This window comes from Caretta caretta, chromosome 7, assembly GCF_965140235.1.
Source record: "Caretta caretta isolate rCarCar2 chromosome 7, rCarCar1.hap1, whole genome shotgun sequence".
NCBI lineage: Eukaryota > Metazoa > Chordata > Testudines > Cheloniidae > Caretta > Caretta caretta.
This window is the reverse complement of record NC_134212.1, coordinates 123,029,882-123,169,997: the sequence shown is the minus strand read 5'-3', so window position 1 is coordinate 123,169,997 and position 140,116 is coordinate 123,029,882. Positions and strand designations below refer to the sequence as shown.

At 55.5% G+C, this 140,116-nt stretch overlaps 3 protein-coding genes and 1 long non-coding RNA gene across 13 annotated transcripts in view; 2 read left to right on the top strand and 2 right to left on the bottom strand.

Moving 5' to 3' along the window:
- TWNK (twinkle mtDNA helicase) overlaps positions 1-12,286 on the bottom strand; it is a 13,286-nt gene extending 1,000 nt beyond the window's left edge. Inside the window, exons 1-5 of one of the 2 annotated variants that reach the window (XM_048858304.2) lie at positions 10,960-12,286; positions 9,787-10,027; positions 8,898-9,005; positions 3,962-4,103; positions 1-1,510 (exon numbers count right to left, since the gene is read on the bottom strand). The exon at positions 1-1,510 is cut by the window's left edge and continues 1,000 nt beyond it. In XM_048858304.2, coding sequence (XP_048714261.2) covers positions 1,253-1,510; positions 3,962-4,103; positions 8,898-9,005; positions 9,787-10,027; positions 10,960-12,208 — 1,998 coding nt within the window. In that variant the 5' untranslated portion in view covers positions 12,209-12,286 and the 3' untranslated portion in view covers positions 1-1,252. The remainder of the gene's footprint in view (positions 1,511-3,961; positions 4,104-8,897; positions 9,006-9,786; positions 10,028-10,959) is intronic. The other variant, XM_048858305.2, reaches the window with a different exon arrangement.
- A 510-nt stretch (positions 12,287-12,796) lies between these two features.
- On the top strand, positions 12,797-19,857 carry MRPL43 (mitochondrial ribosomal protein L43). Its single transcript, XM_048858188.1, has 3 exons — positions 12,797-12,969; positions 14,950-15,056; positions 19,617-19,857. Exons 1-3 carry the CDS (start codon positions 12,839-12,841, stop codon positions 19,844-19,846), a joined length of 468 nt encoding a protein of 155 aa, XP_048714145.1. The 5' UTR covers positions 12,797-12,838; the 3' UTR covers positions 19,847-19,857.
- A 7,392-nt stretch (positions 19,858-27,249) lies between these two features.
- SEMA4G (semaphorin 4G) lies at positions 27,250-132,726 on the bottom strand. 9 transcript variants are annotated; one of them, XM_075131109.1, is made up of 18 exons: positions 132,618-132,726; positions 86,137-86,380; positions 56,910-57,058; positions 49,805-49,867; positions 49,609-49,707; positions 48,125-48,218; positions 47,481-47,594; positions 46,026-46,189; positions 45,714-45,883; positions 41,556-41,700; positions 40,219-40,441; positions 39,804-39,919; positions 37,493-37,647; positions 36,679-36,740; positions 34,544-35,713; positions 32,954-33,023; positions 31,108-31,340; positions 27,250-30,078 (listed from the first exon to the last, which is right to left on the bottom strand). In XM_075131109.1, exons 2-15 carry the CDS (start codon positions 86,255-86,257, stop codon positions 34,872-34,874), a joined length of 2,517 nt encoding a protein of 838 aa, XP_074987210.1. In that variant the 5' UTR covers positions 86,258-86,380; positions 132,618-132,726; the 3' UTR covers positions 27,250-30,078; positions 31,108-31,340; positions 32,954-33,023; positions 34,544-34,871. The 9 variants fall into 9 exon arrangements, with proteins under 9 accessions (XP_074987210.1, XP_074987206.1, XP_074987207.1 ...); XM_075131105.1 differs by having other exon boundaries at positions 27,250-31,340; positions 32,954-33,193; XM_075131106.1 differs by having other exon boundaries at positions 27,250-31,337; positions 32,954-33,193.
- On the top strand, positions 60,592-66,198 carry LOC142072840 (uncharacterized). The gene is made up of 2 exons (XR_012669446.1): positions 60,592-61,373; positions 62,239-66,198. It is a non-coding gene; the product is annotated as an uncharacterized LOC142072840 (long non-coding RNA).
- Positions 132,727-140,116: the final 7,390 nt, after the last annotated feature.

Below are 140,116 nucleotides of genomic sequence, written 5' to 3'. Positions count from 1 at the left end.
GGGCTTCACAATCACCACGCACACACTACGAGAGCAGTGCTGGTGATTACCCCACAATCTGTTTTATGGGCACCAGGCAGGAACAAGCGCCATCAGCTGTGTCACTTCTGCTTCTCTGCCATGAGCCCCCAAGTCACTGGGCACTTGGCTTCCGCCCTGCACCTCCCGTTCCCTCCTACCTTCTCCCAGGGCTTGTGGAAGTGAGGGATTCATGTGACAGTGTGGGCCGGAGCTGGGTACCCCTCCACCCACACAGCTTTGGCTATGCACTTCACTCATCACATACAGCCCCCCACAGCTCTGCCGGTGCCCCTAAATCCCAACCTGCAACTGCCTGCTATCCCAGCCCTGCAGAACTCTGTCGGTGCCTCTCAATCCCGACCTAGTCCAGCATTGGGAACTGCCCAGTTCTGCTGGTGCCCCTCCAGACTGGCCTGCAGAACCACCATCCCAGTCCAGGACTGAAGGGAGGGAGGTCTCCTGAGACAAGAGGAGCTAATTCAGCAGCAGTTTTATGACACAGACCAGACGTGCAGTAGGGACTGAGTCAAGAAGCCCTGGCAAACTCACACTGGCTTGTGACCCACACCTGGCTAGGAGTCCCGCTCTGCGGAGGGGAGGGATCTGTGCACCAGCCTGCTACACGTCCCTGGTAAGTTATCCCGCTCACAGAACAGGGAATCACACACCGTGTCACTGGAGTTTTTAAATACACCAGTGTCCTGCTCGGTGCCAGGGTGTGGGGTCAGGATTTACCCACACTGGCTGAAATACTCCAGGGATGGGAGCAAGCAGAGAGGGTCTGGCAAACAGACATCCAGCCCAAAGGCAACACCGACTCAGCACCCCAGCGTCCGGACATACGGCTCCCCAGGGACAAACGGACAGGGACCTGTGCTAAGTGAACAGACGGGGGCATAACACACAGGACTCCCCCTGTGCCCCATCCTGTGTCCATCTCGCCTTCCGTCAGCCGGGGTGTTGTTTATAGCTTATCATCTGACCGTAACGCAGAGGTAGGTGTGTGATTCCTCCTCCCCAAACACAACCCAGCCGAGGTTCCCCACAGAGGGGTGAGGAGCCTGCAGGAAACCCAGGCCTGGCCAGGCCAGCAGCACAGGGAACACCCCTTAGGGTTAGGGTTAACATCTCCTCTGCTCCAGCCCCCTTCCCCTCAGGGCTGGGGTGAACACTGGCCGAGGAGTGCCCCGGGGAAGGGATTTTGCCAGAGCAGCCCATTCCATGGGCTGGGTCACTGCTTCTTAGAGGCCCCGCTGCCTCCAGCCGGAGCCTGCTTGGGCGGCGCTCCACTGTCATCTTTCACCTTCTTCAGCCGGGTCTTCCCCTTGATAGGGGTGGAGAAGGTGAGGGACGCTTTGCTGAACTCCAGGGGGAAGACCCCCACGTCCCCATCAAAGCGGTTCTTTGACACCTGTAGGTATCGCTTCCCTGGCCCCGTCACCAGCTTCCTGTCCTGGAGGATCAGCACGTTATCGGCCTCCTGGCTGGCCTGGATGTGAGAGAGAGAAAGGAGAAGGCCATGGGGAGAGAGGTACCTGGACTTGGACACACACCTGTCAGACTGAAGGGTCCCAGAGTACTTCAGGCAGTGCCTGTGCGTTTATGCAAACATAAATGCCTTGTGCACCTCGGAAATGCAGTCACCTCTGGGGCAGAACGCACATCCAACAGCACCCAGCAACACTAGGGGATAGGAAGTGAAGAATTCCACAGCCAATTAAAACTATAGGAGATGGTAGGCAGAGTGTGACTCGCACGATTTGAATTTAGCCCCTGGCGCTTGGGGAAAGTGCACTGGGATCGGTAATGACCGAACTGTGAGTGGGACAGAGCGGGACGTGCTTGTGTCAGATTCTGTTTGTACCCTGTCTCCCAGTTGGTTCTGTGCTGAAAGCTGCCAGCCCCGCCAAGGGCCGCCGGCGAGCTGCATTCCCGATAGGTGCCGGGCTGGGAAAGGGCTGAATCACTAGGATTGCGAAGCCGTCCCAGAACAACCTAGGCCCGTCAGCTTTGATTTGCTGGCCAGACCCCATGGAACAATGAACTCTCTCGAGGCAGAAGCCTGGCTGGGGGAAAGGGCTGGAGTTTCTCACCCTGGGCACCTGGAAAAAGGGGGCAGAGACCGCAGGAGGGGGGCAGCCTGGGCAGAGACCGTAGCCACAAGCCAGCCCAGGCTGGAGAGGGAAAAGGCAGGAGGGCCTCTGCCCAGCCTGACACGCTGACAAGACTCCCGACTCAGAGGAGTGCGTGTGGGAGGGATGTCTCAGGAATTTTGTTGTTTTGCAATGAATGGTGGCTTTCCAGTGGCTGGGAAAGCCCCTGTGCTCCTGGCCTTTCTGCCACGCTGTCCCTGAAGGGGTTAAACTAGGAGCCCAGAGTGGCCACAGCCTGGGTGGGGGCAAGCATAAGCCATGGGGCTAAGGGGGTTCAGGAGATCATCAGAGGCCCTGGTCCCAGGGGCAGCAGGACAGCAGAGTTGCCTGTCCCACGGAAGGGCGCAGAGATAGGGAGTGACCCCTACAGAGCCAGCATCAGACCAGCGACCAGGCTCTGCCCACACCCGGGTGGCTGGGACCCAGCAACTAGGTCCAGTCACGAGAGACCGGGGCCAGCCAGAATGGGGACCGGGCCAGGTTGCCATAGTCAGGACCTCTGGGACCGTTCGGAGACACCGGCTCATGGCTATTTACTGTTCTGGGACACTCCAGCCCTTTGGACTCCTACATTACTCGGGCCACTAGGGACGGCAAGACACTGGGAAGCAGGTACAAGTGTCCCTGAGAGACAGAGCCTCCTTTGCACTCCACACGTCACCACATGGGAGGAAAGAAAACCGGCCTGGATCCTCAAGAAGGAAATTACAGCCCCACTCCCTCGAGGGTGGCTGGCACATCAGAAAGCATTTAATGAAGGCAGACCAGGACGGGTCTAACCACTGGCTTGGAGCCGCACTCAAGGGCTCTCCGTTTAAAGCCACATGAGGACAAACTCACTGAACAGAGATGTACGACTGGGGCTCGCAGGAGGGCACAGAGCCTGTTGCAGCCTGGTGTGGCCCCGACGCCCCGCTGTGCGTCGGGACTCGCCTTCGTATACACCCCCCCCTTAAGAGACTGCATGCTCCCAGATCACCTAGAGAGCCCAATACAGCTCAGGGAGGGTTGTTCATGCACACATCCCCCCAGTCTCCCACACTAAGAGTAGGTCTACACTCTCCTTCACCAGAGCATGCCCCTAGCTGACGTCCCGCTGTTCACTGATTTTATTCCCAGAAGAGGGCTCCTAACCCGCTCTGGTCCCAAAGGGATAAAGCGCAACCACCAGGACTGCAAAACAAACCCACCGGAACTTCCACACGTAGGTGCCTGGAAGTGGGGTCTAGATACTAGGGGAAGGTGCCAGACCTGGAACTGCCTAAACCAGTTTTACTCACAATTTACAAGACACCTGCTCCTCTCTGGGCTGAGACCAGAAGTTATCAGTGACCCAGGTGCACAAATTGCTACCAGTGACCATCAGGACTGTGCTGTAGGGAACAGCCCCGCACGGGCACGGGCTCATTTCTACGCAAGCAAAGCCATATACAAGGGCCACGGTAGCCAGGAAGACGCATCACGACAGAGCACTGCATTCTGGGAGATGGAGTCCGCATGGGCCACGAACTCTTAACAGGTTTCAGAGTAGCAGCCGTGCTAGTCTGTATTCGCAAAAAGAAAAGGAGTACTTGTGGCACCTTAGAGACTAACCAATTTATTTGAGCATAAGCTTTCGTGAGCTGTAGCATCTGATGAAGTGAGCTGTAGCTCACGAAAGCTTATGCTCAAATAAACTCTTTTAAGACAGGCAATTGTAAATTGCTCCATTTGACACACGACTCCTGGCCAGCTGCTGACACAGCCTGAGCAGATCCAATCCTGGGTTATTCCCAATAGCCGCTCACCTTCGCAGACCCAAATATAGAGGCCGTCTGAAGCTCTCGCTCTTCGTCCTCCTTCCGAGGGTGGATGACCAGGCTCACGTGACAACTGTTGTCCGTGGCAAACTTCCGGAAGGCACCCACGATGTAGTCTTGGACCGCAAGCCTGGAACAGCAAGACGGCAAGGGGGTGAGATGAGGAAGAGACATTGCTCATGGCATGGCTCCGGGAAGTGCTTCCCACACGCAGGCAACGAGCCTCTTGCAAACAGTGACAGTGCAATTAAAGAGGAGGATGGTCTAATAGTTGGAGTGCTAACCGAGGACTTGGGAGAGCTGGGTTTGAATCCCTGCTCTGCAACAGACTGGGTGATCTCAGGCACATCACTTAGCCTCTCTGTGCCTCAGTTCCCCATCTGTGAAATGGGGTAACAACCCTGCCCTGCCTCATGGGGGTGCTGTGAGGATAAATATGCTAATGATTATGAGGTGCTCAGACACACTGCACATCGACAGCTCCATAGAGGTGGTGGGTTAAAAGGACCATTATCCCCACTTAACAGATGAGCAAATGGAGGCAGAAGGGGAGTGACTCCCCAACGTTCACACAACCAGGTAGAGGCGGGACTAGTATCCAGGAGTCCTGATTGCCAGATTCCTGCTCCAAACAAACAAACCATTAGACTAGACAGAAATCTCAGTCCATCCTCTAGAAGGGGTCTAGTTGCACGCTTTGTTAAAAGCTGGTATCAACTTCCTCTACCATAACTGGAACCTGCTGATTTTGAAAATGATTGTCACCAAGCTGAATTCTGACGTTTAGACCCTCAAACAAACATAGCCGCTAAAATTCCCCAGAAAGGTTTGAAACACCAACTGGGCGTGCTTGAACTTGTCATATTATCTGGCATAATTCCCTTTCAGTCTCTTAAGAACAGAACTGAAATGACACACATCACGGTTTTAACACCTTTTGCACCCTAGTATTCAACTCTTTATAATATCCAGTCATCCACAGACCTTAATATTAGCAATAAGTTAATCATAGCTTGGAAGTTATTTTTCCTGTAATATGTGAAATCATTTTCTCAGATGCTTGGCCTTGGTTTCATAGCCCATCATGCTTTGTAGTGAGGGAAAATTAACACAGAAGTGGTTGTGATGATATATTTTACAAATAAAGCAACAGCAGTTAGATGGGGCAGTGGTTTATGACACTCCAGTTGGTCACAGTTGTAAGTAAAACATGGAACTGCATGTAAGTCTCAATAGAGCCACCTGAGTTCCTAGTCTCTGGATTATTTGCCAGGAATCAAGTAGAGAAGATGTGCGTGAAGCAGGTGAACAAGGATGCACAGAATAAGGGAGGCAGTAGCCAGTAAAGAGAAGATGCAATACAATGGGTTGGAAACAGGAGGACAGAGTCGGTGGTCACTGCCACCAATACCACCATATTCTGTGGCTGCACAAGAGGGTGCAAAAGTCAGTGATGCGGGCACAGGACAGCACAGCTTGTTTGTGCAGGAGCATGCAAACGTAGAAAACTGGAACAAGGTTCTGTCAATGTCTCTGACACTTAGGATGGCTGCATTAAATAAGTAGGCGTGTCATAACGAGAGACCTAATCCGAAGTTGATTCAATCTGCCGCTGTCAAGACCCAAAGTTTTGTGATCTAGTACAACATTAACACGTGTGCATTCAAATGTTCCCTTAACGTTCAGTCAAGAAAGTACTTTCACTTGTTTTCAAAGCAGGTGTTTCCAGATTAGGCGTTGTGTTTCTAATAGTTAAATCAGCTTTTTTGTTTGAAGGTGGTAATGCTCAATATATAAGAGCTGCATAAACACACTCTTTCCTGGTGGTATTACATTCAAATATTCCTAGTACCTGTTGCCAAATAAAAGCTGAAATTCAATATCTTGATAAAGATTGTGCATATTGTTTGCTCACTTTTATTACATCCTGTAGCTCAGTAAAATCCAACTGAAGTTTGTTAATCCTAAACACAAAGGTAATAAAGATTGAACCGTCAGTGATTTCCATGTGCTACCTTGTTCTCACTGCAGAGGCCTTTGTACACAATGTACAGCTTGGGAACAACCGTATCTGGATTCAGCACACCCTAATTAGCCTATAACACTTGTTACCAACTTTGAACAAAAAAATTACTCTTACAGGCATGGTCATGCAGTCTCCAGTTTTAAAAAGCAGAGCTCTTTACCAGATAAAGCCCCCACTATTCCATCTCAGCAATAAACTGGGGTTTTGGATGGGGTGAAATCTGAGAGCAGAATAAAGAGACCAGCCTCCCTGCAATCCAGAGAGCCCCGGAGCCTGTCTTCATCCCTTCTCACAGAGGCAATCAGGCGATTCCAGTTTATAGGCAGTGACGGCACCCAAAGGGATAGCATAAATTGGAGAGTCACAAGTCCCGCTCCTGCAGGGTACCAGACCCTGCTTAAGAGCCAGAAGCGTGGCATCGAACATGCCGCTCTCTGCCCAGCTAGCAAGCAGAGGGGGTCATTTCATGTGGGGCTTGGGGATGGTAAAGAGCCAGCCAGAGCGGGGTGTTCCTCAGCTCTGGTTTGCAACAGCAGTGGGGCATGAAGTGAGGGCAAGATGCAGTTTTGAGGAAAGAGGGGAACTTACACTACCATTAGGAAGTGAAATGAGCCCTGCCTGATATAGACTGTTTCTCTACATCTCTCATTTCCTGGTGATTATCCATCTCTCTAGGGACTGTCTGACTCCCATTGCCCTCAGCACCTCAGGCTCACTGATGGAGCCGATGCCCCTGGGAGGCAAGGCAGAGCTACTGTCCCCATTGCTCAGATGGGAAACTGAGGCATAGAGACTGAGTGACTTGCCCAAGGTCACCCAGGAAGTCTATGGCAGAGTGGGGAACTGAACCCACAGCACCCAAGTCCGAGGCGGTCCCCTATCCACTAAGCCATCCTTCCTGCTAGCAGCTAGAGCACCATGCAGTGATGAGCGCAGAAGATGGAGTCAGGACTCCTGGGCTCTATTCCCGGTTCTGACACACACTCCAGCATGACCCTAGTCAAGTTGCTTAATCTCTTTGCATTTCAATGTACCCCTCTACTAAGGCTTCCCTGCCCCACATGAGGATTGAGAGAGGATGGGACAGGTGCTGGTGGGTAGACTTCAGTGGAGCTGCACCCAATCGTATCAGCAGAGGCTCTGGCCGCTGATGTTTGGGAAGCACTTTGAGGCGCTAAGATGAAGGGCCCGGTCCTGTGTCATCCCCATCGAGATTGGTTCCTGGGGACCCGAGCGCTTGAGAAATCTCAATGTCAATCTAGTTTTGGACTAAGCTCTTTGGGGCAGGGACTGTCTCTTGCTGTGTTTTTACGGTGCCTGGCACAACGGGGTCCTGCAGCAAACAACAAGCAGTGCCTCTTTAAAAGGAAAGGCTGCTACATAGAAAGCAAAGTGCTCATCTCTTGTGTGTCACAAAGACCCCATAATCCGGGGCCAAACGCCAACTCAGGTGCATTCTGCCTCCCTATAACCCCCCGCAGCTTCAGTACAGTAAGCGCCCTTCCAGCACTAAAATGCTACCTGGTGTTGCTGAGCACTGTCAGACAGCTCCCCCTCATTCCCCAGAAGACACCGCATTTCAGCAGTGGCTGAAGTGACCCCTGTGCACTGTCAGTGTATCAGGTTGCTACATTTGCAAAGCTCCTTGAGATCCTGCAGGGGCTGGAGAAGCACAAAATCATTCTAGTAAATAAAATAATTTAAATATCCCCCCACCAATGAACCATTTTTAATCCATTAGGTTTTTATACCATAACTCAAACACTGCAGCACCACACACAAAGTCACATCAGAGAGGGACTCACCTTGGTACAGTAAAAGCTACTTTCTGGCACTTCACCAACCAGAAAGCTCTCTAAACCAGCATTTCTGATCTTCGTTGAAAATCCAGTTTATAGTCCAGTTGGCGTGGGGCCGGCAGGGGGTTGGGGCGCAGGAGAGGGGTGCGGGATCTGGGGGGTGCTCACCTCGCGTGGCTCCTCACAAGCGACAACCTGTCCCGTCTGCTCCTAGGCGGAAGCGCGACAGGCAACTCTGCACGCTGCCTCTGCCCTCAGGCGCTGCCCCTGCAGCTCCCATTGGCCAGGCAGCACTTGGGGCGGGGCTGGGGCAGCGCACAGAGCTGCTTGCCGTGCCTCCACCTAGGAGCAGCTGGGACAGGTCACCGCTTGCGGGGAGCCGCCTGAAGTGAGTGCTCCCCATATCTGGTACCCCGTGGCCCCTCCCATCCCCCAACTCCCTGCCCCAAGCCTTCTCCTGCACCCAAACTCCCTCTCAGGGTCTGCGCCATGCACACACCCTCCCGCGCCCCAACCCCCAGCCATGCGCCCAAACTCCCTCCCTCTTAGTTAACTGTCATTTTTCACTTACCAGCATCCTCCATTCCCCTAACATGCCGGATAAAACAGCTTTTAATGTATCTCCTAATACGAACCCACCTGAAGGAATGCTTTCCCCCCTTTTGCCCTGATCTTCTTGTCACGTAAGATTCCCAGCTGAGAAAACACTTTGCACCAAAAAATCTAAACCCAGAAAACGGTGTAAATGCCAGGGCTCACCTTGCAGGCACTGACTAACGGGACATTCTCTTCAAAGGTATTTTATCGATAGAGCGCCTAGCACAACGAGACCTGGTCTATGACTTAGGGCCCCTAGGTGCTGCCACAATGCAGACAGTAATAAAACCAAATTCCCTAAATACATAATACAGGCAGCGCCTCTAGATGAGGAAAGACTCCCTGGCACACATGGGTCAAGGTAAGAAGAAGGAGGAGGAGTGAGATGGGGCCCTAAGGAACCAGGTTCCATGGTTACACTGGAGAGGACTGCATGAGGAGGTTCTAGGCCGGGGAGAAGCAGCATGAGTGGAACGCGCCAAGTAAGAGGGAAGAGGGTCACCTGTCCACAGTGAGCTGCTCCTGCCCCATCATGAACTGGAGATTGTCAATGACCACGTGGCTGATATCATACATGTACACTGCGTGCAGCATGGTCTCTATCACCGTCCTGAGGGGGAAAGGAGAAGAAGGTGCCTCAGTCACACGCATTCAGCCCAGGCAAATGAGGCACCAGAGAAGCTGGTTCCTGTGAAGGTGAGAGGAGGAATGAAGGGATTGTGGTTGGAGCATGGGACGGGGACTGTGAAGAGCAATTCCTAGCTGTGCCACTGACTCACTGCAAGACCTTGGGCAAGTCACCACCTCAGCCTACCGGCTACACAAGGGGTTTGCACCCTGATCTACAGGCTGGGCCGTGTGGTTAATTAAATCGACACTCACAAGGTGCTTTGGACAGAAGGCATCACAGACACACTTTTGGCTGTAAGATGCCAAACGAAAGGCCTGATCCTTCCTCGTCTGTAATGCTGCTGCTGTTCTCTTCCCCCAGAGGCAAAGGTGTGTTCCCTCAAGTGACCTGCAGCAGACGGCAGGCATTTGCAGCATTAGGTACCAAATGGCTCTGGTGATTCCATCCAGCCCATCTAAGCGCCCCAGATCACAGTCTGCATAGCAACACAGGACCCTCCAGGTCCCTCTCGGAGGTGTGGTCCAGTGGACTGGGCACAAGACTTGGAGTCAAGAACTGCCTAGTTCTAACCCGACTCTACTGGCAGCTCTTGTGTGATCCTGGGGAACTCCCTTCACCTCCCTGTGCCCCTGTCTGCCCCACAGCACGTTATATTAATACGAAATATTCTGGGGGCAGATCACTGCCGCCATGGTGAATGTGATGCAAAGGTCTCACGAGTGTGGATGTGCAAGAGCGGGGCTGCTGGCAGATACGTTACTTGATGCTTTGGTGCCCATGGAAGGTCATGAAGTAGAGTGGCAGGTCCTCAAACTTGTCTGCCCACTCGTCGAACTGGTCCAGTTGCTCCTCCAGCCGCCTGACCGCAAACTGGGTCAGCATGATCTTGGCCAGGCGCACGTTGTTAATCTCAAAACTTCCCCACAGGGTGTTCACCCCCTGCATGCAGAGGTCCAGGGCATACTCGCTGATAAAGGTAGTTTTCCCACTGCCCGTCGGGCCTGTTTCAATGGAAATAGGTTCAATGAGAGCTAGAACTGACAGGCTCTCCTGCCTTGCCAGCCAGAGAATGCTGCAGGGGGTTGAACATCAGGAAACTCTTCCTAATAGAGACTAGGACAAGGGAAGAACCTCCCTAGTTGAGAGCCACTTATCTGGGGTGGAGAAGTCACTGGGGAATATACTGCAGGGCCCAGCCCTCCACTGGTCAAGGACTCAATGAGACCCAACAGGTCTTTTCTGTCTCTAATGCTGAAGGGCCAGATTCTGTGCTGAGTTACGTACACCCTCACAAGAGGGTTCTCCAGATGAAACCAGTGATGCGGGACTAGCGTACGACCTCTCGTGACCATGCCCGCAGTAACAGGCGGGCTAGATGCACAGGGAATTTACACCTCACTTAAAGCAGCCTGGAAAAAAGAAACTGAGCCACGTTTACCTGGATGGACTTCAACAGGATCAACTGAGCCCAAGAGTCCTTCAGAAACTTCTGCAGGTATCTTACATTTTCCAGTGGGGGCGGGAACAAGAGGGAATATAATTTCTAAATCCAATGGTATGAAAAGAGGCTCTATCGCTTCAATGTCTGGCAGCTCCTGCTGCTCATTCCTCACTGGAAATCAAACTGGCTCCTGGTAACATCACAGTCAGCTGTTACAGTGCAAGATATGACATTACCAGTAATTCCAGGTGAGGAAGAGAGGATTAAACAGGAACCCACAAGTCTGTAGGAGCCACCTCAACTGAGTCCTGGCTATAGGAGTACTATCAATGACAAGGGGAGTGACAAGAGCGCCTCTGCAGGAATGGAGAGACCCCACAACCCGACTAGGTCAAAGAAAGACAGAGGGATGAAGTGCTCAAAAACAGAGGCCGAAGGTGTCAGAGGAGTCCCACTCTCCCAGCCCCCTCCCTCACGCCACTAGCCAGTCACCTGTGAAGATGGTGAGCTCCCCTTTGCGGTGGCCTTTGAGGAGTTTGTTCAGCTCAGGGAAGCGGGCCCACCTGACCCCGGCCACCTGCTCCACGTTGGACAGCTCCCCAAAGACCTCGTCCCGCAGCTGGCGGAAGGAGATGATTGACTTGTGACCGGCAGGCAGGGCGGAACGGAGGATCTTGGAGAGGTTCATGCCGCGGGTGAAAGCCTCCAGGGGCCGGGGCTGCTGGTCACCGGGTCGCACCAGGGAGCAGCGCTTGGGGTTCAGTTTGCGGGCGAAGAGCTTGGCAGCCTCCCAGGAGCGGAAGTCTTCGCCCAGCCACAGGGTGATGCGCTTGAACTGCTCTAGGTAGGGAAGCAGGGCTGGAGGCAGGCAGGTAGCCCCCCGGGGTAAGGACAAGCTGGGCAAGCCAGTAGCCTGGTACAGTGCCAGGGTGTCCAGCTCCCGGCCTGTCAGCACCACCTCTGTGTCTCTGCGGCCGATCAGGGGCAGCCCGAAGAGGTTGTGATAGGCACTCGGCCGCGGCAGAGTGTTCTCCACGTAACGTACCGTGTCCCCCTGGCACTCGGCCCCCAGCAGCTTCAGGCCCTTCAGGCCGGTGCCACGGGGGCTGAACCAGGGGAAGACTAGGGTGCGAGCAGCCCTCAGGTAGCGCACCCCGAAGCGTTTTAGGGTGGCGTCCGACACCTTGGAGATGCCGAACATGGCCTTGGCCGTCCGAGTCTCCTCCTCATCCAGCAGCTCCCAGAGCGGCAGGGCCCGGTCCCAGATATGGCGGGCATCCTCCCCAGTCTGGTCCACCCAGTCAAGCTGCTCCAGGCCAGCATGAGGGACTCCTTTGTGCTTCAGCTCCACGCTAGCCTGGAAGTCCTGCCAAGTGCCCTCGGCCAGGGTGGCCGTGCACACGAAGCTGCCCGTGGTCTTGTCGATGAAGAGGCTGTAGCGGGCGCTGCCAGTGGGGGGCTGCTGCTGCTCTCCCGGCCCCTCCACGAAGAGGCTGGGCACATGCAGGCAGCTGTAGCCGTCGTGGAAGGAGATGCCCTGGGCTCGCAGGTACTGGCGGATCTCGGTGATGGTCACGGGCGGGATGGGGCCCTCGGAGGCAGGGAGTGTCTCCTTCTTGTAGTGCCGCTGGGGGGGGCCAGCGAGGGCCCCCAGGCTCCGCGGGGCTCCCCGGCCACTCGCCCAGCCGGCGAGCACAGAAAGCAGGCGCAGGGGGGCTCTGGAGGGGGGCACCCCCATCATCCCACTGGGGCCAGCCTCCAGCACAGGGTGCCCCAAGTTCACCTGGCTGCCCCCGGCAGCCCCCCCTCGGAGTCTCCCTGCCCCCCCCGGCAACCCTCCCTTGGAGTCTCCCTGCACCCCCTCTCACCTCAACCCCCTCCTGCCCCCCCGTCAGCCCCCCCACGGAGTCCCCCTGCCACCTCAACCCCCTCCTGCCCCCCTGGCAGCCCTCCCGCGGAGTCCCCCTGCGCCCCCTCCCACCTCAACCCCTCCTGCCCCCCGGCAGCCCCCCCCGGAGTCCCCCTGCCCCCCCGGCAGCCCCCCCCCCCGCGGAGTCTCCCACCTCAACCCCTCCTGCCCCCCCGGCAGCCCCCCCCCGCGGAGTCTCCCACCTCAACCCCTCCTGCCCCCCCGGCAGCCCCCCCGCGGAGTCCCCCTGCCCCCCGGCAGCCCCCCTCTGACCCGGCGCCCCTCCCCCCAGCAGCGCTGAGCCCGGTCCCGCGCCTCAGGCCGGCGCCCCCCGCGCGCCCCCGCCCGCTCCCGGGCCCCGCACGTGCAGCGCGGAAGGCGCCATCCTCCCCCGACCCCGGAACCACAACAGCCCGCGTCACTTCCGGGGCGGGGCCGGAGCCGGAAGAGCCGCTCGGCGCCATGACCGCGCGCGGGACTGCGAGCCGCTACCTGGGCAGCGTCCTGCGCAACGGGCTGGGCCGCTACGTGTGTCAGCTGCAGCGCCTCAGCCTGGCCTTCAGCCCCGGCGGGCAGACCTCGCGCGGGGCCAGGTGCGTCCCCCGCGACCCCTAGCCGGGGCGGGCAGAGCCCTGACCCCCCGACCCCTGACCCCCCGACCCCTGACCCCTGACCCCTGACCGGGGCGGGCAGAGCCCTGACCCCCTGACCCCTGACCCGGGCGGGCAGAGCCCTGACCCCCCGACCCCTGACCCCTGACCGGGGCGGGCAGAGCCCTGACCCCCCGACCCCTGACCCCTGACCGGGGCGGGCAGAGCCCTGACCCCCCGACCCCTGACCTCTAGCCTGGGAGCGGGCAGGAGCCCTGACCCCCCCGACCCCTGACCCCTGACCCCTGACCGGGGCGGGCAGAGCCCTGACCCCCCGACCCCTGACCGGGGCGGGCAGAGCCCTGACCCCCCGACCCCTGACCTCTAGCCTGGGAGCGGGCAGGAGCCCTGACCCCCCCGACCCCTGACCGGGGCGGGCAGAGCCCTGACCCCCCGACCCCTGACCCGGGCGGGCAGAGCCCTGACCCCCCGACCCCTGACCGGGGCGGGCAGAGCCCTGACCCCCCGACCCCTGACCCCTGACCGGGGCGGGCAGGAGCCCTGACCCCCCGACCCCTGACCGGGGCGGGCAGGAGCCCTGACCCCCCGACCCCTGACCCCTGACCGGGGCGGGCAGGAGCCCTGACCCCCCGACCCCTGACCCCTAGCCTGGGAGCGGGCAGGAGCCCTGACCCCCCGACCTCTGACCCCTGACCGGGGCGGGCAGAGCCCTGACTCCCCGACCCCTGACCTCTAGCCTGGGAGCGGGCAGGAGCCGTGACCCCCCGACCTCTGACCCCTGATCTCTATCCGGGGCGGGCAGGAGCCCTGACCCCCTGACCTCTAGCCTGGGAGCGGGCAGGAGCCCTGACCCTCTGACCCCTGACCGGGGCAGGCAGGAGCCCTGACCCCCCGACCTCTGACCCCTGACCGGGGCAGGCAGGAGCCCTGACCCCCCGACCCCTGACCTCTAGCCTGGGAGCGGGCAGGAGCCGTGACCCCCCGACCTCTGACCCCTGACCTCTAACCTGGGAGCGGGCAGGAGCCCTGACCCCCCGACCCCTGACCTCTAACCTGGGAGCGGGCAGGAGCCCTGACCCCCCGACCCCTGACCTCTAACCTGGGAGCGGGCAGGAGCCCTGACCCCCCGACCCCTGACCTCTAACCTGGGAGCGGGCAGGAGCCCTGACCCCCCGACCCCTGACCTCTAACCTGGGAGCGGGCAGGAGCCCTGACCCCCCGACCCCTGACCTCTAACCTGGGAGCGGGCAGGAGCCCTGACCCCCCGACCCCTGACCTCTAACCTGGGAGCGGGCAGGAGCCGTGACCCCCCAACCCCTGACCCGGGCGGGCAGGAGCCCTGATCCCCCGACCCCTGATCTCTATCCGGGGCGGGCAGGAGCCCTGACCCCCCTGACCTCTGCACTTTGACCTTTAGCCCGGGAGCGGGCAGGAGCCGTGACCCCCCTGACCCCTGCACTCTGACCTCTAACCCGGCAGCGGGCAGGAGCCGTGACCCCCCGACCCCTAGCTGGGGCGGGCAGGAGCTGTGACCCCTGACCTCTAGCCGGGGTGGGCAGGAGCCATGACCTCCGACCCCTGACCTCTATCCTGGGCGGGTAGGAGCTGTGACCCCTGCACTCTGACCTCTAGCCAGGGCAGGCAGGTTCTGTGACCCCTGCACTCTGACCTCTACCCTGAGGGGGAGGTATGTACAGGCAACCCCTGACCCCCAGGCACTCTGAGCACTCACGGAGGACAGATTAAGATCTGTGCACTAAGCTCCTACTCCCTGCACTCAGACCTTTCATCCTGGCTCCCGTGTCTCACTCAGCGGGCTGCTAGGTGCCAGGTGGGTGGTCCCTACGTCAGGGGAGCACACCTGTACCCTGACTCCTTCTGTAAGGTGGGTCATAGAGCTCACATATAGGTGGTATAGTACTGACCCCTCACCTCTGATTTCTCCCTGCTTTTTTGTTGTAGAGGCTACATAGAAGAGAAGGTGTTGGACTTTGCCAAGCAGAACCCTGGTGTGGTGGTGTATGTGACCCCACAGAAATGCAGAAGTCCCACAGTGGTCGCAGAATATTGTGAGTATGAAACATGCTGCTTCCAACTTAAATGAAGGGGAGACTTGTTGAGAATTCCCCTGGTATTTAACAGTCATCCCGGAAAATGGGTTTTAAAGCATCACATTGGAGGGTGCTTCCTCCCAGATCAAAGAGACTTGCATTAAAGGGAAGAGCTGTATGAAGGTAAAAGATAACTTAATCCTCTTTGAAAGTGGAGTTAAACCAGAACTAGGCATTCTTACTTTAGAATAAGAGAGTCCACACATGGAATTATTCAGGACTAGCTAGAGTGCTTTAAATGTACATGCTATCTTAATCTGAATTAATTTTTAAGCACTGACAAGCCCCAGCTTCTAGACTTATGACAATGGACTTCTCTGGCGGTAGAGCTGCGAGTCTTTTGTGGATGGAGAAAATCAAACTCCACGAAGTAAAGCTATACCCAGACCAGACAGATGGCTGGATTGGGGGAATAAGCTCTTGGAAGTATAATGCAGTTCATATTGTGCTGTCAAAGTGCCCAAGAAAATGATAGCTTTTGTTAAATGGACACCCAGTTTAGTCATAGTCTGAAAATCATGCATCTGTTAAAGCAACAAAGAGAACTAACAAGAAACTAAAAGGAAGTTTGTGTAAGCTTGCTTTTGACAGCACGTATGCCTCATGTACTCCAGTTCCCCTGTTTGGGGTCTCCTGCAGCAGGAAAGAAGAGAAAAAAACAATTTAAAAATGTGATTGTAAGACCACAGCAGTTGGTGAGGACCAGATGTAGGACCTGAAATTATATTTAAATCAGCTTGAAATCCACTAGAGACAAGGTGTGTGAGAGAGTCTTTTACTGGCCTAATTTCTGCAGGTGGAGGAGACAAAGACAAGCTTTCAACCTACACAGAGATCAGCCCTGAAGAACAGCTCTGCGTAGCACAAAGGTTTGTCTCTTCCACCAACAAAAGTTGGTCCAATAAAAGTTATTATCTCACCCACCTTGTCTGTCTCATTTCCTGGCAGGTGCGTGGTTATAGCAACACTGCTAATTTGAAATCTAGGCAGTTTCAGTGGGCTTTTAACATCTTGCCAGGGAAGTACTACCTTAGCATCGCAGTACGGCTTCTGAAGGGTAGGTGGTGCTGTCTCCCTGAATAGATTTCTCAGATGCACAAATAAGACAAAAAGCAGAGTAAAGAACTGTATCTGGAGAAGAAAATGCAAAGCACTCAGCATTTTGCTGTGGACAGAAAGGCTAGAGAGGCATTGATGTGATCACATGTGGAAATGCATTGATCTGAGACATGTCCTCTTAGAATCAGCTCTTGCTGGCAGTAGGTTATTGTTTGGCAATTCAGAGCTTGGAGTAGCTGTACAGAAAGTCACTTCTGCCTCTGAGTTTTGCTCACTGGAAATGGTGAGATCATTGCACAGTGCCCCCAAGCAGCTAGGTTGCTGGCAGAAGACAGGACCCTGTCCCAAAGTGCTTACAGGCTGAATGATGGACTAGACAGACAAGGGAGGATATAACACATGATAAGAAGGGACCCAGGCTGCTGAAAGAGGATCACTCAGTTTAGTTGCTTAGATGATCTGGCGAGGAGAGCCCTGTTAGCACTTGATCAGATGGCACAGTCGGTCACACCTGGGGCGGGGGAGGGAGGGGTAAGTATTTCCTTGTAGGTGATGCAGCAGAAGCAAGTTTTGAGGAGTGATGTGGACCAGGGGAGGGCAGCCATTTGCCCAGGAGGTTTCTGAAGGGAAGGGTATCCCAAGCCGTGGGGACAGATGGACATGGTAGAGCAGCTATGGAGGCTGGGGTCACTGGGAGAGCAGAAAGGGGGGAGGGGATGCCAGCAGAGGTGTAACAAGGCCCTGAAGGCAAAGGGGGAGCAGTTTGCGAAGCCAGAGAAGTGGTTCGCAACGGGTGAGGGTGCAGGAGTAAGTGATGTTCAGGTGCAGCATTTAGGATGGGCTGGAGCAGGGCGAGGGGAGGAGGTAGATGTAATTGGGAGAGGGGTAGAGGAGGGGGCTGGTCACTTGGCAAATCCCTTTGCTGCTGAGCCCTGCCCCGATCAGGCTCCCCTTCTCCCACCCTGCTGGGCCTGCAGCCCCATGGCCAGTTGTCTCCTGGTCTCTGACTGAGGAAGCGTTCAAGAGCTCAGTGGTTTGGCTGAAGGCGATGGCTGTCTGCAGCCTGCGTGCAGCCCTGTTCCTATTCAGGAGTGCCATAGCATACTCCCGTTAGCCAGGCTGCCACCCGGGCATCACACAGAGCATGGCTATCCCAGCTGGCAAACCCAAGCAGCTCTGTAAGGATCAGCAGTTGTCTTAAAGTGCAGTTTCCTGCTGGTGCTTTAACCCTCCCCATGCCCGCCAGGGAACTCCCTTCCCCAGCCCTGCGTCCCCCTGCCCGCAGAGCGGGCTCTGAACACCGGGAGCGATTGGAAGAGAACTGGGCTGTCCTCGCCAGGACAGTCTGACACCAACTGAGTCCCTGCACATGCTTCTCCGAGTGGAGCTGAAACCTGCCAGTGCCGAGCTACAGGAGAACTCGCCCCTTCTTGTCCTCCAGCCTGCCCCCTCCTCAGGTCTCTGGCAGGCTCCTGATGGGAGCGCGTTACCCGGCTGTGTTCCATTCACTGAGCACTCGTTAAGTGCTGGAGACTCTCACATCCTGGAGAAAGCCAAGGCCTCTTCTCCCAGCAGCAAAGGGGTTAATTGGCACAAGTGCCATTGACTCTCCATAACTGGTGGGAGGGTCTCAGGAGAGACCCCTGGCCCTGGATCTCCCGCATGGGCCTTGCGGCACATTCTCCCCTTGGTCAGGCTGGAGTGGGGCTGTTGGGTTCAGCGCAGGGACGCGGGTGTTGTTACAGGGAAGCAGGAGTCCTTTGCTGGCCCTTCAGCTGAATGTTTCCTGTCTGGCTCTTCGTGAGGTGCCAGAGCACCGATCAAAAATCGTGCCCAGTGCAAGGGCCGCGGCTACCTGTCAGCCCATCCTGACTGACGCCTCTGAATGCCGCTGGCAGGTGTATTGAGGCCAGCAGTCCTGCAGCCTGTGTGCAGCGAGCTGGCGGGGTCTCAGCTTGGGGGCCAGCTGCCTGCACCGCCCCCAGCGCTATCGCAGCGCTCCCTAAGACAGCTGAACCCACGCCGGAGCCCTTTAGCCGGGAACGGGCCCATTCAGAACCGCTCTCCGACGCTCCGCAGAGGCAAGGCGCCTTGGTGCAGGGAGAACCTGCCCTGCCGCTAGCTGGAGCTCTCCTGTTCGGTTCCCCCCCCGGCCGGCGCAGCCCCTTTCAGCAGCACAGCCAGAGAGCTGAGCAGAGGGGGCTGCGGAGGGATTTTAAAAATCAGGCCATGAGGAACCGCAGGACATTCTAGCGCACGCTCGCGGAACGGGACCTGCCACTGCAGATCGCATCACGCTGGGCTAAGAATAGCGGCTGCCCCTCTTCCCAGCTTGCACAACAATCGCCCCAGGGTCTGGCAGGAAGGGGGCTTGCCTGGGCGTGGGTTGCGTTGATTCCCTGGGAGGGCTAGGCACGCAACTGGTGGGAGGCGAGAGAAATGAAGACGGCCCCCTTGCTGTGCTGTGCCAGCATGGAGACACACTGAGAGTATCGAGAGAGGGGCCTTCCTGCTGAGCTGCCGGGAGCACGGGCCCTGTTATTCCTGCGGGGGCTTGATGACGCATGCAGCTGACAAGATGCAGATCCTTGTGCCTCTCACTGGGGGCAGAAGCCAGACGCCCCCTCAGCCTGAAGCTAGCTTTCAACTACCTGAAGGGGGGTTCCAAAGAGGATGGCTCTAGGCTGTTCTCAGTGGTAGCAGATGACAGAACAAGGAGTGATGGTCTCAAGTTGCAGTGGGGGAGGTTTAGGTTGGATATTAGGAAATACTTTTTCACTATGAGGGTGGTGAAACACTGGAATGCGTTACCTAGGGAGGTGGTAGAATCTCCTTCCTTAGAAGTTTTTAAGGTCAGGCTTGACAAAGCCCTGGCTGGGATGATTTAATTGGGGATCGGTCCTGCTTTGAGCAGGGGGTTGGACTAGATACCTCCCGAGGTCCCTTCCAACCCTGATATTCTATGATTCTATGAGAAGCGTAGGAGTCTCTCCTGCATCCCCCTCCGAGGGGTAGCTGGGTGGGAAGGACAGAGGAGTCTGGCTTGCAGCCACGTGCCCAGACCTACAGCTAAGCAGGCGTGGATCAGGGCAATATTTCGACTGCCAAATTCCAAATGGGGAGGGTGACCTACCGCCCCAAGCCCCCTGTAGTTTAAATTGTTTCTCCTTTGCATCCCATCCTCAAGTGTTGTGTACTGTTGCAAACAGCTGCCATGTTCCACCCCAGAGGTGGCTGCATTTCAGTGGGGGAGGGGGTCAGAGTCCATGTAGCTCACATTGGGGTCCCTTTAAATGAGGCGCTGCAGACGTGTGCTTTATTACTAGCCTTGCCACTGCATTTCTTTTGCACCCCAGGCCTTCAGAGACCTCCATGCCGAGCGTAGCCTGCGTGTCCGGCGATAAGAGCACAGCCAGACAGGTCTGGGCTAACTCCCTGGGCTCTTCTCTCTCCTTCCAGTGAACGGAGCAGTGAGGGAAGAGATCATCGCTGACAAGACAGTGGCTGAGATAACGCAGCTGGTCCAGAAGCTGGCCAACCAGTCGGGGCTGGAGATCATTCGCATCCGCAAGCCCTTCCACACAGACAACCCCAGCATCCAGGGCCAGTGGAACCCATTCACCAACAAGCCGAGCACCCTCCCAGGGCAGAGCCTGCGCAGACTGGAGCAGCAGCCTAATAAAGTGTGACCTGCTGGAAAGAGTGTGACCAAGCATTGTGTGTGTCGGGGTGGGGGGGAGGGGGAACAACACTCCTCTCTGGTTCAGATCCAGGGATCCATGGGTTAAATACTTCTGAGAACTGTCAGCCATTGACCCAGCCCATCGTTAATAGTAACTCTTGGCACTACAGGGGCCTTGCAACTGAACACCTCCAAGTACTTAAACCCCCTGGGATGCAAAGACCCCTTATCCCACCTTGCACATGGGGAAATAGAGGCATAGAGAAGGGAGGAGTCTTGCCCTGGTCACTCAGCAGCAAGTAGAACCGGGAGTCCTAATTCCTGTTGTGTCTAGTAGTCAGCTGCCCTGTTCCACCCCAGAGACAGCTGCATTTCAAGGGGAGAGATCTCTACCCCGAGTCTGTAACGCCCCAGGGGATCAAGGAGCTATGGGAGGCAGCTGTTCTTTCAGTCCCAGCCCCCACACTCACCTTCACAAAGTCCCGAACTTTCCTCCCATCCTAGCTTTAAGGCCTTGCAGCGTTACCTCCCAGGCCTGGGCCCCTGGTGGGCTGTTCACGGGGGGAATAAACGAAGCGTTTCTTCTTGAGGGGGGTTTCAAGTTCCCAACGGATGTGGTTGTCCCCCCGCTTGCCCTGGGGGCATTCCACCGCCAGGCCGTTCCGCCTGATTCTCCACGCTGCTTCGGTGGGTCTGCTGCCGATTTCCTGCAGCAGGAAGCAATGAGCAGCGTTTCTCGCTGTGATGGGGAGATCTGGCAGGCCTTCAGAGCAACGGCTGCCCTCCCCCCCGAAACACGGCCAGATGAGGAGCAAAAACTCAGGTCCTGCTGCAAGGCTGGTGCGGCTCTGGAGAAAACCCGGGGGGGGGGGGGACCCTGATCTTCAGCCCATGGAAGGGGGGAAGGGGTGGACTGCAGGGACCTGGAGTCAGACACAGCCAGGTGGTAGATGGCCAGCTGTTCACCAGGGCTCCCTCAACCCTGGCTGACTGGAAGGTGGGTGGATGAGGGGGCTCTGTCCCAGGGGAAGCCCCCTGCGATTGGCCTAAGGTGGGAGGGTGTTTATGCACCTTGGAGGGGATTTCCTGCCAGCGAGGGGCCTGGGCTCAGCAGCCCTGGGGTAGGAGAGTTGGGTTGCTGGCAGAGCAGGATCCGTAGTAGCCAGTTCCTCCCCACGCTGGCCCTGCACCGCGTGGGGTCTCTGTGACCCATTCAGCCCTTGGCCAGTCGGCATGAACAGAGACGGGGGGGTGGGTTCTGCCACACAAATGGGGCAGGGGCCACCACCCACCCACCAGCCCTGAGCGGTGCCAAGGACATGGACCCTGCAGTCCCCTCCCGGGCCGGGGCAGGCTGTACCACACTTCCCTGACAGTCGTGGGTGGGGTGCAGCCCGCCCCCCAACCCCTGCTGAAGCACCTGGGACCTGGCTGCTCTCTCCCGGGGAGGGCAGGCCCAGCTCCAGCCAGGACAGGGGCAGTACCGTGGGCTGTATGGCCCAGCAGCCCCTTCCCCAGCCTGTGCTAGCCAGGTGCCTGGCCCCCTCCTGCAGGTGTGGGGGGCAGGGGAAAGGCCAGACAGGGGCTTCACCTCAACAACTAGCAAAGGCCACTGACCGGAGAGCTAGGGGCCTGCTACCCCCCTTATTCTCCCCCCCCCACATGATCCCCACCCCCCCCCCCAGCTGGCACAGGGACGTGCCACCCACCAGCCCATCCACCCCCTGCCCTGTGCTCCCTGCCCCCACAGCCATCCCTGGGCCCAGCGGGGCGGTCATGCCGTGCTGTGCTGGGTCACTCCCCCGTCACCAGCAGGAGGTACCCGCAGGGCCTGAGCATGGCTCTGGGCAGACCCACGCCAACCCCCAACCCCCAGCTCGGTTGGGGGTCCTGGCAGCACCAGCCCAGTCCCCTACTTGAAGGGCAGGCGTCTGGAATAAGCCGCCTGTCTGGCCAATGCTGGCACATCCAGCCCTTCCCTGGCCGCGCCTTCTGTCGCCTGCCACCCTTCTGTCGCCTGCCTCCCTGGCTAAGGGGGCGCCTGGCTCCTCCACTCCCTGGGGGCCCCAAACCCCCTTGCCCTGGGAGGAAGCTGGCGGCATCCGACATGGCTAGACAGGGCAGCCCGCAGGGTGAGGGGGTTGGCAGCCCTGCCAGGTTTCCAGGCTCCGCAGTGGGGAGGGCAGGAAGCCCCTGCCAGTTCGTTAGTACAGCCACGGCTTCCAGCACCTCTGCAAGGGGCTGTAGCTCAAACAGCCGGGGCATGGCCCCAATTCACACCCCCGCCTCCCCCCCCTCCCCAGCTGATCCTCTCACGGGAGAATGGGGCCTTACCGCCCCACTCCCTTAGGCCAATCGCGGGAGGCTGCCCAGCAGCCAGCACGGCTCCCCCTGGGACGGAGCCCCCTCATCCACCCCCCCTTCCAGTCAGCGAGGGTTGGGGGAGCCCTGGTGAACAGCTGGCCATCTACCACCTGGCTGTGTCTGACTCCGGGTCCCTGCAGTCCACCCCTTCCCCCATTCCATAGGCTTGGGGTGCACACAGAGCCCCTGCCATGGGGGTGGGGAATAGGGGATCCTGGCATGGGGGGAACAGAACCCCGAATGGAAGGGGGGGGAATGTGGGGAGTTGCTGAGAGCTCCAGCTATAGAGGGGGTACACAGGGAGACTGGGGGGGGGGCAGTGAGCGCTGAAGTACCCTGCCTCACTAACAGATGTCGACAGCGTCTTTCACCCTGCAGGATCCCCAAGGGCCCCAGAGCACAAACACTCCACCCACTGCTGAAATGCAACCACTTCTGGGGCAGGCCGTGGCTGCCGCTTTTAACACTGCTATGCAGTTTAGGCCAGGAAGCCATGCCGTGCTCCTTCACTGGTGAGGCGGGGTGCAATGGCCCGAGTCAGAGCGTGGCCCGGACACCGGGGCTCACCCCCTGTGCCAGTGAGTAGGAGCGATCTTGGGGGTCTTGAGCCTGGCACCAGCAGGTAGCAATCCAGCTCTGCCTTCCTCCTGCCAGCTCTCCTGGCTCCTCAGGCCAGCTTGGGGGGAAGAGGGGGAGGAGGAGGAGGAGGAGAACTTATGCACGAGCTAATCCTTCCTCCCTGCTAATCCTTCCTCCCACCTGCATGGTGCAGAGCAGGCTCAGCCCCAGGTGCGTAAAACCAGCCTTACCAGTGCAGGGCCCCATGTTCTGAGCCGCCTCCTCCCAGCACACACTGCTCCCCTGCCCCCAATCCCTGGGGTTTATAGTCAGCTGGCCCACTCACAGGGCTTGAGAGAGCCAGCCCCTTAACCCTTCCCGGGCTGGGCCTGTGCAGATCAGCCTGGGGCGGGGCAGATTCGGAGCTCAGCTGGGCAGGATGCCCCGGCATGGGGCAGGAGGGGAGCACAGCACCCAGCTCATGTGGGGACACCGATCTCCCAGCGTTGGCATCTCTGCCCCTCACATGGGTGGGTGGGCGGAGGAAGCCACAAACTCCCTTGCGCCCAGACTCCGGCTCTGGGGCTCCTTGTCCCCACCGGGGCCAGGCCGAGGGGTTTCCCCACCCCACACACGCAGGGCCCTCAAGGGCTTAGTCGGCAGCATCCCCAGCACTGGCTCTGGATGGATGCTCCCGGCCGCAGCTCGCAGCTCTTGCTGGGATGGGACCCGCCGGCTAGTCCCTGTTCGGTGGTGTTAAAAGAGCAGCCATGGGTGGCGGTGGGGGGGGCTATGGGGCTGAGATCTCGTTCCCCACCCCTCTGTCCAAGCGTGCACCATCCTTACACCCTGCCACCTTCGGCGCAGTCCCATTGCTGAGGGGTTGAGCTTTTCCCAAGGTTACTAAGGGATCAGTATTTCTGCAAAGTGGAATTTCCTGCACCGATCACCCCCCGGGGCTCCTGGCTCGGCTGATTAAACTCAGCTGTTCCTGCCTGACAACGGCCCGGGGAGAGCAGCAGAGAAATTGAGAGGGGAGCCAGAGTGCCTGGCTCCCGCTGGAGCCTCAGACCCCCCAGCCCGGCTAATCCGTGGCATTGGACGTGCCTTGGAATCTGCTATCGGGATGTGGCCCAGCCAGGGGCACCGGGCCTGCACACATGGTCCCCGCCTCGCTCCTCACGTGCGTCCGGCGGCAAGGTCCAAGCACAGGCCTGGGAAGTCCCAGCAGCGAGGCTCTGCCACGTACCCCCCCAACACCCCCTGCCTGGACCGCTAGCTTGTGCCGGTGAGAGGCAGTCGCGCCCGCCTAAAACTCAGCTGGGCTCTTTGTGACCAGGCCTTTCTGCAGTGTTTGGGCAGCGCCTGGCACGCTGGGGCCCAGTCGGGTTGGCCCCTCGAGGGCCTACGGCACCGGACCCCATAGATCCTAATAGCCGCGAACCGTCCCAGCCCTGTGGCCGTGCAGGTGGGGGTGGGGGTCTTGGGCTACCACAAGCAGCCAGGGTTAAATTCCTCCATGCCAATGAGGAGCCCTGGGGTGACCCGGTGTGGCTGCTTTCTGGCAGGGCCAGGATCAGACCTTCACAGGGGGCTTCGCCCCATTTCTGCAGGGTTCTCACCCCTTTCTCTGGGCCACACTCTGCTCTGGGATGGGGACTCCCATGGCAAGGGTGAAGCGTTTCCTGCTAGCCAGCTCCCCCAGCTGCCCTCCTGGCCAGGGGGGAGCAGCCAGGCCTCAGGGTTAGCCCCCCCTGCCCCAAGACCTGGGCTTCTCCACTGAGTCTGGCCATGGCGCCAAGGGCCAGTCACCTTCATTGCCCCAAAGGGCTTAGCTAACTGGAAGGGGCTGGGCTCCTTCCCAGCAGCTGATCCCCTGGTGGAGCCGATGGCTCAGCAAAGGGCTTTGCAACTGGGGGGTGATTGGGGGGGGACGGGACACCCATCCCCGCTCAGCTTCAGGCAAGGCAGAGATGGTCCCGGGCAATCTGAGGGGATGGGCAAACAACGGAGACACCAGGAGTAAACCAGCATGGCTGCTGACCCCCCGGCTGCTTGGGCATCCCACCACCCCGGTGCTATCTGGTGTTGAGACACAAAGCAACCAGTTGCCTGGGAATCTCTGCCACTGACTTGCTGGGTGAGCCTGAGCAAGTCCCTGCCCCCTCTGTGCCTCAGTTTCCCTCAAACCTCTCATCTGTTTAGCATGTGAGCTCTTGGGGGCAAGGACTGCCTCACTCTGTGCCTGTACAGCACCTGGCACAATGGGGCCATAATATCAAGGTGTCACCACAAAGTCCTGCTACTGACAGTAATCCTGGGCTGGCCCATAGTGCCAGAACCCCCTGGGAATTGCAGCACTGATCAGTAGGTGTGAACACGCTTTCAAAAGGAGGGGCAGGATCATGTGCTCTATGTTACAGATGGGGAAACTGAGGCACTGGGTGTGCGGGGGAGGGACTTGATCCTGCTCACGCAGTGATTCAGCAGCAGAGCCAGGAAGAGAACCCAGGCGTCCTGCCTCCTCGTCCTACACCCCAAAGAACGAAGCTCTGTCATTTTTTTGGTGGCTGCTAACCCCGGCTGTGAAGGCGCTCCTCTCTAGAGCAGGGCGCAGTCTGATGCCAATGCCCAGCTGAAGGCCTCACAAGCGCAGACCTTAACAAAGCTGCTGGGGGGGGGGGTGCCCCAGCTCCGACAGCACCATGATTGAACCCACATTGCTATGGGCTGGCGTTGTAACAGCTTGACCTAACACCTCCCTCCCCCCCACCATTAGCTGCTCCAGAAACTTCAGCTCCTCGCTGGTCTGTCACACCCAGCTGTGGGGCACTGTTCAGGAGGTGGCGGGTCTAGGGCCAGCTGCTGTCAGGGCTGAATGAGGTAGGTTGCCAGGGCCAGAGAGTGGGAGGGCTCCCCGGCTGGCTGGGAAGCTCTGCCCCTCCAAGGGCGGGGGCTTGCCCGTGCCGGCGTTGGGCCAAAGGGTGATGGGCCAGGAGAGGGGCCTTTCTTGAGCCTGGTCTCAGCCTGGCCAACCCTTAGGGTTCAAAGATCATGAGGCTGGCTTAAAACGAATCAGCCTCTGAAAACTCCCCTTGTGCCAGAAGGGGCCGATGGCTGCCGGCTGCAGGAGTCTTGGGCACAACCCATCCCAGCCGTCGGGAAAGCCACGGTGCGGCCAAGCACCCTGCTCAGCAGACAGCACCTCACGCCCCTTCATGGGGATAGACCAGCTGCAGGCGCTGGCTGGGCCACCCGCAGTAACAGACTGTGGGTGCGTCCGCACTGAGCCCCGCGGGCTAAGGCCAGTCCCTGGAGGGCAGTTGGAGACTGTGGGTGTGGGTGTGGCAGCTGTGAGTGTGTCCCCGATGGGAAGCAGACCATGGCTTTTTGGGCACAGAGCTGGTAGAAGGGCAGGCGTGGGGGTTTCTTAGACAGGGACTGGCCAGCTGCTGTTCACTTGTCCAGAGAAGCAGGCCGGGGTCACTATACAAGTTTACACCAAGAACACCCTGATTCATATGGTCGCTGTCTCAGTGTAATGGAAGCAACCCAGTGAACCTCTGGATTTTGACCCCCCAGGTGGGATAAAAGGGGCACCCCTAATACATTCAAGGGGTGTTTTCTTTGCCTTTTGGCTTCGGCCCTTTCAGTCACATTTGGGTCCCGTTTTTGGTGAGAGTCTCTCCTAATCACGGGACTCCTGGAGCTGGGGCTTTAGGAGAAGCACCAAATATGAACATTGGCAACGCTGTTCTGGTGAACCTTTGTGCACTAGGAGCTGAGCGGAGGCCACTACCCATGGCAGGAGGGCCACCAGCCAGGTGGTAACAGATCCCAGCCATTCCAGAGAAAACGCCCAACCCAATCCTGTGCATGGAGCTCCCAGCAGCTGAGGGGCAGTTGGGCTGGGATCCTGCTTCCCTCTCCTGACCCCAAGCCTCACACCTGGAACTCCCCTCAGCATCAGAGCAGAACCATACACCTTGGGCTGGGTTCAGCCTATGAGGTCAAAGAAGCCAGATACCACGGTGATGGGCACAGTCTCAGAATCTGAATAGGAGGGAGGTGCCAGCTGGTGGCCAGATCCTCAGCTGATGCTAATCAGCACAATTCCAGTGAGGACAACGCAGCTGAGCCCGTCTCCACCAGCAGAGTTCACTGTCATTGTTAACCCTTGAACCTACCGAGGGCACTTAGACATTATAGTGCCGGGGGCTCATACCAGTAGCTAAGAGCCACATACTGCCCTCTTATACTGTAGCAGAGACGGTCCAATGGACCCACATGGGGTGACCCCGGGGCTGTCCCAGTACAATGGCCAGACAGAGCTCTCTGATGCCAAATGGGTTCCCTGGTTTGAATCTGGAGGGTCTGCAGTGCCCTAATGAACGGTGCCTCTTTACCCTCGCAGCTCTGCCCCCACCTCAGCAGTGCCACACACTAGCAGAGAATGGACCCCCGAGACCAGATTCACACCACACTGGCTCATTGAGACAGATCTAGGTTTATTGAGCAGCTAGGGGCAGAGGCAACCAGACGCAAGGTGCTGTATGCTGCTGCTTTGACTGTCCATGGTGGAATGTCACTGAGGACAAGGCAGGCCGCTGGGCAGCCAGGTTGGTACATAGGGTTTAGATCAAGCCATCTGGAGACAAGGTGCTTCCATTATGCAGGGCTCCAGCCCTGCTCCTTCCCAGGGGATCAGCCACGGATTCAGCCCCGGCCACGCTGATTCCTCCCTCCCTTTCCCATTCCAGGAACCGGGTGCCAAGGCTGGCCGACAATCTGCCCTGGAGCAGGGCTCGAGAACTCCCTTGGCACGCAAACACAGCCCTGGGTCTGTGCTGTGCTCCCTGAGCCATGCTGACCGGGGCCTTTCCCAGGCATGGCTGGGGAATGGGCAAGGCCCAGCAATGCTGGGGTGCGGGGTACAGCACCAGCCTTACCAACCCCGCAGCAACAGCCTGGGACGGCTACAGCAGCACCTGGGGCCACTGCTGTCGGATCACCAGTCGGCTCGCTCTACATTTCTACCATGCTGTCCCAATGCTGGAAACCTCCCTCCCCGCACCTCCCAACAGCAGGGAGGGAGAAATTACCCTTGCTTTATGGAGGGGAAACTGAGGCTCAGAGAGGGAAGGTGACTTGCCCAAGGTCAGCCAGTGAGTCAGTGGCAGAGCTGGGAATAGGCCCCAGGCATCCTGACTTCCAGTCCCCTCCCCGAGCTGGGAATAGGACCCAGACATCCTGACTCACAATCTGCTGCTCCTATCACTGACCCAGACACCCTCCCACTTGAAATATTTTCCACACGAGGGACGTTCTGTACATGTCTCTCCTCCCTTCCTTCCGCCCCCCATTCCCATGCACTGAGCCTGGCATAGCCAGGTCTAGGATGGCCGGCAGCATGGCAGGCCAGCGGGGGACAGCCTGAGCCACGCAGACTTAGCGACATTATTGCCCCAGGCAAAGCACCACCCAGCCCTTCCTCCACTCATCTGGGGCAGCGCATCCCCTGGAGCTCACAGAGATCCACATCAGCGGGGCAGGGCCTGGGGGTGCCAGTGAGGGAACCCTCGAAGAGCGCAGCCTTCCCCTGTGATTGTATGGAGAGGCAGGCAGGAGGGTGATGCGGAGGTGGGGAGCCCCATCGCCTGGGCCATTTAAAGCTAGAGCAGGCGGGTGCTCAGAGACCACAGGAGCGGGCAGCCTGGCAGCCCCTCACAGGCCTGGCGCAGTTGCTTCGGGGGGGGGGGCGGGACCTGTCGTGCCCTGGCCAGACAGAAGAACCACCTCTGTTGCTCACTTCCATGAGGAACCACGGCCTGACCCCAACTCCAGCTCTCCAACCCCAGGGCTGCGGTCCGCGTGCTCGGGGTGCCCGTTCCACGCAGAGGGAGAGGTGGGGGGCAGGAAGGCAGACGCTGCTTGATGCTGCCCCTGATGCTGCAAACGAGGATTGGGGGAGGATGCACGGGACATCCACAGCTCCCATCTGCCTCTAGGGGCTGGCCCACAGGCTAAGAGCCAGCTTGTTTGCTCTGCCAGAGCACGTCTCAGGCTCAGGTGCCCCTGCCCTGGTGGCACCGGGCCCGAGTGGTGGGGAGAGGAGAGCTCGCCCACAGTTGGGAGCGGTGGAGCCGTGGGGGTGTTTGCCCAGCAGGCCTGTCTGCATACACCTCCGCTGCTCTGGTTACAAGGTGATGGGTGCAGGGGGGGAATGCTTGTTCGGGAGCTGTCTGCTTCCAGCCACAGCAGGGTTTCGAAGCGGCTTCGTGGGTGGTCTCTCCCCCCCTCCCCAGAACACCCGGGCAGCCTGGTAACGGAGCGAAGGCCAAAGTCAATTAGCCGGGGAGAGCTGGTGCCGAACTCCCACGGCGAGACAGCCTGCGAAGCCTCCCGAGGAGGAGAGCGGGCCGGGGCTCTGCCAGCCCGTGGGAACGGTGCCCCGAGGGACTCAGAGCCAGCCCCATCGCTTGGGCCCCTTCCCACGCGCTGGCTGGGCAGGGGGCGCGGCCGGTCTGGTCTCTCAGTGGCTGTGATGTTCAGGAGACGACGCGGTAACTCGCGCTGCCTAGCGGGCTGGCCAGGTACCACCGGAGCCGGGGGTGTGCGCGTTGCCTTGGCCACGCAGTCTCTCTCTCTCTCTCGCCAGGACGCTCGGGGCCGACGGTCCCCGCGCTTGAAGCGACGGTCGTGGCCCGCCGTTCCCAAGCCGCGCTGGAGGCCCGGGTGCCGAGTGCTCGTTAGCGAACCAGTCACTTCGCACGGCGCGGCGGCTCTGCGGGGGTGAAGCCGCGGCCGAGCGGGGACGGACGGAGGGGTGGTGGAGCTCAGCTGGGAGCCGGCCTCTCTCGGGACAGCCGAGCGCAGTCCCGGGCGCCGTAACGACAAGCGGGGCAGAGGGCCGTCTCCGGCGTGTGTCGCACACCCGCACGCTCCGGGGGTCCGTGGCCGGAATGAACCCAGGCGGCGTGCACAGGTCGTCGGCAGGGGGCCGTCTCCGGCGTGTGTCGCACACCCGCACGCTCCGGGGGTCCGTGGCTGGAATGAACCCAGGCGGCGTGCACAGGTCGTCGGCAGGGGGCCGTCTCCGGCGTGTGTCGCACACCCGCACGCTCCGGGGGTCCGTGGCTGGAATGAACCCAGGCGGCGTGCACAGGTCGTCGGCAGGGGGCTGTCTCTGGCGTGTGTCGCACACCCGCACGCTCCGGGGGTCCGTGGCTGGAATGAACCCAGGCAGCGTGCACAGGTCGTCGGCAGGGGGCCGTCTCTGGCGTGTGTCGCACACCCGCACGCTCCGGGGGTCCGTGGCTGGAATGAACCCAGGCGGCGTGCACAGGTCGTCGGAGCTTGTGCTCCCCAAACACCCCCCGCAAGGGGGTCCCCGTGGCGGCAGGCGTGCTCGCGAGCAGGTACGGTCGCGTGGCGTGTCTGCCATCCCCGCGCGCGGAGCTGGGCGTGTCCACACCCCCCCCCACGCACACCCACAGCAGGGCCTGTCACGATGCCCTCCCCTGCCCAGCTCCATAGGCAGGGGCCGTTGGGGCCGGATGGGCAGGCAGGGGGCGCCGGGGCGGGAAAGACCCAGGAGGCAGACAAGGGAAGCCAAGGGGAGCTGGAATCCGGGACCAGCACCTGCTCCCAGTTACACCAGAGTTACCCGAGCGCCTGCACTGGGACAGGGCACAGGATGGGGCCCTGCCCTGGCTGTGAGGACGAAGGAGGCTGTTTGGTTAAGTGCCACATCACCCTGCCCCCTCACCTGCCCCGTCCTCTGTGCTGAGCCTGGCTCCTGGGGTCTTGGTCCCCAACGGCCGGGGGGGGCTGGCAATGGGAGGGCACTGCCACAGGCAAGGGGTGACCCCCACACGCACCACTCCACGGCCACGCTGCCATGACCCCCCACACGGACCACTCCACGGCCACGCTGCCGTGACCCCCCACACGGACCACTCCACGGCCACGCTGCCGTGACCCCCACACGCATCACTCCACGGCCACGCTGCCGTGACCACCCACACGGACCACTCCACGGCCACGCTGCCGTGACCCCCCACACGTACCACTCCACGGCCACGCTGCCGTGACCCCCCACACGTATCACTCCACGGCCACGCTGCCGTGACCACCCACACGGACCACTCCACGGCCACGCTGCCGTGACCCCCACACGCACCACTCCACGGCCACGCTGCCGTGACCCCCACACGCACCACTCCACGGCCACGCTGCCGTGACCCCCACATGCACCACTCCACGGCCATGCTGCTGTGACCACCCACACGGACCACTCCACGGCCACGCTGCCGTGACCCTACACACGTACCCCTACGCACTCACTCTGCAGGGCCTGTCTGCCCACTCTCTGCCCCACGACCTGGCTGCAGCCTGGCATCGCTAGGATAGCTCCGGGCTACTCTTGCTGGCGATGGAGGGGCCAGGCACAGCTCGCTCCCCACCACGTCAGGCTGTGTTGAAAGCCGGCGTCCCCCAGCCCTGCGCTCCGGCCTGCGGCGGTGGAGCCAGCCCCTTCACGGCCACGTCGGCGTTCTGCACAGACTAACGGGCTCCTGCTGAGAGACAGACAAGGGCTTGTGTAAGGCATTTGCACAGAATGTGCAGCAGGGTCCCCAGCCCCAGCTACACCCCCCTGCACCCCCTGAGCTGAGACATCCCCTGCATCCCCCAAGCAGAACAGGGATGCCCCTTTGCCCCCCCTGCGCGGAGTGGGACACCCCCTGCACTGGGAAATGCCGTTCAGTTCCGCCCGTAAAACCAGCTGGGTTCACCAGCTCCAGGGCCCGGTCTGGCCCCAGCCCTTCTCCTCAGGAGCCGGGTTCGGGCTGTGGCACCGGACCCTCGCCATCAGCTGCCGGTTCCTGGCTGGCTGGGCACGTCCTGGCAGTGCTGCCCTGACACCACCCTGGCCCCCGTGCCCCGTCGCCGGTGCCTTTCCCTCTCCGTTATTTCTGCACACACCCCCCCCCGCCACGCCGGACACGGCCTGCCAAACCTGTCCCTCCCCCTGCCTGTGGGATGGGCACCGGCGCCAGGAGGCGGGCAGTGGGAAGCCGGCAGGGGCGGGTGGGAGAGAAGCCGACAGCCACGCCCGCGGGGGCAGCCTAAGCAGGGCCGGGGCAGGGTGTCGGGAAGTGGAGGGGAGACCCCCCCGGCATGCTGCCTTGCTGAGAGCAGTAGCCATGGCTGCTTGGCAGGTGGCACACCTGCTTGGCAGGTTGTCATCAGGTGCCATCACCCGGGCAGCTCAGTGCCAGCCAGGGCCCCGCGCTGCTAGGAGGTGGCTGGAGAGACGTAAAACAGCCCCTCAGCTTGCGGGCACGACTGCTCCCCTGGCAGGCGGGGGGTGCCGGCCCTGGCGTCCCGGCCGAATTCCAGCAGGGGTGATTACATCCCCCGCCCCGGGGTCTCGTGACTGGAATCTGCAATTGGGCGGCCTGGCCTGTCCCGAATGCCGAGCGGTGTGGCCCTGCTGCTAAAGGAGGCCAGGGCCCAAGGATTTGCAAAGAGCTGTGGGGGTGGTTCCTGGAGAGGGGGGCATGCGGAGGCAGGTTGCTATGGGGAGCAGCCGAGGACGGGGCCGTGGGTCTGGCTTCTGTCCCCCGAGCTGCTCGGTCTGGCCCAGCCTTTCTGGCCTGGAGAAGGGGGAGCCCAGCCGCCCCGGATCAGCGATGGGACAAAGTGATTCGTTAATGGGCTGGAGGGAAAGGGCCTTGTTCAGCACAGGGCCCCGGGGGAGGCTGGGGGTCTGCAAACCCGACCTGGCCAGACCCAGCTGCAGGAGGGAGCTGGAACCAGCCCAGCTGCCCGGCCCGAGGCAGGGGGGCGCTGCGCTGGAAGGGCTCAGTGCAGCCAGGTGGGACGCGGGCTCAACCCCATCGGCAGGAGCTGGGCGACAGCCTAGCCTGGCACTGATGGGCCCCACTGCTCCCGTCTCCTCCTCCAGCCCTCGCCTTGTCCCCACTGCTCAACGGCTCCTGACCCACTCCTGTCTGGTGCCTGGACTCTGCCAGCTCCAGCTGCCTGCTCCCTTGCCCGCCCTCCACCAGTGCCACCCCGAGGTGCCCACCCCCGAGTCCCTGCAGATGGGCTCCCCTTGCCATGTGCTCAGCTCTCCAGGCAGGGACCGACCTGCCGAGCCCCTCTTCAGCGCTCGCATGGATCCTACCTTTCCAGCTCTCCTCCGCGCCGGGTTCCCCGTCTCTGTCTCTCGGCCCAGTGGGTCCCAGGGGCCATGTCTGTGGCACAGGAAATGGGGGGCACTGCATCTTCCTTCCAGGCCAGGACCGCTTTGGGGCTGGCTAGGACCACACACTCTGCCCGGGTCCCCAGGGACGTCAAACAGACTCAGCCCAGGCTGGAAGCGGCCGCTGGCCAGAGCCAGGGGGGTGGTTTTCTGTGCCTTCCCCTATTTGCACACGCATGGTGAATTGCAGGGCCCCATGACACATGTGGAGGGAGGGGAGAGCCATGCAAGAGTCACACTGGAGTGCATTGCTGCCCCCTCACCTGTCACCCCCAGGGCTGAGCCCAGCACCCCACGTCGGAGCAGCTCAAAGAGCTGGCAGATGGGAAACCCCCTCCTGCCATGGGGAATCCACCCCCCAAATCACCCCAAGGCGTCACGCTGCCCAAGGCCACAAAGTGCTTCTCTTCTCTGCCAGTACAGACGCCAGGGCTCTGCAGGCCAACCCCTCACCACCGGCCCACCGCCCACTGGGATGGGGAGCCCTGCCCCACGCTGGGTGTGTGGGAGGGAACTTCCTCCCCACTGAGCACCGGGAGCCAGGGAACTATGGCCCCTGGTGGGACAGATGGAGGGAGACAGAAAATAATCCCAATGTAATTTGTTCAGACTTTGAGAACTGTCCCTAAAGTGCTACCCACAGGACGGGCGGGGGAGGAGGGGGGCCGCCCTCATGGGAGAGGGGCTGGGTCACCCTGTGTGAGCCACGAAGCCACCCTGTGCCTGCTGGTCAAACCATTGGACTGCCCTGCCAGCCAGGTATCCACAGACACCCCCTGCCCCTCCAAGTGTGTCACAGGGCTCTGCACCCCTGCACCTCCCCTATCATTGTGCACATCCCCCCTCCCATCCTCTGCGCACACACCCCCCCCCCCGTCCTTGTGCACCCCTCATCCTGGTACACACACACACACACACACACACACACGTATTCTGTATATTGAAGCTCCAAGGTCCTTCAGCAAACAAACCACACAGCCGTCGTCAGGCAGACTGGCCTACTGGTTCAAGCACTAGGCTGGGACCTGGGAGCTGGGGGTTCAATCCCTGCTCTGCCACAAACTCCCTGGATGAGTCACTTAGCTCTCCTCTGAACGGTGGGGATGGCGCTCCCCCTCTCTCCCCCCATTGGTCTGTCTCCTCGGCTTAGACCGGGTGCCCTAGGGGGTAGGGACCGTCTGACTGTCTCCGTCCAGCCCCAGCACGACGGGGCCCCGATCTCAGCTGGGGCAGCTAGAGGCTGCTCTACCAGAACCAACCCCCCACCGGCAGCCGATGAAGTGCCCAAGCCGCAGTGCTGGGCGAGCCCCTGGCAAGCAACGGCCAAAGCATTCAGCCCGGACCTGGCGCTGGGACGCTACACGAGAGTGGGGCAGCCAGTTTCCCCCGGCGCCGTGCCCCCAGGCAAGGGCGTGGAGCCCCCTAGCAGGGAATCAGCTGAGTTCTTCAATTCCGGGGGAGAGAGGCCTTAGAAAGCAGCTCTCAGGCAGGGCTTTATTAATTGTCACCTACCTCTTCTCAGCACACAGGGGCCAGCTCCCACCTCTCCCGCAGGAGCGGTCCGAGGCCAGCGTGCGGGCAGTCGTCTCCTCCCGCCCCACCCTGACACAGCCGCGTTTCCGGATCGTCATCTTTTATCCATAAATAGAATTCCCATTTCAATCCACGTCTCTTTACAGCAGTGTCCGAACCCAAGCGGTCCCAGCAAAGGGGATCCCGGTGCCCAGAGGCCCGGCCCCGCGCTTCGGTTCCAGAGGTAGTTTCCCGTGGGTTTGTGTAACACTGGTTGGTGGGGGGGGACGGGGACAGGGGACTGAATCCGACCGGCGTCCGGGGGCCCCTACACGGAGCTCTCGTCCAGCTTGTCCACCAGCTGCGTGTGTTTCCGCTTCTCCAGGATCTTGCTCAGCTCCTCGGCGAAGGAGGTGGTGTACAGGGGCGAGGGGCTGGGCTCCTCCTGCTGCAGCAGCATGTAGCTGTTGCCGTTCATCTTGCGCAGCACGTTGGGCAGGGCGGCGATGCCGTTGGTGAACTCGGCCGGGAGGGGCGGGGGCGGCGGGGGGGGCGGCGGGGGCGTCTCCCTGGCCGGGGAGGCCGCCGGGGGGGCCTCGCCCGGGACGATCTGCAGGCAGCCGGCCTCCCGGCCCAGCTCTTCCTCCGCGGCCTCCCGGGCCCTGCCCAGGCAGCTGGCCGAGACCGTCTGCAGCTCCACGGAGGGGGCGCGGGGGGCGCCCAGCACGTACCTGCCCTTGCGGCGCTGCAGGCAGGAGACGTGGAGCAGCACGGTGCTCAGCACCAGGCACAGCCCGCCCAGCACCGTGATGACCGCGATGTAGACGAACTTCATGTCGGGGGAAGCCTGGCGGGCGGTGCGGGGAGGCGGGGGGGCCGTGGGCGCCACCGGCTCCTGGGGAGGCTCTGGCAGCACCGTCAGGGCGTAGGCGGCCAGCGGGGAGCGCAGGCCATTCTCCTCCCCGTAGCAGCCGTACTCCCCGCTGTGCTCCGGCAGGGCGTCCGTCACCAGCAGCCCGTCCGCCCCCAGCCGGAAGTGGCCCTGCCCGGCCGCCAGCCCCACCGTGCCGTTCACCAGCCACGTGGCCTGAGCCAGGTTGGAGCGCTGCTCGCACGGCAGCAGCACGTCGTCGCCCCGCAGCACCGTCCGGTTCTTCTGCACGGGGGGCGCTGGGGGGAGAGACGGGAGGGGCGGAGCTCAGCCTGCGCCCCATGGCCTGCGCCGCGGGCTGAGCCCAGAGAGCGCTCCCAGAATGCCTTGGGACTGTCCCCCCCCGCCCCAGTGACTGCCATGGTAAGGCAATGGCTGAGCCGTGAGAGTTCCCAGAATGCCATGGGACTGCCCCCCCCGCCTCAGTGACTGCCATGGTAAGGCAATGGCTGTGCCCAGAGAGCGCTCCCAGAATGCCTTGGGACTGCCCCCCCCGCCCCAGTGACTGCCATGGTAAGGCAATGGCTGTGCCCAGAGAGTGCTCCCAGAATGCCTTGGGACTGCAGCCCCCCCCCCCCCCCAAGTGACTGCCATGGTAAGGCAATGGCTGTGCCCAGAGAGCGCTCCCAGAATGCCATGGGACTGCAGCCCCCCCACCCCAGTGACTGCCATGGTAAGGCAATGGCTGAGCCCAGAGAGCACTCCCAGAATGCCATGGGACTGCAGTCGTCCCCCCCCACCCCAGTGACTGCCATGGTAAGGCAATGGCTGAGCCCAGAGAGCACTCCCAGAATGCCTTGGGACTGCCGCCCCCCTGCCCCAGTGACTGCCATGGTAAGGCAATGGCTGAGCCGTGAGAGTTCCCAGAATGCCTTGGGACTGCCCCCCCCTGCCCCAGTGACTGCCATGGTAAGGCAATGGCTGAGCCGTGAGAGTTCCCAGAATGCCATGGGACTGCAGCCCCCCCCCCCCCAGCACAGTGACTGGGCAAGGCAGGGGACACCTCCCTCCCGGGGAACAGGGGGTGAAGGTGGGGGCGGTGAGGGGGCCAGCGGGACGCTTCCCCTTCTCTCCTGGGCAGTGCCAGAGCAGCTGGTGCTGCCCACAGCCCCAAGGCGCCAGGGCCCAGATGGCCCCTGTGGCTCCTTGGGGGGGAGGCTGGATGGTCCCAGCATGAGCACACAGGCCCGGGGCGGAGCCTCACCCTGAGCAGAGCCGTTCCTGCAGCCCTCCCTGCCGTGCTGCACGTCCTGGGTCAGCTGGGTCCTGTGAGGAGCAAGACGGGCCGTGTCAGCAGGGGGTTGGTGGCCAAAGGCCCCAAGAGACACGCACACGCATGCACACGCAGCCCCGCCTGCAGACACACACATGCAGCCCCACCCGCCCCGCAGCCCCGCCCGCAGACAGGTACACACACACACACATGAACACAGACTAGCTGGTCCCCAGCAGCCCAGCTCTGATCAGAGCCCAGCTAACGGTGCCATTCTGGGTGCCTTGCTGCCCGGGGGCAGCAAGGGAGCCGGGGTGAGAAGTCGGAGCTTCCTGAGCACGAGGGCCAACTCTGGGAAGGGGCCACCAGTGCCAACGAGGGGCTAAGATGGCACCGCAGAACCTCCGGGCGGTGGAGCTGGCAGGGGGGTGGTTTGCTTCGTGGGCCGGGGCGTAGGGAAATCCCAATGTTTCGGCACGCGCCCCTAGCAAGAGACACCAGGATGGGGGTTCACCCTGACAGGGTGAGCCGTCCTGCCGGGCGGCGTTGGAGGAGGCTGCGGTGCCCCCATCCGCACCTGGCTCTGGGCAGTGTTTGCACATGGCAGCGATCCAGTTCCGAGTCCAGCTGGGAGGGGATCCAGCATCACTCCAGCCCAGGCTGGAGCAGGGACGATGGCTGGGCCAGCAGCCTCTCTGACCTCATGGCCGTGTCTCACCCGGGCAGCAGGAGCTCGGTGGGGCAGGCCGCGCAGGGGCCGGGACCTCCCCACTGGGAGGCCTGGGGCAGCTCAGCGGATCCGTACCTGTCCGCAGCGCCGGCCAGCTCCCGGCAGCCCTCGCCGTCCCAGGTGCAGTAGGGGTCCCGGGCCAGGATGCAGTCATAGCAGGAGCCGTACCTGGCGCAGCTGGACAGGGGGAGCTGCAGGACTCCGCTGCCAGCCCCCACGTACACGCTTCTCTGCCAGGCAAAGAGAGGAGACCCCGGTGTTACGCGCCGGCAGAACTCGATCACATTAAGGTGGGAACACGCCGTCCCTCAGGGCATCATAAGACACACACCTGAACCGAGGCCTAAGAGGATCTGCCCAGAAATGAGCCCCAGCCGGGCAGCAGCTCTGCTGGGCACTGTGTAGAGCGCGAGAAGACATCCAGGCCGGGAACAGGCGGCACAGAGAGAGGCAGAGACAAGCCGTGAGGAAGCCCAGTGGCCGCCTTTGGGCACAGCGGGACCCTGGGAAAGCTCCGGAGAGTTTTGGGGTCTGTTGGCTACAGAGGCTGGAAGCTGGGAAATGCCCCTTCATTCCCGGTTCCGCCCGCATGCGGCACGGCAGGACGCGTGACCCTCCTTGTAAATAAACAGGAGTGCAGCAAACGATGCTGCCAGCTGGGATGTCCCCAGAGCCTGCGCTTTGACCAGCCGCTCGGGCTGAGAAGGGGCCACGCCGGCTTGGCGCACCCCGGTGCCCCATCAGGCAGGCTGGGTGGCAGCATGGCTGGGAGGGGGCCGAGGTGAGCTGGGGTCTCAGGACAAAGCCAGCAACACAATCGCCCCTGGTCGGCGACCTCCAGGGGCCGAAGGGAGACAGGGCGCTGCTCTCGCCCCCTGGGTCCCGCCCCAGGCCACGCCATGGCAAGGGCTGGGTGGGAGCTCAGACAAAAGGACAGACTCCCACGGCCCCGTTAAAGCCACCTGGGAAACCCGGAGCAGAGCACGGAGCCAGCACCTGGCCTGAGCGAAACCACAGAGCCTCCACCCCTCCCTATCCCCCCATGCAGCCGCCCAGCCTCGCTACACAAACTACCCTGCTGGAGGCTGGGGGCCCGGACTCCTGGGTTCTCCTCCCAGCTGTGTCACTGACCTATGTGTGTCCTAGGGACGAGGCTCACTCCCCCATCGACTCACTCCCGTGGTGTTGGGGAAGCGATGGGGGCCCGGGGTTGGGTGGCACCAAAGGGATCAGTACGTTCCTGGATGCCTGGTTCCTAGGATCCGGGCTGCACCCCGTGACTGAGGAGATGGGATGGGGGTGCTACGAAGAGGGGGGTTTCCCTTCCCCCATGCAGAGACCCCAGTAACAATGGCCCTGGGGGAACAGCCCCAGGCCCTGCCCCACTGGGCTGGCGGCATGGCCTGGCTCTGCTGTAGCTGCCTCCTCTGGCTTGCTGAGGCCTGTGCTTGGAAAGCCAGCAGGGGCACGGGGGGCCTCCCCAGGGCCTCGGATAAGGACAGCAGGGATGGAGAGAGGGGGGCTGAGACCCCGAGGGCAGGGAGGGGCCCCAGGGACGCCCCTCTCATTCAGCAGAGCCCCCTGCCCCATGTGGGTCAGCCAGTGCCTCGCCGAGGAGGGGTTAACGTTGGGGTGTGGGGAGGTGCCCTGCCCCACAGCACAGCTCTGAGCCCCTTCCCTGGGGCGGGCAGGCTGGCAGGCAGCCGCGGACACCCAGGCTCCGATAAGCTCTGGCATTCCAAGCTGGGGTCAGCCAGTGCCAGGCAGAAGTGAGGCCGCACCTCCGCCGTGGGCAGGGGGCCAGGCTGGCTAATCAGAGCCACCCTGCGGTGCTGGCAGCTCTCTGGGCGAGACGGGCCCCAGGGAGTGCCGGGCACCCACCGCCAGGCCTCTCTGCTCGGCCAGCTGCCACAGAAGGAGTTTAAAGCGTGGCTGGGTGGGAGACAGGCTCCCGGAAAGGCTGCGGGGGCCCCATTCACTGCCGCCCTGCAGCACCAGGGCCTGGCAGCCTAGTTAACCATGCAAAGGCAGCTGTTTCTTCTGCCCCCGCCTGGGCAACTGTACAGAGGGGCAGCGGCTGGGTGGGAGTCAGTGGCAGACTCTGGAATAGAACTCAGGTGTCCTGGCGCCCGGCCCCGTGCTCCAGCCGGCAGAACTCCTTGCCCGTCTTGCCCGCCCTGATCCCCCCTCAGGGGGTGCCCCGATGCGCCACTAGATTTCAAGGGGCCTGGCTGCGGGATGCGGCAGCTGCGGATTTCAACACGCCCATTTTGTTCTGCCCTCTACAAGCGAGAGGGCCCCTGGAGGGGCAGCGTGTCCCTCGGGGAGCCAGTTCTACTCTGTGCCCCCCGGCGGAGTCGGGGTGCAACCCGGAGCAGCATCTCACCTGGGTTTTGGAGATCACCAGGCTTTCCACGGGCTGGGGGGTCCCGAAGACCTGCAGCTCCTCCACGATATGTATGGCAGAGCCGATCACCACCCCCTTGTGCAGCCAGCCGTCACCTGGGCAAAGGCAGAGGGGCATGGTCAGGGTGGCACCGGGCGGGAGAGTGCTGTGCCCATAGGCCAGGGCTGGGGCCGGGCAACCGCACTGCTAATTTCCCCCCTGGCCTGGGCCCCTGGCTGCTGCCCCGATGGGGGGATGGGGCTCTCTGCTACCCCCCTTCTTCTGTGGGTCCCGTCTCGGGGGGCAGCTTTCGCCCGGGCACCCCAGCCACACTGGGGTCCCCCGTCCCGCTCAGCCTGGGCGAGTGACACAGGGCCCCCAGATGACACTGCCCCCCAGCCCCTGGCCGACGCACCCGTCCCCATGAAGAGCACGTCGTACTGCTGGCCGTCCAGAGCCGGCACCCTGTCCACCGCCAGGGCCGTGTAGAGCACATTCTTCTTCACCAGCAGGGGCTCCCCCCGCGTCGGCTTCACCTCCTCGAACATGAGTGGGTGTAGCTTGACGAAGTCCAGCACGCCGTTGGGCAGGTCCTGGGAGGAGCGGTAGCCGTCCTCGCGGGAGCGGTCGGTGATGCACTGCAGCGGGGAGGAGAGGTGGCTAGGGACGGGTAGCAGGCTGCCCGCTGGGGCAAGGCGGCCACCTCTGGGATCACCTGGGCATGTGTCACCTAACCAGTGCCCTGCCATTGCACGGGTCTCGGTGGCACCTTGGGCGCTGCTGTTCTTTTCAGTCTGACTGTACCTGGCCTCAGCACGGGGTGAAACACCTGGTCTGTGCTTTGCGGGAGGTCAAACTAAATGATCAAATGATTCCTTCCGGCCTCAGACTCCAGGGCTTTCCTCGACACCAGGGCCAGAAGCCTGACCCCCTGCAGAGCAATGCCAGAGACCTGCCCCCAAATCCCTCCTCCAGCAGCGTTCAGACAAGCGCTCAGGCTGGATTTCCAAACCGCCAGTGACGGGGAATCCACCAGGCGCTTGGTACATTGCTCCAGTGGTTAGTTACTCTCACTGTTCACATTTACCCCTCGTTTCCGGTCGGAACTTCTCTAGCTTCAGATGGTGTTAGAGCTTCCTCTGCCAGCCTGCGGAGCCCGTTAACCAATATTTATTCCCCACCTAGGTGCTGACAGATTGTGATCAGTCCCCCCTTCACCTGCTCTGTGTTCAGCGAGCCAGACGGAGCTCCTTGAGTCTGTCACTACAAGGCAGGTTTTAACCCTTTAACCATTCTACGGCTCTTCTCTGAGCCCCTCCAGTTGATCAACAGCCTTCCTGAACTGCGGGCACCAGACCGGACACAGGACCCCAGCAGCGGTCGCGCCAGGGCCAAATACAGAACTAAAATAACATCTCTTCTCCTCGAGATTCCCATTTATACAGCCCCAGATTGCATTCGCCCTTTTGGCCCCAGCATCGCCCTGGGAGCTCATGTTCAGCTGATTCCCGCCCTCCCCTCCCAGCCTCCCAAAACTCAGGAAGTGGCTGGGGCGCGAGCACCAACCCCTGACCCCCACGCCCCGAGGAGGGAGCCATGCATGCTGGAACCGGTGGGCCTGGCCGTGAGTCAGCAGCAGAGCTGGGACCAGCATCCAGGCCTTCGTGGCCCCTCACCAATCCCTCCTGGGGATGAAGCCCGAGGGCATGTTTGCAGCCCAACAGGGGGCACTGGCGTCTCCGGGTCACTTACAGAGCCCGGCCGTGGGTCCGGCACCTCCCCGTCATAGCGGGTCCATTTGCGGGTGGTGTCCTGGTATTGCATGTAGGGGCCCTCGAAAGCCCTCTGCAGCTCAGACATGTTGTACTGACAGACGGCGGATGCCTCCATGCTTCTCCTAGGAGAGACAGCGACAGGATCAGCGATCCGTGGCCGCCCCACGGGCTACACACACCTCCCTGCTCCGTCCGCCAGACGCCCCAGCCACTGACCACGCCGCCCGCTCCCTCACTGAGAGCTGGGGCCTACAGAAACAGCTCCAAACACCCAGGCTTTCCTGGCGGGGGACAAGGAGCTGCTGCCCTCTGAAATGACAACAGGGCCATCCCACGGACCAGCAGCTGGAGACCTCAAAGTGGATCTGTTGCATAATGTCCATTTTACAGATGGGAACCCAAGGCCCAGAGGGGGAAGGGGCTTGCCCAGAGTCACACGGCAAGGCAGTGGCAGAGAACCCCAGTTTCCTGAGGCCCAGAACTGTCTCTCCAGGGAAAGGGAATGGAAAACGGAGAGACCCCCATTGCTCCATCAGGCACTGGCTGGCAAACGCCAGAGCGGCAGCTGGCATTGGCAGAGCTGTGGCAGGATGGGACGTGGGCGCAGCAGGCCCTAGGAGGGACGGGGGAATGGACAGTGCGTCCACAAACGACACAGAGCCGCTGTCCAACCCCAGCATAGGAAGCAGATGGGCGACCTCACCAATCCGGGCAGCACACAACCCTCAATCCCGCCCCGCAGCCCCTGTGCTGTTCTGGTCCTGGTCTCCCAGGTGGGCTGCTCCGCAAAAGGAACCAGCAAAAGCCCAAGTGGTTCCGGTTCTGCTCCCAGCAGCTGCCTCGCTCCGGCAGTGAGGTCGCGGCACCCCCGCGCTGTTTGCCACCCCCTGCACGCAGCAGCCTGGGCAGATCAGCCCCAAAGGCACCAGAGATGAGCTCAGAGGGAACGGAGATGCTAACGGGTACACGGCAATAGCAGGGTCACCCGCTGTACATCTCCTGCCTCAGCGGGGGGTGGGGGAGTGTCAGGCAGAGCCCCTGCAGGTCGGGGAAGAGCCCCCAAGTTTGGGAGCCTTAGGGCTGGCGATTTCCCAAGCGCAGGGCTCTCCAGGGAGATCCCAAGGGTGCCCCAGACCCGGCCTGCTGGAGGTGCTGAGCGCAGCAGGCCCGCAGCCCGCAGGGCATGCGCTCACCAGAGAGGAACGCTGCCCAGCCAGGCCTGGCAAGCTGGCACGTCAGCAGGAAGGGAGGTGGAGAGAAGCAGCCATTCAAGGACTCCAGGAGTCAGGACAAGCCCCAGCCACAATGTGTGCCTCAGTTTCCCCACTCTGTTAAACCTACCCTTGGAGATCCTCTGTTTAGTGGCCGTCGCATAGAGCCGAGAAAGCACAGCCCCTGGTGAGCGGTCAGCCCTCTGCACGTGGCTTGGGGGACCCCTGCTGGCTCTCACGGCCCCGCTGGCTCCTACAGCCCCTGTGCCTCCAGAGGAAATTCCTTCCCAACCCCAGACAGCCTGGCATCCACCCCCACAGTAGGGTGGAGTGAGAGGGGGCTTCTTCCTCACTGCTGGCCTGGCCCCATTCCCACCTCCCAGTTGCTGACCTCACCAAGGTCTGAGCCCCGGCCCAGCGCCCTCTGCCCAGCTTACGGTACAGCTGGGAGGGTGACCGCCCAGCTCCAGGCTTGGTAGCGGGGTGGCCCTGTGATCCCCAGAGATGCTTGCCCTGGGCCGCTGCCCTTCCTCACCCAGTGTGCTCAGTGCGAGAAGCTGGCACTGGGGATGGGGACCTGGGGGAGACCCAGCTCAGGAGGTGGTTTCCAGGTCCCTGGTCAGCAGGAGTGGGATGGATTACTGCTTGCTGCTGCCTCGAGATGCTTCCTCCCCTCCCCGCAAAGGACCCGCTCATCTTCACCCTGCTGCCTCACTGGAGAGTGGAGCAGGGCCCCTACTAGGCTAGGTGCCTCAGCTGCTCTCCTTTTAATTTAACCCTCTCCCACCTGCATTCTTCCTGGCTACCTGCACACTCCCCCGGCAGACCCACTCCTGGGGGGTTAATGAGCCGCCTGAGTGATCATTAATGAATTTCTCTATAGAAACCATCCCCTCCGCACCTCCCAGTTGCTCTCCCTGTCCCATTGTGCTATAAATAGCCACGGTCAGTGTCAGGCTTCTAGAGGCAGGCCCGGCTAATTAGCCAGGCAGCGATTCATTAGAATTCATGTCGACGTCAATAACCAACAGGAAATGCCCTTTTCCATTAAAACGGCCGTTGGAGCACGGATATGCCCAAGTGAAATCCACCCCGGCTCCTCAATAGCTCCTGTTCCTGCTAAACCTCCTGTTTAACTGGGCTGCTTTTCCACCAGATAAGGCGGAGATAGGAAGCCTGCCAGAATGGTTCAACTCCCTCCCCTGCCACCCGCGATGTAACGCACGCAGCAGCGATTAACCGCGCTGCAGGAAGCCTTCGGGCTCCGGATGGGTTCTCTGTGCCCTGTCGGTCCCCTGCTCTCCAGGTTTGCCCTCTGCGCACAAATGAAGCTTTGCAAACTGGGGCCCAAACGTTTGCAACGCCCGACGTGTTTGGAACGGACGGTGAGAGCAGAAAGCCCCCTGTGGAGCAGGAGTGCCGAGCTTGGGAAATAATCCAGCAAATTCGGGAAAACACCACCTCTCTCTCTGCCGTCCCAGTGTCCTCCTGAGCTCCGGGCACTGGGTTTTCCCAGGCCTGCGCTTTCCCAGTGACACGTTTATACACTGCGTCTTGTTCGCACCGTTCGCAGGAGCAGTGCCATCATCAGCCCCGAGCCGCCCCATGCGACGGTGCGTAGGCGCGTCGCTCTGCGACGAAGAGCTTGTTCAAAGCCACACGACGGGCTCGGCTTTTCTCACGGTCCCTACATGTACGTTCCTGTGCTGCGGAGTGTGGCCAGATCTGCGCACACTGAGGTGGATCATCACTTTGGGGTGGGGCGGAGGGGGACACGCTTTGCGGGATTTGGCTATGTACAGCTCAGGTAGTCTGGTTCATTGGGTGAAATTCCTGTATCAGTGAATGCCTCAATGGGGCATGAGTAGGGTGACCACATGTCCCGTTTTTATAGGGACAGTCCCTCTTTTTGGGACTTTTTCTTATACAGGCGCCTATTACCCCCATCCCCATTCTCGTTTTTTCACAGTTGCTATCTGGTCACCCTAGGTGTGAGTCAGCCATGGGGCCCCCTGTCTCTATAGCCACCCCTTGGTCTGGAAGAAGTGGCAGACTGAACAAAGGAAGTTGTTAACCTTACCGTCTGCGCTCTGGCAGGACAAGGATTATGCTGAAGAGCCTGCCTGAGCTGGGGGAACCAGAGCTACCCATGTGGTTGGCCAGGAGGAGTATTTGGAGCAGTAGAATTTCCCCACGAAGGGGAAACACAGGCCCAGAGTCAATACGAATCTTTAAACCCACACAGAGTGATGGAGAGGGGAAGGGCGGTCCAGGACCCTTGCAAGGATGCTGCAAATCCTTGCAGAGTGGGGAGGAAACTGAGGCAGGGGATGGCGTACGGGTGGTTTAGTAGGCTGTCTGGAGCTGCGTATATCCTGGGCTGTCTATAGGAAAGAGGGACTGGTTTGGGAACAGTTTGCACAGCCTGTGCACAGCTCTCAGAAGCGGGCGCTAGGAGGAACATCTGCCCACCCAGAGTGCGCCGAGAGAGCCAGAGGCAGGGCCTGGCTTGGCACAGATCAGGGAGCTGAAAGCACATGGACCCGGCCCGGCAGCCTGCCTGGCCAAGCAGGGTTGTGATGGGGGAACGGGTCCGATGCTGGCAGTGGACAAAGCACAGAGCCCACTGCTGAGGGCCAGTTTCTGGAAGAACCCGCAGTGGAGGAGGACCTGTTTGGGGACTGCAAGGGGGAGGAGCTGTGACGTGTCCATGAGGGGAATGGCCAGAACCAGCTATTCCGACCAGGGCAGGTGCCCGTGCGGCCAGGGGCAGGGGATCAGCCGTTCCATCAGCTCTCGGGGTCGCCCGCAAGGGACCAGGCGACCCTGCTGAACTGCTCCAGCCCGCGTCCCCCCAGTGGCTCCATCACCCTGCTCTGGGGACGAGCCTGTGGGCCCCGCGGGGAAAGCAGAACCCTACTCACCAGTGAGCCGACAAGGTGAACATGGCGTAGAAGACGGTGCTGGGCCAGCTGCCCCCGTCCACGGTGTGCACGGCCTTGAGCACTTCGTAGTAGGGGATATAGCAGACCAGCCGGGCCTTCATGAAGGACGTCCATTTCCGCTGCAGGATCTTCTTCCCACCCAGGTCGCTCTGCAAAGGGAAGGGAAGGGACGCGCTGGGAGAGGGCGAGGCTGTCACCTGGGCTGACCCCATCACAGCCTCTGAGCCCCGCGGGACTGGGGTGCTTCCAACCCCCCCCCCCCCCACAGCTGCTCCGGCAGCGTCTCTTTACCTTGCACACCCGGGCCACTCTGGCCACCCTGGCCACCTGGCTCTTGTCGAAGGAGGCACTCTCCTCGGCCGCCCGCTCCATGAAGAAGTAGTAGATCTTGTCATCGTCCCCCACTGGGCTGCGCACGCTCTCCTGGACCAGCACAGAGGCCACGAACTCTGCATCTGCAAACAGCACCGGCGTCAGACGCGCCCCACCACCGGGTGGGTGGTGGATCTGATTGGTACCTAGCTCTGCCACTGCCTGAGTCCCTTTCCCTCTGAATGTCTCAGCTTCCTTCACTCTAAATAAGGACGGATGATACCGCCCACCCCTCTGCCTGCAGGGTTATTGCAGGGCCTGACAAGAGCTTTGAGATCCGCACTTTAGTCAACTCTGTGTCTCATCCCCTCCCCACCCAGCTCTGAGCACTCCAGCTGGCCTCTGTGCCCATGCTGGTCTGCTTAGCGAACCCCCCAACTCTTAGTGATCTCGGGCACCCCGCCCGCCCAGACATGGCAAGAGGTTCAGGGTGCCCTGTCACCGAAGTGACCCAGATTCCCAGGGGCAGGTTCTTGCCAGGGTTGGCAGCGGGACGGGCTGCCACTCAACATTGGGGCAAGGGTGTGAAAAGGTTTGGAAAGCGATCACTGCCAGGACACTCCCCAAAAAGAGGCGGAGGGCAAAGACTGAAGGGACAAACACGAGAAGGAGGAAGGAACTCAGCCGTATGGACAAAGCAGAGCCGCCCGCTCCGTGGCCAGTGCCGTGCCCTCCCGGGGAGTGAGCACAGAGGCAGCTTGCTAGGATCAGTGCCAAGGCTCCGAGGACGGCCCTAGGCTCCAGTGACCGTGGCACATCATGCCACACATGCCCCCTCTGCCCTGCTCTCCGCTAACGGAGAAGGCCCCGGCTTCTGCCCTCTCCATGGCTCAGGCCCGTTTGGCGCTCTGGGGAAGGCGGGCATAAGGAGCAGAAACCTCCCCACGTTTGTGTGAATATCTGCAGCCCCACCGAGCCACGGGCATCTTTGCCCCACTGCCAGGCCCGCCCGTCTGCCGGACGATCTGGAGGTGGGCGAGGCGTTGCGGAAGCACACAGGAACGACCCGCCCTCGTGAGTCCGGCTGACGCCCTCGGCCCAGCTTGGGCGCGTCGGAGGGCAGTGTAACCCCCCCCCCCCCCCCCCGAGCGCACCACATTGTGCCACATGCCAGATGGGCAGCGAGGAGGTGCCAGGCTGCGGATCAAACGCACAGCCGAGATTCGGACCGCAGGACGCCCTTCAGACCCCGGGTGACGCGGGGCTGACTCAGACGAGTCTATTCTGCCCGTTTAAATGTCCCCTGGGCGTTACTCTGCCCGAGGACGGCAGGGTTTGGCCCGGAGGGGGCAGCAGTGCCTTTGGTGGTGAAGGGGGGCTCAGAGCCGGCAACGGAGGGGGAGGCTCAGGTCTCTCCTGGGGGCTGGATCTTACCGTTTAGCCAGTGCACGGGGGACTCTTCCGTCTTCAGGGGCCGCTGGTGCAGGTTGCGCCTGATGTCCGGCAGGCTGCGGAACTCGTACCGCGTGGCCGTGTACAAGCCGCCATCTGAGATCGGGGGTGGGGAAGGATGGGTCAGGGTCCCCCAGCTGTTTAGCCACGTGCGGCCCAACCTGCATCCCAATCACTTAGGCCCGGGGCTGGGGGAGGAGGGTGGAGGAAGGGGAAGCCGCATGGCCAGGCTGGACCCACTTCGGGGACTCCTACGTAACGTGGAACAGGTGGTGCCCGTGGACACTGCTCCCCAGCCCTGATCGCATCGGCACCTGGCTGGACCCTCGCAGAGACCCTGTCGGGGGGGAGGGAGGGGAGGAGAATTTCTCCTTCATTAGGGCTCGGGCAGGGTTCGGGCCAGAAGGGAACTGGCATGCCATGCGGCAGGTGGGCGTTGTGGGGAGGTGACTGGCTGTGAAAGGAGAGGTGGGGAGAGGCTGGCTCCAGCCCCTGAGGGGTGCACAGAGATTTGGGTGGGGGCAGGGGGAAAACCTTCCTGGCTGCTCCAACTCACTCAGCGACAGCCCAGAGCCAGATCAAGCTGCGACCTCCCCGGGGAACCCCAGGTGAGCGGCCCCACCTACCTACGATGAGGCCGGTGTAACCGCGGGCGGGGTCATACGGGCACTTCTCCTTGCCCTCCTCCAGGTGGGACGGCAGCGCGAACCTGTCGGCATCCTGCAGAGAGAGGGGAGCAAGGGGGTGAGAAGCCGCTGGGCTGGGCAGGACGGCATGAAAGCAGCACCCACTGCTCCAGGGGCCTTCATGCAGCCACGGATCAGGGACAGGTGAGGTTCCCCCACGTTCCCCAGGCCATGAGCTGGCAGGACCCCCCTCCAGGGGCAGACAACCACACCAACGTCCTGTGATGTGGGCATTTCCCGACCAGGCAAGTGGGCAGAGACTGCCCCCCACCAATGCAAATCACAGAGCCCCCAAATGGCTACGACTGTCAGCCACTGCCCATCTCAGGCCGGGCGGAAGCTGGCAGCCTGGGGATGCGGAGCTCCAGCGCTCATTGGCCTCCCCCCAGGCCATGCACGAGAGCCACCATCCCCACCCACCCTGCCAGTCTCAGGGCATGCCATGCTGTCACTGCTGGAAGCCAGCCCACCGGGATGCGCCATCGTTACCGGCGGGCTGGGGAACACGGTGGAATCAGGCGGCTACCAGGGCTTGGCTCTTCCAACCAGACGCCTAGACTAGCTAACGGAGCAAGTGGCTACCAGACAGACATGGTCAGAAGCAACTGAAAACAGGGTCTTATAATGGAAGTGTCAGGCAACCTTCCACCAGCCCTGACTATTTTTATAAATTTGATACCCCTATCTATGCCCATGTCCACAATGTCTGACATCAGCGAAGGGACCTTCAGATGAAAGCCCACACACTGGTTTAAAATGTGCCCTCTCCTGTTTATCAATGACTGGAGGTGAAGAACAGAAAGCCCAGAATGGACTCTTTCACTCCCTGCGCTGGGTGGGGCAGAGTGAGGTGGAGGCCAAGATCCAGCCATGTTCCTTGCGAGCCACATTTAATTTGTGACTGTCACGCGGGAGGGCCTGGGCAGGGGGGTTCGGGTTGCAGACGCTGTGAGGGGAACGCTCAAATAAAGACACTGATGTCCCTGGATTTCGTTTTTCCCCTTTACGTTTCCTGAAAACGGTTCCGCCCATCTTCACGTTTCTAAAACAGCCACAAGCCGGGGCCTTGAACCAATCCAACCAGCTCCCCCGAGAAGAAAAACTCAACCCTAGGGGTTTTTCTCCTTCTCATAAAGTGACAGGCCCATAACCCTTCCAAAGAAGGGCTGGCTGGAGCGCCCCCTGCTGGCTAACAATGCCCCGCTCCCTGCGTTGAACGGGTCCATGGATCAACCACGAGGGCTGGCGGCAACTTGTTGCCAGGAGGTTATTGCCGGCCAGGAGGGAGAGCACCGAAGAGCGACAGAAGCCTGTGACGGGGTCGGAAGCACGGAGCGATGAACAAAGACGGAGGGAGCATCCAACACCCAGCCAGGGTTTCCCTCCTCGTGAATTCCCTCCCCACCAGCCGTGCTTGCACTCACGATGGCCGCGCACAGCGGGTGGAAGGCATAGGTCCCGCAGGCGTACAGATGAGTGTCGTTCAGCCTCTGCACGAGCCGGATGTGGTTGAAGCACTCGGTCTGCAGAGAGGAAGAAAGAGCATCATGCGGGGGCCCGACTCCCGCGCCTGCAGGCCGCCCGCGCCCCCCACACGTGCAGAGACCCCGCCGCAAATACCTTGTTGTTCTTGCCCTTCTGGAGGCAGTCGGTTTGCTTCTCCGGAGACGCCTCCCACTGGATCTGTGAAGGGGAAAGGGGTCGTTACTCACCGGCGCCTCCTGGCTGTGGAGACGATAGCTGCCCCGCAACGCCCTGGAGTGATGTCACCGAAGCCCCTAAAGAGCCGACGAGGCTGGTAAACGCTAATGGCAGGTTGACCAGTGCCAGGAACAGCCCCATACCTGGGTCCATTTATTTTCCGCGCTTCTTGACTAAAATAAAGACCTGGTTGCTATTAATCCCAGGCCGGGGGCCCGCTGAGCAGAAGAAGCACCCAACTCACCTGGAAAATGCCTTTCACAAACTGGGGTTTTAGTGCTTTGAGTTCCCTTGCCTTCCCCGCGCAAAGCAAAGGGGCAGACTGTCCGGACTGACGAGTTCACTTTGTCCCACTTATGGAATCATAGGACTGGAAGGGACCTTGAGAGGTCATCTAGCCCAGGCCCCTGCACTGAGGCAGGACTAAGTATTATCTAGGCCATCCCTGGCAGGTGTTTGTCCAACCTGCTCTTAAAAATCCCCAGTGACGGAGATTCCACAACCTCCCTCGGCAATTTATTCCGGTGCTTAACCACCCTGACAGTTAGGAAGTTTTTCCTAAGGTTCAACCTAACCCTCCCTTGCTGCAGTTTAAGCCCATTGCTTCTTGTCCTAGCCTCAGCGGTTAAGAAGAACAATTTTTCTCTCTCCTCCTTGTAACAACCTTTTATGTACTTGAAAACTGTGATCATGTCCCCTCTCAGTCGTCTATTCTCCAGCCTAAACAAACCCAGTTTTTTCAATCTTCCCTCACAGGTCATGTTTTTTAGACCTTTAATCATTTTTGTTGCTCTTCTCTGGACTTTCTCCAATTTGTCCACATCTTTCCTGCCATGTGGCGCCCAGTGGAGGCCTAATCAGCGCAGAACAGAGCAGAAGAATTACTTCTCGTGTCTTGCTTACAACGCTCCTGCTAATACAGCCCAGCGTGATGTTTGCCTTTGCAACAGCGTTACACTGCTGACTCATATTTAGCTTGTGATCCACTATGACCCCCAGATCCCTTTCCGCAGCACTCCTTCCTAGGCAGTCATTTCCCATTTTGTATGTGTGCAACTGATTGTTCCTTCCTATGTGGAGTACTTTGCATTTGTCCTGATTGAATTTCATCCTATTTACTTCAGACCATTTCTCCAGTTTGTCCAGATCATTTTGAATTTTAATCCTGTCTCCAAAGCACTTGCAACCCCTCCCAGCTTGGTATTGTCCGCACACTGAATGAGTGGACACTCTATGCCGTCATCTAAATCAAGGATGAAGAGATTGAACAGAACCGGAAGGAGCTTAAATCACCCAGCTTATGCGCTGGAGAATCCACCCCAGGAGGGGGCACTGCCCTCCAATGTGAAATTCTAGTGCCCAAACCCACCACGTCCTGGGCCAGAGAAGGCATGGGCCAGAGAGGGTGCCACCATAATACACATAATAAATACATAATATGCATAATAAAACTATCGTGCAACTGGGACACTGCTGCCGTCGTGACAAAAGCCCAGGGGCCCCTCGTGGGAAAGGCTCGGAGAGACAGAGACGGGAAGCAAAAATGCCCCTCCACCGCCCAGCGACACCGTCCTGCCAATGCAGCGGGGCTGGCAGAGAGACGGCCTGGCTGTCAGTAAGACCTCCGGATGGACTGGCACCTCGCGGGGGAGGGCAGAGACAAGATTCATCACCCGCCTATTTGTCAGGTTGCGAAATCGCATCCGCTGCTCCCGTCAGCGGGGGTGGGGGATGTCTTAAAATTGGGACACAAAAGGCTGTGTGTGTGTCCAGGACAACAGGATCTGGAAGGACTTAATGGCTGGAAAGCCTTAACTCTATCCTGCAATGGTCTGACCTCCCAACCACCTGTGGGCACGTATCCTTAGCTGTCGGCTACCACCAGTCCTGCAGGCCCATTCTGACAGCGTCCCTCATCGGGGCCTCTGGGTTGGCACTGCAGGAGACCCTGGGCAGAGAGTGTTGGGGTAGGATGTGCCGGCTCAGTTCATCCCATCGAGCCAGCACCCTGGGGGGCGGTCCCATTGTCCCAGGCACCCAGCAGCAGCTGCAGAGTTGGAGGGGAGGGAGACAGGGGCGCTCGGCAGGTGTCAAGTTTCTTCAGGAAGGGGTGGCCAGGGGATCCGGAGAGGGGGGTGTCCCAGCATGGGCGGGGGGAGGGAAGGACTTTAGCGGCAGCATTCGGGATGGGCTGTTGGGGGAGGGGAGCAGCAGGAGCACCCGCGAGTGGGTTACAGAGGTCACGGCTTGGGGGAGGGTGCTGGGGCTTGGGGCTGCAAGGAAGGAGACACTGGACCGAGGGGCGTGAGCCAGACAGGCGGAGAAGGATCCAGGATGGGGCGAGGCGTCCAGCTTTGAGGAGACATTGAACTGGCCGCAGGGGAGCTGGCAGCTCCACTAACCGGGCTGCCTGCCCCACTGCCTTCAGGCTATGCCTCTCCCCCCGCATCATCCCAGGCCTGCTCCCCCCGGAGCTCCCAGGAGCCGGGCTGGGCAGAAAGGTGTTAGCCTACAGGATTCAGAGCTGGGAAAGCCCGGGGTGGGGGTGCTGCCTATGCCATGAGTTTGGGGAGGAGGAGTGGACAGATTCGCAAGTGAGCGCTTGCCTTTGGCACCTGCTGGGTGGCTCTGGCAATTCATGGAGGACAGTCGCAAGGCTCCCAGAGAGACGTTGGCATGCCCCCGGCCGGCCACAGACGAGCAAAAGCTGCCACAGCAGCTGGGCAGCTAGCCCGAGCTCGGACCAAACCACCCCTCCACCAGAGGACAGCTCACCCTCGCCCGCCCGTCTGCCGGCGTCCCCCAGCACCATCTCTGGAGTCTCCGCCGGCTGGCCCTGCTGCACCCCGTTCCCAGCCAGAGAGCAGGCGAGCCGCTCGAACACGCAGAGCTAGCGGGTGGCTCGCCGTCTCTCGCCGCGCCGCTCTGGGTCATTTCCACAGCAGATGGAAAAGGAAACGAAGACAAAGCCACAGCAGGCAGCTGCAGGGCAGGGGTAAACCCACAGGCCTACAAAGGGGACCCGCTGCTGACGGCTCCTTCAGTTGCGGCACGGCCCAGCAGCCGGGCGGCCAGATGCCCTGCGAGGCCTGGCGTGGAGGCTGCATGGACTTCAGTGGACCGTGTTGCAATGGCAGCCCAGGAGCATGGCATGTGGGGGGCCAGTGGGTCCGGGGGTTAAAGGTCACTTGGGGACACATCTGGGGAGGAGCTGGGCGCCAGATGTGTTTGACCACGTGGGGTTTGGGGGTAAGGAGCTCTGCGAGATGGGCACGGATGCTGCCTGGTGCCCGTCGCCGTCCTGGCTGGACGCACTGCCCGCGGTTTTAGATGAAAGCTCTTCTGCGGCACAGGGAACCAGTGCTCCACAATCCCCGCCCGCCTCAGCCGTAAGAAGCTGCCAAGGGAGACTGAACAGCGGGCAGTGGGGCTAGCGGAGAGCCTGGCCAAAGCAGTGAGGCTTGCAGCGCTTCCTCCAAGTGGCCGCGCTTGGGCTGGGGACCAGCAGAGTCCACGAGGGAGGGCTGACTGCTGAGGACACGCTGCCCCCGGCTCCCTCCAGCCCCCTCCTGCACCCCAATCCCCCGCCACGCTCTGCCTGGGGCAAACAGCCTGGACTTTGGCCTGCTCCAGATTCCTAGGCTCCCTGCTGGGTGAGGGTGAACAGACTGTGCTCTACAGCAGGTCTGGCTAGGTTACCGGGGGGCCCCGTCTGGTCTTAACACCTGTGACCCCAGACCGGGTGCTTTATAGAACCATGGGTTGGGTTGGGTTGGGTTTCAGCTGCTGGGTGCCAGGGCCCAGGGAGGAATTTGCAGGAACGGTGTTCTCCCCAGCCCACCTTGCTCAGCGGACAACAGCCGGCATTGCCGGGGGGCTTGGCATGTACCCCAAAAGAAGAAGGTAAAGCAGCTGAGCTTTTGAGGGAGAATCACTTGAGGGCATCAGCTGGGAGGACAGATGGACCAACCCCAATATGCAGGAGTGGTGGCAAGTCACTGAAATGGACCCGTATGCCCGCGGGGTGATGGCCCGGCCCCAGGAGGGGACGGAGACCCCGGGGAAGGACAGGAGCAGCAATCTGCACCCTGGTCAGGCAGAGGGGGTTGCTGGGACCAAACTCACTTGGTACCAAGAACTAGCTCAGCTAAGTCAGGCAACGGAGAGATGATGGAGCCTGGTCATTGTTACTAATGGCTGGAATCATGGTAGCACCAGCCGAGATCAGGGCCCCCTGGTGCTAGGCGCTGTGCATAATGAGAGAAGGTCCCTGCCCTGAAGAGCTCACCATAGACGCAGCCAGGCAAACAAGGGAAAGATTACTAGCCCTGTTTTGCAGATGGGAAACTGAGGCACAGAAGTGACTTGCCCAAGGTCACGTGGGGATCCTGAGGCAAAGCTGGGAAAAGAACCTTGATCTCCTGGGTCCCAGTCCTGTGTGTTAGCCACATGCCCATCCTCCCTCTCTCATGGACTTGAGAGTCAATTTTGCCTGCTCTGCCAAGGAACAGCCTCCTTCGGCCTCCTGGTCCTGTGGGCGGGAGTGGAGCTGCTTGCACTGTGGTTGCTGCACCTGTAAAAGGCGTCTCCTTTGGGGCTGTCAGCCCAGAGCCGTCCACTAGCATGCAAAGCGCTTGTTCCTGCCCCAGAGAGAGGGCAGGTGCGGTGAACAATGGTCGTCACCCCAATCAACTGGACAGCAACACAGGGGGCTTTGGGAACGGCTAGGGGAACCCGACCCATTTCTGCCCTTTAAGTCCAGGCTTCAGAAACAGCCAGCACATGCCCCATTCCCTGCACCGCCAGGTTGGGAACTCTCTGATGAACAGGTGTCCCCCCCCCGCCCTCCCCCAAAAAAGCTAATTTATCGAAACCCAAACTATTCACAAAACTCGGTCAGGATCAACAGAACACCAGACTTGGAAACCTTTCGTCAAAGAGACCAGAGACAGGCGAACCGGAACGTTTCGGTTTGTTGTCAAAATTACTTTTAGTTAAGAAATGTCTGTAAATTTACACTAAAAAAAAAAGCGGGGTGGGGGGAGGCTAAAAAAGTCAAAACGTTACGTTTGGACTGACCTGGACAGTGGATCTTTGGTTCTTGAACATTTTGGACATTTTGACTTTTTTCCACAATTTGGGACAGGAACATTTTTCAGACTGTTGAAAATTCTCCTGGGATTAGAAAACCGTGTCTCACCCAGCCCTAACGAGCATCCAACCGGAGCTGTTAATTGCTCTCCAGAATCTCAGCTTGCAGAACAGAATAAAAAGTCTGCAGCTGTCCTCCTTAGGAAGACAATCTTGAAAATGTGACAAGTGTCACTGAGGCAGAGAGCCTGGGGCAATCGCTAGAGGAAGTGAAAACCGCCTCATTCAGCTCTGCCAGGGGTTAGCTCAGACACCCAGGGACGCCAATTCAGACATCAGCCTTGTTCATTCTGTCACTGCTTGTGTGAGGAAGCAGAGGGAAGGTCACCGATCCACACATTCTCCTGGGAGCCAGGCCTCGTTTTGGGGACACACGGGCAGAGTATATTTTTGTGGGTGGGGCTTATATTTGTGGGTGGAGCTTAGACAAATACTACCACCTTGCCCTCCCCCCATACCAATCTGACCCCTATTTGTCATTTAAAAAAAAAAAAAAAAGGCAGCTAGGAGCCAAGGAGAAGATTTCAAGTGACCAGTGACTTGGTTTTGCCCAGCTGCAGATGCCTGATACTCAGCACCTGTGACGTTCGGAGTGGAATCTAATATCTCATTGAAAGGTGACACAGGGCCAGAAAGAGTTAATGAACTCCCAGACTGACCTGACCCAGGGCCGAACTTTAAAGACTGGTTACAGAGGAACAGCCGTGTTAGTCTGTATTCGCAAAAAGAAAAGGAGTACTTGTGGCACCTTAGAGACTAAAAGATGCTCAAATAAATTGGTTAGTCTCTAAGGTGCCACAAGTACTCCTTTTCTTTTTGCGAAAGACTGGTTAGGAAGAGATGGAAATGAACAGAGCTTTGAAATGCAGCCCCATTGTTAGAGAGAAAAGGGGAGCTGTGTGCTCAGGGCTTGTGATGTCAGCAAACAAGTCTTGTCTATTACTATGGCTTTGATTCAAAGATCAAAAAAAAGGAGTGTTAATATTCAGGAAGACACTTGAGTGAAATAGCACTGTTGTCTAGATGTCTCTTTGAAGGTTGTGGTAACCTGTTTAATGGATAAATGACCCTGTGCTAATTGCCAGGATGTTTGGGAGAAGGAAAGTTAAGCCAATTGTCTTCTCAGGTCAAAAGGCTTCTGGAAATGTATAAAAACCCTGGGACACTATCCTTCTTCATCTTAGATCTGCTTTGGGTTTCAAGAAGGGGAAACCCTGAGCCATAAGGATTGAGATCCCCAGTCACTGACTGGAGTCACCCTGAATATGGACATTGGACTGTAACCTGTGGACTATTTCTAAAAGGACTTTTGGCAACTACAAACTCACCATCTCTGCTAGGTATCAGGACCTCAAGAAATGGAACTCAAGTCTGTCTGTATATTGATCTTTCAACAAACTCTCTCTCTCTTTCCTTTTTTAACAAATTTTAGTTTCGTTAACAAGCATTGGCTGTCAGTGTGAATTTTGGGTAAGATCTAAGTTATCATTGGACCTGGGTGTGTGGCTGATCCTTTGGGACTGGAAGACCCTTGTCTTTTATATGATGAGATAACACTTCCAGTAATCATCATCATATCTGACATGTGTGTCTGGAGGGAGGCCGGAGGCTGGGCAATGTAAGGGAACGGCGTTGTTTGGACTTCTGAGTAACCAGTGAGGTAAGACAGAGGCTGTTCTGGTAAATCTACGTACTGGAATATCCACCAGGGGTTTGTCTGCCCCGTTCTGTTTGCAGTTCACCCTAATTGAGTGACCTCAGCTGGCTCCTACAGGCAGCATCGTTGCCGCACCCAAAACAATCCACTGGCCATGCAGGAACCTCAGCCAAAGCTGCTGCAAAGGGAGCCAAGACCAGGCGGGATATTGCTCACCTCCCTCTGGGAGCCATCGGCAATGTTGCTGGAGTTTAAGGCGAATATGGCCCCTCGCGCTCCCACATAGAGGATCCCCTTCTCGTCCTCCAGCAGCAGGGTGGTGTAGTTCAGGGCGTGGCTGCTGAAGCGCCGGACGTCGGACAACTCTGCAGAGGGAGAAGCACAGGGCAGTGTTAGAACAGGACACTTGGCTAGCTGGCTCAGGTCATCTAGGTCTAGGTCTCTGGGACTAGCCCTTTGTCCTAGCCCACCAAACAGGGGTGAATTGCACCTCTAATGTACCTGCATGAGACAGGAGTGGGGATAACTTCACTGGCATTAGAAGGGAAATCCACTTCTCTGGTATCTGCAGATCTATATGAACGTATGTTTTCCCAGGCCCGGGCCGGAGGTTCCTGGGTGCTATTGTGAGATTTCAAAGGGGGGAGAAGGATTCAGGATTTGGCCGTGCACAGCGGGGAAACCGTTTGCACCTCCAGAAGAGGACGGACCTGGGGTCTGTTGGCCGTGTGCGCGCCAAGCAGAACTAAACTGCAGCGGAATTGTCACTCCCGTAGACAGGCAAAGCAAAGCAGGACCTGCGGACAGCACTCAGCGTCGGGATGCGTAGGCAGCAACGTGGGTTTTGGAGCAATCTCCCGGACTCACACAAATGTGGGGCTGGAAGGGACCCTCAGAGATCACCCAGCTGATCTACACGGGGTGGGAAAAGGAAACCAAGCGTCTGGATGAGTCTGAGCAGAGGAACCGATGCCCTTCCGCAGACGCACCAGGGCACATGCAGACAGATGTGATCGCTGCTTCTGAGCTGCATTTATTAGGAGCTGAAGGACAAGGCTGCTTCCCCGGAGCCAGTGTGACTCATCTCTGGAAGTGCCCGCGAGCCGCACACCAGCTGTCGATGCTGAGTCCTGGTCACTTGGATTCAGCGCTTGCTCTTTGTTGGGCTGCTGTATCGGGTCCCCCAGCTCCAGGGAACCCCTCTCTCTCACCAATCTGTGTTTAAGTGATGCATCTACCAGGCACTCGGCTGTCACTCCCCCGGGCTGCTGCTGCACAGCTGGGTTTATTTCACGCTCGTATCTGGACCTTCCTTAGAGGTTTTTAAGGTCAGGCTTGACAAAGCCCTGGCTGGGATGATTTAACTGGGAATTGGTCCTGCTTCGAGCAGGGGGTTGGACTAGATGACCTTCTGGGGTCCCTTCCAACCCTTATATTCTATGATTCTATGATTCTTTGCGTTGGCTCAAGAGCGTCCATAAGAAACATGAATCTGTGCTTTACAGTCAGACGGGAACAGCAAACTCCTGCAGCTGTGGAGTTGGGTGGGGAAGGTGCTGGGGGCAGCCCCCTACCCCCCCCCGACTTTGCCCAAAGGATTGCATGGTGACACAGAGCTGCTGCTCCTCTATCCTGGAGGTGGGGGTCCGTGGAGAAGTGGGTCCCAGCATGCAACAACAGCACTGCATGCTGGGCCCAGGGCGTCCTGGCAGGAGAGAGGTTTCAGGAGGGAGACTGGTTTAGGGAGGGCATCCTGCTGGAAGGCACATGGGCACAGGGGGCAGCATGAAGGGGCAAAGCTGAAAGTGGGAGGAAGGACGGAGGGGAGCGGAGAGAGAGAGCAGGAGGGAACAGGAGCAGAGACATGCAGGGAGGGTGAACAACCAGAGCTTAATGCAGAAGGAAGCTGGGGAAGGGATTCGAGGAATCAGGGACTCCCAGGAGCCCATCCCCGGACTGTTATACCCTCTCAATTCCCACTTGGCAAAGGGAGCTTCTCACAAGCTGAGCTGGCCGTCTGAGGGCTTGGGGGCTCAGGCCAGGGGTAGCCACCTCTCCAGGTGGACGAAATGGGTGTGGGACTTACAGGACGCAGCAGAGGGCTAGAAACCAGGCCTGAGGGGGAAGAGAAGGGCAGCCTGAGGTCAGGGAGAGAGGGAGAGCCATGCAGGGAGCAGGAGCCTACTGGGTGAAAAGCCCCCGCTCAGAGGACCACCAAGGAGTCGTGTGGCTGGAGGGAAGGCAAGGCAGGCTGCAGGCCAGGCTGTAAGCCAGGGGAAGCCCTGAAAAATGAACACGGAGACTTTGGAGCCTAGAGGGAAACTGAGGCAGCAGATGGGCCCAAAGCCAGCCCAAGTGAGTCCCTGCTCAGAGTGTCTCCCCTGCCCCCTGGCTTTAGTGCATTATAGGACCTCCCCACATCGGCTTGCATCAAGGGCCCACATGGGAGAGGGGATCTCGGCTGGGAGAAGGCACCTTTCCAAATGGCAGCAGCTGGCAGGGCTGCCCATGACTGTGGCCGTGGCCCGTTCAGTTCCTCTTAGAGCTGCCAGCCTGGCTCACGCCCAGGGGCAGGGAGAGACGGGAAGTGGGGGCTGGCTGGCGGCTTGCTGCTTCCCTTGGGGGGGGCCGAGGCCGGCTGGGGCTTCGTAAGCAGAAGTGGGAAAGCCCCACCCGGCGGCGGGGGGGAGCAGCTGTGATGTCACAAACGCCGCAGGAAGACGGGCCTCCGCACCGCCGGCCTGGGGTGCAGCCACAGGAGCCTTACGGCTGTAACTGCCGGGGCAGCTGCAGCCGGGGTGCTTTACCGGCTGCGTTATCGCCCTGCCCACGCAGGAAGGGGGGATAAGCTAGGCCTGTGGGTGGCACCTTTTCCCCGGTACAACGGCCCTGGTTTAACTCGACTTTAAAGCTGGGTAGTCCCACAGCAGGCAGCCCGATGCAGTGCTGATGCTGGGCCTGTCGCGTGTACGTTCCCTGAGTTCGGCGAAGCCCCTCTGACCCGGCTGAAACGGTCTCCACCCAGGCCAGCCGTATGAGCGTTTGTGTCCGTTAGTTAAACTGGTGCCTCTTCTGCCCGGCGACGAGGCCTCAGTGGGACTTCCCCTCACGAGCGGGAGATGGCTCCAGCCAGAATCCGCCATATCGTGCGGGTTTTAAGCCAGGAGACTGGGCCTGGTGGGCCACGAAGAGGGGCCCGTTTCCAGCCAGACGGTGGCTCGGGAATCCCCAGGCCTTGCTGCCGCGAGACAGGCCGATCTGTCGCATTTCACAGAGGAGCGCGACGCAGGAAGCACACGCCGCTGGGCAAAGCGGAGAATGTTTCCCTGTGGCATTTCACACCCGCGCGGTCACTGGGCTCACAGCATGGTGGGAAAAATGAAAACAAAAGCCAGTGGCCTAGGAAGGGATTTAGTGTAGTGGCGAAGGACTAACTGCCAGGAACTGGGGCTCCTTATCTTGGATCTGCCACTGCTTCCTTCTGAGGCCTTCACCAAGTCACCTTCTCTTTGCCCTGGTTTAAGAAGCGGAACCGTGGGGTCCTTACCCAGCCCAGGGAAGGGACTGGGGCAGAGCCGGCCGGAAACCCGTTTAGTGAACAACTTAAAAACTGTCTTCATTCGGAAGTGTTCGAACGAGCACATTTTAAGTTTTGTGGGTGAAATGTATGCGGGAAGCCCCCCAAATTCCTGAAAACATTCTCCCAAACATTCCATTTCCATTGCCCAAACCCCTGGCTGTGGGGAAACAAAACACTGCCATACAAATGGGACGCACCTTTCTTTTTAAAAAGTGTTGGTTTTTTTCCCACCCAAAAAAAGACCTTTTCATCTGAAGAAACTGAAAGCAGCCCCAGGGGTGAGGATTAACCAACGTTTGTAAAGCACTTTGAACGTGCACATCGAGTATTATTATTTAACCAGCTTGGCTAACGAGCGAAGAGGACAAAAGAAATAAATGAGGAGGAAGGTCTTGTGGAAAGCAAACAGCCCTAATTGCTTTCAGTCTCATTTTGGAAAGTTTTCTTCACCAATTAAAATCCCTCTTCAGATTCAGGAGCCACTAGTGTCTGGGTCCTGCTACAACAAATCACACCGTTTATGACACTGATGTCTTTCCACGGCTGGAAGGAGAAGAAAACACATCCCTGGAGAGCCCGGCTGAGGGCTGTGTACAGAGTCCGGCTGGAATTCATCAAGGAATAGTGTTGTTTAGGAGTTATAGAGCCAGGCACAAAAGGAAGACGCACGGAAACCTGACTGCGACTGTAGGGAAAAGAGCCAAACTTTCCACCCACTCCTTAAAGCAGCAGTGCGGTCTCCCTACAGGTGCCCAGAGGCAGCTGTCTGAGGTTTGTGTCTTGTTCCTGGGTCTAACGCGCACAGGAGCTGCAATTCGAAACGGGAGGGACAAAGGACGAGGTGCTCCCGGGGCCCAGTTCCACGACAGAGGGAGCTTTCCAAGGGTTTAGTAAGTTGCTAGGGGAAAAGAGGGGCTCAGCCTCTGTGGCCCACCCAGCTCATCGTCCCCCTGCTGCGGCTGCTCACCTGGGGCACAATCGAGCCCAACAGCGAGGGGGAGGGCGGGGTGCTTCCTGCCGCTAATTTCACACAGGCCGCCGAGGAGCCATTGAGCGGGAACAGCGTCTGGGCCCAATCCTGAGGGGCCTGCAGAAAGAAGGTAACTAACCAAAAGCCCCAGGCGGGGGCTCCTGCCAGCTGGGCTTTGGAGGTGCTGAAGGGTGAAGCAGCTCAGGAGATGAGCTCCCCACAATGGCACAGTCTGTCTGTGGCTTCACCCCCCACCCCGATTTGCGCCGCTGAGAGATCCTTTCAGGCCCCAGCCCGGCGGGCCGAGCCAGCCCGGTGCTAGGAGATCGAAGCCCGTTTAGGTGCAGGAAGCATGGGGGACCTTGCTGCCCCTGCTGGCTGGCTCATAACTCTCTGGAGAGCAGGTGCAATGGGCCCATCGCAGTCACATACACGCACCACTCGACCCTGAGCCCTCCCAGAGCTCTTTGCAGCCTTTAGAGCTCAAAGCTTAGTACAGAACAGGGAATGCAGCTTTCACTCCCGTGCACAGGGTCGCCCTGGCCTGCAGCAGAGCTGGGAGCAGAATCCAAGCTTGCAAGCCAGTGCCTTATCCATTGGCCCATAGGCACCAACTCTGTGGGTGGAGACCCACTGGGAAAAATAAAGTCAGGGCCTATGCAGTGGCCCACATAGTCCCCACTGGACCCACGTTTGCACAAGTGGCATCATCGGCTGCCCGCATCTTTCCCCCAGGGGTACTTCGGAGGCCGAGTGGCCGACTGTGGTCGTCGGCTGGGTGGGAGAAGTGAAGCAGCTTTTCCCTAAGACGGCTCAGCGCGGCGCTGGGCTTCAGTCCAGCCTGTGTCAGGGCCCTTGGCTCCTCTGCTGAGCCTGCCCCCAAGGCCCAGGCCCGCGGCTAAGGCACTGGCGGGGGAATCAGGCCACCGGGGTTTGATTCTTGGCTCTGCCGCTGAGCAGACGTCAGCACATCGCCGCCTCTCTCCGTGCCCCAGGTTCCCCTCTGGGAGGCTGCGCTCGAGACAGGAGATATCGAGAGCCAGAGCTGACAGCAGGGACTCAGGTGTGGACGGACACCGCTCAGACCACCCATGCAGCTCTCAGGCACGCCAGGTGTTATTGAAGGCCAAAGCTCAAGGGAGAGGAGCTCGTGGCTGGCACAACGCCCCTCACGGCTCCAAAGGCGATCCCCAAATGGCTGTGAGGCAGCCAGCTCCACTCTGCGAGGGATCCATCCCCCAGCAACGGGGAGGGAGAGATTGTAACCTGGCCCAGGGACTCCGCCCTTGGTGCTGGGATCCCAGGAGGGGGAAACCTCCGAGGGTCACCTGGCTGGCGCAGAAGTGCCACTGCGGACTGCAAGGAGAAAAACGCTTCCCTCTGACCCAGCACTGAGTCAGCGACGCGAAGGGGCCTCCAGAGGAGGCACAAAACTGAGGTCTTAACAGGCTGGTCATCGGCCATAGAGCAGATTTCTCTCTGCCACATTTCCACATCCAACTGAAAGTGCAGGAAAAGAGCCAGGGAGGTGGAATTCCTGTGTCAGCTTTTCAGGCCAGAAGGGACCATTAAATCATCTTGTCTGGCCTCAAGGAAGCAGTCCAGGACTAGCAGAGGATGGAACTGTTATGTACCGTTGCGCGGGGCCATTAGATAGCTGCCAGGTTTCGCCCCAGAGGTGGCTGCATTTCAGAGGCCGGTGGAAGCGGGCCCTGCAGATCAGTTGAAATTTGGAAACCACGTTGGGATCCTTGGGCTGGAGGGCGCTGCAGAAACTAAAGTTATTCATGAAACAGAACGGGTGAGGCTAGTGTGGGGCACTCTGGGCTCCAGCCCCACACCCATGAATGTAACCAGCCAACCAGGGCCGAGAGCTGGGCTCCCAGGATTCACTCTCCAAAGCACTGACATTAGACAACCGATAGAAGCAGCCAGTTCACCCCAATTTCACTTGGACGGAGAGAGGGTGGGGCTGGGGAGTTTGGCCACCTGGCAGCAATTCATCAGCTCTCACAAAGCAAGAGCCTGGCAGCTGGCCCGCAACAACTCAAACCCGCCCAGCAGGGGAAAGGGACGGGTTGAGGAAGGTGGCACCAGGGCTGGATTCAACGGGTGCCAGGAAGAAGGAGCAAAGAGATGGCCAGCATATCCTCTCCCCGTTCCCTGCTCGGCAGGAACACTCAAGAGCTGGTTGTTCGAGCACGGTGGAGTGGTTAGAGCACGTCACATCTCTTGTAAGCTCGGGGGCTGTCTTTTCAGGGTGTGTATATACAGCGCCTAGCACCACAGGGTCCACTCCCTAATAACAACGCACTAAATAAACAGCAGAGCGAGGAACAAGGATCTGTCCCCAGCGCTGCCTCGGAATCACTGTGTGACTTTAGACAGGTCACTTAACCTCTCTGTGCATCAGTTTTGTTGGCACAATGCAGATAATGCGAGACAGAGAGAGTGAATGAGTGTGTGTCTGTCCATCCGTCCATCTCCATCCTACATGAAAAGCCAGCAATGGCTGTGAGGGGGTTTGAGATCTTTGCTATTGGCCAGTTCTTCACAAAGTTCAGGCACACAATTGGATGCAGCATGGCCTAGTGGATAACGCACTGGAGTGGGATTCAGGAGACCTAAATTCTACTCCCAGCTCTGTCACTGGGCTGCTGGGTGACCTTGCCTCAGTTTCCCCATCTGTAAAATCGGGATAATAATACCGCCCTCCTTTGTAAAGCATGTTGAGATCTGCTGCTGAAGACTGCTAGAAACACCAGGTATTATTCTTTTGCACATGTAATATTGATTGTACAGTCCTGCCCAGCGGCCCCACTCAGGATTGGGGGCCCACTGTGCACGATGCTGTACATACAATGAGGTAGACACAGTCCCTTCCCCAAAGAGCTTCCAGTCCACTAAATGACTGGCCTTTCTGACTGCACACGCCATCACTGTGACGGTGCATACAACTGAGGTGCACGACCGCCTGCCCAAACGACCTGGAATTCAGACAGGCAAGGTATTTGCATCGTTAAACTTTTACAAACAAACAGGCCTGTGCAGAGTAAATAAAGGATCCCCCCCAGCCCGAGCAAAGCACAAACCATCTGATCTTGACCTCCAGGCTGCTGGAACCCTGGCTGAGGGGAGTGGGAACAGATGGCAGGCACCTGCCTTGCAGAGCGACTCTCCAAAGCGGCCAGGAAACAAACACGACTTTCTAGGCTCCGGCCGTGGGGAGGGAAGGCAACTGAGGCCAAGAGCTGCAATTAACCAGGTGACTTCCCCACCGACAGGACCCCGGCTGCCATCTGCTGCGACGTGGGAAATCAGGCACTTGCCAGCAGTCGCAGCATGCGCGTTCCCCGCTGGTTTTCGGAGTCAGTGACCTCACGCGGCGCCAGGCAACGGCATGCTCTCCCCGAAGGTCCCTGGAGCGCTAGACAGTGCAAAAGCCATGGCACCCCGGCAACCACTGCTTCCCTGGAGAGCCGGCGGCTGACCGTTCCTGCCCGGATCTGAGACCGTCAGGCTTGCGTGGCCCAGGGAAGAGATCCAAAAGGCCATGTGGCGGGGAGGGCTGGCAGCCACTTGTCCTCCTTTTTGGGGCGTCCTTTGATTGCCTTGCCAAGGCGCTCCGGAGTGTGCTTCTGCTCTGAGGGAATGACTGGGGAGGGAACCCCGTTCTACATAGCTTCCCACCCAGTGGGTCGTGACAACGGCCCAAAGCCAGAGCTCTCCTCTCCGGCAGCCTCCCAGATAAAGCACCGGGAGTTCTGCCAGAGTACAGCCAGAGGAACAGGGCAGGAGGGCCTGCTACCTATGCCTTATGTAAGGGGACTGTTGACTCCTTACTAACAGTCAGTGGGGGTGTTTTGGTTGGCTAACTCCCAGTACTACAAGGGGGAAGGGTCGCTGGGGAATCAGGACCCTGAGACTGACAGTCCCCAGGAACAATGGGGAGAGGCCAATGCTCCAGGTCAGCCTGAATGACAGGGCGAGCAGGCTATTCAGGGAGTCAGGAGGCCAGGGAGGTCCGGTCCTCCGTGTGAGCTGGAATTGGCTGGGTCAGACAGAGTGGGGCTGAGCTAAGGAGAAAGCAGGGGCCTGAGCTGAGCTGGGCCAGATCCAGCAGCCCAGAGAGAGCAGACCCTGTCCTGGGAGCAGAGCTGCAGCCCCAAAGCCAGATCCAGCAGCCCAGAGAGAGCAGACCCTGTCCTGGGAGCAGAGCTGCAGCAACCAGAGCCAGAGGGACCAGAAAAGCAGCCCAGGAAGCAGGTCAGTGCTGGGAGCAGAGTCACAGAAGCAGCCTGCAGAGCAGACCTGCCCTGGGAGCAGAGCTGCAGCAACCAGAGCCAGAGGGACCAGAAAAGCAGCCCAGGGAGCAGGTCAGTGCTGGGAGCAGAGTCACAGAAGCAGCCTGCAGAGCAGACCTGCCCTAGGAGCAGAGCTGCAGCAACCAGAGCCAGAGGGGCCAGAGCAGCAGCCCCGGGAGCTGGAGGCAGAGCAGCAGCTGTGCAGAGACCGAGTGGTGGAGCTGGGGCTGGAGCAGTCCGGAGCTGGGTGCGGTGAGCAGCTGGGAAGAGCGAGGGGGGACCCTGGGCAGTGGGCCCAGCACAGGGAGACACCTCAGCCAGGAGGCTGCAGGCCAGACTCGGAGGGGGACTGGTAACCCCGACAGGGCGGGGGCGACACTGGGAAGAAGGGTCCTGCCACCTAGAGCCTGAGAGCGTGTGGCCACCACCAAAGCAAGTGTCCAACCCGCAGCATCCCTGCAGCACGGCCAGGGCCGGAGAAGGGGCCTGGGACTTACAAGGAACAGGCTGTGAACTGTCCTGACGTTCTAGAGACACTGTTTGTGATGTTCCCTGCCACAGAGCGGGGTGATGTGTTTCCTTTAACCTTTCCCATTTTCCCTTATTCTTTTCAAAATTAATTGTTGATTAAATAACTTGCATTTGCTTTAACTTGTATGTAATGGTCAATGGGTCAGAGAAGTGCCCAGGGCAGAGAGAGTACCCCGGAGCGGGGACACCCTAACCCTGTCCTAGGTGACCACAGCAGGGTTGGGGGTCGAGCCCCCTAGGAATCCTGGGCCCAGGGCAGAGAGAGTACCCCGGAGCGGGGACACCCTAACCCTGTCCTAGGTGACCACAGCAGGGTTGGGGGTCGAGCCCCCCAGGAATCCTGGGCCCAGCCTTGTTGGGGTTACGAGGACTCTGCCAGACAGGAGAGTGGAAGGGGAGTCCTCAAGGGCAGGGAGGCCACTGGGTAAAGGAAGTGGGAGCGAGGACTCAGATCCTTTTGCTAGCCCACTTCACCGGGGTCGTGCAGAAGCCAGGAAAGTTCCCCACAATAGCAGGACTGTTCCCCCGCTTACACTTAGGAACTGTCACATTACCGCGTTCACCTGGAGTGATTATTCTCTTCTAACGCAGAGCGATCCCAGCCAGCCTGACCCCACCCAGGCTCCAGCATGATGGAAGGACACCAGCTGCTGGCAGCATAGGGCCGCTCCGGATTGAGACCTGGCCTTGCTCGCGCTTCCCACGTGCTTCCTGCGCTCACGGCCTGGGTTGGGTTGGCTGGATTTGCCTGGAGGCTGGGACCATGCAAATCTTCCCTCGGCTAGTCACAGGAGCCCCCTCTGCTCACTGATTCTGTCTTCCCTGCCCGGGGCCCTGCAGTGTACGATTCTGTGTTGGGACAGCAGGATACACACGCTGGCACAAAGGCCTGGGAACCGGAGGAGAGATGCCATTTGCACGTGGGCGTGGAGAGCAGAAATCGCTCGCATCATAAATCCCCCAGCGGCCATCCCTTTGCTGGGGCGCCAGCTGCCTGGGGCCCAGGTTTCGATCTCTGTGAGATCCTCCGAGTTTCCTTGAAGCTTTTCACCTTCTACTCACCAGCTCCCTGCCTCCCCCAGCCTTGGGAGCTGGGAAGATGGATGTGGAGGGAGGGGAGCAGACAGGGCAGGATGGGTAGGTGCTGCCTGGGGGGAAGTACAGGTCTGGGGTGGAGCTCAGCCCGGGTGATATCCCAGAGCCACATAAACCCGACCACGCCCCCTTTCTGTGCTCCACCGCTTGCCCCGCAGCGGCATTGCAGCCCCTCTGGTTCATATGGTGCCCTGGGATGTACTGAGACCCCTGCTAAGGACCGAGACAAGCTACGCCTGTTATCAGGCTGTAGGGTTACGACTGGATACTGCAGGGTCGCTGCGTGAGAGCCTGCACGGGCAGCTGACGGAGACTCCTGCACTGCAGGAAGCCATGTGGCTTGCGCCCGAGGCTCCCCCTCTCCTCCCCGCAGCACCAGATGGGGACCAGGGGCAGGGCAGCGAGGTGGAAGAGAGCCATGCAGATGGTAAGGGCTACCGAGGCAATGGAGCCAGCCTGCCATCACCCTAGCAGCCAGAGCGTGTACAGAACCAAAGCCACGGGCTCATCTGGCCATGGGCCACCCCAACGGCAGCCCCCACCCCTCCTCCCCCTGCCACGGCACTGCTGGAACAGACTCACAGCTCCCAAGGCCAGAGGGGACCAGTGTGATCATCTTGTCTGACCTCCTGTCTAGCACAGGCCAGAGACCTGCCCCAGAATAATCCCTAGGGCAGATCTCTTAGAAACTCTTATGTTCTGCAACCAGCCAGCCTTATTTTAAAATTGCCAGCCATGGAGAATCCACTCCGGCTCTTGGTAAATTGCTCCAATGGTTAATGACTGACTATTAAACACTGACACCTTATTTCTAGTCTGAATTTGTCTAGCTTCAGCTTCCAGCCATCGGATGGTGTTAGACGTTTGTCTGCTAGACTGAGCAGCCCGTTATTCAAGATTTATTCCCCATGCAGATATTTGCAGACTGTGATCAAGTCACTCCTTAAGCTTTTCTTTGTTAAACTAAAATAGATGGATCACCTTGCTACAAGGCAAGTTTTCTAACCCTTTAATCAATCAGTCTTGTGGTTCCAGGGGGTTGGGTGACCATAGCACAAAAGGCTCCATCATGACTGATCCCCAGAGAGGCCCTGGCTAAGAAGGCCTGGAGCCTACCGTCCCCCCTTACTGGCAGCAGACTGGGCCCTGGGGCGGGGTAAAGCACAGTGCCAGGACATGGGGGAGGGAAGAAAGCTTGCTGGGGGTGGGGGGGTGGGGTCTGTGCTGTACCTGTCCCAGGGGAGGGCAGAGGAGCAGGTTTTCACTCCAGCAATGGAGAAGAGGGAGGAATCTGCAAGGACGCTTTTCCCCAGCAGCTTCCAGCCTGACCCAGTTTTGCTTTCTGCAGTGAAACCAGGTCTCGGGAACGGCTGCGTGCAGGACCCAGGCACGGTCTGATTGTGCATGTGGCCTTGATAAGGATTTTTACGCAGTTGCCGATGGAGTCAAACGATGGTGCCGCCCCGAGGGAGCAGAGAAGCTGGCTCCCTTAGCACAGATCCCACAGGCAGGAGCTCTCCCTGGGTCCTCGTTCCACCTCTTCCCCCTCTCTGCCCTGCTGCAGCGACCCAGCGGAGGAGAGAGCTCAGCTGATCAGAGGAAGGGAGGGCTGTGTTGCACTCCCAGTACACAGGTGGGCTGGATGATAGTGCCCTTCACAGTCACTTTAGAGGAAGGGAAGCCCAGGCTGCTGTGAGTGGATCAGTGCTGTGAGGGCAACAAAAATGATTAGGGGTCTGGAACATATGAGTTATGAGGAGAGGCTGAGGGAGCTGGGATTGTTTAGCCTGCAGAAGAGAAGAATGAGGGGGGATTTGATAGCTGCTTTCAACTACCTGAAAGGGGGTTCCAAAGAGGATGGCTCTAGACTGTTCTCAATGGTATCAGATGACAGAACGAGGAGTAATGGTCTCAAGTTACAGTGGGGGAGGTTTAGATTGGATATTAGGAAAAACTTTTTCACTATGAGGGTGGTGAAACACTGGAATGCGTTACCTAGGGAGGTGGTAGAATCTCCTTCCTTAGAGGTTTTTAAGGTCAGGCTTGACAAAGCCCTGGCTGGGATGATTTAACTGGGAATTGGTCCTGCTTTGAGCAGGGGGTTGGACTAGATGACCTTCTGGGGTCCCTTCCAACCCTTATATTCTATGATTCTATGATTCTATGATCCCGGCCTGGGCTCACCACCACGCTCGCACAGAGCCAGAGGAGCATTTCTGTTTTTAGAGTGAGCTCTTGGATCCCCCCCGAAAGCGACTGACCCGGCGTAAACCACACAGCAATGTCCCAACCCCAAGGGACGCTCGCTCCCCTTCTCGGTGGGCAATAAGCTCATCACTGCAAGGGCAAGAGACACAGCTGGCCCGGCCCAGCCCACAGGTTTGCTGAGCCTTCCTCCAAAGGGTTAACGGGGACTTCGAGTGTTATTGTCCTGGAAAACAGCCGAGCAGCGCCCCTCCCTGCACAGGACAGCTGGCAGCTGGTCACACACCTGAGGCCGGGTGTGTGCTACAGAGTTAGGCTGGCATAGCTCTGCCGGCCAGGGGTGTGAAAAAATGACACCCCGAACCGCCATAACTGCAGGCAAAATTCCCAATGGAGACGTAACTATGCCAGCAGAAGAGCACTTCTAACAGCGGCCTGACATCGGGTTCGGGGAGGTGGGGCAGCTGTGCCAGCAGCTGCCTTACGGTTCATCTACACTAAGGGGCTCTGCCAGAGTCAGGCCTTAGCGACGGGCGACGCGTCGGGCAGACGCCGGTCCTCAGAGAGGGGAGAAGCATCGGGCGAAGCAATGCTTGGGGGGAGGAGGGGCAGCACGGAGCTCGAGGAGGGGCAGAGCTGGCCTGGCCAGATGAGGGCTGCAATGCACTTGGGGGTGACGTGGCAGATGGGCTGCAGCGCTGGGTGACACACTTCCACGACGGCGCAGGGGTCCCAAAACATACATCGCAGGCGGCTTCGCTGGTCCCGCAAGCCACAGATGCAGGACAGACCACCACAGCGGGGCTGCGTGGTGGCCTTGCGCCAAGCCCCGCTTCGGCTCGCTCCAGCCAGGGAGAGGGAGAAGCCGGTTTACTCCACGGAATCCTGAATTCTTCTGTGGAGGAACGGGGCCGAGGCCTGACAGTGGCCGGTTCACGTCTCGGCAGGGGCCCATGCGAGCAGTGGTCGGCCACGGCACACCCAGCCGGGCTCTGGCAGTGACAGGAGTGAGCCAGAGGGCCCCAGAGTACACCTGGAGCGGTTGAAGCGGAGCCAGGCTTTTATCAAAGTGCTAAGTTCCCTTTCCCACTGTGCCCGCCCTGCAGAAGGCAGAGAACAGCCGTGGCGTGGGGACATGCAGAGTCAGTGCCCTGAACGGTCAGTCTATTCTGAGCCCCTTGCTGGACTTCACGCTCCTTCCGATCACCCCACATCAGAGCCCAGTGGGCACGCCGATTCCAGCCCAGCTTGCTTTGCCACCTCCATTCACCAGGCCGCTGCCCAGATCCGGGCTCCCCGTCACCCGGACTTTGCAGGGCTTTTCCTCCAGCAGTCCCCGCTCCTGATTCAGCATCCCCGGCACAGACAGGACACACCCCAGCTTCCTTCTGCAGCTCTTTGACAGAGAGGGCTCCATTCGGGACCCCGGACCACCTTCCCAGCACTCCCGCCTTACCCGCCTGGGAGAGATGCAGCGGTGCGGACTACAGCGACACAGCGTGCCCATGCACCTGCCCCCCGCACTCCCACCCGTGCTCCAGGAGCACTGGCAGGAGGAGACAGGTCCACAGCAATTATCCCCCTGCCCAGAGCACACAGCAGTGGGGCCAGCTCCTACGGGGCTCCCATATTGCATCCAAAGGAAGGAGGAGCTACATCTGGGAGGTCCCAGGGTGTGGTACAGAGACCAGCAGCATTCTCCTCCACTCTCCGGATAAGTATCCCCGTAGATGGCACATCCCCTACTTCCTTGGGAGAGACTATTCCCCAGGCTACCTGAGATCTGAGTTCAACACTGGCCTCTGAAACCAGATTTTCCCCTGGAGGGTGCTCAGAACCTCTGGGGGAAAAATTCAGGCTCCTTATGACTTGGGATGTGGTCACCTACATCCTCAAGTCATTGCCCAAGGGGCTCAGACACCACAGCTGGTGAAGAGGGCCCAGCTGCAATGGATCTGGGATGAGGTCCACCAGCGGGATCGGGCCCACGGTCCCTATGATCTTCATAAGAACAGCCATCCTGGGTCAGATCAATCATCTGTCTAGCCCAGTATCCTGCCTTCCAATGGTGGCCAATGCCAGACGCTTTAGAAGGAATGACCAGAACCGGGCAATTATCAAGTGATCCATTCCCTGTCATTCTGTCCCAGCATCTGGAAGTCAGAGGTTTAGGAACACCCAGAGCACAGGGTTACACCCCTGACCATCGTGGCTAATAGCCATTGACCGATCTAGCCTCCATGAACTTTCTAATTCTTTTTTGAACCCAGTTACATTTTAGGCCTTCATAACATCCCCTGGCAATGAGTTCCACAGGTTGACTGTGCGTTGTGTGAAAAAGTACTGTTTGTTTTAAACCCTGTTGCCTATTCACTGGGTGACCCCTGGTTCTTGTGGTATGTGAAGAGGTAAATAACACTTCCCTATTCACTTCCTCCACACCTGTCATGATTGTATAGACCTCTATCATATCCCCCCTTCGTCGTCTCTTTTCCAAGGTGAACAGTCCCAGTCTTTCAAAACTTTCCTCATACAGAAGCTGTTCCATCCCCCCGATCATTTTTGTTGCCCTTCTCTGCATCTTTTCCTATTGTAATATATCCTTGTCAAGATGGGACGACCAGAACTGCACTCAGCTGCTTCAGAGAGTGGCTAATTCTGGCAGCTGTTTGAGTCCAAAGGAAATCTCCGAAAGCCTAGGCAGCCCATTAAGCCCCCTCTAACTTTGATAACCCAGGGCACTGCTGAGCTGCCGTATTTCAGGCAGCTAAGCTCACTGCAAGAAGAGCTGAAAGCTTTCCTGTTTGCCACAATTGTGGCACATGTATATTGGAGCCCCAAGAGTTAGAGATTAGCTTTACCCTTCCTTCCCTCTGCTCACCTTACAGGGATGCAGCCTACAGTGCGAGAGGCAATTTAACAGGCCTGGGAAAGTTAGACGGAACCACTCCAAAACATTGTAGGCCTAAAAGCAAACCTGCCCTGCGCCCCTCTTGCTGTCTCACAGCTTCCACCTGGCCGCAGGAAGATTGTAGAATAATTGGAAAATGATCTTCCGTCAGGGAGTTTTAAAATGTATTTCCCTGCAGAGGTTCGGAAAGGCCCCCTCCAAACACAGCAGTGTGTCAGATTGAACTGGGCACTAAGACAGTGAGAAACCAGCTGGGAAAAAATCCAGAATTGTGCTCCACACCTGAAGCATCCATCTGTTCCAAAATGGGCCTCTGTTTGCACCTGCAGTCAACTGCATCCCAAGTCGGCACAGCAGGAAGCTAACGCTTCAGCACACGGATTCAAGAATCAATAAGAAAGGATGTTGTGGGTCACATACTCCACCTTACCCTGCTGGGGAGGTCAGCCATTCTGCACCGGCCCACCTGGGTACTTGGATCAGTACCCATTCTGCACCAGCCCACCTGGTACTTGGTACCCATTCCGCAACAGCCCACCTGGTACTTGGTACCCATTCCGCACCGGCCCACCTGGTACTTTTTGGGGCATAGAAGTTCATCTCAACCACTTCACCGTCACTAGTCAATAAGACCCATCCTTGTCCCACCTCTACCTTGCTGGCCATCTAGCTATCCCTTGCAGGTCCGATGCCTCTTGTTTACAGAACCTCAGATTGCGCTGGTCCCTCGTCCATAGAAAGGGCCCTGCTTTCCACCCATCCTTCTGCCCAGCACAGCTGAACTCCATGGCAAAAGTCAAAAACAGCTGTGGGGCCCACGGCAGAGAAGCACGTATAGACCTACCCTACAGGGAAGTCCAGGATAATTATTCCTCAAATGGTGCATTCTCTCGCTCCCTCTTCCCTGAATCCGTGCTAGGGCAGCTATATTTCCAGTGCCTGAGGCACACGCAGGGCCCCCCCCCAACCCACATTCTGATCTGTTACAAATTTCCCGCAGCATTGCTCAATTCGGACTTCAATGAATTTACTCTGAATTTATCCCAGAGTCTCCCGGACCAGAATGTATGAATCGACCCCCTCTGCATTTAACACAGGATACATTCCATAAAGAGGGTCACATCTGCAGCATAAGCCACAGCGTCCAGATCTTCAGTCTAGACCAGTATTTCCTGATCCCCAGGGGAGGCTGCCTGATGGGGTCATGGCTTTTTAACACATTTAGATGCGTCACAGGGGGACTCCTGGCCAAACACAGGGCTGGAAAGCCTCTTCCCCTCCGGCTGCAGCTGCAAACCTCCCCTTGGGCTTCCCGCCTGAAACGAGCCCTTTCAGCAACTCTAGCGAGCAGAGGTGACGGGGGCCAGCCCAGGTGGGGAGCTGTGGTGCTGCAAGGGGCTGTTTTTAGAGACTGTCACGTTTAGCCCGCAGCACAGGGGCTTCAGATGATGCTGGTGAGCAACGAGGGGCAGCTCTGAAGAGCTGGGTCGAAAGCTGGTGGCTACAAGATGGAGCTGTCCTCAGAGGGAGGAAGTGGGGCAAGACCTTCAGGGAGGCAGGAAGGGGAGTGGGGTGCAGCGGCCCCTGACCGTCAAGAAACACATAGACTGTTTTTTACCTGAAAGAGGGCGACTGTAACTTTTCACACTCTCTCCCCAACCTCTCCATCCTCCTCCTCCTCAAAGGAAACCTGGGCAGCACCTTCAAAAGACCAGCTGGGGGGCTCAGGCCTCATCCACACTTCAAACACGACAGCGGCCCAGCTGCGGTGCTTAGTGTAGACGCTCCCTACGCCAACGGGGTTTCGGGGAAGGTCTCCCAGCAGCCTGGGCAATCCACCTCCCCGAGAGGAGGGAGCCAGAATGACGGAAGAATTCTTGTGTCGACCTAGTGCTGTCCGTGCTGGGAATTAGGTCTGCTTAACTGCTTCGCTCAGGGGTATGGATTTTCACACCCCTGAGCACCGTGGCTGGGTCGATGGAATTTTCTAGGGTAGACCAGCCCGTAAATTCATAACTGCCAGGCCCCAAAAGCCATGGACTCAGTTGTGACGCTGGTTTACCAGCTCATCACAACAATCTGAATCACACTAACTCTCCTTTCTCCTGGGGCAGCAGGAGGGTTAACCGCCCACTTCACTCTGAATGGTCTCTTGCAACCCGTGCAACTCCTTATGCTTCACAGAGCACGTCTACACTACAAGCTTAATTCAAGCTTTGTTAGGTCGATTAACAGCCGCTGCAGTAATTATTTTGGTGGCTGATGTCCACACTACCCTTCTGTCCTCACCAGGAGCACTTCCACCCACAGAAGAGGGGTGGGGTGCGGGGGGCTGAGAGCCAGGGCTCAGCTCTGCATAGCTCCCTGCTGGGAGCCCAGCTGTCCCCGGGCTGTCATGCCTTCCTGCTCCTAGCTGGGAGCGAGGTGGGAAGCCGCCTGGAGCTACTCACCTCGGCGGGGAGATCCTCGAGGGCAGGTGTGGGCACCATGCGCTCATCACACAGCTCCTTGGGAGATCTGACTAGCCCCGGGGGATCCCTCCTGGCAGAAGAGGTGGATTCCCGGGGAACCTTAGAAGAACAAACAAGATGGAGGAGAGAAGCCCTAGCTCCAAAAGACAGAGTTGTGAGACGAGAGGAAACATGCCAAGATGACTCGGGACCCCGTTATTGTTTCAAGGCCCTCGTTACACCGTTCCCAAGCCTAGAGAGCAGGCTCAGCTCCCTCGTTCGGATGGAATTTAACTCCTCTCTGATCCAGGCCACGAGCCCGCCATTGTGGTAATTCAGGGCGAGACCCAGTGATGCACGGTGCATCTCGCTGTGCCGTGGGCTGCACCCACAATACTCCTGGAATGGCCCCCATGCTCCTCCTGACCACCCAGCTCCTTCAGGAGCCATCCCCTCTGCCCAGATCTCGGGCTCCCCGCACCCAGAGGGCAGGGAAAGAAGCACTCACTCCACACGCACTATGGAGAAAAACCCCAGACAGGGACCAATACGGGTCTGGATTTCTCTCCTCCCCAGTGACCACGTCCCTGATCCCCAGAACTTCTGTTTCAAGAGAGATTCTGTGGATTCCACAGGGTCTGAACATGCCTGGGTGGCCAAGAGGCCATGAACTCACAAATCCACAGTTATGGGCTATTCCAACTTCTAGCCAGGCCCCAGTATGGGCGTAAGGAGCCGCCCTGGTACAAAGCTGCCCGCCATGAAACGCCACCAAGCCAGTGTGAAGCCATTTCACTTTTGTGCTCCGATTCGGGGAGTGGTTCTAGGATTCCAAAGATCACCAGGGATGGAACCAAATCAGGTAAGATGAGGTGGCTTCAGCCCTGCCCCGCACTGTTCCCCTCTCGGTGTGGCCCCTGCAGCTGTCAGGAGAGGGCAGAGCCAGGGAGCTCAAAACACCCCAACACAAGCAGGTTCCCGGGAACGTGTGGTCTCCAACTGTTTATATTCTGCATGTAAGTGTTCTGTACAAGCACCGCTATTCACAGGCCTCAGATTGACACAGGGACACACACCCGTGGTTTGCAGATTTGCATCTTAAGACGCTGTTCTGTCGAAGTGTGAAGAATATCTTAGCACCTCCCGTGGTCTCTCTCCCCCCAGTGCGTGCATGCCAGGTGCACACCGGGGGTGTATGGGAGGAGTCACACACACACACACACACACGTACGTCGTGTGCATGCATATGTCTAGGGGCTGGACTGGCTCCGTCCTCAGTGGTTCACCAAGCCAGACCTTTGTTTTAGAAGTTAATGTCTTGTCTCTAGCCCGCAGGTCACACGCACAAAAAAGCCTTCAAAAGGGGAAGGGACACAGGGACCCCTGCTGGAGTGTGCAGCACCGGCTGGTGCAGCGAGACGGGGTGTCGGTGCACAGCCCCCCCCCGTGCCAGAGTTACTGGAGGTTGTCCCCCGGCTCTGTTTCACTGCTGCTTAGAGCGTGCAGGGGAGGCCGCGAATGGCCGGGACAGGAAGATCTAGGAGCACCGTCTCATGGTGCGGGAACAAACCACCACCTTCCTCCCCCACCCTGCGTGGCTCCTGTGTGCAGCCAGAGCCCTTTGTCCCCTGACTCACAGCGGTCTGGGGAAACCCAGAGACGTGCTAAATGCTTCACACTACGACGTGACATTCTGGGGACACAGTGACCTCGGAGGAAAGAGATTCCACGCAGCTATCTGCTCCCATCCCTTGCGGGGGGAGAGCGTGACACGCTGGCCCAGGGCAAAGCCCTTTCAAACGAAACGGGCGAACGGCAGCGGGCGGCACGGGCCGTGTTCAACAGGCCTGGAACCGCAGGGCGGGCTGCTGATCACGCCGGCGGTGCTTGGCCAGAGCGACAAATGGCCAGCTTGCGCTAGGATTAGCTCCAGCCACTCCCACCGGTTCTGCATTTCATGGAGTGCCAAATACAGCCGAAAACTGAAGAGCCGCGCTAATGCAGCGAGAGGCAGCGTAGCCTAGTGGCTAGGTCACTGGACCCAGACCTGAATTCCAGTCCCAGCTTTGCTACTGACCTGCTGGGTGATCCTGAGCGGACAAGTCACATCCCCTCCCCTTGTCTTACAGCCAACTGGCAAAGGGGCTCCAGGAATATCCGGGTTCTGGTCTTTACACTCCGGTGGGGCCTCTAGATGCTATTGCAATAAAAAGTGACCCCAAAACACACGCACCCCCACGCACTTCCCTGGGAAGGAAACGTCCTTATTTTGCCAATTGCTCGGGGTTGTGGCAGGTACAGAGATCTCTAGACAGCTTAGGGTGACCGGATAGAAAGTGAGAAAAATCGGGATGGGGTGGGGTAATAGGCACCTATATAAGAAAAAGCCCGGAATATCTGGGCCATCCCTATAAAATCGGGACACCTGGTCACCCTAAGACAGTCTGATTCAGTGAAGGAAAACAAGTACGTTCCGGTTTCCCAAACCTCACTGGGAGGGTGGGGTGGATTGAGAGCCATGTACAGAGACGAACAATCCAAACAGAGTGGGGACGCTTGGAACAATCTTTCAGACGTGAGGCGAACGCCCCAGAATCCGCTCGCTAATTCATGCCCACACCCGCCTGTCTGCTCCAAGCCTAGGCGATGGAGGTGACTGTCTAATAAGAAGAATTCCTAGCTCTTATAGAGCTGTCTCTCGTCAGATCTCAAAGCGCTTTACAAAGGAGGTTGGAGGCATTATCCCCATTTTACAGATGGGGAAACTGAGGCACAGAGAGGTACAGTGACTTGCCCGCAATTACTCCACAGGCCAATGGCAGAGCCAGGAATAGTACTCAGGTCTCTTGAGTCCCAGTGCCCTCCCCACTAGGCTATACTGCCCAACAATACCTGTGAACACAACACACACAGGCAGGAACACCCGCCAAAGCTCCAAAGAGCCATGGCGAATCCCAAGCACTGCCCATGGCTGCAAGCTTGCACCCAGATCATGAAAGCACAATACGGGCTCTGCTGGGTGGACAGGTCCACGCTAAGTGGATTTTAATCACCTGGTGTGTTGGGCTTATTTGAAAAGCCTCCAGAGCGCCATTCAAACACTATTAATTGCCAATCTCTCTTAATGCGTGCAACATGCCCGCGCTGTCTCCGTGCCATGGTGGGACACTCGCCCAGCTGCTAGAGCCCATCGTTCAGACACCAGCCACAGCCACTTAACTTCCTCATCTGGGACCTGCCAGACGGATCCCACACAAGCTGACAGTCATCATCAAGTGAAAAGGCAAACCAGCTCGTTTCTCTCCTCCCGCCCCGGGCCTTCCTGCTCTGCTAGGTCTGTAGCTGCATCTTCCTTTGCAAACCCACGCTGGGCAATCCAGGGCACGCGACATCACGGCTGCAGAGTTAAGCGGCAGCCCAGGAAAGCATTATGGTTCCTACAGCAGCCCAGCTCCCTGAACCTCGGGGGGGGGGGAGGGCAGGGGGGGCGGGTTTGCAATCAAATCAGCAGGCTAGATGAGTGAGGAACATGCTAAAGCCCAGCTACCTGGAAAGAAACAACACACAGGCGACCTTGGGCCACCACTTTTAACGATGTCGCCAGCTGATTCCACGCGTCGAAGCATGAGCCTTGACTGCCAGGTGCAAGGGACACAGGCCTGTCAGCTCAGGGCCTCTATGGGGGCCACAATTCCTCGCACACGCTCGGCCCAAGCCAGCATGCTCAAAACCAGCAGCGTGGATGTTGCGGCACGGGCTGCGGCTTGGGATGGCCACCCAAGTTCCAATCAGCCTGAGCTTGGGTAGCTAGCCTGAGCTGGCCCCCCTGCTGCAACGGTGCCCCGGCTATTTTGAGCAGAGCGGAGCTGGTGCAAGTCTGTCTGCCCGGGCTGGGAACCGCAGCGTAGACGTGCCCTTGGCTGGTGGAGGAACAAAGTCACACTGCTAGCGGGTGCAACGGGGCCAAAGTAAGCAGACTTTGGGTGCCCGGTCAGTAGATCTGACCGGACATTGTCAGGTCCCCTTTTTGACCAGGCTTTCCGGTCGAAAACCGGTCACCCGGCAACCCTACCAGGGCCATCTTAGCAAAGTTTTTGGCATTTCATTTCCTAGGATTTCTTTTCAAAGGTAGGACTGCAGGTAACCCCAGGATTTCTTGCTCTTTGGGGTGCATGGGCTTTTCGTCAGCTTTCCTGGATGTCCTGGGCTTTGGCCAGGAAGGACTCTTCTGCGTGGAGCAGTAAGAGTTATCCCCCCGAATCGCGCCAGGTGTCCCAGCAGCAGCTCAACCCAGGCAGGCAAAGTGCACAGATCATCGAAGGGGGAGGGAGCTCGTCCAGGCTCTGCTCAAAAGCTCCACCGATACCCACTGAGCGTGCACAGAAATTATTCTTCACCCCTGCACGTTCTCGTGCCCCGCCATCATCTAGCAAACCATGTGCTCCTGGAGGGCGGGGCCCAGCCCACTTTGGCTGAAGCCTTGTTAAAAATAATGCATTTGGATTTTCTTTTCAAAAAAGCATCACAAGAAGGGAACCCTCCCCCAACCCGCAACTTCCCCTCCTGCAGGAAGAGGTGAAGGATTTTAGTGTGTAGTGGCTCAGGCTCTTGGGGGTGATCTTGGGCTACTCCTTTCCCCTCTCTGTGCCCCATCAATACATTTTTGGAAACTTTTAAAACACCACGATAACAGAGGCTCCCCCGAAGAAAAACAAAAAACGGTGAGAAGGCCAAAAAACTGCCCCCCTAGCAAAACAGAGTAAAAGAGGCAAAAAGACATCCTTTCAAAACGGGAAGTCAAAATCCTACTGAGGAAAACAGAAAGGACCCTAAACTCTGGCAAGTCAAGTGTAAAAGTATAATTAGGCAGGCCCAAAAAGAATAGAAGAGCAACGAGCACAACTAAGAGCAGATTTTTTAAAGTACATCTGAAGCAAGAAGCCTGCCAAACAGTCATTAGGCCCACTGCACAATCGGGGTGCCAAAAAGCACTCGGGGAAGACAAGGCCGTTGCAGAGAAGCTAAATGAATTCTCTGCATCGTTCTTGACGGCTGAGGAGAGGAGGGAGATACCCGTACCTGAGTCGTCCTTTTTTGGTGACAAATCGGAACAACTGTCCCAGATTGAGGTGTCAACAGAGGAGATTTTGGAACAAACTGGAATTACCATGTAATTTAAGACACCCCGACCAGATGGGATTCACCCCCAAGGTTGGAAGGAACTCTAATATGAAATTGCAGAACTACTAACAGGGGTACGTAACCTATTGCTTAAATCAGCCTCTGTATCAGATAACTGGAGGGCAGCTAATGTAACCCTGGTGTCAGAGTAGCCGCCGTGTTAGTCTGTATCTGCAAAAAGAACAGGAGGACTTGTGGCACCGTAGAGACTAACCAATTTATTTGCACATAAGCTTTCGTGAGCTACAGCCCACTTCATCAGATGCATAGAATTGAACACATAGTAAGAAGATATATATATATATACATACAGAGAACATGAAAAGGTGGAGTAAGAGGCTAATTAATTAAGATGCGCTATTATCAGCAGGAGGAAAAAAAACTTTTGTAGTGATAATCAAGATGGCCCATTTAGACTCCTCCTGAAGGTTGAAACAACAGACTGGACTTCTACATAGAGTGCTTCCGTCGACATGCATGTGCTGAAATTGTGGAAAAGCAGCATCACTTGCCCCATAACCTCAGCTGTGCTGAACACAATGCCATCCACAGCCTCAGGAACAACTCTGACATCATAATCACAAAGGCTGACAAAGGAGGTGCTGTCGTCATCATGAATAAGTTGGAATATGAACAAGAGGCTGCTCGGCAGCTCTCTAAATTCACATTCTACAGGCCATTATCCTCTGATCCCACTGAGGGTTACCAAAAGAAACTACACCATCTGCTCAAGAAACTCCCTGAAAAAGCACAGGAACAGATCTGTGTAGACACATGCCTAGAACCCCAAGCAGGGGTATTCTATTTGCTACCCAAGATCCATAAACCTGGAAATCCTGGACGCCCCATCATCTCAGGAATTGGCAGGATTGTCTGGCAATGTAGACTCCCTCCTCAGGCCCTACGCTACAAGCACTCCTAGCTATCTTCGAGACACCATTGACTTCCTGAGGAAACTACAATCCATCGGTGATCTTCCTGAAAACACCATCCTGGCCACTATGGATGTAGGAGCCCTCTACACCAACATTCCACACAAAGATGGACAACAAGCCGTCAGGAACAGTATCCCCAATAATGTCACAGCAAACCTGGTGGCTGAACTTCGTGACTTTGTCCTCACCCACAACTATTTCACATTTGGAGACAACTTATACCTTCAAGTCAGCCGCACTGCTGTGGGTACCCGCATGGCCCCACAGTGTGCCAACATTTTTATGGCTGACTTAGAACAACGCTTCCTCAGCTCTCGTCCCCTAATGGCCCTACTCTACTTGCGCTATATTGATGACATCTTCATCATCTGGACCCATGGAAAAGAAGCCCTTGAGGAATTCCACCATGATTTCAACAATTTCCATCCCACCACCAACTTCAGCCTAGACCAACAAGCGGTCTATTTCCTGGACACTACAGTGCTAATAAGCAATGGTCACATAAACACTACCCTATACCAGAAACCTGCTGACCGCTATACTTACCTACATGCCTCCAGCTTCCATCCAGGACATACCACACGATCCATTGTCTACAGCCAAGCTCTAAGATACAACCGCATTTGCTCCAATCCCTCAGACAAACACCTAAAAGATCTCTATCAAGCATTCTTAAAACTACAGTACCCACCTGCTGAAGTGAAAAAACAGATTGACAGAGCCAGAAGAGTACCCAGAAGTTGCCTACTACAGGACAGGCCCAACAAAGAAAATAACAGAACGCCACTAGCCGTCACCTTCAGCCCCCAACTAAAACCTCTCCAGCGCATCATCAGAGATCTACAACCTATCCTGAAAAATGATCCCTCACTCTCACAGATCTTGGGAGACAGACCAGTCCTCGCTTACAGACAGCCCCCCAACCTGAAGCAAATACTCACCAGCAACCACACACCACACAACAAAAACACTAACCTAGGAACCTATCCTTGCAACAAAGCCCGATGCCAACTCTGTCCTCATATTTATTCAAGTGACACCATCATAGGACCTAATCACTTTAGCCACACCATCAGGGGCTCGTTCACCTGCACATCTACCAATGTGATATCTGCCATCATGTGCCACCAATGCCCCTCTGCCATGTACATTGACCAAACCGGACAGTCTCTGCTTAAAAGAATAAATGGACACAAATCTGACACCAGGAATCATAACATTCAAAAATCGGTAGGAGAACACTTCAACCTCTCTGGCCACTCAGTAACAGACTTAAGGGTGGCAATTTTGCAACAGAAAAGCTTCAAAAACAGACTCCAACAAGAAACTGCTGAGCTTAAATTAATATGCAAACTAGATCCCATTAACCTGGGTTTGAATAGGGACTTTGAGTGGCTGGGTCATTACACATATTGAATCTATTTCCCCGTGTTAAGTATCCTCACACCTTCTTGTCAACTGTCTGAATGGGCCATCTTGATTAGCACTACAAAAGTTTTTTTCTCCTCCTGATAATTATCTTAATTAATTTGCCTCTTATCCACCTTTTCATGTTCTCTGTATGTATATAGAAAAGGAGGACTAGTGGCACCTTAGAGACTAACCAATTTATTTGAGCATAAGCTTTCGTGAGCTACAGCTCACTTCATCGGATGCATTCAGTGGAAAATACAGTGGGGAGATTTATATACACACAGAACATGAAAAAATGGGTGTTACCATACACACTGTAAGGAGAATATTGTTTCATATTCTCTGTGTGTATATAAAGTCTGCTGCAGTTTCCACGGTACACATCTGATGAAGTGAGCTGTAGCTCACGAAAGCTCATGCTCAAATAAATTGGTTAGTCTCTAAGGTGCCACAAGTACTCCTTTTCTTTTTGCGAATACAGACTAACACGGCTGTTCCTCTGAAAACTGTAAGGAGAGTGATCACTTAAGATGAGCTATTACGAGCGGGGGTGGGGGGAGAGAAAACCTTTTGTAGTTTTAATCAAGGTGGGCCATTTCCAGCAGTTAACAGGAACGTTGGAGGAGCAGTGTGTGTGTGTGTGTGGGGGGGGGGGGGGGTGTTCCTGTTAACTGCTGGAAATGGTCCACCTTGATTATCACTACAAAAGGTTTTCTCCCCCGCCCCCCCTCCCCCGCTTTTCTGCTGGTAATAGCTCATCTTAAGTGATCACTCTCCTTACAGTGTGTATGGTAACACCCATTGTTTCATGTTCTGTGTGTATATAAATCTCCTCACTGTATTTTCCACAGCATGCATCTGATGAAGTGAGCTGTAGCTCACGAAAGCTTATGCTCAAAGAAATTGGTTAGTCTCTAAGGTGCCACAAGTCCTCCTTTTCTTTCTGCGAATACAGACTAACACGGCTGTTACTCTGAAACCTGTATGTGTATATATATATATATATATATCTTCTTACTATATGTTCCATTCTATGCATCCGATGAAGTAAACTGTAGCCCACGAAAGCTTATGCTCTAATAAATTTGTTAGTCTCTAAGATGCCACAAGTCCTCTGTTCTTTTTAATATAACACTGATTTTTTAAAAAGGCTCCAGAGGCTATCCTGGCAACTACAGGCCAGTGAGCCTAACTTCAGTATCAGGCAAGTTGGTTGAAACTATAATAAAGAACAGAATTCTCACACACACAGATGAACACAATATGCTGGGGAAGAGCCAACATGGCTTTTGTAAAGGGAACTTACGCCTCACCAATCCATTAGAATTCTTTGAGGGGGTTGACAAGCATGTGGACAAGGGGGATCCAATGAATATAGTGTACTTGGACTTTCAGAAAGTTTTTGGCAAGGTCCCTCACCAAAGGCTTTTAAGCAAAGTAAGCAGTCATGGGATAAAAAGGAAGGTCCTCTCATGGATCAGTAACTAGTTAAAAGACAGGAGACAAAGGGTAAGAATAAATGGTCACTTTTCAGAATGGAGAGAAGTAAATAGCAAGGCCCGCCAGGGACCTTTACTGGGACCAGCACTGTTCACCATGTTCATAAATGATCTGGAACAAGCAGTAAACCGTGAAGTGGCAAAGTTTGCAGACAATACAAAATTACTCAAAATAGTTAAGTCCGAAGTTGACTGGGAAGAGTTACAAAAGGAACTCACAAAACTGGGCAACAAAATGGCAGATGAAATTCAATGTTGATAAATGCAAAGTAATGCACGTTGGAAAACATAATCCCAACTACACATATAAAACGATGGGATCTAAAATAGCTGTTACCACTCAAGAAAGAGACCTTGGAGTCATTGTGGAGAGTTCTCTGAAAACATCCACTCAATGTGCAGCGGCCCTCGAAAAAGTGACCAGAATGTTGGGAACCATTAGAAAAGGGATAGATAATAAAACAGAAAAATATCAAATTGCCACTATATAAATCCATGGTACACCCACATCCTGAATACTGTGTGCAGATCTGGTCACCCCCTTTCAAGAAAGGTATGTGAGAATTGGAAAAAGTACAGAGAAGGGCAACAAAAATGATAAGGGGGATGGAACAGCTTCTATATTAGGAGAGATTAATGAGACTGCGACTTTTCAGCTTGGAAAAGAGACCACTGATGGGGGATGTGAGAGAGGTCTGTAAAATCATACCGGGTGTGGAGAAAGTGTATGGGGAAATGTTATTTACCCCTTCACATAACACAAGAACCAGGGGTCACTCAATAAAACTAATAGGCAACAAGTTTAAAACAAACAAAGGAAGTATTTCTTCACACAACGTCCAGTCAACTTGTGGAACTCCTTGCCAGGGGATGTTGTGAGGCCAAAACCATAACTGGGTTCAAAAAAGAACGAGCTAAGTTCATGGAGGATAGGTCCATCAATGGCTATTAGCCAGAATGGGTGGGGATGGTGTCCCTAGCCTCTGTTTGCAGAAGCTGGGAATGGGCAAAGAGGGATAGATCCCGTGATGATTGCCAACTCTGTTAGTTCCCTCTGGGGCACCTGGCACTGGGCACGGTCGGAGGACAGGGTGCTGGGCTGGATGGACCTTTGGTCTGACCCAGTCTGGTTGTTCTCATGTACTGGGCTAGACAGACCATTGGCCTGACCCAGTGGTGCCGTTCTTATGTAAAATGGAACAATGACACCGAACTGTTTCATGGCTAAGGGTTTATAAACATCTCTCTGGTTTTCAAAGCAGTTACACCCTCAGCGGTAGATGTGTGAACAAGCTGGGACCAACCTCTTGGCTCCGAGCCCTGAGCTAAACCCGCTAGCCCACACGGCGCTCATGGGACACTTCCTACTCATCTCAAGCATGAACTTTTAACCAAGCTCTCGGCTTCTCCTGAGCATTCTGCAGGGATATTTCAGTCAACCCTTGTGCGTTGCAAAGAAATTGCTGCAGTTAATTGAAGGTTTTATTTTTCCATGAGAATTGAATTCTCCTTGCTCCATTAGCCTTTAAATGAACGCTGTGCAAATGTTAGCTAATTAATCAGCCCTCGCATCATCCCTGTAAGGTAGAGACTCTTGCCTAGGGTTCACTTCCAAATTCTCGTGAAGTATTTAGCAGCATCTCAGGTGAGATGTCACCAAGCCAGCCCGCAGGGCAAAGGCCAAGCCTTCTTCTGTCTATCCAAGACAACTGCAAGACTCCCACTCCTTTCCGACCTTGCAACCAGGAGTCAGTCCACGGGCTGGGGGCAGATGATGCAGGAGGCTGGATAAACCAGTCCTGCCAAGAAAGCCATGCCATGGCGGGCCTGCGACAACCTATCTGACCACCCTCCAGCTCACCACAGGCGGAATTCACCCCTAGGCAGAGGGGCCAGGACAAGGTTCATGCTCCACCTTATGAGCTGAACTGGGGTTTATGTGGGATGGTGGGTGGACCCCAGGCCAGCCCCTCTGCAGAGAAGACAAAATCCTCCCTTCAAGCCCCCGGGAAGGAAGCAGGTGGGGATGTCATAGGGAAGGTCAGTCTAACGCAATTGCTCGGGGAAGCTCTAGCAGCTGGGGGCTGAGCAGAGGCAGCCAGGAACAGGCGGCCTCACCAAAGAGCCTCCATGCTCGAGCGGCTGCGGCCATATGTCCTTGTGCCATGGCAGCCTGGGAAAGCGGAGATGCTGATGTCATCGGCCAGGCAGATGCTGCCGTGCTGACAGCTTCGATCTGGCATGTAGCAATCGGCAGCAGCCCCCAGACAGCATGCAAGGCAGGCTGATGGCTCTCCGAGGAGGTTCCCCCCGCAAGCCCCAACAAGGCCTACCACTCCTGGGGCAGGAGTCAAACCGAGCTTTTTTACCGTTATCGGTGATCGTCATCCTTGGGGTGGCGTCCAAATCCACGGCGGATCGTCGAGAGGGGTAGCCCGTTGTTGCGGCCGCCAACAGGACCAAGAGGTAACAGGCCATACGGCTTCTCATCTTCCCAGGTGACCGAGGTCGCTGCTCTGCCAACACAAACTCTTTGCCAGTGGATGGGGGCCCAGCTCACAGAGATCGCCCCGCCGGCTCCTGCGTGTCTCACAGCGAACCACGATCGTGCTCCTGAAATACAGAGGAGAAGTTGAGGAGTGGAACACACCGGTCCTTTCACCTGAGGATCTCAAAGCACTTCCCCAAACATTACGCTTCACAACAGCCCCATGAGACAGGGAATCATAGAACCGGAAGGGACCTTGAGAGGTCACCTAGTCCAGCCCCTGCACTCATGGCAGGACTCAGTAGGCTATTATCTAGACCATCCCTGGCAGATGTTTGTCCAACCTGCTCTTAAAAATCTCCAATGATGAAGATTTCACAAACTCCCTGGGCAATTTATTCCAGTGCTTCACCACCCTGACAGTTAGGAAGTTTTTCCTAATGACCAACCTAAACCACCTTCACTGTAATTTAAGCCCATTGCTTCTTGTCCTAGCCTCAGAGGTTAATGAGAACAATTTTTCTCCCTCCTTCTTGTAACAACCTTTTATGTGCTTGAAAACTGTTCTCATGTCCTCTCTCAGTCGTCTCTTCTCCAGACTAAACTAACCCAGCTTTTTCAATCTTCCCTCATAGGTCATGTTTTCTAGACTTTTAATCATTTGTGTTGCTCTTCTCTGGGCTTTCTCCAATTTGTCCACATCTTTCCTGCCATGTGGCGCCCAGAGCTGGACACAATACTCCAGTTGTAGCCTAATCAGCGTGGAGTAGAGCAGAAGAATTACTTCTCGTGTCTTGCTTACAGCGTTCCTGCTAAGACAGCCCAGAAGGATGTTCACTTTTTTTGCAACAGTGCTACACTGTTGACTCATATTTAGCTTGTGATCCACTATGACCCCCAGATCCCTTTCCGCAGCACTCCTTCCTAGGCAGTCATTTCCCATTTTGTATGTTTGCAACTGACTGTTCCTTCCTAAGTGCAGTACTTTGCATTTGTCCTTATTGAATTTTCATCCTATTTACTTCAGACCATTTCTCCAGTTTGTCCAGATCATTTTGAATTTTAATCCTGTCCTCCAAAGCACTTGCAACCCCCTCCAGCTTGGTATCATCTGCAAACTTTATAAGTGTACTCTCTACGCCATTATCTAAGTCACTGATGAAGCTATTGAACTGAGCCGGACACAGAACTGATCCGTGCGGGACCCCACTTGTTATGCCCTTCCAGTATGACTGTGAACCACTGATAACTACTCTCTGGGAACAGTTTTCCAACCAGTTCTGCACCCACCTTATAGTAGCTCCATCTAGGTTGCATTTCCCTAGTTTGTTTATGAGAAGTATTATCCCCTGCTGATAGATGGGGAAACTGAGGCAAAGAGAGGGGATGCAATTTACTCCAAGACACAGAATGAGTCAGTGGCAGAGGTAAGTATAGAAACCCAGGAGTTCTGAGCGTCGCCTGCACTAGCCACTACACATCACTCCCTCTGGCTAGGGATTCTGTTCTGATAGGTTCTCCTCTTTCAACGGTATTAATTTGCTACATTTAATAAACATGCACAGCCTGTGGGAAAGACATTCAAATAGAAATGGCACCTTACCAAACCCCAGAAGCCTGCTACCCTCATTAAATCCAAACGCAAAAAGATCTACATCGCTACATTCTCCCACAGGCAAACGGTGGCCCACGTATTACAGAAATCGGAAGATGCCGTGCAGCTGGGTAACAGCTCAGTTACTCATTCTATCTGCATCATAACTACAGCATCTGAAAAGCTTGGGTGCAGCCATTTCCAGAAGAGGTGGTGTGGGAATAAACTGATTTATCCCTGCTCCCCCAGATTTTTTTATGCAAGAAGCTAAGATGCACAAACACGTCACATTTACACTGCAATGAATTCGAGAAGGAGAGGATCCTTCGTGTTTTATTATACCTTGCAATCCGAGCACTTCATTTGAAATAATCAAGGTAATAAATATAATTAAAAAGAAGAAGTGGACTTCCAGCCATCCTTGTGGTACCAGAGTCCCTATTTGCACTCTGCGTCCAGCACAGAGTCCTATGGAATGCATTGGGCATTTAGGGCCAATATTTCAGTCTCGTTTCGGCTAGTTTTTTGTTTTCCTACTGTACTAACCTGCCCCACCTGAAAGAACAAGCTAATCTAGGACCAAATTAAAGCCAAAAAAATCCAAGAGGAAACACTTGAGGGAGCAGGCAGCCTGCGGAACTCCCTGCTGCATGATGTCATGAAGCCTGATCCCAGGGCTGGGTTTTTAGAAGATGCAATGCATTTATTACTAACCCTTGGACCTATCTAAGCTGAGGAGCATTACAGAATTCATGCTTCAGACAGCAACCTAGGTGGAGTCACCCCTCCCGTGTACTGCAATTACCAATTTGCACCCACAATAGATTCCAGTTCAAAGTCTATCTATCCCTTCATGCAATTGGCCCCGGTTCCCAGGGAGATCAGCACACCCTCTACCACTACAATCTCCTAGGTCAGCTCTGAGCTAGAGGAACAATGACAACGCCAGCGGGGAGTGTGGGGGAGAAGGGCAGCAGGGAGAACGGTCCCGGGACTGGACAATTTCAGTGCTTTCATTCGCCCTTGCAAGAGACCTCCCTGACTAAAACCTCACCCGCTTCTTAGAGTTAACTGTCCCTGAAAGTGTTTTCCATATGCCACCCACCTGCTCACCCCAGACAGGAGACCCTGGGAACCAACCAAACTGCTTCTACAGGCAGGGAAGGAAGAGACAGAGTTTGGGTGATGTCTCTTTTTAACTGCTCAGGAGACACTCAGACACTATGGAGATGGGTAACGGATAACACTAATAACCGATTACAAATGGGGGCAAGAAAGAATTAAGTAAGAACACAAGAACGGCCAGACTGGGTCAGACCAAAGGTCCATCTAGCCCAGTATCCTGTCTTCCAACAGTGGCCAATGCCAGGGGCCCCAGAGGGAATGAACAGGACAGGGCAACTTCAAGTGATCCCTCCCCTGTCACCCACTCCCAGCTTCTGGCAAACAGAGGCTAGGGACACCATCCCTGCCCATCCTGGCTAATAGTTATTGATGGACCTGCCCTCCATGAATTTATCTAGTTCTTTTTTGAACCCTGTTATATTTTTGGCCTTCACAGCATCCTCCGGCAAAGAGTTCCACAGGTTGACTGTGCCTTGTGTGAAGAAATACTTCCTTGTGTTTGTTTTAAACCTGTTGCCTGTTAGTTTTATTGGTTTGTATGTTATGGGAAAGAGTAAATAACACTTCCCAATTCACTTTCTCCACGCCAGTCATGATTTTATAGAACTCTGTCATATCCCCCATAAGTCGTCTCTTTTCCAAGCTGAACAGCAGGGCCGGCTCCAGCTTTTTTGCCGCCCCAAGTGGCGAAGAAAAAAAGAAAAAAGAAAAACCCAATTGAGCTGATGCCAAATTGCCGCTGAAGAGGAAGAGAGGGAATGGAGGGCTCACCGCCGAAGACCCGGACGTGCCACCCCAATAACGCAAGGAGTGCGCCCCTTTCTATTGGCCGCCTCAGACACCTGCTTCCTTTGCTGGTGCCTGGAGCCGGCCCTGCTGACAGTCCCAGTGGAAGCTCTTCCATTCCCCTAACCATATTTGTTGCCTTTCTCTGTAACTTTTCAAATTCTAAAATACCTTTTTTGAGATGTGGCGACCAGATCTGCACGCAGTATCCAAGATCTGGACATACCAGGGATTTTTATGGAGGCAATATGCTATTTTCTGTCTTATTATCTATCTACAGTATATATATATGTATCATTAGAGGCAGAGCTACTTGCCTAAGGTTCTGGGGAGGTCACTGGAAGAGAACCCAGGTGGTCCCAGACTCCTGCACCAGCCCCCAACTGTGTCTGTGCATGGTGAGGCAAGGTCACCAGGGAAAACCCCTTGAGACAATTTTAGCTCGTTTCCAAGACAGCAAGTTGTGATCACAGCCACACCATGGCGTTGAAGGTGCAATGCCCCTGATTCATGCCATGCGACGCAGCCGTCGTTAACTGAACACGCTGCAATCGTTAAGCCAAACTAGTTGCAGCAACTTGCTAAACCGTAAGCCAGAGGTGGAAACCATCAGCAAAAATCTTCCCGCTCCCCCCCAAGTGCCGAGTCGTTTTCTAGCAAGTCTAGGGAGAGGTGTGAATTCCTCCTCACACCAAAGCAGAGGGTGAGCATGGCGCGCCAGCTTCCCGATCCCTTTGAGTTTTGCTGCAGCTGGTCTTCTTGCAATTCAGAATATTGTGGCAAGAAACAGGGCCCTCCGGTGCACCTGCCCAGGCTGAAAGAGTGTGGGGAGCAAGGGCCGGCAGACAGCTAGCGACACCAAAGGGAGCAGCTCTGCCCAATGCCTCTGGCTTGAACAGTCACGCTGCTCCGGCTGCGTGAAAGGAAGGATATAGCACTGCGGTTTCCTTATCATCCAGAAACTTACCCAGCCATCCCAAGGGACAGCAAAGCCACTTAGACATGCAGGAGGGAGGAGAGACTTGGCAGGGCCGACCGTTTGTTCCAGCTTTAAGCTTCTAGCTAGCTAAATCGGGAGCAGAGGGCAGCGGGGGACGTGGCAGCTGTGAGCCCCCCATGGAAGACAATCCCATGATACCAGGGCTGTGGGTTAAGTCTCACCTGAAAGACAGCGCCCCCTACTGCCATGCTGCAGGAATACGCCCACTACCTCCCCAGAGGGAAGGCTGCGGCCTGTTGACTGGCACCTCCTGCCACTCTCCCCTGTCTTGCCCCTACAGGTCTCTCTGACCAGCCCTGAACCCGCTTAGGGGAAGCTGAGAGCTCCGAGGGAGGCCGAGATACTGCAGGAGGCAGCGAGTGATTGCATACATTTCAGGTTCTCTTTCACAACCAGGGGGGTGGGCACAGAGAGGAACAGTAGCCGAGTCAGGCAGCCAGACTCTGTTCTCTTCATTTCACAGCTTCCGAGCTGTTCAGACTCCAATAAAAGCCGTCACCTCTGATCCCTGCCAGCTTTTCAGTGCTCTCCAGCACTGCGAGTAAGTTAGCGAGACTCTCCAAGCTTCTATCATGGCAGCTTTTCTGTAGGCGTTCTGAGCAATGCCAACTCGTCCCAAAGGATCACAAAGAGCCGGAGCTATCATTTAGCGTCTCTGCGAGCCACCGGTCACAGCAGGAACTCGGTCACTTTAATGATTCAAAGTGAGGGAAGCGCACGTTAGAGGAACCCCTGTACCATCACAGGCCTGGTAGGCTGGCTCGTAGCCAGGCAATTTTACTCTCCGCTTATGTGGCTCAACGGCACTGGCCGTATATAGTTAATCTCTCACCAGCACCTTTCAAAATCCAAACGTGTGTGTGTGTGTGAGAGAGAGATTCACACCTACCACTGACAATGCAGCAGCTGTGTCAGCTGCAGGGATTTTAGGACAGGCAGTGAAATGTTGGCAGGACACAAGGACAGACCACTCCTGACTCCTGAGTGGCCACGGGGGATACAGCAGGGGGTCTCAACTTTTTTCTTTCAGAGGCCCCCTCCAACATGCTATAAAAACTCCACGGCCCACCTGTGCCACAACGCCTGGTTTTCTGCATATAAAAGCCAGGGCCGGCGTTAAGCAGGACAATTCCCCAGGGCCCCATGCGATGGGGACCCCCACAAAGCTAAGAAGCTCAGGCTTCCGCTTCAGCCCCAGGTGGCGGGGGTCAGGGACCTGGGATTCAGCCCCATGCGGTGGGCCTTCGGCTTTCTGCCCTGTGTCTCAGCAAGTCTAATGCTGGCCCTGCTTGGTGGACCCCCTGACACCTGCTCGCGGCCCCCGGATCCCTGGTTGAGAACCACTGGGATATATCATGGCTCCATGTGGTTAGAGCCTTGGGTTTAAGTTTTGCCCAGCAGATGGGACCTGCAGTCTAGCGCCCTGGGCCAGCATGCTGGGGCATCAAGGCATCACTGGCCCGGGTACAGGGCTTTCCCCATTTCAGAGCAGTTCAGCCCTGGATCCTCCATGCCTCTGGGAGGGTCTGTCCCCGTTTCGCAGATAGAGAAGCTGTGACAGAGAGATTCAGCAATCTCCCAAAGCCATGGGGGGAGGCAGGGCAGGTGCTCCTAGTACAATGTTCAGTTGTCCAGTCTTCTGTCCCCATCTACAGTCACCCGCTGCAAGCAGGCTGGCTCTCTCTTGGTCAGACCCTGCTTTTGCTTGCAAGCCAGGGCAGCACGGCCAGCCCCTACAGTTTCTAGAGATTTTAGGCGTAGGTTAGAGACCTCCATCCCCTGTAAGAAGTGTTATGGAGAAAGATTTCTCAGCCTGCCACCAGAGCCTCTGGAGCAGAGGGGAGACCATGGGACAGGAGGGGTTGGTTCCTGCTACTGGCTGGGAATCCATCTGCTTCAGAATGGGAAGCAGGAGAGGCTTGGCTTTCAGGTCCCTCCAGTCTCTCCCCATGACTGATCCCCACAAGGTATGGCTTTCCTCTTGGGTTTGTGGTCCCTTCCAGCCGTAAACTCTGTGGCTTGGCACAGTGCCTTGCTCCGAGCTGCCCCTGAAGCAGGCTCCCTGGAAATCAAACCAACAAGGTTCCTTTCATGGCAGGCCGTGATGTCACTGTCCCGGAGCCACTCCTGCCCGGGAAGGGCAGCTCAGTGGTCAAAGCAGGGGAGGTATTTGGAGTCGAACTTCTGGGACCTACCCTCAGCTTTGCCACTAACTGCCCTTGGGCACGTCAATTAGCCTAGGTAAAGCAGGGACAATGCCCAGGGCCCAGTGCACTGGGAGACTTACTGCTTTGCAAGACCCTCCGATGACTGGTGCTACAGCGGCAGTTCCCAAACCATGGGCCGTCCACCCAAATGACATCACCCCATCAGCAGTTGGGATTGCCGCAATCCCTAGTGCAGGGCAGATGCCATTTGCTCCACTCAGCGTGACCTCGCATGCCCCACTGCTCTTCACGATGGTGCCCTCCATGCTGTCTGGGGCCCCAGAAGAAATAATTCATTACAATGGGGTTGTGCTGGCAAAAAGTTTGGGAACCCCTGTGCTGTGGGAAGGTGACGTGATAATCTCTATTATGCTAGCACCGAGGGACCCGATCCTGGATCGAGGCCCTGCTGCGCTAGGCGCTGTACACCCCACACACACACACCCTGAAATGACTGTCCCTGCCGCACACAGCTTACAACCTGAGTCAGAGACAAGTGACAGCCAGTAGAAGCACGGGGAAACCACCGGTCAGCACGGGCAGCGGTTGTGGGCGCTGGTACCTGGCCTTTGCATGGGGGGTTACGGTAACAACCCTGTTCCAAGGGGACAGGTGTACCCGCTGCATCGTACACGGGAATTCTGACTTCAGCCCTACGGCAGGCAGCAAGCCTGCGGCTTTGCCTGCCAGGCTGTAAACGTGCTAGCCAACGGCTTCTTGGAAGCCGCTGGGTTTACTCCCCATTCCACCGCTGACTCACCACGGGAGGCCAGGGAAGGCAGGTAGGCTTTTCCCTGCTTCCCAAAGTTGGGTTACAGACCCATGGCTTCGAGAGCTACGGCTGGAAAGTCATCTTGGCAAGGGGTTAGACTAGCCGACCCTCAAGGGCCCTTCTAACCCTACGGGTCTATGGAGCATGGTTCTGACTGCGGCCCACTCAAGCCTGGGCTGCTGGAAGGGATTCACTGAGAGGGGAAAGCGTGGATATCTGTCTGGAATAGCAACCACTCGGTGCTCGCTCTCTCCCAGATGCACAGAGCGGCTTTCCTTTGGAGGAGACCAGCTGCCACCGCTCACTCACCAGTTGGCACTGGTCTCGCTGGCAGACCCCCCATGCTGCCAGTGCATGCTGGAGACCACCCAGCGATCAGCGTTCGAGGGAGGATATTTGCAGACAGTAGCTCATTGCAGCCAGGCTGTACCAACACAAACGTCCGTGTTTATGCAACAACAAGCTCCAGGCCGTGCTGCAGAGGCCTGACTTTCACAGCAAGAACGCCTCCGTGCCTGGGGTAACAGGGAGGCTGGTCTCCGTCGGGGCATCTAACTGGAGATCAGCTGGAGCAGCACGCACTTGGCTCAGCTGGAAGTTAAACCAGCAGCGAGCTGCGTTTTCAATGGGCTGTTCTCAACGTGTGCAGAGTTAAGTACATTGTACCAGACCTAACGGGGAGCTTGAATTACATGCCAGGTAGGGAGGTCCCGGATGACCTTTCCATCCAGCCCTAGGGCAGAGTATTCCTTGTGTTATTCCCGTCCCGGGGCTCAGGCATGGTGAAGACAATTCACTTCCACTCTGAGCCACGGGCCCCTCTCCGCTAGTCCAGATCTAGGCCACCCAGAAACCCTGCATCAGACAGGTGGCATATGCACAGAAGTGGGGAGAAGCCACCAAATTCGTTATCGCCCATGACCCAAGGTTGCACCTGTCAATGTTTCAGGAAAGTAGAGCTTATTTCATGGCCGGGTGGCTGGAGAAACTTTGGCTGCTCTCTCTGCTTCCTGACTCAAGGGAGCGTAGCATCTGATCCGACATTCCTTGGGCACCCCAAGCGCACCGTGGGAGTTGAGGGGGTGACAGGCTGTGCACAAGGGCAGAAGGGGCTTGCCAGACCTCGGCTCATCCGCCTTTTGCTACATCATTGCCCATAACTTCAAATCCAACGTGCTTTGATCTGCAACAACGGTACCTCTGCCAGCTTCCCTAGGCATTCTGGCCTGATGGCTCTTGAGGCTAGGAATTATCTTCTTTAAAGTCTGGCCTAAACTTTTCCTTCCTTCGCCTTCAGGCCATTTTTTGCACTGCTGACCTGTGTGAAGAGTAATATGTAGGAGAAACAATTGATCTTAGTCACACGGCAGAGCTGGAGGGGGAAAGGAGGAAATTGCTGACTCTGAAAAGAAACCAATGAAAAGATAAAAAAAAACCAACAGGCCATTCTAGGAGAACCTTAGCAAAGACCACTCCCTGCCATGGTTGGCCTAAGGAAGAAGCAAGTGGGAGAGCGGGTCCACCATGGTTGGCTGGCCTAGGCTGACGCAGATACTGTGAGGGTGTCTGAACTGCCAACGGTGTCGGCTCACGTGAAGGGATTTCTGCAGATTTGCTCACCAGCTCGGCACGCAGAGATCAGCACTTCCAGAGGCGAGAGAGCTACAGACAGACAGACAGATACGCACACACACACACAGAACTAATCTCTGACAGAGATGTGAGCTTTAATCTGGGTGCATCTCTGGCTGCTCGGTTAGTCACTTTCCACTCCGCTCTCACATCCTGCTGGGGCCTGGGAAGGCAGGTGGCTGAACTGGATCAGAGAGGAGGGTTTTCCTGGGAAGAGCCGCATTAAGGTTGTCCAGCCTGACGGAAGGTGCATTTAGACAGGAGGCCTCCCCTGCTCCCTGTCTGCCCTGGGACAGGAGAAGAGCCACAGTCCACGTCCCTTACGGCACAGAGGATCCATTTCCAGTGGCACGAGGAACACAAGCAGGCCCGGTTTAACACAGCACGCGTGCTTCACACGCACCAGGTCACCTCCACAACCCCTAGTTCTAGGCCCCAGCCCAGGCACTCCCCTGCACTGCGTGGCACGCTCTGTGTCGGCAGCAGAGCAGGGCGGAGGGTCGCAGTAACAGAACGGGGGGATGGGGGGAGCTTTTCATGCCCCACGATGCCCCACGAAATGCAGCCACGGGCAGGACCCATTTGGCCGGGGGCAGAGGAAGCTCAGGCCAGCAGGGCTAAAGGGACCCACGGCGGGACAGCTTTTGGCCAGCTAATGGCAGTTTTGGAGGTGGGGGCGGGGGACAGGAGGAGCCAGACAACAGCCGGGGGTCCTAAGCCAGCCAGGTGCGGAGCTGAGATGCCTCCACCAGCTCTGCAGCTCCTAGGGCTCCTGCTGGCACAATTAGCTCCAGGGCTGCATGACCCAAGCTCTCTTACTGCCCGGCTCAGACGCCCCCAGGGACAGGCAGGGCTGCGCCCACTCCTCCCCAGGACAACGCTTCAGCCCTTTCCACTGAGAGGCAGCACACCCATCACCCAGGAAGGACCAATCTCTCTCTGCCGGTCCCTGCTGAATGGAAGATGGCACGAGGGAGAAGTAGCGAGAACCCTCATGCTATGGCAAAGGAAGCGGGGTACGGTGGAGAGAGACAGAAGGGGGCAGCCGCTCGTCCTATACGGCTCATTCTGCAATTTTTCCTTAGAGTTAGGGCTCCACTTTCATCAGCTTAGGGGGCTCAAAGGTAGCTCGGTTATGTCTACACGTGCAGCAATCACACCTCCTGACTGCAGTGTCGACAGACTCTAAGGGCAGGTCTACACTTAAAACACTGTATTGGCACAGCTGAAGTGCTTCAATGAAGATGCTCTCCGTCGACGGGAGAGAGCTCTCCCGTCGGTGTCATTAATCCTACCGACAGGCAGTAGCTATGTCGGCGCTGTCTACATCGGCGTTTAGGTCGGTGTAACTAAGTCACTCAGGCATGTGGATTTTTCACACCCTGGGGCAATGTAGTTACACCGAAATAATTCTGTTGTGAAGACCTGCCCTGCTAAGACGCCTCTCCAGACAGGGACAAACAACACGGCAAGCGTTCCATCGGATGAAGTGGGTTTTAGCCCACGAAAGCTTATGCCCAAATAAATGTGTTAGTCTCTAAGGTGCCACAAGGACTCCTCCTTGTTTCTGCTGATACAGACTAACACGGCTACCACTTTGAAACCCAAAACCAGAAGGGCGCTTTCCCCTTCAGTTGAAAGGTTTATTGGATGTGATGCAACTGGACAACTAAGTCAACAGGAGTGTAGCTCCCTGCATTGTACATTTAAAAACCAAAGTCTGGGCCAGCCTCTTCAGAAGAGAAAAGCTAGATTGAAAAGATCCAGATGTTTTCAATTTCCCTACCTCCTCCTGCAGCCCGAGGGAGCTGGAAGCCTCCTTTCATGAGGCAACATCTGTTCTCAAAGGCAGCCCTTTCCTGTACAGCTGGATTCCTGCCTCTTTTGGCAATTGAGAGAGACAAGGTAAGGGGAGGTGATATCCTTTACTGGCCCATTCTCTTTGCAATTAACACGTGGAGCCTCATAACAAGATTTTTTCAGCTTTGACGCAGCCGTGTCCTATGCCTTCAGATGAAGGACGGGTGCTGAGACGGGACGGGGAAGGCGTCCCTGAAGTTGCAAGTCACAGCGGGGAGACTTGAGCGGACGGGGCCTTCAGGTGAAGACATTTCAGGCAGTGACCAAAAACGAAAAGGAGAAGTGGGAGAATACAGGGGCAATTTGGCACCTTAGCCGAGTTGTTTCTAGGGTGAGCGGGTTTCCCACCATTATTCCACCAGATTTCAGCTTCTCCTTAAAAAGTTGCCTGGAAATTCAGCATCTGCCTTGGATTCCGTTCCAGCAGGGAGGAAATTCCGGCCAAAACCCCACGCAACATGCCAGTAACCTGATCCGGTCGTGCAAACCTGTCTAATCCAGCCGGGCATTTCAGAGGAAGGTGTAAAACTGTAATGGAGGGAGCCAATTAAGCAATGCGGTGTGTAGGGAAAAGCCCACTTCCTGCTGTCCACAAAGAAGGTGGGAGGATTAAACCAATCCAGCCACACAAGATTTAACTTGCTGGCCTTCTGCAGCAGCTAACTCCAGCCAGTTTAGTGGTAACTAGGGTGATGAGATTAGGTGCCCAGAGTGCTCAGGGCACGAGATACATTACAAACACAAGTGCTTGCCCCGAAGACCTTACACAGCCGGCCGCCGGGGTGGGGAACACAGCACAGTGTGCAAGGAAAGGGGTCGAGGCAGGATGCAACACTGAAACATTGTGCAACCCGAGTCTATGATGCTGGTGTTTCACCACACGATCCCTTGTTTTCACACTAAAGGTCAGGGTAATAAAGCAGGGCCTGACGCATATGACGTGCCCTTGAGGTTCCCAGCTAGATAATTATTCCTCTGGGACTAGGGCTTCGGAGCTGTTCTCCGGCTCCGCTCCAGCTCCAGGCAAAAACCTGCAGCTCCACTGCGCCGCGCTCCAGCTCGGGGCTCTGCTCCAAAGCCCTGTCCGGGACTCTTCAAGGCTAAGCAAGCCTTGCGGGGCTGCCACCTGCAAGCCTTGGGCCAGTGGGGCAGAAACTTTTCCAGCTGTGCCCAACCTTACCATTAACAGAATCTGTCTGCAACCTCCCCCAGCCGGGGCAGAGCGGAACTGGGCCTGGGGGCGGAGCTGGGTTGGGGGCAAAGCGGAGCTGGGCCTGGGGGCGGAGCTGGGCCTGGAGGCGGAGCTGGGTTGGGGGCAAAGCGGAACTGGGGCTGGGCAGGGGCAGAGCAGAACTGGGCCTGGGGGCGGAGCTGGGCCTGGAGGCGGAGCTGGGTTGGGGGCAAAGCGGAGCTGGGCCTGGGGGCGGAGCTGGGCCTGGAGGCGGAGCTGGCCTGGAAGCATAGCGCTCCTTCCCTGTCCCCCATGGGGCTGGCCCGGGCCTGGACGCCGAGCAGGACTGGGGAAGGAGAGAGGCTGGGGACGGAGCGGGGCTGGGGACGGAGCAAGGCTGGGGATGTGGGGACCACTGCCTTAGGGGGAATGCCATCACCACAGTCAGTATACGTATTGTGGTTGTGGAGCAGGGCAGCAAGGCGCTAGGCGCTGTACAAACACAGAACAAAGACAGTCCCTGCTCCAAGAGGGGAAGCCGAAGGAAACAATCAGGTGATAGTGGTCAGCACACAGCAGAACAGGCGGGGGTCTCAGCACACCAGCTGCCCACCCACAGCATCTGATCACTTCCCAGCTTAAAGTAGATTGCCATATTGAGGTGCCCAGCAAACCTCATTGAATCTCCAACTCTTCTCTGGTTATAGGAAGCTCAGTGTGAGGTAACAGGGTCCCCCCAACCCCACACGACTGGAGATTAGGGGGCTCTTCTGCACACCCTTCTATTTGCTATCTCAGACAATTGTACCAGCCGTTAGTTCCTTTCCTGGCAGAGGAGCAAAGGGCAAGGTCTGGGGTCTGACCCAGAGTCTGACAATTAAGTTCTTTCACCAAGACAGGATGACGCAAGTTACTGGTGGATCAAGGTGCTAACGGAGACTTATGTGGAGTGAAGGATGGTGTCCCTAGCCTCTGTTTGCCAGAAGCTTGGAACGAGCGACAGGGGACGGATCACTTGAGGATTCCCTGTTCTGTTCATTCCCTCTGAGGCACCTGGCATCGGCCACTGTCGGCAGACAGGACACTGGGCTAGATGGACCTTTGGTCTGACCCAGTCTGGCCGCTCTGATGTTATGTTCTAAGGGGCCTCTAGTGAATCATCAGTCCTTGCACACAAGCTGTGACAGCCAGTTCCAACCTTCCCGACCCTCCCATCGTAGGCGGGTGCAAAGTCTCACCCTGATTATCTCTGGTCAAGACGATCCCCAAAACCTCAGCTCGTTCCATCGGCTGAATGGCAAGGATTGTGCCTAGAACTTACACGATGTTTTCCCTGCTGCATCATAAACCAACAGCTTCTGGTTTCATCCCTGGGGCCTGGTAAGCAGAAAATTGGCTCCACTATATAAATATGCCTTTAAATATCCGCTGGGGGCACGGCCAGTGGGGAAGGGAATGCCAGGAAATATCTAATAACGGGCTGGAGCTTCGAGAGCTCAGAACCCCACCGGGCGGGTGCGTCTGGAAGCCCAGTCGGGCACTTCGGAAAATACTGGCCAATGTGACTGATGGGAAAAGACACCATCCGAGCGAAAACGAGAGAGACTCAGCCCTGTCCTGTGTCTGACCCCGCATCATACAGGCAGGGAGTCCCCAGCCTTTTAAACGGACCCTCGCTTTAACAGCTTCTTGCAGCCAGGGGGCCCGAGGTGCGTCACAAACATGGCGCAAGTGTCACACACCGGTGAGGTGGCCGTTCGACCCAGTTTAGAGTGGCTTGAACGAGGTTATATGGAGAGTCTGCCAGAACCAGGAATGGACCCAGCCTCCCAGCTCAGCGCCCGGCTCTAACCACTCAGCAGCACTCCCTCCCTGTGCCTGTGGGCATGACTGACTTCCTTTGCTCCCAATGCAGATGGAGCAAGAAGCTTTTCAGAGAGATGGCCGGCGAGGTAAGCTGTCACTGCAGTGCCCGGCTTCCTTGGTGGAGAGTTCTCCACAGGGATTTGCCAGGGCTGTCTCTCTCGGCACTGCTCCTTTCAGGGAGCTGGAATATTTCAGATGCCTCCGAGCAAAGCGCACCCAAGGAAGCCATCTGGCTGCGTTCTCGGGTCATCTCTGCAGCGTCTGCTTTTGCCCAGGGTTTCCCCCCTTGCAGAATTGCTGCTATGCACCCACCGTTTATAGAGAGATTGAAAATCAGACTCTTGCTAATATGCCCAACGCAGCCATGCCCAGGGCAGGCGACTGCCCGGAGGATCAGCTCCTGTTACCGCCCCAGTAGCTGCGGTTAGCTTTGGAAGCCTGGATGCCCATGAGCCCTGCCCTGCCCGCCAGCGCTACGGAAAAGACACGTGGCCTCGTCACGTGCAGAGTCACGGGAACACATTTGTTCCACTCAACCCTGGAGCTTGAGTCCTCCCGGCTGAAGGCTCACCATGTGCCCGCAGGAAAGCCACACTGTTTGGCTATAGATATTCAGGCCTGTCTGTAAAGGCCTGTACTCTAAGAATTTAGGTGTATTCTTATCACTTAGCTAGTTACAGAGGCATAAAAGAGAGAATCAAAATCACTGTCTGACTGTATAGGGCCTTCTCTCACTGTGACAGTCTGAGGCCCTGTTCTTAGGCTAAGGCCTTTGGCTAAGCAGCAGAGGCAGCCATAAGCTGGGAAGCGACTGGTCAGATCCTCACATTCCAACCGAGTCACATTGAAAGAAGGTGCTATTGGGCTGTTAGGATACAATCCTGTCCTGATAGTGCCCATCGCCTCCAGAGAAAGGGAAGTGCCTAGAAGATGTAAAAGGAAACTTAGTTTGAGAGCAACCCGTCTGGCAAGAACTCACTTATCAATAGTTGGGATGTGAAATCCTCACTTCTATATTGTTTTGTCATTATAGTTCCCACTTTGCTATGGTTTATCTGTATAATCTCTGCCTGGTTCTGTGATTGTTTCTGTCTGCTGTATAATTAATTTTGCTGGGTGTAAAATAATTGGTGGTGGGATATAATTGGTTACATAATCATGTTACAATATGTTAGGATTGGTTAGTTAAATTTCAGTAAAATGATTGATTGTTTAAGGTATAGCTAAGCAGAACTCAAGTTTTACTATATAGTCTGCAGTCAATCAGGAAGTAAGGGGGGAGAAATGGGAACAGGGAATGGGGGTGTGGAAACTGGAATCATGTTTCGCTAAGGGGGGAACAGGAACAGGGACACAGGTGTAAGGCTCTGTGGTGTCAGAGCTGGGAAGGGGGACTCTAAGGAAGGAAACTGGAATCATGCTTGCTGGAAGTTCACCCCAATAAACATTGAATTGTTTGCACCTTTGGACTTCGGGTATTGTTGCTCTCTGTGCATGCAAGAAGGACCAGGGAAGTGAGTGGGTGAAGGAATAAGCCCCCTAACACACACGTTTGGGAGCATGATGGGCCCCCCAACACTAGAGGGCATCAGGCAATGAGAATTGGGGCTCAGAGCTGTGTCCCCACATCCTGCTCTATACTGACTCCTCTGGCTGAACTGGGAGCTGTGCCGGCAGCTTCTGCAAGGACTGGGGGCCAGCTCTTCCAGCAGGGCACTGGGGAGGGAGAACAAAAGGACCCCAGAACCCGACACCGAGGGCTTCAGAGAACCTGCAAGCACCACACTGCTGATAAATGAGGGTAAGTCTAACCCCACGCCCAGCTGAGGTGGCGCGAGCCCCGCAGGCTGTGACCTCGGCAGCTCTCCCAAGTGACGCAGGGTCGGGTCTGGGCAGTGTTTGAGAGAGACCTCCCAGGAGAAGCCAGAAGGCGGCAGGCAGTGGGGACGGTGGGACAGATGGTGGCTTTCCTCCCCTCTTAGAGGGAGCCACGAATCACTGCATCGGGCTGGGCCATCCTGCCGGGGGTGCGAAACAGACTCCAAACACTTGTGGTCCTGGAAGATTGGAGGGCATTTTTTGCAAGACGAGGGGCTGTGGAATGTCCTGACCTTCCCCCCGGAGCTTTGACTGGATATTGTCTTATGCTTTACTCCTCAGGTTCACAGGCACTGCACGGTGTCAGGCGTCGCACAGTGGAACCCTGGGTCTGCCACCCAGAGCGCCCCCACCTGGCCAGAAAGGGAGAGATGGGTGGGAGAGTCCGCTGCGCTTTCCAGCCCCTTGGTCGCCCCTGCTTTCTCAGGAACGTCTTTCACCTGGTGCGACCCAGACAGTCTCCTCTGAGGAGTTACCTGCAGCCCCGGCCTCAATCGCCAAGCCCAGCACTGGGTTGTAGCCATCGGCTCTCGGGAACGCAGCAGAGACATTTCCAGCAAAGAGCATTTCACAGCGGCACGTTGCCAGCTGGCTCAGCTTCCCACTGCCGCTGGGCTTTGGAGACTTGAAGCAGAGGGGGGTGGGGGGGGGAAGCAAGACTGAGTGAATTGGTTTCCCAGGCCCTTCTCTATTCTCTGCCAGCACAATGCTCCGTGCTCACACGGGTCCTTGATCATAAGCCAATGGAGGATGCATTTGTGGAAACACCCAGGGTAAGACCCCTGGTAGTGCCGAACGATTCATGGAGGGCTCCTATTCTCCAGGGGGTTGGACGCCTGGCCCTGGACTCTATGCACCCGGGGCCAGGTTCAGAGACCAGCCATCCCAGGGCAGGTCCAGCACCAGGGCTGGCCTATCCCTCCCCACCCCACCAACAACCTCAACCTTGTTACGAGACCACCTCCACGGACTCGCCCTTCGTGCCCATCCAGTCCTGGTCCCCCTATCGAGAGGGCTAGTGGAGCTGTTGTATTAGAAACCCGACCGGGACCCACCAGCTTGTCTCACCCTCGGCTGGCTGATACCAGAGCAAAAAGCGGGGGGTGGGAAAGGCCTTGCACTGAGTATGTGGATGCAGGGTCTGAGCAGCAAAGCGGGCAGTGCTGCTCCTGGAGAAGCAGCCGCTCAGCGAGACACAGCTATGCGTACTGATAACATCTAGTCTCGTACATGCTCGCTTCCCAGGATCAGGCCTCACGTGCACTGGAGAAGGGGGAACCCTGGCTGTCCCAGCAGCCAGGTGCCCCTTATGCAGCATCTCCCGCAATAGCCAGCGAGGGAGGAAATACCCGACCCTAGTGAACTCATCACGATTTACATCCACTTATGTGGGCCGGCTCATTAGGAACACAGATTTAGGATTAACGATTTGCAGTGGTTCTTTGGCCATGGGGGTGAGAATGAGACTCAGGCAAGTCCTGACCCCGCTGCACACAGGTAACCAACAGCAGGACTGGCCTCTCATTGCCACTCGGGAGACAAGACAGGCTCCAGTAAAGCACAACCGGAAAAGCATCAGAGAGGGTGAACGTCAGACAGCCACAACTCTGCCTCCAACCCCACGCAGTCACCTTTAAAGACACCTCTGTGCTAGCAAACATCAGCACATTTCCAAACCCGGGGGAGCCCAGCAATGGAAACCAAGCCCTCTCTCCCCCTGCACAAAAAGCAAAACATTAGAGCGGTGCCTGATTACGAGTCATGAGCAAAGAAGCTATTTCCAGCAACACGTTTTGATCAGCAGCGAACAACGGAAAGGTCTCCCTATGCCCACCTAGGTAACGAGTCAGTCATTCTTTGTACAGTTTCATTTCGTTGCTTCTGCACTTGCAGCGAGCAGCTTTAAACACCCTCCCGGAGCGTCTCCCACCTCCCCCCCCCCCCCCCCCCCGCCTTTGTTCCACTCTTCGGTTTCAGGAGAGGATAGAGAGGCGTTCACAGAAGCAGCAGCAGCCCTGGGATAAGCTTTCGAGCTACTTCTCAAAGCGCTTGCCAGTCTCAAGCAGGGGAAGTCAGAATATCGAGTGGCAAAAGCTAATCCGTATCGAGAGTTTTGTAATTTACCAAAAAATCCTTGACGTTGCCCTGGGGTCTGCTAGTTCCTGTTTTAAAACAGCACAGGCTAGACTCTGGGGAGGTGGGTTTTAAAGGCCATTAACCAAACCTTGAAGTTGATGTCTCTTTATTGCCCGCTTTTGCGTTTCTGCCTCTCAATTGGGCTCTAATGAACAAAATCTTCATCTCCTCTAAGCTGCTCAGTTCCAATCCCATCGCAGGAATAGCCATTCCAGCAGAAGCTGCCTGCTAATTTTAAAAGGAACTAATGAGAACAGGAGAGATGGGCCAAGAACTCTGAATAGAAGACCTCCTGATAAAGCAACTCATGTGGATTGGTTTACTTAAGATTTTCTTTATATGTATATTGTTTATATATATATATATCACACACACACCAACTACCTAGCCCTCCAGAACACTGTTCAAACATGCTTGCTGCAGATGTTTTCCCAAGAGCAAATATTTCATCAGATCTGAAACAGAGAACAAACAAATTCTAAAAAGTCTAAACGAGATTCCAGGCCTGGAGAGAAAAGCTGGAGGGGTGAATTTTCCAGGCAAGATCAAAAGCCAGTCCCATAGGATGGCTCTGTTGCCCCCTTCTTCTGACACCTGTGTCCCATTAAAACATTTCTGCTGAGCAGTCGCTGATGTCTGGAGTCTTGCTGGTCAGCTTCCCAGCAGAGGAGAAATTAAAGTCAAAGAATTCGGGTACACTCCAAGGGTAACTCCTTGATTTTACACACACACCAGTCCTGGAACAGAGGTGGTCAAAAGAGCATGCAAAGCCATCCCTTCTTCTAGGAATCTCAGCCCAATAGCAGTGCCCTGTTCCTCCTTGAGGCATTGGAGACCAAGGCAGAGAGCAAACTCTCCTGCTTGCATAGCAACGTCTCTCCTCAGGCTGCCTCTATGCAGAAACCTCCCATAACACAAAACTCAACATGGCAGCATGTCTCCCCAAGAGTCAAAACTTGCTCACATGCTAAGAACGTGGATGACTAGGACAGTGCCACCTGGTGACACCTGCCATTAGAGCAGCCACGGCCATCTCTCTTTTCCTTGGCAGTCCCGTGAGAGCCATGGAGGCTGTTCAATTATCCCAAGAGGTGCAGTTTATTGGGCCGCGAGCTGGAGCACACTACCAAGGCAGGTGTGAATGGGGGCAGAGGGGGATAGGAGAGGAAGGAAGGAGCTAGCCTGTGCTGGACCTGTTCTGTGCATACCTATGATTTCAATCCCTGATAGCACTAAGTGGATTTTCTCTATAATTCTCTCTCTCGGTATAATATTTCTATACCATTTTACTACTCCCCCATCCCCAAAATAGGGTCACATTAAGCCACCTCTTGGGGGTGGCACCATCACTTTGCTAATGAAGCCTGTTCCGTCCCCTCTCCCCAAGCACAGACGAGATCGCAGTCTTCCCCCAAGCATCCTCCCACGTTACAGAGGGGCGCGCAGGAGCCTGGCTGACTCAGACGTGGGTCAAGGAGAGAAATGACAGGCGAGAGTGAGCTTGCGCATTTCTGCGCAGAGCACAAAGGGGGAACTCATCTCTAACTCCAGTAACTGGAACCTCTGAGATCAGACTTCTGGAGTCGCTGGGCCACCGACTGCCCCCTGCAGTTGGGAGCGAAAAGGGGCAGTTTGGATTTTAAGTGTGTGGAGCAAAATCTTTGCGTGGATTTTTTGTTTTAAACTTACACAAAAAAGAGAGATCTCTGCTCTCCACCACGGGCAGCGCTGCTCTACCTCACGATCACCGAGCTATTTCAGCCCAGCAGCGTCTCTAGACCGGTGTCTTTCTGGGACCAATGTAATATGCTTCTGAGGAAGCACACCAGACCTGGGTGGAGGAGAAGGAGGGGGAGTATATTTCGCAAAATATTTTGCAAGGAACTAAGGTGTTTTTCTTTTGTCTGAAATTCCATCGGCCCATGAAAGTGTCAAATAAATTTTGTTGGTGAAAAAACCCGACAATATGATTTTGTTGGGGGAAAAACCCACTTGCTCTTTTACTCTTCCCCCATCCCAGCTGGAAAAGAGGGGGTTGGGGGTGGGGGGGGAGATCAAGTGAGAATTTCCCCCAACAAAGACAAAAAGTTGTGTTTCAAGACTTAAAAACACGGTGTTTTGACGAAAATGAAATTTTTCTGCAAATATTTTTATTTTGGTCAGGAAAAAAGCCACTTTTCATTTAAACACCCACACCCACACAGCCCTAACTTTACTGAAAATGTTTCAACCAGCTCCCAAGAGAACATACCTACAACCCTCCCACCTAGGAGGAAATGGGCATTTGTGCTTCCTGCTCTGAATGCCACAGGACAAAGTGTTGGAGGCCCCGTAGGTACCCAGATTAGAGGTGCTTTGCCATCATCCCAACCGCCAGCTCAGCAGCGCTGGGCAGAGTACAGCACGGCCAGAGACTCCTTGCTGGTCCTCCCAGTTTATAGCATCTGCCTGTAGCTGTCTCCCCCCATCCTTTTATTCTCCACTCTGTTGTAGATTCAGCCCCAACTTCATCACTTCTTTTATGACGGCCACGTTAGCTTCTCCAGAGCAGGTTAACACTATCCTTCACCTTGGCTTGTCCTCCCGTCTCTCCAGAGGAAACGGCCCATCCACCATCCCACGCCTCACTGCCCAGCTGTCAGAAAGCTGGACTCCAGCTTCCAGTTCAGCAGGATGTACTGAGCCAGACTGTCCCCCGCTGTGAGCCTTTTCTCATCATAAACACCCATGCAAAGCGAGCGGCAAACGCTACTCATCATCCACACGGCCACTTGGCCTGGGCAATGGAGAACCAGGCCCAATGCACGCAGCCCTTCAGGAGGGCTGGGTACGGAAAGGGTCCAATTCTGCAAACACTGGACTGCCTTGAGACACCCAAGCGAAGCCTCCAAGAGGAGTGAGGGGTACAAATCCTCGGGATCGGGCAACTGGTGGGAACCGCCCACGTAAAGCAGGAAGGTACAGTATTATAGCAGCTGCGTTAGGAGGAGACTCGGTAACTGGAAACAACCCTGTTCTCCAATCCAACACCAAGATGAAAGACTGAACCAGAAGCCCCTACTGTAGCTGGCAGCCCGACAGAGCCGGGTAAGACACTGAAGAATCTAAGCTCTCCGTTTACTCTAGAGTGGCAAGGCATTTTTAAATTACTGGTTGATTCAAGTGTTTATTGAACAGTAATCAGAGCAGAGACTGGCCGTGCATGCCTTCCCTCCCCCCAGCATGGGGTCTGGGCTCCGCTCTGTTCCACTAGCCTAGTCAAAAGAGCAGGGAATTTAGCAGTGACAGCTCTGACAAGCTCAGCATCCTGACGGGATGTTCTTTTCCCCATTACACAGGCCAATCTGCTTCCCAGGAGGAAGCCCTCACCAGCCAGACGGCCGCTCGCCCCACGTCCGTCCCCAGCACTGTCCTCCTTTGCAGAGCTAACAGTGGGAGCCGTTTTAATTTTCATGGCCATATAGGAAAAACTAAACCACCGTCCTGTGTCGCTGCCCATTGCTCCGGGATGGCGATTACATCAGCGCAGCCATTTTCGTCGGCTCTGCAGACCCAGCCCGGCAGAGCCTGTGCTTTGTTTCAAGTCCCAGGGCTCTATGAGCAGCCAACGGGAGTACTCACGTGCTTAAAAGCGCTTTGCTGGATCAGGGGTCAAAAGCCTCAGGCCTGAGATTGCGAGAGGTGCTGAGTTCTTGCTCTTCCCGCTGGGGTCTGATGCTGGCATTCAGGGCCTCGAAAGAATCAAGGGGGAGCTGTAACATGCTGACTCTCCTCCCCCGTAGCAATCCATTCCCACCTGGCAGTAGCTGCCGACAGAACATTGGGGCCTGCCACTTTCTCCCATTCCTTTGTACACCAGCGGCCGTTAAAAAGCTCCTCATTAGCTCTGTGTGCGGATATTGAATGCAGCTGTCACTGTTCCCCTCCTGCAACAACAAGTCGCCCGAATATTCCCCTCTGGATTCCTTTTCCCACAAAGCACTTCTAAAACCGCCGCGGCCCACCGAGAAATGGATGATCTTGTTTTCATTTGCGAGGCATGCACAGAAAGTGGCCTTGCTTAGATGCCCCCATGGGATCCGTTCCCATCTCGGCTCCGCTTATTAATGGCTTATAACTTTCTCACATCTATTTAGAGACACCAGTTCGCTTCCCAGCCTGCCTGAAACACACACAGTGGCCATTCCCCCCCAGACACGGCTGCCCTTCGTTTTTACAATAGTACATTTGTGCATTCTATTAAAAGCTCACCAGAGCGGTGCAAGGTCTGGGTGCAGCACAGGAAAGGGAGAACCGGCTGGCGTGGGAGACTGATAAAAAAGCACACAGAGCCTCCGCCCTCAGTCACTGATTTTAAATCAGCCCAGCTGATTAGTGGTCCAAGCCAGCCGACTGCTGTATGGCGGCCTATGCAACGCAAATCCAGTGCTGAGTCTCAGAATGGCTCACGCCCATTTATGTCTTATTTTCCTTGCTCTATACAGACCACCAACAGGTGGGCCTGGGGCTGGAGTTAGAGACCCTCCAAAGTCTAGATTTGGAAACACATCACTGCAAGATTAAGGTGATCCAGAGACCCACAGTTCTGAACTTTGCTACTGAGCCAAAGCCAACAGCGTACATGGCGATCAGTCAGTACGTAAGTCAGCACCCTTTGCAGGGCTACTTCATAAGAACGGCCATCCAGAGTCAGACCAAAGGTCCATCCAGCCCAGCATCCTGTCTTCCGACAGTGGCCAATGCCAGGTGCCCTAGAGGGAATGAACAGAACAGGGAATCATCAAGTGATCCCTCCCCTGTCACTCATTCCCAACTTCTGGCAAACAGAGGCTAGGGACACCATCCCTGCCCATCCTGGCTAATAGCCATTGATGGATCTGTCCTCCAGGAACTTATCTAGTTCTTTTTTGAACCCTGTTATAGTCTTGGCCTTCACGACATCCTCTGGCAAAGAGTTCCACAGACTGACTGTGCGTTGTGTGAAGAAATACTTCCTTTTGTTTGTTTTAAAACCTGCTGCCTATTAATGTCATTGGGTGACCCCTGGTTCTTGTGTTATGGGAAAGAGTAAATAACACTTCCTTATCGACTTTCTCCACACCCGTCATGATTTCACAGACCTCGATCATATCGCCCCTTAGTCGTCTCTTTTCCAAGCTGAACAGTCCGTCTTCTTAATCTCTCCTATGGAAGCTGCTCCATCCCCCTGATCATTTTGGTTGCCCTTCTCTGTACCTTTTCCAAATCCAATATGTTATTTTTGAGATGGGGCAACCAGATCTGCAGGCAGTTGGCACACCCTTGCTCATCACCAGAGACTGGAAATTGGGCATACATTTTTAATGGTGAGAATAATTCATCCTTGGAACAATTTACCAAGGGTCATGGTGGATTCTCCATCGCTGACCATTTTTAAAACCACGATGGGATCTTTCTCTGAAAGCTCTGCTCTCGGAATTATTGGGGGGCAGTTCTCTGATCTCTGCTGTACAGGCAGGCAGACAACATGATCACAATGGCCCCTGCTGACCTTGAAATCTATGTTTCTAGGATATTCCTGGGTTTGGATCTTCGCTAACAGTTTCCTTCTCTTGAGTTTTCCTGGAGGGGCTAAAGCTGGGATGGATCCAAATGGAGGCCTTCCCAGAACAATGCTGCAAGGAACCCTAGGGGGATGCACAGAGTTTCTGCACACACACTGGAAGTTTTCATTGTACTGGTGTCTCTTCGCTGCTTTGGACGATGGACAAACCAAGTCTGGAGCAGGACCGTTCTCTGGCCTGCATGTAGCGAGCCAGCGACGGGCTCGGCAGTCCCTGAAGAGTGGGCAGGATGCGGGGAGTTTCACTGGGGGGGGCCAACTGGACAGGCACAGCCCCTATCTGAGCAGTCGCTGTGCCAGCGAGGGAAGACACAACACCCAGTTCCGCACAGACCAAGGGCAAGCTCCCCGCCCCAAAAAAGTCATGCAAGTAGATTGTACGTCTGGGCTGGTAAATGTTAGGGCTACTTGTCTTCCGTGCACCAGACGAAAAACAGATCAATAAAAATCATGCCACTTGCCTGGCTACGGACAGGCGTGCACAGTTTGTCTTCCAAAAATAAATAAGCCCTGAACTTTGTTTCCTTGCCATCTCCTCCCCTAGAAAGCTGGCAGACTGCCGGCCAAACCCGGCCTCAGGAAAGATTGCTGGGCCTTTCTTTATCGCAAAGCAAACTCTGCTCAAACAGCAGTCTAAAACGTAACCAGATAGGGCAAAGCAAATGCTAATGGCAGACCCGGATTCTTGGGTGTTCGCGTCTTCCCAATGTAGGGGTTATGAAGTCAGCTTTTCGGTGTTTTTGCAGAGCAGTAATTACACCTCCTTCCCAGCGCTCCTTTGTCTGTTGTCAATGGGTAGCTTTTTGTCTTGAAGGACAATCATCCAATTAGCTGTAAAAGCTGGTTAATTTTTTACCCAGTGAATATAGAAAGAGGAACTGCTGGGGTTTAAATTTTATTTTTATTTATATTTTTTTGCAAGCAGGGGATGTTAACTCATCCTTGGCCTTGTTCGATTGGCAAACCCGAGTGCTCAGAGACCTTCCCTTGGCATGGGGAAGGCGGAGAGAAACCAGACCCTGTTCCTCAGCAAAGGATCAGAGAGTCACACAGCAGAGCGAGTTCAAGCTGGGGCAATACAAACGTCGCAGTGCAGTGACAAGGAAGTGCCCACACGGACCGGGGGGACTGGCTGGCTGGCATTTCACACCCACAGGAAGCTGGGTTTGTTCTGCAAGTTCTCCAGGTGCATGGCTTTCCCCGGGGGAAATCAGCGATGGGGAGGGAAGGCAAAATTCTGTCCCAGCCTCAGAGCTCACTTGTTTTTGGAAGTTTGATACCCAGACAGGCCCCAAGCACTTCCTCCCTGAGCCAGTACATGACTGCCCAGAAAGGGATGATGGGAGAGAGAAACAAACAGAACTGCAAGATCTGACCGGACAGATGCATCTCAGCTCTGCGGGTCACACTCAGGCCTTAGCCAGCCTAGAGGTATATTCAGGCCACGTCTGCCACAGAACGTGCCAGCCTACATTCTAACACCAGCATCCACGCACGCCGCAGCTCAGGAGGGGAAAAGCTACAGGATGAAAGAAACCAGTTATCCATGGCCACAACAATGCAAGCTATTGTGCACTGGGCAGCTGCAAGCAGACGGTCTAAGCCAGACAAGACAGTCCTTGCCACCCTGAACATCGATCCAATTCTGTTCAGCAAGAGGGTCCCGGTGGGGGGAACAGCCCCTTGGAGATTTTCCCCAGTGTAGACCACCATAAGCAGCCCAACACAGCCCACCTGACGTAGTGGTAGGGACGGGAGGGAGAGCAGCCGACTGGCAGCTGGATCCAATTCACTTGGAGGGGCGGCGCAGGTTCCTGGAGAAGGTCAAAATTAGGGAGGCCCAAAGCCACCTTGGCACTCGCTGGCCTGCCCCAGGTTCTCCAGAGCCACAGAGTTTAAGGCCAGAAAGATTCACCAGAACATCTAATCTGCCCTCCTGCATATCACAGACGAGAATTAAGACATAAGAATGGCCAGGGTGGGTCAGACCAATGGGCCATCTAGCCCAGTATCCTGTCTTCCAACAGCAGCTGGTACCAGATGCTTCAGAGGGAATGGACAGGGCAATTATCAAGTGTCCCATCCCCTGTTGTCCAGTCCCAGCTTCTAGCCATCAGAGATTTAGGGACACCCAGAGCATGGGGTTACATCACTGCCCATCCTGGCTAATAGCCATTGATGGACCTATCCCCCATGAACTTATCTAGTTCTTTTTTGAATCCCATTATAGTTTTGGCCTTCACAGCATCCCCTGGCAATGAGCCCCACAGGCTGACTGTACATTGTGTGAAGAAATACTTCCTTCTGTTTATTTTAAACCTGCTGCCTATTCGTTTCATTTGGTGACCCCTGGTTCTTGTGTTATGGGAAGGGGTAAATGACACATCCTTATTCACTTTCTCCACAGCGTTCACGATTAGACCAAAGTATAATAGCTCTCAGGAGACTAAGCCCCTGGTATTTAAACTACTCAACTAAAAAAAAAAAATATTCTACACAGTTTATTTACATTCCAGCATTCCCCTGCCAAGCTGGTAACCCAGAGAGTCTTGTTCTAACACGTGAGAACTGGAGAGCAAAACTAACCCATCTCCAGAACCATCACGCTAACCACATGGAGCCCAGATGTCAACAGCCAGCATAAGATAAACGAGGGCATTATAACTCTCATTCCAACACGCAGGGGTGTTAACAAAGTCCCGTACACAAGTGGCATGAACCTATTTGATTTTTTATCTTGACAGGGCCCTTTTCAGGGGGAGTTTTGCAGCATTCCTGGAGAAACGGGGCAATGCTTTGTTGTGAAATGGGCTTTGCCAAAGCCACATCAAGTTCGCTGCCAACTGAGAGCGGGATCATCAAGTGGGAAAGTTCCACTTCAAAAATCAATGCTGAACTGGACTATACCATGATGTGGCTGTATATGTGGTGACTTTCTTCCTGACCCTACTCCGCAAGTCTAGGTTGTGCCCTGAAGCATGACAATAGGTACCCCTTTAACTTTTACTCTAGCGGGTGTAATTGCATTGCTACGTTAATATAGCAATTTTCTACTTATTATGGCCGCTTCAGATAAAATAGTGCAGGGAAATAGGTTAGCATCTAACAGACTTTTGAAAATCTCCCGGCCAGGGCCCGTGAAGAGGGATTACATTTCCATGTGCTGCCGTTACCCGGACCTTCACACAATAACCAATAGCTCAGTGTCTGAAAACACACTCAGCAGCACCATGTGTTTTGGCTATTATTTTTTAAGCTGATATTTTTAAGCTGGCTGCATAGGACTCCTGGCTAAAGCACAGCTTATGTCTCTTGCCAGCCTGTTTTTCCTGGGGCAAGCTCCTTGCTTAGTTTCTGATCCTAATTACATTTTTCTGCTTCTAATTTAAAAGCTTCCTTTTAAGAAAATGGAATGACTTACAATACTCAAGAGCTGAAATCCTATCTGTCTTCTGATCCTGCACTTACACAGTGGGGCCTCTTGATGTCTTCACAGAGGGCTCTGAAACCTGTGTCAGACTTCTGGGAGTTGAGAAGGAAAAGGAGTGTTCCCAAGAACCCAGTTGTGGCATGCATGCTGTATCCACCAGCTGTTACTGAGTACTTTAACTGCAGTGTAGACATATCTTTACAGTAGAGACCCATGGCTGGCCAAAGGCTCGAGGGGCTCCAGCTGCAGGGCTGTTTAATTGTGGTGTAGACGTTGAGGCTGGGGCTGCAGCCTGAGGTCTGGGACCCTCCCACCTCGCAAGGTCCTAGAGCCCGGGCTCCAGCCCAAGCCCGGAAGTCTACACTGCAATTAAACAGCCATGCAGCCCAAGCCTTGCAAGCCCACATCAGCTGGCACGGGCCTGCTGCGGGTTTTTAACTGCAGTGTAGACAGACCCAAAGAAGACACCACATAGCACTGCGAGAGGGTCTTACAAAAGCTGCAGTGATTCTAGCCTGCCTCGTCCATTTGTCAAAGAACAGAAAGGTCCCGCTCAAAGGCAAGGGAGTCAGTGTTGAGCAAAGAAACAAATCCATAGTCAGTGCGGACCTGTTGGCTCCTGTGGGCCCCCACTTTTCACTGCTGTCCCTTCAGTGCTCACTTGAGGTGTTTTCCCACATGTGAGGTATTTCCTTATCACAGCGTGAAAAGGCCCCTGGGGTAGCAGGCAGGAAGTGCACCTTTACCTTCTCCTTGGGGCCTGATTCTGATCTTGCTTACGCAAGCGTCTGTTCACTTCAGTGGAGCTGTTCTTGATTCTTACGCTGATGTAACCCTCGCTTAATTGTTCTGCTGGAAAACGAAGCATCTGTTACTTTTAAAACTTGTTCCCTGATCCCTATCATCCAAGCAGTTAATATTGATATTAATGAGTGATAGCGGCTCAGGTTTGCCATACAATGCGATACAGGGCTGTGCACCCAGCCCCCAACCATGAGACGTGTCCAACTGTGTTCTCCTGCCACCATTGTTCATACCACCTTCTCCTTTCCGGCCTGGCTATACTTTTGGGGGGATCACAGGAATAGAAAAGACACAAGGCTAGAGTTGGCCATTGATCTGTTCCAGCCATGACAGTGTCTCTGTTCCTAGGGGGGAAAACAGTCCCCATGGGCCACACAAAACATGAAGCTGAGTGGTGCGAATTCAGTTACAAGGGTGAATCAGGAAGATTAGCTGCAGCTTGAGGACACGGTTCATATTCATCTCAGTTCACTTCATTTAAAAATTAACAGTCATAGGTCTGCACTTTGGCCATTGCTGTGTCCGATTTTCATGAACGGATTTTACCCCATGAGACCAAAGTTTCGTAACACTGAGCTCATCTAAATACTTCTCATAAAGTGATGAGCTTTGCACACAAAGGGAATGGAGAGGGTGGCTCAGACATAGCACAAGCCCACATGGGCTGCATGCTATTCCGCCAGTCAAGACACTCCTGCGCCACTCCAGATCAGAGTAAGTTGTGCTGGGCTTTACGTTTTTAGTGTCCGTTCAAATTCGGGGGCATCAAACCGGAAAGTCAGTGCCCAATGCCCAGCTGTTACATTTACAGCGCAGTACTCTGTTCAAGAAGCCACAGTCCCACCTGCCAACTGTCCAAAGCCTTACTACACTTAAAAGAATCGATTTTAATGGGCAAGGAAGCCTCATTTGAGTTCCTTCCGGCCTAATGATCACCAGACTGCATGTGGAAAAAGCCTGTGATCCCGTCGAGTGGGCCTGCCGGCAAAAAGCTGTTCTTGGACTGGTGAAGGAACATCTTAAATGAAACTGCTACCTAGCGCTCTGAAAGCTAGACTGCAGCTTGGAGTAGAAACAGCCCCTGTCACCACTGCATTGTAGTTATCACTTAGGCTGCCCCACCTCCCACTCCTAGTTTTTACCCTTGTGCTTGCTGTTGGCTATTAAATTGTGTGGCTTGAAAGAGTTCCAAGGCATTTACACATACCAAAAGCTTTCCCAAACAAGCTTTTGTGCCAGCAATATACTCAGTGCTCCCAAGAGTTTTCGACTGAGCATGTCAAACAAAGCACTTGTGTCAAAAGCTGAAATCTCTTCCTGTCACGGAAGACAACAGAAATCCCCCACGCCACCGTTTTGGGGATATACATTTATTTCCTTAAATCCAGCAGGCTAAAATTCACTGTGAACATTCCCACAATCCTGCTCTCTCATTCATAAACTCTCAGATAGTTAGGGATACATATTCTGCCTTCTGCTGAAAATATTCTGCCTTAACCTGCAAGCCCTCGTTAAGAAAAGCACAATCAAATCATAGTCAACAGATTTCTCTCCCCATATTATAGGCCACCATACCAGCAGGTAAAGATATCAAGCCAGAGACAAAATACATTGCAAATGTCGCAGCTTTTTAAAGAGTCCAAACTGAAATCAAACCCTATTCCTTTGTTCTTAGAGGTCAGAAATCAAACTAAAAATTGCTCCATGATTATAAAACAAAAGGGCAGGGGGCCCTCCATTTTTCTCATGTATTTTGTTACCCCTCACCCAGCAAACCTGCATTCAGTTTTGGGAATGGTTCCCACCACACCACAACTTTAGCTGGAACAACCAACTGGATAGGAATGTTTTTAACCGACCTTAGCTTTCTATATTACTCTAGGATTGTAAGCGCTTTAGGACAGGGAAGGCCATTTGCCATGTTTGTACCTTGGCTTGAACAGAGACCAATCCGGTTGAGGATTCGAGGTACTATCACCAGAGTATTGCCTCAGGACAGGCAAGGATACCCCAGAAACCGCTAGACCCAGCTTTCTTATTCAGAACACTAAGAGCTATGGAATGGAAGAAGCTTTTAAGAGAACCCAGATTTGTCACCTGTTCCATTAGAAGCCCAACTGGGCTCCTTCCATCTCTCCATTCCCCCTGCCCCCACAGGTTCCCTGTTGCCATCCTCCCATCCCCATCTATTTTAGGGACTCTCTGCCTCGTGCCAGGGGATCTTGAGCCCCCTTCCCACCACTATTCTTATTCTCATACATGCCAAGGCCAGAAGAGACCAGTGTGATTATCTAGTCTGACTCCTTTTATGGCAAAGGCCAGAGAACTGCCCCCAAAATAATCCCTAGAGCAGATCTTTTAGAAAAACAAGCAGAGAAATGACATCAAGTCGAGTGTAAAGCCTCGCAAGGCCATCCAACTACGCAGCTTCATTCATAAGTATATATACAAGCTCGTTCAATCAGAGCGAATGCTCCCCATTGGAAAACAGCCTCCCACACCAGTGTTATTAGCATTTGCGACATTGACTCAAACACAATCCGCCCATGCACAGCCTCCGCCCACAATGGGATCTCTTTGTATTGTTCTCTCCACAGTCACTGCAAAAAGAAGTGCCCTATAAGGAGCTGTGAATTACATTCCAAAGGCTACCCAGCTTAATTTCCCATTAACTCTAAATTGCCCCAAGACTTGCCCCAAGCAGCTTTTCCATCCCCCAGAACTCCCGAAAATGCTAACGGTCACAGATCACTTAAAATTGGCAGATCTGTAACGCAGTGATCAGCAGGCGGTAGGACATTCCTCTACGTTAGCAAGCCAGTCAAATGTTCGAGTCAGTGAGTTACTGCCTTCCCTTGGAGTTGCTGTTTAGGTTAGATTCACACTTGAGGACCTACATCTTATCGCTGGGACCAGAATTAATATTCTAGTTGCACCCAAATGCCTCAGACATTGGGCTAGGCACTGTGTAGATACAAAAAGAAAAGGAGTACTTGTGGCACCTTAGAGACTAACCAATTTATTTGAGCATGAGCTTTCGTGAGCTACAGCTCACTTCATATGCATCCGATGAAGTGAGCTGTAGCTCACGAAAGCTCATGCTCAAATAAATTGGTTAGTCTCTAAGGTGCCACAAGTACTCCTTTTCTTTTTGCAAATACAGACTAACACGGCTGTTCCTCTGAAATGTGTAGATACAGAGTGGGAGACGGTCCTTGCTTGCAGTCCAGACAGCCAGAGGGAATACGATCTCATTTACAGATGGGAAATGGAGGTGTAGGATTAGGTGACATATGGAAGTGAATCCCAATCTCCTAAATCCCACTCCAGTGCCTTAATCACCAGGCTACCCTTGGACCTGCAGTGATTCCTAGTAGATCTAGCGCTCCTCATTGGCCTTCCCCACACCCCTAGTTACTTGGAACCATGGGTAATTCTGTGTGTAGTATTACTTAACTAGAGACGACCCCACTGCCAGAAACTGAGACACGGAGGGTCAGGCCGAGCGGTTGGAGCAGCGGCAGTCCGGCCTAGTGGTCAGTGTGGTAGCAGCGAGGCCAGGAACCAGAGGTCGGAGCTGGAGCCAGGAGTCAAGAGTGGGGTCGGAACAAGGCACATGTAGGGCTGGAGCAGGCAAAGGCATGCAGAGTCTGTCACCACTATCAGGCAGGGGACAGGTCCAAGCCAGGAAGTGACACTCGGCAGACTGAGCTGCTATGGCTCCTGCAAGGCTTATATACCTGCCCTGAGAGTCACCAGACCCGCTCCTGGCTTGCGGGTTGGCTCCGGAGCCTAGCACAGAAATGACTCATCACCACACGTGGCTCTAGTTCAGGGATGACCAATCACCTCGCATCTACCTGTGATGTCACTGGGACCCATCTTGCACAGCTCACTTCGTTTTTCCAGTAAAAGCGGTTTTTCACTTGGAGGGCAGCACTGGATTATGGAACTGCAACACCCAAACCTGCCCACGTGCAGAGGCCAGGAGCCCTGATATCAAGTCAGCCAACATGCACCAGAGCATTAGCTTAAGGGCTTCTCAAAACCAGCTTGGAGGCTTATTTGAAACCAGAGCCAGCTCCCCTTTTTTAGCATTAATTAAAAAAAAAAAAAAAAGAGAATAGTCCAGAGGGAAATGTCAGGTCCCATCTTCTATTCTCTGTGTTACATAGCAGCTCAATCCATTCTTCAGGGACCTTCTATGAGCAGCATCTTCTAAGTTAAGTAAAACAGGCTAAATGCTTTTTTTAAGTACACAAGACGTGGAAAGACAACGAGGTGCCTCTCTGCGCCTTCAGCTCCTCCTCAACTAACCCAACGAATGCTAGACACAGCAGCTGTAGTGAGAGCGGCAAGTTAATGAGTTGTCCCAGCATTTCAGGGAACGATACTTGCATTGGAGAACTGTACAAAGATTTGCAGAGTAGGGCCTCTGATGTTCCCTCGTGTCCCTGATCTCTGACTCTGAAAGATCAGCACCAGGGTGAAGTCTCAGAAGATCCGCTCTGCCATGTTCTCTGCACTAATCAAATGCAATTATACTCCCTTGAAACAGGGCCGTGCCTTCTGCCTTATCTCGCGCGGCTCTCCCTGTGTCAACAGATGAATGCTCTTTATCCTTCAGTACATGCAAGCAAATAAATTGGAATTATGCGCTCATCTCTTCTGTAGTAAGAGCTGTGAAAGCGCTAACAAAATACAAATCGGAATAGCAGGAGACTACAAGATAGTACATTCAAAGACGGCAACACACAAGTGCTCAAAAACACTTGCACGCTACTATGGCTAAAACTAAATGTACGCCAACCAAGTCCCGTCTTCTTTCACTGCACCACTCTCATAAATCTGGTCACACTTTATACGAAGGGTGTCATATGTACAGCTGGTAGGTGCCATCTATAGTTAAAGCTGTCCAACGCTTTGCACAATAAGACCCAGTTTTCCATTGTTTACAACTTTGCTAAACTTAAATCCTTCGGGCTGCTATGTCCTGGGCCCCTGCGACGGCAGAGGTCTTGATGACCCCAGGGGTCGCTTCCAGGCTGTGTCCTATGTCCGCTCCTCAGGCGGAATTATTTTGTGAAAGCTGCAGCTAAATACGTTTTGCCCATGCTAAAAAAAATTTCTTCCCCGTGTTTTCTTGAGAAGCTCTGGTGCTTCTGCTTTGGAGCAGGGCCTTGAAACGTGGCAGGGGCGGGGAGGTGTCACCCTGGCGCCAGGGACGTGTCTTTTGCCATTCCTGTGAAGATTCACCCACATCTGGCCAAATTATAAGCCTGGGGTGGGGTGGGGGAGGGGAGAGGAGCCACAGGTGCACTCTCAGTTCACACACACTAGGACAGGCTTGTTAAAGTTTGGCAGCTAAATTCTCCCAAGAGGCCATCTGCACTGAGCATGCTCTAGCCCCTCACAGCTTCAACATGCAACTGGACTGCACATACGCCATCCCCACAGAGCAACTGAGCATGCTCCACCCCAGGGCCGCAGGGGCTGAGCAGGACTTTCCCTGCAATTGCTCCTCTCGCTGTCGGTGGCCACTGTGGCACTGGGCACCAGAACTGAGATCAGGGAGACTGTCTACTCTCCTGCTTCCCCTTCTGGGATCCAGGCAACCAGGAGGAAACAGAGGAAGCACCCGATTCAAACGCAGAGGACGAAGAAGTGGGAGGAAGGGTTTGCAGGAGCTAGAAGACGGAGAGCAGAAGCCAGGATGGGTGGGAGTGGGGAGGAGGAGAAAGAGCTGAGGGACAGGCACAGGGTTTGGGGTGGAAGCGTAACCACTAGAGCACATTCCCCCTCCAAAATCTAGAACTGTACCCAGATCCTGAATCTCTCCATTCCTCTGCTGTCAGCAAACATCTGTGAAGCCCACTGGCAAAGTGTGCGCCTCATTCCCCTCTACTGGCAACTCCACATAGAGGATGACAGCCTATTACTGCTCTTATTATTCCGTTAGCTCAAGTGGCAGACGTCTGTGCTGTGGATCAAAAGGTCCACAGCCTGCTCTTGACCGAGCTGGGGTCAATATGGTTCCAGATGAATCTGGGGCTTTTAAAAATAAAACTTAGGAAAATCACAAAGAAACCTGAATTAACAGAGTTACGCTGTCTTAACGTTCCAGCATTCCAAAGTTAAGAAACGCCGGTACTAAGGTTGATTCAGCCCCCTTGGGCACATGCGTTACGACACAGTCTTTAATTACACAACCACAGACAATTACCCCCCCAACAGGACCCTGCCTCATTCAGTAACTGAAGAGTTATTCACTATTTTTTCTCCCTCTTCCTTGTTCAGTGTGTGGCCTGAGGCCTGTTTTAAGCACAGCTCTTCTAAAGCCTGCAATGAGCACAAAGTTATTAACTTCCTGCTGGGGCATTTCTATGATGCTCTCTCACCATGGCATCCGAGTGCTTTACAAACAGGAATTCATTTTCATCGCACACCCGAGAGTAGGTGGGATTCTTACCCTCTGTTAAAGATGGGGAACTGAAGCACAGAGATTAAGGCCAAGCATCTACTAATTTTGGGTGCCTCATCTGGAACAACAAGGCCATTGTTTTCCAGAGTCCTTAGCATCGTCATAGCACATGTGTTCAAAGGACAGCTCCCTCTACTTCCACTGCGGCTGTGAGCGCTCAGCACTTCTGCAAATCCAGCCCCAGGTGTTTCGTGCTGAGCACCCAGAAAATGAGGAACACACAGTTAGTGGCCACCTGGGAAAAGCTGGGTTTGTGTGTCTTGCCCGGGGCCACATAAGAACTCGGTGGCAGAGGCAGGAAAAGAATCCAATTGTCCAGGGCAGCATTTCGCTGCCTTACCCAAGAGACCATCTTCATTCATTACACACCTTCCGACTTCTGCAACAAACTGCCAGGATCCTCCCACGGGCGGTCAGGACCAAGGGTCAGAGCAGGGGCAAACCTGGGTCTGCAAGTAGCATAGGAGTTCATAGTCAGGTTCCAGGCCAGGGTAGATACCAAGGGTCAGACTCTGAGTTACGTTTCAGGATCCAGGTCAGGAGGCAAAGTCCATATCAAGCCAAGGTCAAAGCCAGGAGTTCGGGAGCGGGACTAATCATGGCACCAACAGGAGATCCACACCAGTGGCGGGACACTTCATGGAAGGCCCCGTGGGTTTACACAGGGCATGGAGCCAAACAGGAGCCACGAAGCTGCTGCCTGTCAAACCCTTGAGGCGGAACATCCCATGGTCTGTGTCCACAGCGGGTCATGGAAAGTGGAGCGTAAGCAGGTTACAGCTAGTGCTGGGTGGCAGCATGAAGCTAGCACCGATTCAGGCCTAGGTTCTCGACCCATGGGGCCTTATGCAAATGAGGCACAGGTCCTGCATAGGTAGCCTCCTTCGCTACCCAACCCTGGTTCATCCCTAGAGCAGATCTGCATGAAAGGGGCAGCGGGAATAGTATTCAACCGTCTTTAATGCCATAATGCATATGCCCCTGAGGGGGCTGAATTAGGGTTGCATGGGGCCATCTTAAACCGGCCACCTCCTGACTTTGCAGCCTGAACGTTCTTCTGAATAGTTTATACAAAGTTAACCCATTTATAGGCCTTCTATTAATCACCTGCTCCAGGTGGCTTATAAATCTCTGTAAGAGAAACTAATGTCTGCTTATATCGTCATCTGTATTATCTTAGCACCTAGAAGCCCCAGTCACGGACCATATGATTAACCCTGTATAACTGCAGCCTTCCTATACAGCAGTAGCTCTCAACCTTTTGTACTGGTGACCCCTTTCACATACCAAGCCTCTGCGTGCGACCCCCACTTATAAATTAAGAAAACTTTTTTATATATTTAACACCATTATAAATGCTGGAGGCAAAGTGGGGTTTGGGGGTGGAGGTTGACAGCTCGCGACCTCTCATGTAATAACCTCGTGACCCCCTGAGGGGTCCCGACCCCCAGTTTGAGAACCCCTGCCCTGCAGTGTGTGACCCACAATTCATTCATTTCAAGACGAACGTGTAGCAGGTACACAAAGGCTGGTTTTTGGGAGAGAGCAGCAGGAAGAAAAGAGGGGGAACGTGGTGGCTTGAGGATCCAATGGCACATCCCAGCCTAAGAGAAGAGATGGGGGAACTATATTAAGGAAGAGGGGTGGAGGAGGGAGAAGGAGGCCTGCTGCTTACTATGGGTATGGCGCATCCTAGGGCAGTGAGCGTACTGTGATCTTCCTCAGCCTCTGGCACAGACAAAGCCGGCCATGTCAGGTGAGCTCACTGGGAATTCATCAATGAAAAGTTTTTTCATTGGAAAGTGCTGATTTGTCAAAAACAAAGAGGTTATTTTATGGGAAAGGGCCTGGTCTGGTGACGTCCCTGTTTTGGGAGCCGGGGAGGGGAGCTTCAAAATTGCCAGCGCATCCTGTTTTGGCATTTTTCCAAAAGAAATGTTCTTTTCGGTTAAATTGCAGATAATGTATAGAAAAAAACCCCAAAAAAGAAGTTAAAACAAGGTTGAAATCAAAATGTTTTCATTGACCCAACGCAAAATACTGTGTGTGTGGGGGGGTGCGTGTTGCAGTTTGTGAAAAGGTGCAAGATTTTGACTAATTCAGGCCAAAAAAAGTGTTCAAAATACTGAAAAATTTGCCAGGACGAAAAAATGGTTTTCTGCCCAGTTCGAATGCCAGGACCTCAATGGCGCCTAGGGAGTACGTCGAGTGAATGAGCCCAGGACACCTCCCTTGTGCAGAGCCAGTGGGAGTTTTGCTGTGCTGGTTTCCTCTGGAAGCCATCAGAGCCTCGCGAACGCACATCCTCCCACAACTGACCGTTACTGGTCTGTGGGTGACTGGGAGGAGCGGGCAGCGCATGTATTAAAGCACCAATGGGAGCCATCTGGGGTTGAGGGGAAAACACTTTCCCCCCCCATTCTTAATTGGACAATGGCTTGGAATGTGCCATGCAAAAAAACCTCAGGAAGGGATGGCCAAATAGGAGAAGATAAAGAGACATGCGGAATGTCTTCCAATAGATCAGAGCCCCACTTCCCTGCACAAAACCTGGAAGAAGTGACCCGAGAGAGACAGGAACACATCAGCCCTGCAGTTAACCAGGGAGACGGTACAGCAGGAACAGGCCAGAGCAGTCTACTGCATCAAACAGAGCAAAATCAGCACCCAAGCCGAGACCTGGCTGCTGCCAGGAGCTTCAAAGCTTTAAAACCAGGAGTTGCCCATATAACACCCTCTTTGATTGCTAAGAATGGAGAAGAAATTCAAAATCTAATCCGTGTTGTATATTTGCGCAGTGCCCCTTTAACCTGCCCCCTCAGAAGCAGGGCTGGAGTGCAAACAGCATCTCATGTTCTGATCCTGCACGTCAGGAGAGAAGAAGGGGGAGGGAGGTGAACTTACTGGGAAGCAGAAAAACAAAGTGATGGATGACAGCACACGCACTCAGTACTTCGAAACAGAGCTCTCAGCATTCCCCCTTCACAAAAGCCAACAAGAACCGAGGGATGGATTACGATGTACTGGGTCCAAAAAAGGAGAAGTAAATCCATATGATTTCTAGCTGAAGGATCACACTCAGAAATGGTAACAACAAAGGGACACTGTCGACCAATAAAACTCTTCCTTGCCTTTGTTACTCAGCACTGTCAACTCTTGTGGTTTGATTACCAATCTCACAATATGTTTTTTGAATCCCCAGCTGCTGGAGTCACATTATTCCATGAGAATCGCTGCTTTCATTTTAAAAACATATGTTTTTTCTAGCCCTCACGGTTGCAGAGGAAAGCAAGAATGTGTGACCTTTTGTAGCGATAATCAAGGTGGGCCATTTCCAGCAGTTGACAAGAACGTCTGATGAAGGGCGGGGGGGGGGGGGAATAAACATGGGGAGATAGTTTTACTTTGTGTAATGACCCATCCGCTCCCAGTCTCTATTGAAGCCTAAGTTAATTGTATCCAGTTTGCAAATTAATTCCAATTCAGCAGTCTCTCGTTGGAGTCTGTTTTGAAGTTTTTTTGCTGAAGAATTGCCACTTTTAGGTCTGTAATCGAGTGACCAAAGAGATTGAAGTGTTCTCCGACTGGTTTATGAATGTTATAATTCTTGACGTCTGATTTGTGTCCATTTATTCTTTTACGCAGAGACTGTCCAGTTTGGCCAATGTACATGGCAGAGGGGCATTGCTGGCACATGATGGCATATATCACATTGGTAGATGTGCAGGTGAACGAGCCTCTGATAGTGTGACTGATGTGATTAGGCCCTACGATGGTGTCCCCTGAATAGATATGTGGACACAGTTGGCAACGGGCTTTGTTGCAAAGATAGGTTCCTGGGTTAGTGGTTCTGTTGTGTGGTTGCTGGTGAGTGTTTGCTTCAGGTTGAGGAGCTGTCTGTAAGCAAGGACTGGCCTGTCTCCCAAGATCTGTGAGAGTGTGTCCCCGCCCACCCGCTGTTCCTCAGACGTTCTTGTCAACTGCTGGAAATGGCCCACCTTGATTATCACTACAAAAGGTGTGGCCCCCCCCTCCCGGAATGCATCTGATGAAGTGAGCTGTAGCCCACGAAAGCTTATGCTCAAATAAATTTGTTAGTCTCTAAGGTGCCACAAGTCCTCCTTTTCTTTTTTCTCAGTTTGGACAGTAGAACTAGATCAGATTCCATTCCACTTTTAGATAGTTTTAATAGCAAGCTCTTGGAGAGTAGAAATCCACCCTGGACACATTCTCCATTGGCTGTGTAATGGCAATGCCTTAGTGTCTCAAGGCTTCTCCAGAGAGGGATGCTGACTAGTGGTGAACTTCAGACGAGCACTCTTCATCCATTTAGAGACACTTGGTCCGCCGGGACTTTCTCCCCAGAGCACTGGTCTCCGGCTTATGGCTGGTAACTACATTAGCCACCGGCCATCAGTCAGTAGTGGAGACAGCTTGGTTCTCAAGTGAATTTCCTGAGTTTTAGGTATGTGTCGCAGAAGTTAAAAGGGGAGGGTACTCTGCATTAGGTTATCATAATTGATTACATCTGTGCCTTGCACACTGGTCACAGTTTCACAGCGTTTAAGGACAGAAGGGATCACATTAGATCAGCTCCCTCCGTATTCTTGGTAGTTCACACCAGCTTTCAGCCCTCCCAGTCTGTTATTCGATTTCCCCTACACACACACACTCCTTTCCAAATGGTCAGCCACCTCCTAATGGGCACCCAGGTTCACTGTGACACAGACCCAAAGATCGGCATCTCCTCTCCTCTCTGGAACACTGGTACTCTTCAGCACTGGGGATTAGTCAAACAGATGCTATTTGTCTGGCGAATGGGGCTGAAGTATCTGCTAGGTTTAGAGCCAAAAGCTGATCTAGCTCGTTACCTCCCTAATCTGGAGAGGGAATAAATTAGTGAATTGCTAGGATCAGGAAGAACATCTCATGGCAACGCATCAGGCTCAGAAAGTGAAATGTACAGAGTCATACTCAGAGGCCAGTCTCCGGAGCTTCTCGTTATCTGCCTTCAGCAGCTCCAAGAGTATTCCTAGGCCCATGGCTGAGAATTGTCCAGGGACGTTAATGGGAGCTGGGGACAGCATTATGTGCACTCCAGGCTATGAACTGGCTTTTAGTGTATCCCTGTTTCCGCCCCACACTTCAGGATTTGACACGCTCAGACCCTCTGGCTGGAGCTCCTCTCCGACTGCTACGGAGCGGAAGAAGAGCCGCATGGGTCCGCTGGTTCTGTTTGTTCAGCTGTCTTCAGTTTCCAGCAGCTCTCGCTCCATCACTCCAATAACTAGCAACCAACCTGCAACACCGCCCCCACCCCCAGACAACGGGGCCCACAGACTCCTTCCTGCCAGCAAACGTATCCCCGCTCCAGAGCCAGCCCCACCTCAGAGCACTACAGAGCAACAGCTGATGGGACACGCTAGAAAGAGGAACATGTCCAGCCCAGGGCTTGAATGCAGATGCACAACGAGTGACAGCAAGCCTGGGGCTGGTGTTCCCAGAACACCGGTATGGGACACAAACCCCCCTGCCCCACCCCGAACTTCTGCCCCCTCACTCCTCTGGTGTTAGGGATTTGATTTGGACTCCTTCAGGGCAAACCTCCAGGGGGCTCTGGGCTTGACAGAAGGGGGCACAAGGAGAGGAAGAAGGGCCGGGTGCTGTGGAAGAAGCCAGTATTGATACACCAGGCCTCTGTCCAGGAGTCTCTCCACCAGTCTGTGCGGAGTAACTGGCCCCCGCCTCTCCCTGGGAGGTCGCACCAGGGAGCTAGCTCAGAACAGAGGCGGTGAGCACGTGGGATTTCCTGCGCCACACCTGGAAAGCAGCGCCATCCTGAAGGACTCAGGGAGGTGGGTGGGGAGTGGTCCGTCTTTCAGAACTTGTGGGGAGAGACAGGCAGGCTCTCATTCATTCAGCAGGGGAAGCCAGAAGCCAAGTTTACCTGGCTCCTGTCCCTCAACTCCGGGGTAAAAAACCCCTATCCCTTACCAGGACAATTTGCGTCATTTATCCGAACAGCGGAGGGTTTGCTGGAAGCCGTTTAGCTTTGCAAGACGCTCCCATGAAAGGGCATGTGCAAGCAATTTCCACGAATCTTCTCTTTTATTTACTAATCAGAAACCCAAACAAAGCAGCCCTGTGTTAGTTCTGTGGTCTGAGGACCACCAGCGATCTGCGGTGCCTTCCTAGCTTGGGTCTGCACAGTGACACGAAAGACGGCCGGGGGTGGGGGAAGGACCTTTTACCAGAAAGGACAAAAGGAGAGAGAGGAGTGCTAGGGCATATGAGAACCTGAAAGTGAAACTGGCGAAGCGGAGGGCTTGATTCAGACCTCACGCCTGGGGAAATCATCCAGCTTCAAGAGCTTACGTGAGAGGCGATTCAGAGCTCAGTTTTCATAATCCAAGGTTCTGGGTAACCCAGAGAAATGCAATTTTTATCGTGAGAGCTTTCCTTCACAGGAGGGGTGTTCTGCCCATACTGCTCCCCAGTTTTCCCCTCAAATGCTATGGCTGGTTATTTTCCTTATGTTGCAATGTACACACAGGGGATGTATTCGCTGCGCAGAGCTAGGCACAGGTGCCAACCAGCCAAGTTGAGCCTGCAAGAAGCCACGTGGCAAAGCCAGCACATGTGACCATGTCCTCACTTGCGCTGCGCTCCCCGGTGTGTATCGCTAGGGCTTCTGGGGGCACATCCCAGGGTGCTCTGAGCTGCGGTGAGCTGAGCCGCTCTGATTCCTTCCCACCAAATCGTGGGAGAACTTGTCTGACCTCCTGGGCACATGGCGGGAATTGTGGGCAGGCACTGGAGGACTAGCAGCATGGGAATGGTTTAGCCTGTGTGTTCGCTGCAAAGTGGGCAGATAACCAGCCCCACTGAACATGGAACCCGGGCTCTTACCCCGCTTCCCCAGTTAGCCGGGGTTTAAATCACCAATCTCGGGTGCAAGTTTTGCATGTGGACTAGAGAGGGCCGAGGGGCAACAACCAAAAAGCCCGAGTGAACTTGGCAGCGAATCATAGGATCACAGGATATCAGGGTTGGAAGAGACCTTGGGAGGTCATCTAGTCCAACCCCCTGCTCAAAGCAGGACCAATCCCCAATTTTTGCCCCAGATCCCTAAATGGCCCCCTCAAGGATTGAACTCACGACCCTGGGTTTAGCAGGCCAATGCTCAAAACACTGAGCTATCCCTCCCCCCAGACAGACCCATAGCGTAGGTCAATTTCCCCAAGCAACCCTACGTCTCTGCTACCTTGGACTATCTGTCCAAGCAAGAGGGAATCCCAGTAACAAACTCAAACTAGAGTTCAGCACAATAGACGAAGTCCAGCTGTGACCTTAGTGAGCACAATTCCCACTGAGCTTAGCCGGATTTGCTCCCACTCGCACCAAGTTCCTCCATGGCTCCATTACCTTAGAGACTAGGAACAGGGCATAAATATACCAACAATCCCCCCCAGACTGAGTCAGACTCCAGCACACCAAGGCAGCCCATCCACCTCCAGCTCAGAGGGGCATGCTCTCCCTCTAAAGCCAGCACAAGGGGACTGGAGATAAAATCCAGAAGGAAAGAAAACAACCAAGCCCTCAAATGGTAAGTACGTTTGGAAAGACGATGCACAGGGCTGGGAAATGATCACTTCCCCAGCAGCGCCGCATCCAAGCTGCGCAGCAGCTAACTCCGGGCTGACAGTGCTACGGCAAAGGCTCCCAGCAGCACGCATTTGTCTTTTCTTTCAGACAAAGCTGTGCCGTTCATCATAACATGCTGGATGCGACCTCCACTTAACCCTTCCCAGGCTTCGTGGTGCCAGGGCTTTATTTTCAGGTTAGAAGCGGAAGCGTAATTTTAGAGTTACGCTGAGAAGAAAACGGGGCCACAAATGTAAAAAGACTCTTGACACGTTATTTAAGTGGACAAGTTTCCCTGCTGTTGTTAGCAATACCTCCGGCTTCAAGAGTTTCCCACTATTTATAGATCCAATCTGCTTGTCCCTGGCCCTGCTCTTTGTGACAGTTTGCATTTCACTGGGCTCGAACAATGAAAGACCATTTAAGTCAGTTTCATGTGTGCTTAGTGCCAGTTTTACTTCTAGTTTCTTTGTAACACAAGGTTTGGGTTTCAAAACCCCTCACTGGCAACCTGCCTACCCCACCATCACTACAGTACCAGAGCACCTCACGAACAGCAGTGGACTGATCCTCACAACAGCACTGTGCGGTAGGATGTACTTGCCCCATTTTACAGATGGGAAACTGAGGCTCAGAAAGGCTAAGTGACTCGCTAAAGGTCCCACAGGAAGCTTGTGGCAGGGCCGGGAATTGAACCAAACTGCCTCAATCCAGTGCTTTAACCCCAAGACTGAATCATCTCCCCTTTATTTATTCAAAGATACATTTTCTTTCAAAAATCCCATGAAAACATTTAATAGAAGCATTTTTATTGGCTTCAAGTTTTATAAAACCTTGTTTGTTTTTTCCCCGTAGCTTAACTGTAAGTTGATGTCCCCTTTCACTCAGCTTTCAAGATGAATATTAGAAGAAAATTACTTCTACCTTGGACAAAAGCTTACCATAGCTGCACAGCACTTTGTCCCAGCCAAGGTTATTTGCACGTACATGGCTTTGTGTAGGACCTCCATTAAAAGCACAGTCCTGCTTGCCCCCCAGAAGTCCCAGTAGGCAGAACATCGGGTATTTTAATTCTGCTGACGTCCTCTCTCTCTCTCTCTTTCTCTCTCTCTTTTAAGTCACAAACTAGAGCAAAGCCTAAGTCTAATAGCTGATGTCTGTTCAGGGCATCATCTTATTACAAGGCTGCCGGAACGCTCAGCTTGAAGGTTTTATTTTCAGGTTAGCTGCAGGGTTGGGACTGGGAGGTCCACGGGGGGGGGGGGGGGGGGAAGAGAGGAGAGAGAGTTTATTCAGAAAATTCACATGGAGATGATTTCGCCATGACCTTATGAAAGCAGAGCCCTAGCACTGACAAAATATGACAAGGGGTCGCAAAGCAGCAAGAGCGAGCTATAGCTCACAAAAGCTCATGCTCAAATAAATTGGTTAGTCTCTAAGGTGCCACAAGTCCTCCTTTTCTAATCACACCGATTTCCAAAGCAAGTAACAGGGCAGAGAGGAGCCAGCGAGCTTCACCCTACCTTCAAGCCAAATTCACACCCAACCCTAATATTGTACACAGGGTTTTCAACACCAGAGGAAGGGCAGCAAAGCAGATTGGAAGCCAAACTCAGCTCTCTCCCTGCACTATTTTATCCAGGGTGGGTGGATACAAACACACACTCTCTGATAGCTTAAGCAGATACCAAGTCTTTTGCGGGACTCTCACCAGACCTCTCCTGTTTGAATTCTACAGCAGCTTTCACTCCATCAGCTCAAACAGCTTTACAAAGCATTCGTGATAAACTGTTCTTCCCTGTACCTTAAGCTGCAGCAGCTACACAAGTTGCATCAAACTGTCAATTTCAGCCTCCCAGGTAAACTCCAGAAACCCAGGGGACAGCTTCTCTCTCCCCACCCCTCACACATCCCATCTCATTCACCTTTGAAATGACCTTAATACCAGCTCCCGTGCTTGGATCCTTACCTGAGCTGCTAATACAGACGCTCCATGCATAGTTATGAAGTAAGGTAATGCACCTAAAAGCAGCTACTCCGCTCCAGAGCACAGACTAGACATCAATTATTCCAAGTGCTCCTGGTTGTTTTTTCTTCCATTCAATCTTCCACAATCGCTGAATAAATCTCACAGTTACAAGAACACACTACATCCCTAAAGGGAAGGGAAGGGAAAGATTCGAACGGACTTTAAAAACCCCTCAGTGGGCTATCAACACGTTTTCCAGACCCCAAACCGAAATTCAGGACCACCACAAACACTGGTTTTCTGCCCTCTCCAGAGCAACCATGCCAAGATGAACAGAGACCCGCTGTGTTGAGCATGGCTCCATAACAAACCAGAGGGAAATGTGGCCACAATAGACACCCCTGCCCCCCCCCAGCCCCGATTCAGCAAATCACTTAAGTCCAGGCTCAAGTTTAAGTCCTACCGAAGTCACTAAGAGTTGGGCCTTTATTCCGGGCAACACTTAAGCTCCTTTTTAAGGGAGGGGGAAGGGGGGACATAAAGGAGCCTGTCTGGGAGGGTAGCCACTTTCCAATGAGCACAGGAAAATGGCATCGTTGTTCATAATAATTTCCCTGCCTCTGGGGGGACCTGCGCTCCTCATCCATGTTGGACAGTTTCTTTGTCTTGCAAGACTATTTTTGTCAGCAGCAGAAGCAGCATCTCCTGGTTACCCACTTTCAAGCCAGCATTCTGAAAGGCCACCCCGAGGCACAGGGCTCATTGGGGATGAGGAGGGGGCCAGCGAAGGAAGCTTGTCCGGAGTGTGTGAAAGATCCCTGCATCACACACAGCCCCGCACTCAGGGAAGGGGGAGAAGGGAAAGTGCCCAGCTGGCTGAGAAAAACAACTGCATTCCAGCACCACAATCCCAGTCTGCTGCATCCCCCTCCAGCCCCCAGCCCAAGTGTCACTGGCCCGCAATTTGTTATGAACCTGAAATCCCCAAGCCTCACAGCCAGCCCCCTCAAGGGGCCACAGCCTTCAATCCAGGTGACTCCCCATACCACCCGCCGCCCTCCCCCACCATCCGTGAGGGCACTCATTGGGGGCGGGGGGAGAAGGCATCAATATCCCATTGGATTTCTGTGTTATATCGCCCACGCAGTGAATGTTCCCTGCACTACCGACCAAAACCTGGCCACTGCCAAAACCTGGCCACCCCCATACATAACCCCTGCCTCCCAGCCCACCCATCCACCACACTCCCTGATCCATAGCTCCCAACATACACACACGCAGCCCAAGTCACTCCCCACCCCACCATGCCCCCAGGACTACACACTGGCATCTCACACTTTACAGTATGTCTCCCACACCCATGGACCCCAGAATCTGCTCCTCTAAACCCACCCCCACATCACCCCCCCAAGATCCTAGCCTCCAGCACCTTACCCCTGTTCCCCTAAATCCAGCCCCACTCACAGCGCCCAATATGTGTCACTCTTCCAGACCCCTGCCCACCAAAGTCCCCCCAGACACCCCTTTATACTTTTCACCCCAAGGATATTACCTCTGCCCTGTACAGCCCTGGATCCTCCCACTATACCCCCCACCACCTCTCCCAGCTCCCCATGGATGTTACTCCTGCCTCATACCCTCCATCCTCCTCTATATCCCTGCGCCCGGATCCTGCCCCCCATGGATGTTACCTCTATCCCATAACCCCACAGATCCGCCCTGAATACCCTCACACTCCAATCCTGCCCCCCAGACTCCCACAACTCCCCAGATCCTTCCCCTATTCCTGTGGCCACTGATCCTGCCCCCCAACCCCTGTAGTCCCCCAGATTCTCCCTATACCACACCCCCCAATCCTGCCCCCCAGCCTCCAGGGTCCTGTAGCCTCCCAGATCCTCGCCCACACCCCCACTCTCCAATCCTGTTCCCCAGATTGTCCCCTATAGCCCCCCCGATCCTGCCCCCCCAAACCTGCATGGCCCAGTAGCCCTCCAGATCCTCCCCCAATACCCCATCCCCTAATCCTATCCCCCCAGGCCTCCATAGCTCCCCAGATCCTTCCCCTGGCCACTGAGCCTGGCCCCCAGGCCCCATGGCCCGAAGTCCCACAGATCTTCCCTATACCCTGCCTCCCCACTCCTGCCTCCCAGATCCTTGCCCATACCCCCAGCCCCCAATCCTGCCCCCAGCCCCGCAGCCCTCCAAATCTTCCCCCTATATCCCACCGCCTAATCCTGCCCCACAGCCCCCATAGCTCCCCAGATCCTGGGCCATACCCCGCCCCTCGATCCTGCCCCCCAACCCCCATGGCCCCCAAATCCTCCCCCCCCGCAATCCTGCCCCCCAACCCGCCAGAGCCGCCCCCGATGCTGCCCCCCTCTCCGCCCCGTCTCCGCCGCACTTGCCTGGGGCTCTGCCCGCGGTGCCGGCTCGGGGCTGGCGGGGGCTCGCTGCGCACCGGGGCCGGGCGGCGGGGCCGGCGCAGGTTCCCTCTGCCCGAGCCGAGTGAGCGGCAGCCGCTGCCGAGCGCCGCGGAGCCGGGCACCGGCGGGCACCGCGCCGCCACCTAGCGGCCGCTGCCGGGCACGGGCTGCGGGCGGGGAGCCCCGGGGGCCTCCGGGCGTGGGGGGCTGGATGAGGGGTTCGGGGGGGGGGGCTGATGGGCTCCTGGCAGTGTGGGGGTGGAGGCCCCATGGGGGGTTGGCTGTGGGGTTGGGGGGGGAATGATGGGCTCCTGGAAGTGCGGGGTAGAGGCCCCGTGGCGGGGCTGGTTATGGGGTTGGGGGGCTGATGAGGTGGGGGCCCAGGTGGTCCTGGCAGTGGAGGAGTAGGGGACCTATGGGGGGTTGGGGGCCCAAGGGTTCCTGGCTATTGAGATTGGGGGTCCTTGGGCCCCGTGGCCCCTGGCTGTGGGATCAGGGGGATGCCCACAGGTGGATCTGGCCCTGGGGAACTAAGGAGGGGGGCCCCGACTCTGGGAGGCTGAGGTTCTTCTGGCTATGGGGCTCCCTGATGGGGATGGAGTGAGCAAGTAGGGGAGTCAGAGCTCTCACTGCAGGGGGGCTGGGATTCCCACAGATGCTGGAGCACTGGGGTAGCTGGGGGGATGGGAATGGGTGTTGTGCCCCTGCCTGGAGGCTGGTGATAGGGCAGGACCATCAGGCCATGGGCGTGCAATGCATCCACGCCAAGGTCCCCCCTCCCCCTGGGCAAATGGGTTTATTGTGGTGACAGGAATTCCCCCATCACGCTTTCAGCCAAAACAGAAAGCATTGTTTTATGACCACTTGGGGATTTTTTAAAAAATAAAAGTAAAGGAAATTTCAAGATAAAATGTCACGTCAAGCTGGCAAAGCAAAACTTTGATTTTCCCTTCCCAGTGACTGACGTGGTGAATGTTTTGGTGTTACCGAATCTGCGTTTTTCACTGAAAGGAGTTTTGGGCAAAACATTTCACCCCACTCTAATATTTGGGGAGAAGGAGCCCGCTACAGAGTCCTACCCCCCAGTTATCCCTGGAACAGGTGCAGTCCGGAGATCTATGGCCAGAAGGAACCGTCATGATCATTTAGTCTGGCCTCCTGCATAACACAGGCCAGAGAATGTCCCCCAGCCAGCATGTGCCTGCACAGGCCAGGTAAAGGGATGAAAGGGGGGTTCAGACTGTATGGCCCATCCAGGTCTTGGCGAACAAGGGTGATACACATTTGTGCTTGTTTTTGTGGGTTTAGTGGCCATCCTCACTTGCAACTATAAAGAGAGGGAGAGGAAGTTTGGGGGGAGGGATAGCTCAGTGGTTTGAGCATTGGCCTACTAAACCCAGGATTGTGAGTTCAATCCCTGAGAGGGCCATTTAGGGATCTGGGGCAAAAAAAATTGGGGATTGTGCCTGCTTTGAGCAGGGGGTTGGACTAGATTATCTCCTGAGGTCCCTTCCAACCCTGATAGTCTATGAGTCTAAGTTTCCAGCTAGAAAGCCAGGTGTTGAATTGATTCGCCTCCTGTTCCCTCTCAATCATCCCTTGTAGACCAGTCCCACAGCCCTCTGGGCCATTTTTGTTCATCTGCTCTGAATTCCCTCCAGTTTTCCCGTGCACTTCTGGTAACCGAGGGCCTGCAGTGACCAGCCTAGTCCAGGTGCACTTGTACCAGATCCATACAAGTTATGCACTACAAGACCTGCAGCATGGCCACGACTAGCTCGGGTCACCTGACGCAGGCTCGTGGGGCTCTAAAATAGCAGGGGAGACGTGGGTCTGCACTGCTATTCTTAGCCCTGCAAGCCCGAGTCAACTGACCTGGGCTCTGAGACTCGGGCCATGTCTACACTAGACAGCTTGCAGCGGCTCAGCTGTGTCGCTGCGGCTGGAAGCTCTCTCACGTAGCCGCTCCATGCTGGAGTCGACATAGCCTCCATGCCGCGGGCTTGTAGCCGTATCCATAGAGATGGATCTATTAATTCCCCATCCTGCAATGCCTCTGCGTAGACTTCCCCCCAGACCCAGTTGTACTGGTCCCTTCTTGCTGCCATATCACGTTGAAATCGTGTGTCCAGTTTGCTGTCTGCTCCCACCCCTAGGTCTCTTTCAGCATCTCTGCTTCCCACTTTACCTGCCTACTAAATAGCTGAATGTCATATTCTTTTGCATTTACCCCAAAGCGGTTGGACTAGATGACCTGCAGAGGTACCTTCCAGTCCTACTTCTCTATGATTCTAGGGGGAATTTTGTTTCTTTCATTACCTGGCCATGTTTCCAGTCTCTCTAGAGGTCTTAGTAGCCTATCTTTGCCTCAGTGGCATTTACAGCTCCTCCCAGTTTAGTATCAGTTGCTAGTTTCATTCCTAGGTTTACTTCCCCATCCCAATTATTTAATCAAATCCAACCCAGCCCAGATCCCTGCTGCACCTACATCCCGCCCTTTGTTCCAGACACTGGAAGTCAACCCACAGATCATAAACCAAGGCTCTGTTTGATGACCATGCTCGTAGCCAAGTTCAGTTGAATTAATCTCATGTGTAAGCCTGAGATACTGTATCAAGTGCTTTACTAAGATCAGCTTCAGTATGCCATGGGATCATAGCAATGTAGGGCCCTCAAGAGACCATCTAATCCATCCCTTGCTGCCTATCCTAGACCTAGACCATCCTGGCAGGCATTTGTTGAACCTGTTCTCCAAGAATGGGGGTTCCACAACCTCCCTATTCCAGTGCTTAACTAGCCTCAGATCGCCGGCGTCCCCCTCAGCTAGCAGTCTTGTGAATCCTATCAGAGGGAATGGCCAGGTTGGGCTGGCAACTGACAACTGCTGTAAAGGCTGCTCTCCTTTATAAAACCCTGCTGTTCCTTTCTGGACCCTTCTGGATACTTCCCCCATTGGTTTACAGGTGACGGGAGTTCGGTCTCTGGGAGCAGCCTGGCTGTGGTGTATTTATTACGTATGCATGACAGGAGCACTGGGTGGCCCTTCAGCATGGGACTCTTCCTAGTTCTAAACAATGCGACCGCATCTGTTCCTTAGCTGGAGCTTTCTGCACCTCCTGCAAGCGCCAGGCAGCTAGCAGCAGTGCCCTGTCCTCAGGGGATGGGCAGAGTTGGCATTTGTGAGGTCACGCTTGGCCGACGCCCACATTTCGAAATTCTGCAGGCGGAGCTGCTGAGGCCGCAGGAGAATTGCAGTTCTGCCTCTCCAGCCTGCTGCCGCCGTTGCAGTTAGAATCAGGAACCCTCTTCTGGACTCTAGACAGATTGGTTATTTCTCTGATTCGGTTCTAGATGCGGAGTCCTGACTGCTCTTCACTGGAAACACCTGTGGTATTTAAGACCCTAGAATCCAGCCATCACCACGAGCGAGGGGACCCACCGACGCTCAATTGTTATGGGGCTGTTCAACTGCAGGAAGGTGTCACACATCCTGCTGCCCTCCAGACCCGGCAAAGCAACCGTTCTTTGCCAGCGACCTCGTAGCAAGGCTGGTCCATTCCACAGGGCCTAGCCAGCAGCAGTGCCTCCATCACACCAAGTTCTCAGATCCTCGCGCCAGGCGCTTTTGGCCTCACGTAAACGAGATTTGCTCTTTCACCAGTTCTTGCAACTGGTTAGCGTCCCCCAGATGGATTCCTGAGCCAATCCCAGAGCTCGGTGCCAGGGTGCCCCCTGCTGCTGGAGGTGCCATAGATCTAAGGTTTCAGAGTAGCAGCCGTGTTAGTCTGTATTCGCAAAAAGAACAGGAGGACTTGTGGCACCTTAGAGACTAACCGATTTATTTGAGCATAAGCTTTCGTGAGCTACAGCTCACTTCATCGGATGCATACTGTGGAAAGTATCGAAGATCCTCCAGCCACGTGATCATTGGAGAGCCGGCAGTATTTTTCAGGAGAGTAAGGATGTTTGTTAGTCCTTTTCTCCTGGGTGGCTGCATTCTGGCTCCCGAAATTCCCCTCCATTTCAAGGGCAGATTAGCATTTCCTGTTGTGCTAGACTGAGTGTACCTGCCTTCCCTCCCACTCCACTGGAAGCCAGGAAGTACACACCTACACACTACAGGCTGATGCAAGGGCTTAGAGATTCTGCCAAAGAATCAAACATGAACAGGGTCAAACTGGAATGACCAAGTCACGGCTGTTAGTCTCTGGCCTGTGCTATGCACTAGGTCAGAATAGATTATCATAATGATCCCTTCTGGCCTAAAAAATCTTCTTTCCATCAGGCTGGTATAACTTGCCTCATATCTGACCCATCAATGCTATTGTTTCAGATGGCTAGGATACTCTTTACTCCCTGAAACATAGCATTGCAGTGAGCCAGGTAGAAAGAGGAGCTGGCAAGTGTATAGATTCCTTGGCTGAATATCCCCATTAGCCAGGCCATGGTGAGGGAGAGGTAGCTGATGCAGAAGTGCAGTAGCCCTTCTTTTATAAAATTCCTCTCCCTCTCTGTGAAATCCTCCTTTGGCATTTCCTAGCTCACTGTAAATATCCTAGAATGGGACGTCAATCACCAGAAGCGGTGTTGCATTTCACTGCATTTGCAATGTCACTAGGCGATGCATGCTAGGACACCTTCAGTGAAATAAGAAATACTTTTCTTTTTTTATATATCTTGACTACATGAGACACTTTTCTGGGCTAAGAATGCCTGTGTCTGGCTAGTGGGGAAGTTAGCACAGAAATTTGGACTTAACCTCAACCGTCATTTGTTCTAGGCAGCTGTTTAAAGCCGAGTGCAATTTCCTACCCCAGCGGTGGCTGCATTTTAGTAATGGGAGAATTTGTACAGCGCTTTGGGATAATAGATGCTCTAGGAGGACCCCCAGGCAGTATGGATCTGGAAGGGGATCTCAGTGTGGAGCGGCCACTGAGCCACCAGGGACTCTCCTTGATCTTCAGTGGTGAAGCTTCTGCCTCTAGATCCACATCTGTTCTCTTTAGCTCAGCTCCCAGTCCATGGCTCGAACCCCATTGTGCCACGTAGGCTGATGCTGCTTGGCTCATGCCAGCCGGATGGGTATCCATGCCAGGCATCCTCCGCACTGCAGCAGCTTAGCACTTGGCCCAGATTCACAGCGCCTCATCAGAGCCTCCGCCTGGCAATTGGGAACAGCCCTGGTGACAGCTCCAGGGCTGGGGAGGGAGTCCAACCCAACTCGGGTCATTTCCCTGGAGTGTGCAGATTTCCTTTGCTTTTGCAAGTTATGCTGATTCAGCTGGTAGCATACACCATCCCCAGCAAGGTGGGGGAGCCGCTATGCCTTTTCTACCAAGGTTATTCAGTTTAATGACGAAGAAGTTTTGTGCAATTCCTCCCCCCTATTACCACGTGGCTGACCTCTCCTCCTCATCCGCAGATTACACAGTGACCCAGCCATGTGACTAGCTCAAGGCAAAGGTAAACACACTAGAGATTGCAGCCTCCTCTGTCAGACAGGTGGCAGTTCAACACCCCCATTGAATCACCTTATTGGATGAGCAGAGTTCAAGGAAAGCATGTTGCAACCAGAAAATGGGCCAAGCACGCATTGCATAACAGGCGCCGGGGCATCCTGGCTTGTTACACAAGATGCTTGATCCATGTTCCACGAAACCAGGGCTTCTCTCGGACACAGTCTCCAAAGGAAACGGCATTCTCATAAGACACCCTGCCGCACAGACAGTGACAGGTGAGCAAACCCCAGATCCCGCCAGGCGCTGAGCACACAGTGACAGCAATGGGGGCCAATTGCACTCAGCCCCTTGTTGGGTTGGTCCACTGATCACTTTTCCAGCCATCACGCTGTAGAAGCGACAAAGATGTAGCTGGGCTCGCAACCTGAATACTGAGTGGTGCAGCAAAGGAAGCACAGGTCAGGTCTGACCAGGTAGGAAAGGCAGGGCAGGAGACTAGCTATGCTGTAACAATGCCATTACACTGAAATAAACCATTCACATGAGTTTAATCAACAGCTTTGTAAGTTTCCCAGCCTTTGGAGCCCTTTTCCTCTTCTCTGAAAGGCCCCCTGAAGCCAAAGGGTTAGCAGTCTAGGGCTTGTGACACACAGATGAGCAGTTCTGAATCTAGCCAGTAGAGGGCAGCGGTGAACCTGCTCAATGTCCATTACAAAACAGATGCAGTAGCCCGCTGAGACTCTTTTCACTGCGCAGTTTGTGGGTACAGCATTTCTGAGTACTAGGAAGAGTTCAGCTGAACTAGGGTGAACTCAGCTGAACTACCTCAGCCCACTAGACTCCTAGGTTTGATCGCCAGGAATGGCGGTTTACCCTTTAATTCCCCCAAGGTGAGGCTTTAACCCCAAATTTCCTTGCTTTCACCTCTTTGCAGTGCATTATGGCCCAGATCCCCTACCTCCCATAGCCAGGAATCAACCCCGCACCAGTGCTGCCTTTTCATCGTCCTACAGCCTGTTATTTGTCAACACACAACTGCCAGGATCATTTGATAAGAGAGTTCCCCCCACAATGCAGCCAGTAGTCAGACCATGCAAAAAGAAAAAAGAAATCAGGTGACTAACTCGTGGTTATATTCCAAGGTCGGCATTCGGCTGTGGCTGGCCTGGGCAGTGCAGATTAATTCAGCAACCCAGCGTGATTGTGCCAAGGGGGTCCCCAGGAGAACAGAGGGCATGGTTAACTCCTGCCCACATGCTCTCTGTCAAAGCCCTGGATTTATCCCTCACTTTAGCAGTTTCTTTTTCCAGGCTCACGCATCATCCAAACTGTTCTTCCATCTTGTTGAGAGGTAACTGCAATTCTCTGTTCCACTGCATCATTTATCAGCCCCTGGCCATGGAGATAAAGCCATTGAGTAATGTGACACTAGACTGGTCAGTTTCAGGCTCTGTCTCTGGTCAGTTTCACTTTCTGGTTCTCCTGCCTTAGACTAACCAGTTGTGTTTGGTTTGCAAAGGCTGCTGAGGAAAGTTTGGGTATTTCAAAGGCCAATCCCTTTGCTTGTTTCATAATGGAGATCTCATCCTACACTCCTCCCTTGATGGAATGACCAGATTATGTCATGTCTAGACAGTGGCTTCATGGAGAAAACTCTTATCTTCGTACTCCAAAAACACATGGCCACCCACTTGAGCTACTGGGAAATCTCCTTTAGCTGTTAGCAGTATAGGCCCCATGACACACAGCAAAGTGGCACTGATTCTAGCTACAAGTAGTGTACACACAGTAGCCAGTTCATTTTCATTAATCATCATTATTACTTATTTATATTGAAGAATTTACAGGGATACATCTATCTCCCCCTCTTTATTTCCATCCTTCTCCACCCCCAAACAATACCAACTTCAGGCCCTGACCCTCCAAGCTATTCTGCATGGGCTGACCCAACTGGGGCTCTGCCGTGGTCTCCTCACTCATACCAGTTTGCATGATCAGGGGGGCCAGGTTTGTGATTTTCAC

What these genes read in the sequence shown, in the direction of transcription:
- SEMA4G (XM_075131105.1), bottom strand. Translation starts at nt 86,257, where the DNA reads ATGAGAAGCCGTATGGCCTGTTACCTCTTGGTCCTGTTGGCGGCCGCA. An exon ending in TTACACCGGCCTCATCGTAG is followed by an intron (nt 47,595 to 48,124) that starts GTAGGTGGGGCC and finishes CCCCGATCTCAG; the next exon opens with ATGGCGGCTTGTACACGGCC. An exon ending in CGTGCTCTTCATGGGGACGG is followed by an intron (nt 39,920 to 40,218) that starts GTGCGTCGGCCA and finishes GCCTTTGCCCAG; the next exon opens with GTGACGGCTGGCTGCACAAG.
- MRPL43 (XM_048858188.1), top strand. Translation starts at nt 12,839, where the DNA reads ATGACCGCGCGCGGGACTGCGAGCCGCTACCTGGGCAGCGTCCTGCGC. An exon ending in CAGACCTCGCGCGGGGCCAG is followed by an intron (nt 12,970 to 14,949) that starts GTGCGTCCCCCG and finishes TTTTTGTTGTAG; the next exon opens with AGGCTACATAGAAGAGAAGG. An exon ending in CACAGTGGTCGCAGAATATT is followed by an intron (nt 15,057 to 19,616) that starts GTGAGTATGAAA and finishes CTCTCCTTCCAG; the next exon opens with TGAACGGAGCAGTGAGGGAA.